This window comes from Lemur catta, chromosome 15 (assembly GCF_020740605.2).
Source record: "Lemur catta isolate mLemCat1 chromosome 15, mLemCat1.pri, whole genome shotgun sequence".
Lineage (NCBI taxonomy): Eukaryota > Metazoa > Chordata > Mammalia > Primates > Lemuridae > Lemur > Lemur catta.
Window position 1 is genome coordinate 57094816 of NC_059142.1, and position 121896 is coordinate 57216711.

Sequence of the window (121896 nt, forward strand, 5' to 3'; positions counted from 1 at the left end):
ATTTTTAAATTGAAAGTTTGCCAGGCGTGGTGGCGCTTGCAGTCCCAGCTACTGCTTGGGAGGCTGAGGCAGGAGGATCGCTGGAGCCCAGGAATTCAAGACTGCAGTGAGCTGTGACTGTGCCACTGCACTCCAGCCTGGGCAACAGAGCAAGACCCTGTCTCTAAAAAATAAATGGAAATGCAAATTATTTTTATTCTTGCCCAATAGGTGAATCATTTTTCTAAAGTATTGAGCTTGGTGAGAAGAGCAGGTGCTTACATGCTAGTGGCCAGAATACAATTTGGCAGCAACGCCCTGACTTAAGACAGAAGTCCCTGAAGTTTGACTCCTGGGAGCCTTCCCTGAAGCAGCACCGGAAGGCACTCATTACTATGTTTGTGTAAAGAGTAAACCATCTGCAACACCTAACTGCGAGTTCTGCAGTGAACCTGGTCAGGTGTTTGTCAGGATGTCCAGAAGCAGGTAAAGTATGAAACGGCCCAGGACAGCCCCAGACACAATTATCTGATCCCAAATGTCCGCGGGGTGCAGAAACCAGCCTGTGGTGAGTGCTCAGTGGACGTCAGCTCATCATCCTCACTGACTCCTCCCAGGGATCACATCTTAGTGGCCAGGGGTAGAATGACAGCCTGTGTGGCTCTGTCCGAAGACGGTTACCACCCCGTGGAGGGGACAGTCCCCTGTGGTTGGGAGGGCAGTGCTTCTGGCTGCTGAGCTACTCCGGAATCGTGTTACTCAGCCAGTTGTTTTAACTGGTCTGTGCCTCAGGGTCCTCACTTGTAAAATGGGTCTAAACCCTCGACGGGGTGAGGATTAAGCCAGGTACCAGGAGTGCTCAGAACAGCTCCCGGCACAGTAAACGCCAGGTGTTACCTTCCTAAAGAAGAAAAAGTATGAAGTAGATTTTTATGCACTGACATGGAAGTCTCACAAGCCATACAGTATGAGCTCCTTTTGGTCTCCTTTTTCTAAGCCAAAATGAGAGAGAGGAAAAAAATTGGATTTTGGAAAAAAAAAAAAAAATCAGGAACTCCCCAAGGCTGGCTCCTCCTGCGGGGGAGGGAGGAGAGGACCAGGGGCACCTTCCTGAGTGCGCCCTGAGTTCTTACCTGGTGGGGTCCCAGGTGAGTCAGCGCCCAGGCTCGCTGAGGAGGGACAGGCAGGGGGGGGGACAAAAGGGCCGCTGGGCGTCGCAGGTACCCCCGATCCGAACTCGGGTTGCTGGATTCCGAGTCCAGAGTGCTGAACTTTACAGCCTGGAACTGGCTGCCGCCAGGTGCCCTCGACAGGATGGGATCAGGGACACAAGTGGAGCCGCAGGGCGGAAAAGGAAAATTCCATAGCAGAGGATGGTTTCGATCCATCGACCTCTGGGTTATGGGCCCAGCACGCTTCCGCTGCGCCACTCTGCTGGCTCCGACTGGCTGGGCTGGCTCCAACTACTCGTGCTGGCTCACATGGTAACCATTTCAGCAGCCTCCGCAGCAGCTGCAGCGACCCCTACCGGCCAGGGGGACTAACCCGTGACTAACTAGAGACTGGCTGGGCAAGGCAGCCCAATTACGAATAAACTGGACTTTTGTTTTCCTTCCCTCAGCTTCTTAGGAAGATGATCTATGAATTCATGTCCTTTTCTGCTGTTAAAGACAAAATGTTGGCCGGGCGCGGTGGCTCATGCAATTTGGGAGGCCGAAGCTGACTCGAGCCCAGAAGTTCAAGACCAGCCTAAGCAACATGGCAAGACCCTGTCTGTACAAATAATTTAAAAAATTAGCCAGGCATGGTGGCGCATGACTATAGTCCTAGCTACTCGGGAGGCTGAGGCAGGAGGATCTCTTGAGCCCAGGAGTTCAAGGCTACACTGAACTATGATCGCAACACTGCACACCAGCCTGGGCAACAGAGTGGAGACCCTCTATCAAAAAAATAAGAAAAGTCACCGGACCCAGTGGTGCACACCTGTAATTTCAGCTACTTGAGAGGCTGAATCAGGAGGATCCCTTGAGGTCTGGAGTTTGAGGCCGTGGTGCACCATGATCGCACCCGAGAATAGTCACTGTGCTCCAGCCTGGGCAACACAGCGAGACCCCCATCTCCAAAAAAGAGAACAAGTCAAGAAACACAACCTGTATAGTTCAAAGTGTCCATGTCCCTGGACATGGTGACAGTTCTGTATTTCGGTGGTGATGGTGGTGGTTGGATTTTGGAAAGGAACAAAAATAGCATTTCTCCCATCAGTTCAAAATGACTTCTAATTTGTTTAATTATGAACAAACTATCCTTTTAATTCTGCTTCTCTCAACTTCTTCCTAGTAGCCAAGGGAGCCACACACCCAACAGGGCACAGCGACAAGCCGCAGCTCAGAACGTGGGGACACCGGTAGTTGCTGATAGGGCGAGGCTCCCTCTATGGGACCCACAGGACTGCACTGGGAACAGGACTGTACTTCACCTCAGGGGTCTAAAGGACACTGCTGAGTCTGGTGAGCCCAGGCATGGGGGTACAGGAACAGTTAGAGGTGAAAGGGTGCGCACTGGGAGAAGACCGAGCGTTAAATGCCCCCAGAGGCTCACGGCCTCGCCGAGCTGTCGGACTCGATAAAACCAGACTGCGGGACTGACGTCAAGGCCTGCTGATGAGGTGTGTGGGACTTCTCAGAACAGGCCCAGAGTTTGCGAGAAGGTCCTCACCATGGAGAAGCCTCAATCGGGTGGGTCAGGAAACACACAGACGCCGGTCAGAATCTTTCTTCAGCCACCTTAGTGATGCTTGTTTAATGGCCTTGGACCAAAATTGTCATGGGTACACGGAAGGTCCCGCTCAGGCTGACAACGTGGACGCCTTTGTTCCTCACCACGCCCTGACGATGACTCCTGCTAAAGTGTTTTATTGACCAACTACAGATCCCAACACTGCTTGAGGCTGGGGAAGCCAACACCAGATGACAGGTGGCTTCATTGACCCTTTTCCTGCCGGAGACGCAGAAGCCGCGTTGGAACCAACACGATTCTGGGCCTGGGCGGTCACTGCAGCCCACGCGGCTCCGCGGCGGCGGCAAAGGGCCGGGCCCCGCGCGGGAGGACGTCCCCGCTCAGCGCCGTTGCCGGCGCGGTCTCCCCACGACGCGGCAGAGGCCAGCGCGCCGGGAGCCGAGCGGCCGCCGGTCACGTGGGCGGGCGGTCACACGGAAAACGTCACGTGCTCGCGCGTACGACCGCCCCTCCCAGGACGCGGCGTCTGCGCCTGCGCCCTGCCCTTGGCTGGGCGCGCACGTCTGCGCCTGCGCCCCGGGCAGCGCGGGTCCGGGCGCCGCGGTTGCTCCCGCGAGTCACCGAGAGCTGGGGGGACGCCCGCGGCGGGTTCCCTGAGCCTCGGGGCTTCGCTTCCGGCCGCGGCGGCGACTCGGGGGCATCGCAGCGCACGGAGCGCAGGACGCGCCTCACCGTCCTCTAGCAGAGTCCGTGAAAATCTGCCTTTTGTTACCCCTAAGTGTGGTGTGAGATGGTGTCACGTGTGTGAGACAGTGCCATGTGTGTCGTGTGTGTGAGATGGTGCCATGTGTGTCGTGTGTGTGAGATGGGTCATGTGTGTCTGTGTGTGAGATGGGTCGTGTGTGTCTGTGTGTGTGAGATGGGTCATGTGTCGTGTGTGTGAGATGGTGCCATGTGTGTCTGTGTGTGTGAGATGGGTCATGTGTGTCTGTGTGTGTGAGATGGGTCATGTGTGTCTTTGTGTGTGAGATGGTGCCATGTGTGTCGTGTGTGTGAGATGGGTCATGTGTGTCTGTGTGTGAGACGGTGCCATGTGTGTCTGTGTGTGAGATGGTGCCATGTGTGTCGTGTGTGTGAGACGGTGCCATGTGTGTCTGTGTGTGTGAGATGGGTCATGTGTGTCTGTGTGTGAGATGGGTCATGTGTGTCTGTGTGTGAGATGGTGCCATGTGTGTCGTGTGTGTGAGATGGGTCATGTGTGTCTGTGTGTGAGATGGTGCCATGTGTGTCGTGTGTGTGAGATGGGTCATGTGTGTCTGTGTTTGAGATGGTGCCATGTCTGTGTGTGTGTGAGATGGGTCATGTGTGTCTGTGTGTGTGTGAGATGGGTCATGTGTGTCTGTGCGTGTGAGATGAGTCATGTATGTCTGTGTGAGTGGTGTCATGTCTGTCTCTGTGTGTGCGCATGTGCACAGGCATGTTCCTGCACCTGTTCGGAGGTAAAAACGAGTTCATACCGACGTCTCCAACTCTAGCCACTACCATGTTTTATTTTAGCCTCTTGCTTATCTGTAACTTGCTCTCCAACAGGACAAATCTTTGCCCACTTTAAGAATGTGGCATTTGTCTTTTCACTACTCATTTGTTTGAGGCAGGATCCATCTCTTGTCATCGTTTTACTTCTGGCATGATCCACAAATGTTGGATTGAAACGGATTTAAGCTAAATGAAGGTTTGCTTGAAGCTCAGCTTGGGTTGTTTCCATTAGCTGGGTTCCCACGCAGGCTAATTGTGGGGTTAACGGCTGTTGACATTTCTATGGCTCTGAGGCTCTGATGTTTGCACTGTCAGAATTCTGCCCAGACAGCTGTTTGCCTTTCTGCTTGCCTGCTGACTGCCTGTCTTCCCGTCTCTGCCCCGATCCATGAGCCTCCAGGACACGGGGGGATTTTCCTCTTGATCTTGCACTTCACAGAAGCTCAGAGGAAGTTTTTTTGTTCATCTGAAGACAGGGTCTCACGCTGTCGCCCAGGCTAGAGTGCCATGACGTCATCACAGCTCACTGCAACCTCAAACTCCTGGGCTCAGGTGATCCTCCTGCCTCAGCCTCCTGAGTAGCTGGGACTGCAGGTGTGCACTACTATACCTGGCTAATTTTTCTTACTTTTTGTAGAAAAGGGGTCTCACTATGTTGCCCAGGCTGGTCTCCAACTCCTGGGCTCAAGCGATCCTCCCACCTCTGCTTCCCAGAGTGCTGGGATTATAGGCGTGAGCCACTGCACCCCCGCCTGCCCCCTGCACACACACACCCCAACCCCTGGCAGAGTAGGTTTTTGCACGAGTCAATGAGTAGTAACTGATTAGGATGTTGATTCACTGTGAAGTTTTCTAAAACTTACGCTTACTTCCAGCATGAGCTGCCTTCAGGGCTCAGGGGCCTACTGGGGAGAACCTGTTGGTAAACAGTCGCGTCGTCCCAGAGGCTGAGCTGCAGTAGTGAGGTGGGTGCTGGGCAGGGCAGCGCTGGGAAGGAATAACTCTTGCTGCATGGCCGGCAGTTGGGTGGCTGATGGAGGTGCCATGGGAGCGGGATCTTGCCCCCTGGAGGGGTTGTGAACTGGGACATGGACGCTATTTGTGGTCCTGGGGAACATCGTGGGAGTGTGGGCTGCTGGTCCAGGCAAGGGGTATGACCTGCGTCATGGCCACCCCCTGTCCTAGTCTCAGAAGGCAGGACTGGGCCCCTGCCTGTGCTCACGGCAGGTCCTTGGCCCACAGCCGCACAGGACGGGGCAGAAGACATCTGCCATGTGGACAAGCAAGTGAATGAAGGCTGGCCCTGAGGCTCAGAGCCCAGGAGCTGGGAGGAGTAGGGACACCCAACATACACCCAGAAGCTGCAGGGGCCACCCAGGAAGCACTGGGGAGAGGAGTGACCCTGGGCTGAGGTGACACAGGCCCCTGTTCAGAAATGGCCTTTGGCTGTTGAATTTGAGTGTTTTCCTGTGTCGGCCTGGGGGCTGCAGGGTCAGCACAGAGATTTGCAAAGCTGGCCTAAGGAGGAGACCCAGCTGGACCCCCATGGCCAGGGCACAGAGATGTCTGCGTGCAGCCACCACAGGATGCCTTGTGTGTGAGCCTTTGCTGCCCCGCCAAGCTGTCCCTTCCGCTCTTGCCAAACATAGATGCACGTGGCTCAGGACACAGGGCACAGGGTGGCTCTGGGGCTGCCTTCCAGACACACCGCACTCACTCAGGGGGGATGTGCCTAACCGCAGGTTACTGCTCATCTCTGTGCCTCCTGGGATGTGTGTGAAGGATGCAAATTGGGACTCACGGGTCGGCCTCCTCCTCACTGCCCAGAAAGGCCAGTTGGGAACAGGCCTCTCCAGGTCCAGAGGCTCCTAGGGAGGACTGTGGCAAAGCTTTGGTGGGGAGGTCTGGGAACCACTCTCACATTCAGATCCAGTTAAGTATCAGCACATTTAAACATTTTCTTGGTACATTCTCTTAAAAATAGGTATGCTAAGGCTGGGCAGTGGCTCACACCTGTAATCCTAGCACTCTGGGAGGCTGAGGCGGGTGGATTGCTCAAGGTCAGGAGTTTGAGACCAGCCTGAGCAAGAGCGAGACCCCATCTCTACTAAAAACAGAAAGAAATTATATGGACAACTAAAAATATATATAGAAAAAATTAGCCGGGCATGGTGGTGCATGCCTGTAGTCCCAGCTACACGGGAAGCTGAGACAGGAGGATTGCTTGAGCCCAGGAATTTGAGGTTGCTGTGAGCTAGGCTGATGCCATGGCACTCTAGCCCGGGCAACAGAGTGAGACTCTGCCTCAAAAAAAAAAAAAAAAAAAAATAGATATGCTAAGAATTCTCTCTGAAGCTCTCATTTGCTTAGAATTAAATTCAATTAGGAATATATGTATTATTTATATATATATATAAACTCACTTGTTCCTAAAATTAGATGAGGTTTAAAACATTTTACTAATTTTTAACTTTTAAGAGCTGCAATTATGTTTTCTAACTTTAATTAAAATGTAATTTAAAATTGAAATTACAAAAATAACATATGCTTATTTTTTGAATGGAAAAGGATAGAATCCTAAGGAATGGGAGTAGCCTGTTAGCAGTCTGGTGGTTGCTCCTGTCTTAGTCCGCTGTGTGTTGCTATGACAGAATGACGGAGACTGGGTGATTCGTAAAGAAAATAGGTGTATTTAGCTCATGGTTCTGCAGGTCAGACAGTTCAAGGGCACGGCAGCAGGCTTCTGGCGAGGGCTTCCGTGCTGTCACGACATGGCTGAGAAGGTCCACAGGGCAGCAGAGAGAGAACCCAAGCAGTGTCCTGGCCTTGTAACAACCTGCTCTCCCAGGAACTAGTCTATTCCTGGGAGAACTTAGTCACTGTCATTCATGAGGAACCTGCGCCCATGACCCACACACCTTCCACCAGGCCCCACCTCTCAACACCACCACACTGGGGATCCAATGTCAACATGAGTTTGGGTGGGACAAACCACATCCAACCATAGCACTGCAGCTCCAGTTGCCTTGGGAGGAGCCCCTGTGCCCACTGTGCCCACTGTGCCCATGCCACTGTGTGGAGACACCACAGCTGGTTTGTAGACTCAATTGTTGAAGACACTTGGGTTGTTTCGGTTTCAGGTTATTTTGAATAAAGCTGCTGTGAACATTCTTGTAAAAGCTATTTTGCAGGCATATGTTTTCTTTTCTCTTGGTAAATACGTAGGAGTGGAATGGCTGGATCATGTGGTAAATAGGTGTGTGGGTGTATGTGACTTTATCTAAGAAACTACCAAACTGGCCGGGCGCAGTGGCTCACACCTGTAATCCTAGCCCTCTGGGAGGCCGAGGCGGGTGGATTGCTGGAGGTCAGGAGTTCAAGACCAGCCTGAGTGAGACCCCCGTCTCTACTAAAAATAGAAATAAATTATCTGGACAACTAAAAAAATATATATATAGAAAAAATTAGCCAGGCATGGTGGCACATGCCTGTAGTCCCAGCTACTCGGGAGGCTGAGGCAGTAGGATCGCTTAAGCCCAGGAGTTTCAGGTTGCTGTGAGCTAGGCTGACGCCATGGCACTCTAGCCCGGGCAACAGAGTGAGACAATGTCTCAAAAAAAAAAAAAAAAAAGAAACTACTAAACTATTTCCCAAAGTGACCACACCATTTTATATCCCCATCAACAATGTATGAGAGTGTGCACACACGTCATGGGTGTCGTGCGCTGTCTGGGGGAAGCTCTGACTTGGGGGGAGGTGAGGGAAATATATGTAACCTAAATATTTGGACCCCTGTAATATGCTGAAATAAAAAAACATTAAAACAAAAATGTATGAGAGTTCCAGTTGCCCCACATCACTGTCAACACTCGGTCGTATCAGCTTTTAGAGACGAAGTCTGACTGTGTCGCCCAGGCTGGGGTGCAGCTGCTATTCACAGGTGTGGTCACAGCTCACTGCAGCCTCGCACTCCTGGCCTGAACTGACTGTCCCACCTCAGCCTCCTAAGTAGCTGGGATCATAGGATGGTGCCCCTGCACCCAGCCTCCCTTGCAGTTTTTTTTTTTTTTTTTAAGAAACTGATGCTTATTTTCTGTTAACCTCATTTCCATCTTGCTTAGGAGCCTGTGGAAGAACAGCTGGAGACCAGTCAGTGGTTGTTCTTACCCATTCAGTGGCCTGAGCAGTGGGCGCAGCACACAGTCCTCAATGGGCACCTGCATGGCTGCAGGCCAGGCTGAGTGGCAGTGACCTCCGGGGCTGGAGCGGCCCACGCACCTCTTTGGCCACAGCTATTTTAGCAGCGGCTACCGTTTATCAAGGTCTCAGTTCCCCTCAGTGATTTGAGAAACATGTGGAATCCCTCCTGCCTGCCTGGCACTGTGCTGTTGTTGAGGCAGGGACACAGGCAGGACCACGTTCCTGCCTCAGAGCCTGTAATGTTTGATCAAACAGAACATTTCATTCTCAAACTTCTGGGTAGTAGAGGGTTTTATAGTAATATAATTTTATTTATTTATTTTTAGAGATAGTATCTTGATCTGTAACCCAGGTGGAAGTGCAGTGCCATCATTATAGCTCACTGCAGCCTCCCACTGCTGGGCTCAAGTGATCCTCCTGCCTCAGCCTCCCCAGCAGCTGGGACCACAGGTGTACACCACCATGCCCAGCTAATTTTTCTATTTTTAGTAGAGACAGGGTCTTGCTCCTGCTCAGGCTGGTCTCAAACTCCAGACCTCAAGTGATCCTCTAGTGTTGGCCTCTCAGAGTGCTGGGATTACAGGTGTGAGCCACTGTCCCCACAGCCAATCTTTTAAAGAAATTATTTTAAACATCTTTTATAGTTACCCACATAGCCACCTTCTCAGGTATTCTTCATTCACTAGTGCAGAACTGGGATTCCATTTGAGATCATTTTCCTCTGGCCAGAGGAATTTCCTTCAGTGTTTTTTGAAGGCTAGGTCTTCTGGTGACATTCTCAGCTTTTGATTATCTGAAAACATCTTTCATTGCCTGTAATTTTTAAAGGACGTTTTTGTTAGATATTGAATTCTGATCTCAATGACTTCTGTTTGTTTTACTTTTAGTATTTTACACCTGTCATTTCTCTGTCTTCTGGCTTCCATTGCCTTTGATAAGGAGTCCGCTGTCATTCTTACTGCTGGCTCCATGAATCTAATATGTCTTTCTGTATTTGTCTCCTCTTAGAACTTTCCTCTTTAGTGCTGATTTTCAGCAGCTGAACTATGAGATGCCTCCATGTGTTTTCCTTTGAACTTACATATTTTTTGAGGGCTTGCTGCACTGTTTGGATGTGTGGGTTGGTATCATATGTTTTCATCAATTTGTAACCTTCTTACATATTATCTCTTTAAATATTTCTTCTGCTACATTTACTTTCTTACCTCCTTTTGGGAGTCCAATTTTACATACATTTGACGTTTTGATCTTGTCCCACAGGTCTCTAATATTCTTTTCTGTTTTCTTTTTTTGCCTCATTTTTCTTCTTTTTTCTCTCTACATTTCAATTCAGACCATCTCTGTTGATGTGACTTTGAGGTGAAAAATCCCCTTTTCAGCTGTATCTAGTCTGGTGTTCAGCTAATTCTATGAATTCTTCATTTCCAATATTTTAGTTTTTCCTTTACACTAGTAAAGTTTACACACCCCTGCTCCTAAAGCCCTTACTCCTGGGGTGTTGCCTTTCTGGGGTCTCAACTGAGTTCCTAGGTTGGACCAAGACGTTTTAGCTTTGTCACAACATCTTCCAGTCCTGTGAAAACTCTGCAACTTCCTCTCAGCTCTCATGCAACACCTACAATCAGAAGTTTCAAAGAATAGGGTTAGGTTGCTGTAATAAAACTTCCTGTAGTTCCATTCACTTATACATATACACTTATGAAAAAAAGGGATACTATTGACTCTGTACCCCGCCTCATTATAGCAATAATTACTTCTCATCAGTGGATACAGAAACTAATTATCAGGGGAAAAAAAGCTCTACACATGCTATTAAAAGATAAATCTCCAGTATAATTCAACTTTTTAGTCTTGATCAAAATTTACATGTATTTATGTTGCTTTGGTCTATGATGAGCTAATAATTGTTGGAATATTAATACTAATTCAATCTAGGAGAAATGTTTTTAACATGATACTTAAGTTCACAGGAAATCATAAATTAAATGTATGTACGTTTATACAAGTATTTTATATATCTGTACCTAACCTGTATCTCCAGCAATAAATAATAGGGTCAGCAATAACTTATGTTCAAGCATAAACACCTATTGCATTTAGAATAAAATTTATGTGGGAATTTTAATGGAAATGAGTTCAGGAGGAAAAGGTTTAATGTAAAACTCTTGACTGTTAACCAAGAGATTGTTTGTATATTTAGAAAACATAGGATGATGGGTTTCAGATCATTCTGGTTCATTTGATACATTTAAGAAATGATATCTGGTTTTATTTTAAAAGTCAATATTTACAATATTTGGGAAATTACACCGACTGCAACTATTTAAACATGACAGAAATGTTTGCTGTTATCTTAAATGTGGGGGCTTATAGATTTTCACAATGTCAGTTTATTGGGTACTCATGCAAAAAGCTCTAAGGATGGTGGGTCCAGCTACTTTTTCCGTAGCCTGAATCGTTAAAAGGGACACATAACGGATTTCCTTGTTTTCAATTCAATTTTGTCCCCTAAAGTGCACACAGCAAACAGGTAGAACTTCTTAAAAGTTAAATCGGATCATATTACTTCTGTGCTCCAAATGCCCAGTGGTTTCCCATTTCGCTCCTGGTGGCTTCGCCTTCCCTTGGTCACAGACGCTGGGGCCCGGGACCCCCGCACATCCCTGCCGCAGGGCCCCGGCGCAGACGCGTCCTCCCTGCCCCACCTCTGGGTCCCACTTCCTCCTTTCGGCACCTGCCGCTCTTTGTCTGCGCGGTGTGTTTACCCACGTGTGTGCCGCGGGCCCCGGACCCACCCGGGCCCACCCAGGCCGCCCGCCGCCGACCTCCGCGGACCCGCGCGGGCCTCGCCACGGCGCGCAGCAGCACGCTGAGGCCGCCGTGCGGCCGCGGGTCGCCTCGCTGACGAGCGACCGTCTGCACGGCGAGCTGCTCGGCCGCGGACCTCAGGACCGTTTCCTGCTGCGGTGAAGCACTAACTCTGAGACCTGTCAGTGCCCAGCCGCGCCAGGCGCCCGCCAACCCCGACCGAGAGCGGCGGCCCGCAGCCCCGGTATCCCCGGGGAGGCCGCGGGCCTGAAGCTCGGCCGCCGCCCCGTCCGCGGAGCCGCCCACCCACCCACCCGCCGCGGCCCCGGCCCCGGCCCGGGCTCGGCCCCGGCGGCCCCCGCCGCCCCGATCCCGCGCGGGCCCAGGCTTTCCGCCCCGGGTTTTCGCGCCGCCCGAAGGCCGGCCTGCGTAGGGGCGACGCCGCCGGACGTGCGGCGCTCGGCGCGGCGTGGCTCGCCATTGGCCGGCCGCGGTAGCCCCACTGCCGTGCACAGCCCCCATTGGCCGGCGCGGCTGTCCGTCGGCTCGGGGCGGGCCCGGCGCGCCGGCCCGGTGGCGCGGCCGCGCGTGCTCCCGCCCCTCGCGCCGCTCGCTCGCTCGCCGGCCGGCGGCCTCGGCTGGGCCTCGCTGCGGAGCGCGGCGGCCGACTTCGCGCCTGGGCCTCGGCCCGCGCCACCCGCGCCCGCGCCCAGCGGCCGGCGGGCCCTCACGCAGGCCGATGGCGGCGGCCGCGGCGGCGCTCTCGGGCGCGGGCCCCCCACCCACAGGCGGCGCGGCCGGGGGCGGCGGGGCCGGGGGCGGCGGGTCCCCGCCGGGTGGCTGGGCCGTGGCGCGGCTCGAGGGCCGCGAGTTCGAGTATCTGATGAAGAAGCGCTCGGTGACCATCGGGCGCAACTCGTCGCAGGGCTCGGTGGACGTGAGCATGGGCCACTCGAGCTTCATCTCCCGGCGCCACCTCGAGATCTTCACGCCCCCGGGCGGCGGCGGCGGCCATGGCGGGGCGGCCCCCGAGCTGCCGGCCGCGCAGCCCCGGCCGGACTCGGGCGGCGACTTCTACCTGCGCTGCCTCGGCAAGAACGGCGTGTTCGTGGACGGCGTGTTCCAGAGGCGCGGGGCGCCGCCGCTGCAGCTGCCGCGCGTGTGAGTGGCCGCGGGCGGGCGGGGGCGGGGTCTGCGGCCTGGCGCGGCGGGCGGGGCCGGACCGGACCGGACCCAGGCCCGACCCACTGGCCGGAGCAGGTAGACCGCGACTGGCGACCGGGACCCACGCCGCAAGCCCCCCGCAGACCCGCGATCCGGGCCCACACCACGACCCACGAGCCGGACCCACCCGCCCCCGACCCCCCCCAAGCCTCCCCCCACGACCAGGACCCACGCCGCGCCCCGCCCACCCCCCATGACCAGACCCCAGACCTACGCTCATCTCCCCAGCTGGATCCGAACCCAGGACACTTGCCCGGACCCAGACCCCAACCCCCAGCAGGGACACAGACCACAGGACCCTCCAGTCCCCGCCCCCGCCCGGCAGGTGCAGCCCCCCAGGCCTTCACCTTCCTAAAGTTAGAGCCCCCTGTGCCTGGGTCGAGGGCTTTGGGGTCCCCGTGCGTTCTGGGAGTGCGCATGTGTTGTTTCTAGCCAGCAGGTAGGTCGTAGTGGACAGAAATGTTAAACTGCGTGTGTTTGGAAGAACTACCCCAAACTAAAATCTGCATCTTGTTAGCTTATAAAGGGTTGTCTCTTACTTCCTTTTCGTTCGTGTTTTCAGTAGTAAAATACTTAAAGATACGGTGTTTTGAGTCCTTCACCATGTTTTTCGGTAGCCTGAAAGTTGAAAAGTCTTCAAGCATAATAGATTTTAAGTCCATGCCCTGAACCTTAAAACTTTGGGAAAATAGATACTTCCAAAACTTTTTTTAAAAAGACAGTTGATTATTTAGAAGTTATTAAAAGGTCAGGTAGAGTTAAGTGAGCCTCAAAGGGAACTGTCAGTCCTGCTGCAAAACAAATTAGTTTGTTTCTATGATTTTTATGAAGTTATCATTTACTCTGCTTGAAAAACAAACTTGCTCTCTAGGAAATGCTAATTACTCCTCAGGGGCTCATTTCTAGATCATTGCAAAATACAGCCTTTGTCCACAAACTGGAATTTTTAACTGTTGAGTTGGGCGATGCTGGTAAGAGCTGTCTTGCGTTTCTTAGTTCCTTAGCTTGTGTGTGCCCCGCGCTGTTGCATAGACAGCCCTGGAAAGTTGTGTCAGCTGATTCCTTAAACCTTGATAGTAGCAATTTAAGGAATGTTATTTTCAAACCAAAATACTAAAATCAGTGGTAGGAGCCTAATGGTTGCCCTTTAATCTAACAGTTTGTTATTTACAAAAAACTCAGCGTCACAACAGAGGAAATTATACATTTACTCTGAAGATTTTGAGTTTTTAAAGAAAACTCTTTAATTATTGTTCAGCCAGAATCACTTGTGTTGAATTGAATTTTGCACATGCCAACGTGGTAAACATGGAAATAAATTGACCTTTCAATCAGTGAGGGAGCAAATTCAGAGTTTGGAAGGATAGAGTGAACCTCGCAGGAGAGGTGAGTACCTAAGGAGAAGGGTGAAATGGAGCCCGGGCCCCTGACCTTCACCTCCAGCTTGTGCACAGGGCAGAGCCCAGTGGCCTCCGAGGCCATCGCAAGTCCTGCACTTCCTGTGGGCCTGCTAACGCCACATAGTGGGGTGGTTTTTCTCACAGAAGGGATTTTGGCATTTGTACACTGAATTCAGTGATTACTTTGTAGACTATTTCAGCACCTCCCTTTCTGTAAGGTATCGCTTCTAAGTTTTTGGTGTGGGGTAGTAACACAGGTTAATGGAATGGGCTCTAAACATTGCTACTAGTGAAAGGTAGATAAATTGTTTTAAAAATTTTTTTCTTAAATTTAAGGTCAGTGTTCAAGTTTGAGTTACAAGTTGTTTTTTTAAGTTTAAAAATCAAATCAAGCATATAAGCTTAAAAGCACATGTAGTTTAGAGTAATTATGTAGAGGCTGAAATATTCTTAATGCTTATTTCAGGTTTGCCTATTGATTTTTTAATTTTTATTTTTTGTCTAGATAGGGTCTTGCTTTGTTGTCCAGGCTGGTCTTGAACTCCCGTCCTCAGGCAATCCTCCTGCCTCAGTCTCCTGAAGTGCTGGGATTACAGGCCCAGGTGTGAGCCACTGTGCCCGGCCTTGCCTACTGAATTCAAAATCACTGTAGAGTTAGAAAATATGACAACCCATGGTTGGTCTCTTATTTGAACCACAATGATTTTATTTCACTTACAACTTTAAAATAAATTCACATTTTGAATTTGTATTAAGAATTCACAGAGAATTTGGAAGTGTAGGTAAGAAGTTTAGGTTTAAGGTGTGGTTTATCATTCCATTGAAGTACTACATAATGTGTTAATTTGAGAAGAAGAGAGAAAGCTGAGGACTGTGATCCTGTTGTTGGCTGTCATGAGTATTTTAAATAATTTTGGTAAGATGCAAATACAAGAGCCTTTTCCACAGTGGTTGGTGAGCCCCATGGCCAGTGTGAATGGGTGGGGGGGGGCTTGGTGTGCACGGGAGTGTCAGGGTGTGTGGTTTTCCAGAAAACAAGCGATTTCTGCAGCTCCTTGATTTTTTTGCTAATTATGCAGGGCTCTGTGTAAAGAAATGCAATGTTTTCCTTTCTGAGAGCCTTGGATTTGCTGGAGACACAGATGTTACTGGGACCATAGGGTGGGCTCCATGAGGGCCCCTGGGCCACCTGGGCAGGGCTCCTGGAGGTGGGCAGGTGGAGGTGGCCTGGCAGGTGTGGCTGGGGCTGTAGCCTGGCGCTGGAGAAGGGGCAGTTTAGGCTGGAAGGGACCTTAGGTTGTGGAACAGCTGGCGCTCGAGGTTTGCTTGGATCTGGAGGGGGCATTTTTACTTTGATCAGTGGCAGAATAAAGAATGTCCTCTTTGAGGACAGAGTCCTTGTTTGTCCAAGGGCCTAGTCTGGCATCTGAGACTAGTAAAGTGTTTTAGGAAGGTCAATTGGAAGGGAATGTGTGGTTTTGTTGTTGCTCTTACTGTTGCCATGGTAGCAAACTCAGTATAATTTAGAAATAAAAATAAGCAACTCTTTGTCAGTTTGTGTTTTGAAAATGTCAAATGAATTTGACACATTGTTGACCAATAATATCCTATAATATCTAATAGCCAAACATAAATAGAACAAGTTGAATTTGCTATTGCCCCAAACTATGTAACGTGCAAAACAGAAATTCATTTAGAAAAATGACCCCTGTTCCTGCGCCAAATTAACCTCATGTCCGTTCTACCTAGTGGTACTTCAACACTTCCTTTCTTACGTGGCACGTTTTGACCTGCAGGTTATGTCTGGTCATGTGTTGGAAGGCTTGCGAAGGCTTGCTGAGATTGAAGGCTTGCTCGCTGTCTCAGCGGCCCTCAGGTGAGCGCCAGAGAGGGCTCCAGCCCGCAGTCAGGCTTCCAGTGGAGACTTGGAGAATGAGCTGAAGGAGCTCACGGCCCTGGGCTACTCAGGAAGGGTTTGGGTTCCCAGAGAATACTGGGGCCAGAAAGAGGGAAGTGTGGAGGGTCCCAGGGCAATCAGGAAGTTTTGAGCAGCCCTTGGGAGGGCTGCTGGGTGTGGGGGTGGGGATGTAAGGAATGTGGGGGAGGGGTTGGAAGGACGGTGCAGATGCAATTAGGGTTAGGAGGAATGGAAACCTGCTAACTGCCAGGTGGGAGCCCTGGTGGGCCTGAGGAGGCATGAGGAGGAGGACAGAGTTCCCAGTAGGAAAAGATAAAAAATGTGATTGCCTTGTCTGAAGACCTGAGCAGAGCCGGTCAGAACAGAGCCCTTGGTGATATTTGACGTGTTTCCTTCTTTATGGGCTGCAAGCTTGGCTGAAATGCCTTAGTTTTATGAGCTGACGTTCTTTTCTTGACAGGCTTGTGAGTAGAGCTGAGAGCCAGGGTTCAGGACCCAGGAATTGGCACCTTGTCTGTATAAATGGCAGATTCTTAGCAGAGGGGCAAGTGGTGCTTTGCACTTTAAAAAGTGCTCAGTATGCAAATTAATTGCCTTTAACGACCACTTTGTATTTTTTCTTTAAAAGCTATAATACGCATTCATTTGGCAAATCAAGATACATTTTTGTCACTGATCTGTAGACATTGGGAACACAGTGCAGCTATTTTAGCATCATCATTAAGTTCAAAACCCAACAACCAAGCTGCTTCTGCTTCACCCAGTGTTCAGTTCTTCCCGTGGTAAAACTCAACCCTAATCTCACCTCATTTGAATAATGTTTGCTTAGTGAATAGTTCAGGACGTTTCAGATCCAAAATAATTTCAGTTTCTAATTTTTGAGAAAGAAGCCTCTGTGACCAGTCACCTGTTGGGGTCATTTGTGCACCAACTGGCTTTGCCAGGAGAGGGTGGGCACAGGCTCCTGGACAGGAGGCTCCTGGCTTGCACTTGCCTGAATTTTAGTCCCTCCCACTGGGTGACGTGGGCTGGTCTGTGCCCCTGGTAGACATCAGGGGCTGCATCTGTTTTGTCCATCACAGTGTCCTTAGCACGTTGCTTGGGGCCTGGTACAGAGGGCCCATGGGCATCTAGGGCATGACTGTCACCAGCAGGGTGACAGAAAATGTGATACAAGGGTGGAAGTGTTCCAGAGGGCAAGCCTTCCTCAGCTTGCTCACATCACACGCACCTGGACACGTGTGTGCAGTAAATTGGTTGAGGGCTGAGGGCTTCTTGGAAGTGGTGAGCACGGTTTGAAGTTTCATCGGGGCCTAAGGATAAAGACAGGCTGTGGGGCGTGGCTGGTGTCACCCAGGGGCCGGCCAGTCCTGGGAGAGGTCCATCTGCTGGCGCCCACAGCCCCTCTTCTCAGCTTCCTTACAAACCTTCCCTGGTTACAAGGGAAGAGGGGAACTGCCTCTGGCCTGGGCAGGAGGCAGGAAAAGACTTGTTTAAATTTAATGTCCTGGTGTGGTCTGAGTTGAAGGTTACTTGCTCATTAATGCTTTACACTTTGACTATGCTGTTATTTTGGAATTAAAGATTTCCAATGGAAGAACTTAGCAATTCACAATACACTGTTTTTCTTTTTTTGAAATTAAGAAAACATTTTTTTAAAAGAGGCAAGGTCTTGCTGTGTTGCCCAGGCTGGTCTTGAACTACTTGGCCTCAAACACTCCACCCGTCTCAGCCTCCAGAGTAGCTGGGATTTTAGGCATGAGCCACTGTGCCTGGCTGTTCTTCTTTTTGTCTTTTTCTTTTTTAAAATTTTTTTAAATTTATATTTATAGAGACGGGGTTCTGCTCTGTTGCCCAGGCCAGAGTGCAGTGGCACAATTATAGCTCATTGTAGCCTCAGACTCCTGGGCTCAAACTCCCACCTTGGCCCTCCCGAGTGGCTGGGACTACAGGTGTGTGCTACCATGTCCAGCTAATTAGTTTTTGTAGAGATGGGGCTTTCACTAGGTTGCCCAGGCTCGTCCTGAACTCCTGGGCTCACGTGATCCTCCCCGCTCAGCCTCTGGAGCAGTTGGGATTATAGGCGTGAGCCACAGTGCCTGGCTGTTTTTCTTTTTCTTCTTTTTTTTTTTTTTTTTAACTACTTTTTTAAATTGAAGTCTAACAAACCATATGTACTTTTGAAACTCTGGCCGTAGTTTCTGCCTGGGAGGCAGTGAAGACCTGAAGGTAAAGTCCCCTGCAAGCGTTGAATGTCACCCTGCAGCCTTCCAGGGTGACACAGGGGCTTGGGACCCCCTAGGAGTGGTAGATAATGTGCCATTCTTGAAACTGTCAGGCTCTGGGAAGCAGGAAGGGGCTTCTCAGTGTCCACGACACTTTCTAATCTATTTCCTCATCTCTGGGGCTATAATTCACCTTCTTAGGCAACTTTCTCCCCTGATCTTGGTCTTCCTCTTCTTCCTCTTAGTCTTCCAAGGCGGGGACCATATCCCACACATGTGTATACCCCTTGGTATGTATTGGAAGCACCTGTACCCCTTCACTGATGGTTTTTTTTTTTTTTTTTCTTTTTTTTTTTGAGACAGTCTCACTCTGTTGCCTGGGCTCTGTTGCCTGGACTAGAGTGCCGTGGCGTCAGCCTAGCTCACAGCAACCTCCAACTCCTGGGCTCAAGTGATCCTTCTGCCTCAGCCTCCCCAGTAGCTGGGACTACAGGCATGCGCCACCATGCCCGGCTAATTTTTTCTGTATATATTTTTAGCTGTCCAGATCATTTCTTTCTATTTTTAGTAGAGCCGGGGTCTCGAACTTGCTCAGGCTGGTCTCGAACTCCTGATCTTGAGCGATCCTCCTGCCTCAGCCTCTCAGAGTGCTAGGATTACGTGCGTGAGCCACAGTGCCCGGCCTTAACTGATGATTTAACATTACTGTTCTCCGTGGTTCTCAGGTGCTGATCATCCAGTGAAGGGATTCTAGCAGATGTGGCTTCCCCATTTAGCAGCAGAAGCACAGCACAGCTTTGTGCATAATTGGTGGAAATATTCCAAAAGATGATGCTGTTATAGTAACAGATTTTTCCATTGTGAAAATGCAACTATTATTTCTTGGCTGAGGAGAAAGTTTTTTTTTTTTTTTTTTTTTTGAAAATGAAGAAAAGAGGGTTTCTAAATTAGGGAAGCTTTTAATGAAAGCAGTTTGCATTCTGGATAGAATTCTTATCTGTTTAACATTTTTGTGCAGCTCTTGTTTTCTATGTTTGGTTTTTGAAGCAATTTATAATACCTTAAATAATGGCAGTGTAGTAAGTCAGCTTCTACACTTTTCACGAGGGATTTTTGAATGTGCTAATGAAATACAATACTGGAGGGCATGTTTAATTGAAGCAGGCTCTGGCCGGCACTACCCCTGTCATCCCAGGGGCGGTAGTGCAGGGAGCCTAGGAAGCACCTAGCCCAGAGCCGCAGCAGGAGAGGTGCCGCCTTGCCCAGCAGACGTCAGGTCAGAGTGTGTTGGATTTTATATTCCGCAGCTGATGTGCTACAAACGGGGGAGTTCTGCTGAGATTTTTAGATTGTATTTGGGTTTTGTTGCCGTTTGTCATTTGAGATGGAACGCGTGCCTGCTTTGTCCAGTGAAAGGTGCGGGGATACAACAGTGGTCCTCATCTGGCTGAGTCTGTCCCTCCTTCGCCTCCTCAGGACACGTGGCAGTGTCTGGAGACACATTTGGTTGGCACAAACGGGGAGGGTTGGTGCTACTGTGTACCGAGCAGAGGCCAAGGATGCTGCTGAAAATCCTGTGATGCATAGGACATCCCCACCACGAGGAATAATCCAGCCCCAAATGTCAGTAGTGGGAAAGTGGAGACCCCCTGTTGGACAGTAATCTAGCAGTTGATAATAGTTGAATATCACACTTGGCCCTGTTGGTGGTGAGTTTGATAATTTTTTTTACAAATGGTACCTGCCGGCTGGGTGCTGTGGCTCACGCCTGTAATCCTAGCACTCTGGGAGGCCGAGGTGGGAGGACCGGTTGAGGTCAGGAGTTCAAGACCAGCCTGAGCAAGAGCAAGACGCTGTTTCTACGAATAAAACAGGAAAAATAAAAAACTTAGCCAGGCATGGTAGCTCGTGTCTGTAGTCCGAGCTACTTGGGAGGCTGAGGCAGGAGGATAGCTTGAACCTGGGGGCTGGAGGTTGCAGTGAGCTTGATGACACCACTGCACTCTAGCCAGGGCTACAGTGAGACTCTGTCTCAAAAAGAAAAAACAAAAATAAATGGTACTTGCTTAAAACCTTTATGCTACCAAAGCATTTGTTCAAATTAAACTGAAAGAACTTTTTTTTGAGACAGAGTCTTGCTCTGTTGCCCAGGCTAGAGTGCAGTGGTGTCATCACAGGTCACTGCAGTCTCGAACTCCCAGGCTGAAGCCATCCTCTGCCTTATCCTCCTGAGTAGCTGGGACTACAGGCACAAGCTACCAGTCCAGGCCAAGTTTTTCTACTTTTAGTAGAGATGGGGTCTCACTCTTGCCCAGGCTGGTCTTGAACTCCTGAGCTCAAGCCATCCTCCCGTTGTGGGCCTCCCAGAGTGCTGGGATTACAGGCATGAGCCACTGCATTGGGCCTGAAAGTGCCTTTTCTAAAATGCTGGAGCTTGGGGGTGGAGACACCTCAGGTGGAATCACTAAATAATTCTTCTCCCTTTGCAGTTTTGGAAAGACTCGAGAAAATGTCATCCTAAGTCTTATCTCTACTTGTGAGAAGATTGATCTCAGTTCTTCTTTTTTTTCTTCTTGAGACAGAGTCTTGCTTTGTTGCCCAGGCTAGAATGAGTGCCGTGGCGTCAGCCTAGCTCACAGCAACCTCAGACTCCTGGGCTTAAGCAATCCTCCTGCCTCAGCCTCCCCAGTAGCTGGGACTACAGGCATGCGCCACCATGCCCGGCTAATTTTTTCTATATAGATTTTTAGTTGGCCATATAATTTCTTTCTATTTTTAGTAGAGATGGGGGTCTCGCTCTTGCTGAGGCTGGTCTCAAACTCCTGACCTCTAGCGATCCACCCGCCTCGGCCTCCCAGAGTGCTAGGATTACAGGCGTGAGCCACTGCGCCCCGGTCTTCATCTCAGTTCTTTTTAAGGCAGTGGTAGCCTAACATTCTTCCACTTGAGTATTATTCTTAGCCATGTTAATTGACTTTAGTTAGGTTGATATAAATATTCTGGAAACATTTATGGTTAATGGGAAAAGAAGACATTGAGTTATAGCTGAGTTGTTGCAGTTTTCTGTGATCCTGGTTCCACTGGAGATTGAATTGTTGACGTGATGTCAGTGTCACCAAAGCCCCAACTGTCCATGATGCTGTTTCTTAGTGTTAGACACCAATCATTACCGGTAAGAAAACTTCACCTTAAATTTTTTTTTTTTTTTTTTTAAAGAGACAAAGCCTTGCTCTGTCACCCAGGCTGGAATGCAGTGGTGTCATCATGGCTCACTGCAACCTCCAACTCTTGGGCTCAAGCGATCCTCCTGCCTTTGGCCTGCCAAAGTGCTGGGATTACAAGTGTGAGCCACTGTGCCCGGCCTCATCTTTTGTCTTTTATTTGAACAGGTGGAATATAGAAAACCCTAAACAAGTAAATTGGAGACTACTATCATGTTCTTTTCAGAGTATAATAGCATTTTGAGTGTATAGGGAGTGTTTTAAAAATACTTTGTTTTTGCCATTTCTAAGCTGTTAGAGGATGTTTGTTTTTTTTTCTTTCTGAGACAGGGTCTGTCTCCAGGGCTAGAGTACAGTGGCATCATCGTAGCTCACTGCAACCTGCAACTGCTGGGCTCACGTGATCCTCCTGCTTTCAGCCTCCCCAGTAGCTGGGATTACAGCTGCTACACGCCGGGCTAATTTTTCTTTTCTTTTCTTTTTTTTTTTTTTTTTGAGGCAGAGTCCCGCTCTGTCACCCTGGCTAGAGTGCCATGGCGTCAGCCTAGCTCACAGCAACCTCAAACTCCTGGGCTCGAGTGATCCTTCTGCCTCAGCCTCCCAAGTAGCTGGGACTACAGGCATGCGCCACCATGCCCAGCTAATTTTTTCTGTATATTTTTAGCTGTCCATATAATTTCTTTCTATTTTTTTTTTTTTAGTAGAGACAGGGTCTCACTCTTGCTCAGGCTGGTCTCGAACTCCTGACCTCTAGCGATCCACCCGCCTCGGCCTCCCAGAGTGCTAGGATTACAGGCATGAGCCACCGCGCCCAGCCTGCATTTGTTTTTTTGAACCTATAGGAAATCAAAAGTAGAGTTACAAACCAAAATTACGGTAATACTAGCTTTTATATTTGCCTGGGTATTTACCTTCATTGTAGACCTTTATTTCAACCTAAAGGCCTCCCTTAGTGTTTCTTGTAGGACAGATCTAATGTTAATGAATTCTTTCAAATTTTGTTTATTTGAGAATGTATTAATTTCTGGGTGCCCCTCCCCCACTCCCCCCGCTCCTTTTTTTTCTCCTTTTTTTTTTTTTTTTTTTTTTTTCTTTTGAGACAGAGTCTCACTCTGTCACCCTGGCTAGAGTGCCGTGGCGTCAGCCTAGCTCACAGCAACCTCAAACTCCTGGGCTTAAGCGATCCTCCTGCCTCAGCCTCCCCAGTAGCTGGGACTACAGGCATGTGCCACCATGCCTGGCTAATTTTTTTCTCTCTATATTTTTAGATGTCCATATAACTTCTTTCTATTTTTAGTAGAGACGGGGTCTCGCTCTTGCTCAGGCTGGTCTCGAACTCCTGACCTCGAGTGATCCACTGGCCTTGGCGTGATTACAGGCGTGAGCCACCGCGCCCGGCCTTTTTTTTTGTTTTGCTCTGTTGCCCAGGCTGGACTGCAGCAGCTGCTCCTAGGTGTGGTCATGGCTCACTGCAGCCTTGAACTCGTGGGCTCCAGTGATCCTCCCACCTCAGCCTCCTAGGTAGCTAGGACTACAGGCGTCACCGTGCCCGGCTTCTTCATTTTTGAAGGACAGTTTTACTGGATATGATACTTGGTTGACAGGATTTGTTTTTCTTTCAGCCCTTTAAATACGTCATCCCGCTGTCTTCTGGCCTCTCTCTGACTTATGATGAGAGGTCAGCCGTTAGCCTCACTGAGACCAGTTGTGTCTCTCTGCTGCTGTCAGGATTCTGTCTTTGTCTTTCAGCAATTTGAGAGAATATGTCGCAGTTTGGGTCATGTGAGTCCATCCTCCTTGGAGTTCGTTGAACTTGGATTTGTAGGTTCTTATCCTTCATCGAATTTGGAAACTTTTGACTATTATGTTTTCAGATATTTCAGACTTTCTGCCCCTTTCTCTCTTCTCCTTTTGGAACTTGTGTAACGTGTATGTTGATCTGCTAGATGATGTCCTGTAAGTCCTTCAGGCTGTGTTCATTCTACTTCAGTTTTTTTTTTTTTTTCTTTCTGCTCCTGAAACTTGATAATTTCAATTGTGCTGTCTTCAAATTTTTTTATTCTTTCTTCAGCCTGCTCAGATATGCTGTTGAACTCCTCTAGTGAATATTTATTTTGGTTTGGTTATCATACTTTTCAGCTCCAGGATTTGTTTGATTCCTTTTTTTTTTTTTTTTTTTTAGAGAGATGAGATCTCATTCTCTTGCCCAGGCTGGAGTGCAGTGGCCTGATCATAGCTCATTATAGCCTTGAACTCCTGAGTAGCTGGGACTACAGGTGCACACCACCAAGCCCAGCTAATTGAAAAATTTTTTGTGGAGATGGGGTCTTGCTCTTGCTCAGTCCGGTCTTGAACTCCTGGCTTCAAACCACCCTCCCACCTCGGCCTCCCAGAGTGTTGGGATTACAGGCGTGAGCCATCACTTAAAGTCTTTGTCTGGTAAGTTGGATATCTGGTTTTCCTCAGGGATAGTTTCTGTCACCTTTTGTTGTTGTTGTTATTTATTCATTTCAATCAATTTGATTTAGAACAAACCATGAAGGTCCCTGGGTAGCAAGGAGTAAAGAAAACGGGCCTTGCCCCCTGTCAGCACGCGTTTCACCCCGTCTTCACAGCCCTCTCCAAGCCCTGTCCCCTGGCCACCACACCTTTTAATAACCTCAAGATCACCAAGTAGGTTCCTGTCAATTTTTTTGTTTGTTTCTTGGACTGAGTCATACTTTCCTATTTTTTTGTGTGCCTTGTGATTTTTCCACTGTTGAAAACTGGACATTTGACTATTATAATTCTGTAGCTCCGGAAATCAGATTCTCCTCCTTCCGGAGGATTATGTTAGGATTTTGTTGTTTGCTTGTTGAAAGCTATAGGAGCCCTTTTGTTTAGTGACTTTCCTCAACTGTTACTGCAAGAACTGTCTTCCTTGGTTAGGTGGTCACTGAAGTCCTTGTTCTTAACTTGTGTTGAGCTGCCATTTTGACAGCTTTCCAGAGTGCCAGCACTCCCCCGTCCTTGTAGCCTGTCTCTGCCTGGGCCCTCAGCTCCCGGTCAGCTTTCGCCTCGCCCCGAGACCAGCCTCAGCTGACAGCTCAGGGTCTTCCAGGCCTTGTCTGAGGGTGCGCTTTACCCTGGGTACGTGTATGGCTTTCTGAGTTTCCCATACTAAACGGTTGCTTTTGAATGTCCTGATTTCCCAGAGACCCTCCCCGGTTTTTGCCTTAGGCAGTCTGTTGTGTGTTTGGACTGTAATCTTTTGCCTCAGGCATCTGAGGGTTGTTAAATCAGTTTGAAGTGTTTTCAGGCATTTTGGCCCGAGTCTGAGTTAGACAAAGCAAGAGGAGTACCTGTTGTCAGTCAGGTCCCCAGACAGGTGAGAACAGACATTCACAGTGATCTCCAGCAGCTCTGGCAGGCACTTGAGATTAGAAAACATTGTTTAGAAAAAAAGAATGTAAAGCTTAGCAGTTAGTTGTGGAAGGTTCTTGGTGCCGGATCCGAGGCACGGTCACCTGACCACAGCTGACTGGCGAGAGGGCTGGAGCGTCTGTGTTGTGTTAGGAAATCAGATACTTGCTGATTGAATTGGTCTGATGCTGTTAGTCTTTTATTTTATTTTATTTTATTTTTTGAGACAGAGTCTCACTCTGTTGCCCAGGCTAGAGTGCTGTGGTGTCAGCCTAGCTCACAGCAACCTCAAACTCCTGGGCTCAAGCGATCCTCCTGCCTCAGCCTCCCGAGTAGCTGGGACTACAGGCATGCGCCACCATGCCCGGCTCAGTTTTTCTATATATATTTTTAGTTGTCCAGCTAATTTCTTTCTATTTTTTAGTTAAGACAGAGTCTTGCTCTTGCTCTTGCTCAGGCTGGTCTCGAACTCCTGAGCTCAAATGATCTGCCCACCTCGGCCTCCCGGAGTGCTAGGATTACAGGTGTGAGCCACCGCGCCCGGCTACCTTTAGTCTTTTTTAAATGATCAAAGTTTATTTGAAAAGATTGTAAAATAATACTTGTTACAGAACATTTGGAACTGTAAAAGTAGATGGGAAAAATTATCCACAATCCCACTATGCAGAGTTAACACTGTTAACATAAAACATATGCATTGTTCTATGAATATTTTTAAGTTTGTTTTTAAATAGTAGAGACCCTGTTAGAGTTGGGATTTTGTATCCTGAATTGTTTTCACTGTTACCCCTTTATAAGCATGCCCTGTAATTAATCAGCTGTGCCGGTTTCCGCCTGTTACTGTGCCTTTCCTGTGGTCGTGGCTGCTGTAAACAGCACGGATTGAAGTTTGAATCATTGGATTCTTAGAGATGATGTTCCTGTGTCCAGTGTTTTGAAAACATTCAAAACTTTTGAATTTTTTGCTGCTTTTTAGAAAAACTATTAGAAGACATGCAACACCATTAAGTTAATTTTGCAAAAAGAAAAATGACCCCAAGCCTATCTTCCTAGCTGTTGTCCTCGTTCCTGCAGAATCCTCCAGGAGGTGTGTTGTCTGCTCACCTGCCCACCTAGGCTGCAGCCAGGCTGCCTCTCCCACAGGACCAGCCCATGTCCTTCCCTTTGTGTCTCCGTGCCACCCAGGATGGGGACCACCACATTAGCAAATAGTGATCCAGTTTTCACTTTATTCTGTCTTGAATTCTCCGTTTTATGTCCACTAACAAGACTGACAGCAGAGGTCCCATACCAGTAGGTGAGCATTTATTGATTTTCCCACACCTCACACCTGGGCTTGTTGAGTGGAAAAGCCGTTTACGTGTTAATAGTGTGTTGACTTGAAGCTCATTGGCACCTTCAGGGGCTGACAGTGGTCCAGCTTCGAGTGGGATCTTTCTGGGACAGATGGGTCCACGCTGGGTGCATGTGGCTGCTCTTGCCCTTGCCGCAGGCTCTCCTGGCACTGGAGTGTGGTTGAGACCTGTGTGGGCAGCTCCACAGCATCCCTGGCTCTGCTGCGGGGCTCCCCTTCCACGTGGCTGTGCAGCTGGTGGGCCTCAGGGCCAGGTGAGGTGGGGCAGGGTTAGGAACGAGGTCATGTTGAAAAAGTTGTGAATGCAAGTAGTCCTGAAATAAGCAGTTTTATGGAGTTAAGGATTTAAAACATAAGTGTAGATTCTGAACAATTAATGATTTAAATTTTTTGATTTATGAACTCAGATATGACACTGAGAAAAATTGATAGTTTTGTCATGTTTAGTGTACAGCCTATAAACAATCTGTAGTGTGTGTTGTCTGTCCCTTGAGGCAGGAAGCCGTGCTCTGTGGCCGAGGCTGGAGTGCAGTGGCACGAGCACAGCTCACTGCAGCCTCCAACCCCTGGTCTCGAGTGATCCTCCCTCCTCGGCCTCCCAAAGTGCTGGCATTACAGGTGTGAGCCGTTTATTCTTTTTATGTAAGCCATCGGATTTGCCCCTTAAACAAATTAGGATGTTTCTGGAGGAATTCCCAGGGAATTGGTACCATGCCAGTTCATTCATACACAGATTCCACCCAAAACCCACAGGCCCAGAGGTGTTTCAAAACCAGAGTAGCTGGGGTTTTAGAAAAGTAGTACATGGTGTACTGTGATGATCGATCTCACACTCCCAGCACCCTGTAATCTAACACATTAGAATTTCTGTTGTAAAACACATGAATATTCTTACTAAGTGGGGTAATTTAAGGCTATAATTAGCTCCTTCTCAGTTTGTGTCAGAATTGGCTGCCAAATGCTTTCAGGCTAGATTTTTCAGAGCTTTGTGCTCTTGGGGGCTGTGGGCCTGAGTAGGGCACAGGCTACTTGCAGGCAGGTCACGTGAGAGGACTGAAGCGGTGGACGCGGACAGGCAGCCGTCCTCGCGTCCTGTTCTGGCTGCTGAAAGCGTCCTCCGTGTTGCCTGCGAGCTGACGTGGGCCGCCCAGGACCCGAGGGCCACCGTCTGCTCTGCTGCTCCGTCCCGTCCGCTCCCTTCTTCCTCCCCATACGTAGCTCTTCACTTAGTGGGTCTCACCCAGACTTCAGGAGGGCTTTCTCAGTTGGTGTCTGTTACTCTCCTTTCTTTTTCTTCAGTATAAGCTAAACGCGGAGAAGTGCACAGATAGATCCTCAGTAAAAGCTTAATGAGAACTACTTGTGTGATCTGTCCCAGTGAAGGTGCATCCCTCATCTGCGACCACCTCCCTGTCAGAGCCCCCGGCTGGGAAGCACTGTCCTGAGATCTAAACCGTGAATTTGTTGTGTTTGGACTTCATGTGCATGGATTCATACAGGCGGACTTCGAGGGGTGGATGTTCGCTTTTCACTGAATGTTAGCAAGCTTAGTCCATATTTTTGCAAATAGCTGTGGATCGTTCATCCTAGCTGTAGAGTCATTTAATAACGTGAATATGCCACAGTGTGATATTCTGCTGTAGATGGATGTTTAAAGTAGTTTTATTTGGGGCTGTTATGGATAATACTGCTATGAATATTCATGTAGGTTTTTTATGTTGGAAGGCTTTTGAAAATTTTATTGAAATTTTTCTACGTGTTTTTTGGTGAGCACATGCACATTTCTGTTGGATGTGCTCCTTGGCCAGGTGGCATCTGGCTTGAGGATGTGGTGTGCTCAGCTTTCGTAGGTTCCACGTGCTGGAAAACACTTGGTGACGTTTGTACCCATTGACAGCGAGGCTGGGTTCAGCGGCCTTTGCAGCTCTGTCAGCACTGGGCATTCTCTTTTGCATCTTCCGTATTTCAGCAGCTATTTTGGTTTTAATGTGTGTTTCCCTAATGAGTAATGATGCTGAAGATCTTTCCGTGTGCCTCTTGGCCATTCAGCATGGTATTTTAAGAAGACTTCTCTCAGTTCAGCAAATGCTCCCTCTTGTGTGCAGCTCTCCTTGCATGTGTCGTGGGCAAGCAAGAAGTCGTAGGTGCGTGTGCAGGTGTTCATCACTGCAGGCACTTGAGGGCAGTGAAGGTGATCTTTTTACAAAGTGCCCTGAGAATGGGCCGGGCGCGGTGGCTCACGCCTGTCGTCCTAGCACTCTGGGAGGCCGAGGTGGGAAGATCGATGGAGGTCAGGAGTTTGAGACCAGCCTGAGCAAGAGCGAGACCCCGTCTCTACTAAAAAAAATAGAAGTTAGCTGGACAACTAAAACATATAGAAAAAATTAGCCGGGCATGGTGGCGCATGCCTGTAGTCCCAGCTACCCGGGAGGCTGAGGCAGGAGGATCACTTGAGCCCAGGAGTTGGAGGTTGCTGTGAGCTAGGCTGACACCACGGCACTGTAGCCTGGGCAACAGAGCAAGACTCTGTCTCAAAAAGAAAAAAAGTGCCCTGAGAATGAAATGCTTTACCCCAGTGTCGAATGCACATAAAAACCCACCTTTTAATAAGAAGCTCAATGCAGTGATCTTCCTTACAACTATGTAATTGTCAACTTTGTTAATGATTTAAAAAATTACAGTCTTTAACATATTTCTTTTGTTTATAGTCTTACATGTAGAGTAGCAGTTCCACAGTGAGTGTCTGTGCCCCAATGATCAAGATGATCTTTTAAGAGTTTAGGAAGAAAATATGCTTTCTGGTTATCCTTCTCATCCTACTCAGTAGCTATTTTTGTGTTTTATAATGTATAATACAGTAATATTTATACATATGTTACTATATTGTCAGCTTAACTTTTTGTGTGTTGTAAGTAAACTTTTTTCGAGGTATACTTTACATAGGATAAAACAAACCCATTTTTAGGGAACCTTTCATAGAGTTTTGACAACCTGATACATCTCTGATCAAGATAACATCCATCCCCTGCAAAGCTGCCTCCTACCCCCTCCTCCCTCAGCCCCAGGGAGTCCCTGCCTTGTGCCCGGTGTTCCCCCGTGTTCCTTGTGTGGCGTGTTTTCCTTCGTGGTGGTTCAGTGTCCTGTGGGTAGTGTTCCTGCGCATGGACGTACCACCGTCTGGATCCGCTCACCTCTTGCTGGATGTCTGGGCAGTTTTCCAGTCTGTGCCGTGAGGCGGCTGGGCAGTGGCATACGAGTCTGTGTGGACAGACAAGTGCTGTCATCTCGCTTGGCAGAGACCGAAGCGTAGAGTGATGGGGTCAGGTGGTCGGGCTGTGTTTGCTTTACAAAGAGTCTGACAGACCTGTGGAAGCTGTCGCCCATTTGTCTTCCTGCCGGCAGTGTGAGCGTTCTGGTTGCTCTGTGTCCTTGTCGGCCTTTGGTTTGGGTGGTCGTCTTATGTTAGCCATTCTGTGGGTGCGTAGTACCTCGCTGTGGTTTTAGTTTGCATTTCACTGATGAGTGATGGTGCTGACCGTCTTCGCGTGTACCTACTGGCCACTTGTATGTCTTCTTTAGTGAAGGTTTTTAATGGGCTGTTCATCTTATTATTATTGAATTTGAAGAATTGTTTTTATATCCTAGACACAAATCCTTTGTGAGATATATGTATTGTGAATATTTTCTCTCATTCCCTCCTTTGCCCTTTTGTTTTTTTTTTTTCCTTCCCACTCTGTGGCCCAGGCTGGAGTGCAGTGGGGTGTCATTGTAGCTCATAGCAGCCTCTATCTCCTGGGCTCAAGTGTTCCTCCTGCCTCGGCCTCCTGAGCAGCTGGGACTACAGGTGCACACCACCACGCCCAGCTAATTTTTTCATTTTTGAAGAGATTGGGTCTTGCTGTTGTTCAGGCTGGCCTCAACTCTTGGCCTCAAGCGATCCTTCTGCCTTTGCCTCCCAAAGTGCTGGGATTACAGGCGTGAGCCACCATGCCTGGCCATGCATGCTTGTTTTTTGATGGTGTATTATTCATATATTGTATGTCAATACATCTATTGACTCCTGCTGAACTTTTCACTTAGAGGTGTTCAACCACAGCCCTCTGGGGACTACTGCTCTACAGAATCAGCAGAAGGAATTGCTGTAGACGGAGCGGAGGAAGGAAGGGACCCAGGCACTGTCTCTTAGCTGTCTTGTGAGTTCAGTCTGGGGGAGGTGATGGCGCTTGTTGGAAAACCCACGGTGGTTTCACATGAATGTTATCTGGGCAAGTGTGGTGTCCTGCGTCCCAAGAGTAGTCCCAGCTTGGTTACTTCCCAGTGCTGCTGAGATTCCTTGAGAGAGGCGTTGGCACAGGATGGCAGAGCTGTTGTATACGTGGTGTGCCGTGCGCTGCTGCCAGAGAGCCTGACCCAACCGTCTGCACCAAGAGCTGCCAGCTGGCTGGTGACCCAGATGAGAGAGGACCAGTGGGATAATTTATTTCAACAGTTTCTGGCAGGACTTGGAGTGGAAATTTAATCTCATCTCTTCTCTTGTCTTCTCTTCCTTTTCTTTCTTTCTTTTTTTTTTTTTGAGACAGTCTCGCTCTGTCACCTGAGCTAGAGTGCCGTGGTATCAGCCTAGCTCACAGCAACCTCAAACTCCTGGGCTCAAGCGATCCTCCTGCCTCAGCCTCCCGGGTAGCTGGGACTACAGGCATGCGCCACCACACCTGGCTAATTTTTTCTAAATGTATTTTTAGCTGTCCATATGATTTTTTTCTGTTTTTAGTAGATATGGGGTCTTGCTCTTGCTCAGGCTGGTCTTGAACTCCTGAGCTCAAACAATCCGCCCGCCTTGGCCTCCCAGAGTGCTGGGATTACAGGCGTGAGCCACCGCGCCTGGCCCTTTTCTTTCTTTTTTTGATAGTCTCCCTCTGTCACCCCAGCTAGAGTGCAGTGGTGTCATCATAGCTCACTGCAACCTTCAACTCCTGGGCTCAAGTGATCCTCCTGCTTCAGCCTCCTGAGTAGCTGGGACTGCAGGCGCACACCAAGACTCCCAGGTAATTTTGGCTAGTTTTTCTATTTTTGGTAGAGACGGGGTCTCGCTCTTGCTCAGGCTGGTCTTGAACTCCTGAGCTCAAGTAATCCTTCTGCCTTGGCCCCCCAGAGTGCTAGGATTACAGGTGTGAGCCATCGCGCCGCGCTTGGCCTAAAAAATTTTTTTAAAAAAGAAAAAACATGCTACAAATAGATATTTTTAAGAAGAGAAAAGAAATGGTTCCCAAACATTCTTCATGTCTGTGCTCACCTCGGCATGGACCCCAAGACACATGGTTCCGAGCCTTGTATAAATGTAGATCAGTGAACTTTGTTTCAGACATTTTGAAGGTTTATAAAACTTTCTTTTTCTTTTGAAAGTACTTCGGAAAAGTTACTAATATAGTACAGAGAATTTCCATTTTTCCAGATTCCGACACTATTAATGTTTTGCCAAACTTGCATGCATCTGTCTCCTGAAACATTTGACGGGAAGTTGGAAGTAATCGTGCTTGTTTACCTCAGACATTCCAGTGTGTATTTCCTACAGCATTCTCTTCCGTAAGCACAGCACAGGCAGCGGCACGGCAGTTGCACTGGCGCGGCTGTGGCCGCCTGCCGACCTCCTGCAGACTGCGCCCCTCTCTGCTGATGCCCGGCGCTGTGGAGGAACAAGGCCTTTTTCTTGAGTAGGGTCACACATGGCATGAACTCTGTCTCTTTAATCTCGAATTTGTAACTGTTCCTCAGCCTTCCTGTGTCTTCTGTGACATGGACACCTCTGACCAGCATGGGTCAGTTACTTTGTAGAATGTCCCTCAGTTCCCATTTGTCTGATGTCTCTTCTTGATTAGATCCAGGTTAGTTATTTTTGGCAGGAACCCTGGAGGTGAAGTTGTGTCTTCTCCGGGCACCAGGGCAGGGATCCTACGGTCCCTTTGTGCCACAGCTGCTGACGTTGGCTGAGTGACGTCTCCAGGCCTCGCCCGCACCAGTGCGGTTACTCTGGTTTCCTCCAGTGTGGCGCACGCGGTCTGCAGAATAACACATTGCAGTTTGTTGGATTTTCTGAAATACTCTTTAAAAACCAAGTGATTTCAGAGTTACCCTCGTAGTGTGTGTTTGGTGCACCTTTGGATGTTGTTTCTTAAGTAGGCGGAGAGAAGCTCACTCGTGGCAAGTTCTTTCTCTCAGTGTGGGCTGTCTGGGCCGCGGCAGGAAAGAATGTCCGGAGTCTGGGGAAGCAGACGTGGCCTCCTGGGGACGCAGGCACGCAGGTGCCAAGGCTGACGGCAGCTCTGCGGCACCTGCCTTTCATTGCAGCCCTGCCTGTGACCAGACCCTGCTGCTCCTGGTCTCTGCATGTCAAGGACACGTGGCCCCATTTGAAGGCAGCGGCTCTGTCATCCAGCTACAGTGTTGCCCCACAGAAACACAGACGTGGTTTTCAGGGACTTCAGTGTTCCTGGAGGGGTCTGACTCCTGTATTCATGAGATCCAAATTCAGGGGAGTGGGTGTGAAGAGGCATGATTCCTTGGCCTCTAGACTTCAGAATGTGTAACGAGCTCTTAAGAAACACAAACACCATTGGAATCATTTAAAGAAACTCCAAGAGGGTGGGCACAGTGTCTCACGTCTGTAATCCCAGCACTCTGGGAGGCCAAGGTGGGAGGATCACTTGAAATCAGACTCAGGAATTTGAGACCAGCCTGAGCAAGAGCGAGACCCCATCTCTACCAAAAATAGAAAAATTAGCTGGGTGTCATGGTGCACACGTGTAGTCCCAGCTACTTGGGAGGCTGAGGCAGGAGGATCACTTGAGTCCAGGAGTCGGAGGCTGCAGTGAGCTACCATGACGCCACTGCACTCCAGCCTGGGTGACAGAGTAAGACTGTCTCAAAAAAAAAGGGAAAAAAGAAACTCCAGAAACAGAGCATCCATTCCTATACTGAAGATCATCTCCTCTGAAAGGGATGTTTGTTCTGTTGCCGCGAGGTGTGAGGAAGATGTTGGTAGATTGTAGGGGACTGCTTTGAAGTACTTTTTTTGAAAACTGGTTGCAGGGAATCATTTGACAAATTGGTTAGTTGGTTAAACTTCCTTTGCATGAAGAAATGTCACTAAATTTAACTCTCCTTTTAGTTGGGGACTTACTTAACTCTGACTCATTTCTGCGGGGCTGTGTGACGTTAGTTAATATGCAAGTATTGCTGCAAGGTCTGGCTTCGTACCTACAGAACAGGTCTTTGGAGTCCTTAGAGCTTCTTCATGCTTCTGTTAATTCATAACTCTAGACCATGTTGTGCACATCTCATTTGTCATAATTTCCATTCCAACAAGAAAGTGAATACAGGAAGAGAAGAGACTTTGACAGGGCACACATTTTGGTTTTGAAGATGAGTGTGTTTTGGAGGCGAGAGCTGACACCCCAGTGGGTGGATCGGGCAACTCCATGCTCGCCTGCACGGGGAGCCCGGGTTGGAGGTCTCGTTTGCGACCCCCGTGTTGGTGCGGATGGAGGCGTTGGCAGGCGATTGGAGATGGGGTCCAGAGTGCAGGGGGCACTTGAGCTGGCAGTGGGGCTGCGGGGGTCGGCGTGTGTGTGGAGCTCTCACAGTCCCGAGGGCCTTGCCCCGGGGTCGGTGTGGTGGGAGCAGCTGGGTCTGGGCCGGGGCACTGAACACTGGGGGGCACAAAAGAGGAGCATCCAGTGGGGGCTGAGAAGGAGCCTCTGCCAGGGAGGAACAGGAAGGAGCGTAGAGTCCTGGACACGCGGAAGGAGTAGTCGTTCTGCTAGGGTCTTCTCTACCCGCTGAATCTGCGGGGAGCACGGACCACCCGGTTGAGAGGACCCCGCAACGGGAAGTTTGCCGGGCGTGAGCTGAGCTGAACAGCCCTGCTCGTTCTGGGCCGGTTGTAGACAGGCAGAGTGTGTTTCACTGGGCACGAAATTGAGACTTGGACATTCTGAGAGTCCGTGGGGCTATTTTTAAATTTTATTCTTTGAAGGTATTTGGCTTGCATTACGTTTTTTTTTTTGTCTCTTCAAATATACTTGAGTCACGTCAAGGAAGCTACATTAAATGTGAGCCCCAGAGTATGACACGGAAAACCTTTCTGCCTGTGATTTAATGTCTCTGGCTCTTGTTTGCACAGTGAAAATGGTGACAGATTGATTTTTTTTTTTTTTAAAGACAAAGAATGATTTTTCTTTCTTATGTAAGAAAACTACCACAAAATTGTCTATTCTTGATGACCCAGATATATTTCTGTTTATTTTGAAAGGAATAATACACATTAAGTGGTATTTGAGTTTTTGTTTTAAGTTTACTGTAAGACCTACATCATATTTGTGCATTTATTTTAAAAACAGTAATGCATGTTAAGTGGTATTGGAGTCTTTTTTGAGCCTATACTTTTAATTTTCCAATTTGGCTAGTCGAAATAGTATTTTGTCTATTCATGTTTTAAAGTCACCAGACACCTTACTCGTTTTATTCATTAAGTGACTTGTAGTGACGTGGTGAGCTGAGCTCTGGGGCGTTACCTGTGTGTCCTCACCTGCTGCAGTGCCCTGGGGACGCTCGGGACTCCGTGTCCCGCTCTGGCCGGGCAGCCGAAGTGCTGACTGTGGGCTTCTCTTTTCCAGGTGCACGTTCAGGTTTCCGAGCACAAACATCAAGATAACGTTCACTGCCTTGTCCAGCGAGAAGAGGGAGAAGCAGGAGGCGCCCGAGTCCCCGGTGAAGGCCGTGCAGCCGCACATCTCGCCCCTGACCATCAACATTCCAGACACCATGGCCCACCTCATCAGCCCCCTCCCCTCCCCCACGGGGACCATCAGGTACAGCATGCTGTCACCCTCACAGGCCCCAGGTGACACCTAGCCCTTCCCTGGGGCTGCCTCGTGTGGAGACAGGGACGTTGCGGGGCCCAGGATGCCGCTGAGTTTCTGAAGACTGCTCTGAATTTCCTGCGAAAACCAGGTGTTCCTGGTTTTCACTTACGGCTTCTTTTGATTGGAGTATAAATTGAAGGGGCAGGTGATTTGTAATATTGGTCTGAAGTATGAGGTAGATTTTAATTTTAATTTTGAATATTTCTAGTTTGTTACAATTTCACATAAATTCTGAAAACTTGCCCTTTGGTTTGACCACATCGAAGTGACCAAGTTTTTTTTTTTTTGAGACAGTGTCGCTTTGTCGCCCTGGCTAGAGTGAGTGCTGTGGCGTCAGCCTAGCTCACAGCAACCTCAAACTCCTGGGCTCAAGTGATCCTCCTGCCTCAGCCTCCCGAGTAGCTGGGACCACAGGCATGCGCCACCATGCCCGGCTCATTTTTTCTGTGTATATTTTAGTTGGCCAGATAATTTCTTTCTATTTTTGGTAGAGACAGGGTCTCGCTGTTGCTCAGGCTGGTCTCGAACTCCTGACCTCGAGCGATCCTCCCGCCTCGGCCTCCCAGAGTGCTAGGATTACAGGCGTGAGCCACCATGCCCGGCCGAGGTGACCAACTTGTGTTCCTCGTGATGTCCCAAGAGAGACCTGGTGCCTTCCAAGCACAGCCGCCTGGCCCTCCACGGGCAGGACCTGGCACTTGGCACACTATGGTTAGGTTCGTGTGCTGCTCTCAGGGGAGAATAACGTAGGGTGAGGAACAGTCACAGAACCAACCGTAGGTGTGTGTTTTGGGGTGTTCTTGAAGCACGTCAGGTTGCCGTGTGTGGTCAGTAGGAAGCCTTGGTCTGACCATGGGGACGGGCCTTGGGCTCAGCCCAGCCCCAGTCTGGAGGTTCTGGTGGGTCCTGGGCAGGCTGGAGAACTAGGGAACTAGGGAACGTGGGCCGCTTCTCAGCTGTAGGTGATGTTGGACTTTGGTGTGAAATGAGCACATTAAACAAATATGTCTCGGGTCCTACCGTCTGGGTCTGTCCACACAGCAGGGCTGGGAGGCAGAGAAGGGCCCCTCTTGGCCTTCCTGGAGCTGGCCCTTATAAGTGGCTGACCGAAGGTACTCGGACTTCTCTGGGTTATACCTTTACGTCGCATGCTTATGTTTTTTATCTTAAAAACCAGCATCAGTAATAGGCCTTCTGGAAACTAAGTGGACATAAATAAATGGAAACACACCCCATGTTTATGCATAGGAAAGACTTAATACTGTTAAGATGTTAATACTACTCAAACCAATCTACAGATCCAGCATGATCCCTGTCAAAATCTTTTTTTCAGTAACTTTTTTTTCCCTGTCAAATTAAATTGTTTGTCATCAATGTCAGTTTTTGTACAAATAGAAAAACATGGGTGGGCACGGTGGCTCACACCTGTAATCCTAGTGCTTTGGGAGGCTGAGACAGGAGGGTCACTTGAGGCACAAGGCATTTGAGACCAACATAACAAGACCCTGTCTCTACAAAAAGTTTAAAAATTAGCTGGGAGTGGTGGTGCACACCTGTAGCCCCAGCTGCTGGGGCAGGTAGATCACTTGAGCACAGGAGTTCAGAGCTGCGGTGAGCTATGATCATGCTACTGCACTCCAGCCTGGGCAACAGAGCCAGACCCTGTCTCTAAAAAAAAAAAAAAAAAGGAAAGAAAGAAAAGAAACAGAAAAACCCATCCTAAAATTCATGTGGAATCTCCGGGAACCCCAAATAGCTAAAAAATCTTAAAAAAGATTGAAGCTGGAGAAATCACAATTCCTGATTTCAGAACTTCATATAAAGCTATAGTAATCAAAACTTCATATAAAGCTATATAGTAATCCAAACAGTGTGCTAGTGGCATAAACACAGACATCAGACCAGTGGAACAGAAGAGAGAGCCCAGAAATGAACCCTCAGGTGGGTGGTCAAGTGATCGTCAACAAGGACAGACTTTTCAACAGATGGTGCTGGGAAAACTCGATGTCCGCATGCAAAAGAATGAAATCAGACCCTTAGCTTACACCATGTGCAAAAATTAACTCAAAGTGGATCAGAGACCTAATTGTAAGACCTAAAACTATATAAAACTCTAAGAAGAAAACATAGGACAGAAGCTTCATGACATTTGGATTTGGCAATGATTTCTTGGATTTGTCACCAAAGGCACAGACAACAAAGGCATTTGTCTTTTTAAAAAAAGACAAATTGGACTTCATCAAAATCTAAAAATTTTGTGTATCAAAAGATAATATGAACAGAACAAAAAGACAATCCATGGAATGGGAGAAGGTGTTTGCAAATCACGAATCTGTCAAAAGATTGACATCCAGAGTGTATTGAGAATTTCCTAAAACTCAACAACAAAAAGACAGCAGACTCGGCGATTGATTTATTTTATCTGTGTAGACTAGGGACGTGCTGTGGCGAGAAGGGGAAGGCGGCAGGACAAGGAGTTCAGTCTGTAACTGTGAACAGTCGAGGGAGGTAAGTCACTGCCTTCGGACCAGCCAAGACCCAGTTTAAAACTGCAGAGGACATTTCTCTGAAGAAGGTACACAGATGGCCAGCAAACACGTGAAAAGCTGCTCAGCGTCACTAGTCATCAGGGAAATGGAAATCAGAACCACAGTGAGAGGCCACCTCCCGCCCGTTATGCCGACCGCTGGCTGTGAAAGGCGGAAAGCAGTGTTGGGGAGGTGGGAGGTGGGAGCCCTGTGCACTCGCTGCTGGGGGGCGCAGGGAAACCAGTGCGTTCGATCCTCAGAACACTCACAGCAGGAGTGCCGTGCGATCCAGCAATTCCACTTCTGGGTGCACGCCCAAGAGGACCAAAGCCGGGTGTGGAGGAGACATCTGTACAGCCGTGGTCGTGGCAGCACTGTGTGCCCCAGCCGAAAGGTCGAAGCAGCCCAGGCGTCTGACGGGTGAATGGACAGACAACATGTAGCATCCCTGCAGTGGAAGAGTGTTCAGCCTTGAAGAGGCACTCCTGGCACGGCTAGTAAATAAACCCGGGCTCACCCCCAGGACACCGTGCTCAGTGAAGCAAGCCGTCACTCAGGACCGAGGGTCTGATTGCACTGTGGGAGGTCCGGGGAAACAGTGGCTGCCCGGGCCTGGGGGCGGGGGGAGGAGCGTTAGTGTCTGACAGGGACCAGGGTGTCAGTTTTATAAGATGAAGAAGTCTTGAGAGGGATGATGGTGATGGTCACACAGCAGTGTGAATGTGCTCAGTGCCACTGAACTACGCACTGAAAAATGGTTTAAATGGTAAAGTTTATATCATGTATATTTTACCACAGTAAAAAAAATTGAAAGAAAAATAGGCCTCCTGGAAAAATGTTTGGTGCATTTGTTTATCTGTTGAGGGAGTGGCCAGGTGGACTCTAGCCACTGCCCCGTCTAGGTGCTGTCTGGGGGCAGCCGCTGTTGGCGTCAGGCACCCTCTTGTCCTCTGTCCCCCCGTGGCTGCTTTGCTGAGGAAGTCCCTGTCTGCTTCCCACTTTGGTTGAGTTTGTCTGTACGTGACTGAGTGGGCTGAGTAGCAAATGTGTGTCTGGGTAGGCGCTAGTCAAGGAGTCCTGCTGCCAGGTGTGTATCCAGCGCTACGTGGGAAGGTTGCAGGAGTCCTGAGGGGGAGGGGAAAGCCCACCCCTGCCTGTCGGATCCAGCTCAGAGCGGGCAGCCTCGGGAGCCCCACGCCGAGCAGGACTGACCAGCAGCCACAGGGTCTTGGGGGGACGGGCTCAGGGCTCAGGGCGTTGTTGGTGGTGGAGTGAGCCCGACTCTCCAAACCTGCCGTGCAGCCCCTGGGCGCTTGCCTTCCCCATTCCACACTTGCCTGCAGCCTAGACTTCTTAAGAGCTGGCTAGTGTTTATGCCCACAGCGCATAGATGCCCCGAGCCTTTCCTGTTCCTGCTTTCCCCAGTACGATAAGGACCCTCAGCCTGCTTCAGTGACTCTTGTTTGGTGGGGGGGCGTATGACGCAGGCTCGCGGCAGATCTCGGCAGCCCGGCAGCAGGTAGGGGCGATAGTGTGTTGCCCTCCCCACACCTGCATTTCCCTGGCCCTCCGCTTCAGTTTCTTACAGGTAGCGGCTGTTAGGCTTCTTGAGTACTTTTTCCAGTAACTTTCTATATATTTGCAATATTTCTTTTATTTCCTGCACCAGACACCTATGTAACTTACTGGATTTTTCAAATAATCTTGATATCAGTGGCTCATTCTTTTTATTGAAGTACACTGTGCAGAATATGGAGTGAAAACCGAGTACTCAGCTCCTTGACTCCTCACAGATGAAATCGGCACCGAGCTCAGGAATCAGAATACGCCTTTGCCCAGCCTGTGGGGGAAGGACGTGTTTAGGAACAGGGGTCTGTCTCCGCTTTCGGGGTGTGACCTGCCTGATCTGCCATGCGCTTCTGGGCCTCGCGGCCACAGCCTCAGCCAGCGTCGGTGTCCCCGGCTGCCGTCCTTGGGGCAGAGCCCACCCTGGCTGGCACGTCCTCGGCTGGCGGTCCTGCTGCTCCCGACGCTCCCCTGTCCTTGCTGGCGCCCTGTCACAGCCTGTGCTGGCTCCTCTCAGAGCTGAGAGCTCCGTGGACTCTGTGCCCCCTGCCAGACTCAAGCCTTGGACCTGCAGTGTGTCGCTTTGTGTCTTTGGTATATTCTGGAACAGCTGGAGCCTCAGTTTCCTCACTGGTCAGATGAGTGGGCCACTGGCTCCCGTGAGTTTGTTTACAGTATCATGAGCTGACATGTGTGGGTGTAGACACCCTGTGTGTCCAGGTTGCTTCTTGGGGTGACCTCAAATTTCAGAGACTTGGTAAGAGTCTCTTTTTCCATAGGAAATACTGATGTTGTCTTTTTAAAATTTCTATATTTGTTTTCCCTGAAGTGACAGCCAGTTGTTAAAGTGCAGTACAATGTACGTTCTGTGATAGACTGAGAAGAACCACCTCTTCTCCCCACAGTGCTGCCAACTCCTGCCCATCCAGCCCCCGGGGAGCGGGGTCTTCAGGGTACAAAATGGGCCGAGTGATACCGTCTGACCTCAATTTAATGGCTGAAAACTCACAGCCAGAAAATGAAAAGGAAGCTTCCGGTGGAGACAGCCCAAAGGTAAATGTTCTGTGATCCTGAAACAGGTGGCTGCACTGTCCTCGGCGTGTCTAGCAACAGCCCCTCCCGGCCTTGGGGGAAATGCCGGCTGTCGTGGTCCAGTGGTCCCTGCAGTGCTGTCCCTGCGGGAGCAGGGTGGTCGTGCTGCTGAGTGTGTTCTCGGGTTGGGGTTCTGCTCACACACCAGGCATTCTGCACACAGCCACAGCTTCCCCAGTGGCAGCCGTGGGCCCAGGTGCCGCGAGCTGAGCTGACAGTGGAAGACAAGAGAATGTCTTGGTCCCTAGGGAGCTCACACGCGTGTGTGTCCCAGGAAACCATCGAGGGAGTTTAATGTCACTGTCTGGAGCTCTGAAGGTTGTGCAGACACACACACCCCTGTTGGGGGGACACCTCCGTCCTCTTTGCACGGCAGGTGCTGATGGTTGCACTCTGGCGCTGTGTGCTAGTCTTTGACTGGGTAGTTTCCCTTGGGACTTGGTCCGAGGGAAGTGGATGCGAGTCTGTATAAAACAGGAGATGGGAGCAGCCTGAGTGCCCCCGGGGACAGCGATAGGACACGGTGGGGACCAGTGTACAGCGTGTTCACTTACATGAAAGCGCCCTTGTGACAACGCTAAGTGGGAAAAGGGGACCAGAAGCTGTGCATAGCCGTGCTTTGCGTGTTTATAAAACGTGCATCCGCCAGAGCACCGCAGCAGCGTCTGCGTGGGCCTGCGGGGTCACTAGGGTTGCCTTGTCCCCACTGCCACTTTCATCAGGCTTGAAATCGGGCAGATCTAAATTGTATTGTTTCGGGGTGCAGTTCAGGTGGTAAAACTTTTAATAAGTCATAGCAAAATTGTGATTATTATAAAAGTTCAGGAATGATGGTAGCCTCTCTGAGAGGTAGAAGCCGTGAGCCGAGAGCGTCTGGGATGCTTCTGTCTCAGCCTAGTGTGCTAGTGTTCACTTGACAGAAATTTGTTCAGCTGACATGAATGTACTTTGAGCTTTTCTGTGTGTTATATATTTTTCTTTTTTTTTTTATTTTCTTGAGACAGAGTTCTCACTCTGTTCCCCAGGCTAGAGTGCCGTGGCGTCAGCCTGGCTCACAGCAACCTCAAACTCCTGGGCTCAAGCGATCCTCCTGCCTCAGCCTCCCGAGTACCTGAGACTATAGGCATGCGCCACCATGCCCGGCTAATTTTTTCTAACATATATTTTTCTTTGTCCATATAATTTCTTTCTTTGTCCATATAATTTTTTTTTTAGTAGAGACAGGGTCTCGCTTTTGCTCAGGCTGGTCTCGAACTCCTGAGCTCAAATGATCAGCCCGCCTCGGCCTCCCAGAGTGCTAGGATTACAAGTGTGAGCCACCATGCCCGGCCCTATATTTTTCTTTTAAAAAGGTTTTTAGATACCCTTAAAAAAAAGATCACCAGGAAATACAGCAACAGCATAAACACAGTGACGAAGGTTTCGTTAGCTACTGGAAAGTAGGATGAAACGGGGCACGGCGGCCCCTGTCATCCCAGCTACTCGGGAGGCTGAGGCAGGAAGATCACTTACGCCCAGTGGCTTGCGGTTCCAGCGAGTTGTGATCAGACCACTGCACTCCAGCCTGGGCGACAGAGTGAAACCCTGTCACTTGGGGGAAAAAAAAAAAGTGGATGTGGGGGTGTCCTCTGGGTGCTGGGATTATAGGCAATTGAGTCTTTCTGTTTAAAGAAAAACAGCAAATGCCCCTGTGCCCACCACTCGCTTTCAGCACTAAGCGCACGAAGCTGCTCCCTTCCTGACACCCTGGGTCGGAGCCCTGGTTCAGGCCGGTTCACATGCTCAGCCGTGTGATGAGGCTCCATGTGAGGGCTCCTTGGTGGGTGGGTGTGGGGTGGTCCTGTGGCTTTGGGCACTCCGGCCAGGTCCTGGTGCCTGGGAAACTCCCCGCTGGGCTGGGTGCCTGGTGGGACGTGCTGCTAGCCCTTCTCCCAACAGCTCTGGCTGTGCCAGCCCCCCACCACCCCTGGGGGACACGGCGGGGCCGGGCTCCCCTGAGGTTGGGAAGCTTTCCTTGGTTTTTCCTGCTTTTTCATTTGTGACATTGGGTCCTCTCCTTATGTGATATTTTGATGTTGTTTTTCGTACTGATCTATACTTTTCCGTTTGTTTCTTCCAGATTTTCGAATTATATGTTGTAGTAAGGAAAGTGAAGTATTATCAGAGAAACACTTAAAAACACCAAGAATCTCCAATTTCAGTAAATTTAGTAAAAAATTATGGTAACTTCAGTACTCTCATTTTTTTAAAATACAGGATGATTCAAAGCCCCCTTACTCCTACGCACAGTTAATAGTACAAGCAATCACGATGGCTCCTGACAAGCAGCTCACCCTGAACGGGATTTATACACACATCACTAAAAATTACCCGTACTACAGGACTGCGGACAAGGGCTGGCAGGTACGTCCGTTTCGGTTTGTTCCCGCGTGTCTGCTAGTGTCTGGAAGGTCAGTGCTGCTTTCAGCCAGGCGCAGGGTGAGAGGGAGAACGCGAGGAGGGTGCCGGAGGCCTGTGTCGCCATGCTCTGTCTGAGCGTCACGTAGCGCAGAGGGAAGGATGGTTGTGGAAGAAAACCTACACTTAATGTTTTTACCTTCCTCATATTCATGGAAATTCACGTGTCTGTGTGGGATTTGTAAGGTATGGATTGTTTGTTTCTCTTTGACCAGTGCAGTTTATTTCACAAATCTGAAATGTGGGGGGATGTAAGCACCTGGCCCAGCCTTCCCTCTGGCTGCCTCCGTCTGCCTCAGCTGCCCCGGGCGATGGGCGCAGGTGTTGACGTGCACAGGGACAGTTCTCAAACTGGGTTGCCCGGGAACACTTTTTTCAAAAGGCGGCTCCAGCTGGTCAGTGTGTGAAACAGACGATGTGGTGGAGCCCTGGGTCACCCCAGAGCGCACCTTGAAATCGGTGTGAAATACTCATTCCCATTGGTCAGCTTGTGCACCAGTAATTTCTAAACTTTCACATTGTTTAGGTTTTTTCTGTTTCTGCGTGTCTGTGTTGTGTGTGGCCATTTACTGGATATACAGTAGAATCTCCCTAATTGAAACAATTTGGGAAAGGGTAAGTTTGAAATATAGAATATTAAAAATGTAACAAAAGAGAGAAGAAATGTATGTATGCTTATGGTTTTTGAATCCATTAAATAACCAGGAATGGCTACAGAATTCTTTGAGGCTTTGGTTTCATGAGTAAATGATCCTTTAAAAAGTATGTCTGTTGAACACTATAGCCTAGCGATGTGGTCAGGGGCAGGCTGTTTTCTGTTTATTGAAGGAAAAAGACTTCTAACTGCAGATGCATAAACATGCTGTAACAAGAATAGTCTGCCAGCCAGATCTTCAGCATTTCCTTTGTGAGGGGATCAGAGTCTTTGGTCGTGGAAGGTGCAAAGTAAGACCCAGCCTCCACTCTTGCCCACCTGGCCCCCTGCCCTGCCCCCTCCCTGTTCACAGCAAGGGGGTGTTTCCTAGTTGACCGTTAGCAAAACACCGATTTGGAGAACAGTTCCATATCCAGCTACATGTCAGGGTCTCTTAACACCTTGCATAGTAATGTGGTAATTCAGGCCATATTTACCGTATTTTAATCTTTAAAAGTGAGGTTGTGCTTAAAATATAAAATGGAAAAAAAAAACAGAACTGGGCACTAACTTATCTGTGTTCTGGTGACCACGGCTTTGTCAGGGAGAGAAACTCCACGTGGGGTGCGGCTCGCGTGCGGGCCTGCGAGTGTCTCTGCGAACACAGGTGCAGCTGTGTGCAGAATTCCGATGGTTTGAAATACCAGTTCCCTGGGGCTTTTGGGGAAAGAGTGTTTCTAAAAAGCTTGATTAGACTTTAATCTGTTTCTCTTAGGTTGTCTTTATTTGAGAACCACTTGCAAGCATCACAAGGTTTTCTTGCTGAAGAGGGTGGAGGGGCAAAGGCTGGCCCTGGCTTGGTCTCCTGGGGCCTGAGTCGGGAAGTCAGAACGGGCCTCTCAGGGAGTGGCGCTCCCCGGGCCAGGCTTCCTCGGACCACAGGCAGGGAGGCAAGGACCCCAACCCCACCCCGTGCACACCGATTCCTGCCGGTGTGCAGCATTTACTTCATAGCCCACTTAGGGCGCAGAATTACAAACTTAACTACAAATTAAGCACCCTCGCACTCGAACTGTTATGACACTGTTTTTATTGAGGTATTTTCTTTTCTGTCTAGATGAAGGTCCGTCAGGATCACTGTGCATGTTTTGCCTGAGTAAGGCTGTTCCTGGGACCTTTCTCGCTCCTGGCTCCAGCTGGTTTAGCAGGAGTGGGACCCTGCTGCAGACCCTGTAGTGTAGCATGTGCCCACGTCACTCCTTCCACCCTCAGCTGTGCCCTCGGCTGTCAGAACCTGATCCTGGCGGGCTCTTCCTGCCGGACACTCTCTGAGCTGCCCCTCCCAGTGACTGCACCTAAAGCCCCCACGAGTCAGGCCTTACCCTGACTTCTTCCCTCGTGGCTTAAAACAAAAAGCCTTTGCATGTTATAACCTCGTTTCTTAAAAAAGCCACATTCCTTTTCTTTTGAGAGAGAAATAAAACTGTCAGCAAAATGGCCCATTTAAAAAATATGAACTTCCAGCTTGCCCCTGCTCTCCCCGGCAGGCTGTGGGCAGGTCACAGAACGTGCCGCTCCGGGCAGGGCGGCGAGTCTCGTGCTGAGCTCCAGCTCCCGAGAGGCTGTGTGTGAAGACTCCTGTGCCCGTTCGAAGCCCTCGCTGGAGTCCACAGCTGCCTTTCAGACTTGCTCTGGGTGGTTTGTGTTGTCTGCCCACTGTACAGCTTTTTGGTTAATCTGCAGAGAGAACATTCTAGGGTAAAGCAAGGTGGTCTCAGTATAACCCTATTGAAAAGATGGCATATTTCTTTCCTTTGGTTGCATTTTTCTTCCAGAATGATTTTTTATTATTTTATAGTTTTATCCAGCCCAGAAGTAATTATATGATCGTGAAAAATTTGAAAAGGTTGGGCTCCCCCCCCAGAGAGACCAGAGCTGGTTTCTTTACACAGTAGGGAACAGGCTCCTCACTCACCCTCAGCCCCACCTTCTGGCAGCATTTACTGCGCCCTCTGTAAGTGCTTACTGTGCGGGTCACATGGGGAGTGTGCGCTGCTAGGCAGGACAGGAACAGAAAGCTGAGAGGAGACAGCGTCCGGTCGGGAAGGCTGGCTGCAGGCAGGGAGGGCAGGGACTGTGCTGGGGAAGGAGGGGTGGGCGGAGAGGTTGATCCATGTTGCAGATCCTTTTCCTCATATTTAGCATGAAAGAATAACAACCCACTTTTTTTTTTTTTTTGAGACAGAGTCTCGCTTTGTTGCCCAGGCTAGAGTGAGTGCCGTGGCGTCAGCCTAGCTCACAGCAACCTCAAACTCCTGGGCTTAAGCGATCCTCCTGCCTCAGCCTCCCGAGTAGCTGGGACTACAGGCATGCGCCACCATGCCCGGCTAATTTTTTCTATATATATTTTAGTCGGCCAGATAATTTCTTTCTATTTTTAGTAGAGACGGGGTCTTGCTCTTGCTCAGGCTGGTCTCGAACTCCTGACCTCGAGTGATCCACCTGCCTCGGCCTCCCAGAGTGCTAGGATTACAGGCGTGAGCCACCACACCCGGCCCACTTTTTTTTTATTTCGGCATTTTATGGGGGTACAAAAGTTTACGTTACATATATTGCCCTTACCCTCCCTGCCCCCCGAAGCCAAGCTTCAAGCGTGTCCATCCCCTAGAACAACCCACTGTTTTGAATACCCTACAATGATTTCTGAATCACTGGAGTCTAGTCAATGTGGTTTGATTTTATTTTATTTTATTTTGAGACAGAGTCTCACTCTATTGCCCGGGCTAGAGTGCCATGGCATCAGCCCAGCTCATAGCAACCTCAAACTCCTGGTCTCAAGCGATCCTCCTGCCTCAGCCTCCCCAGTAGCTGGGACTACAAGCATGCGCCACCATGCCCAGCTAATTTTTTCTATATATTTTTAGTTGTCCAGCTAATTTCTTGTATTTTTTTTTTTAGTAGAGACGGGGTCTCGCTCTTGCTCAGTCTGGTCTTGAACTCCTGAGCTCAAATGATCCTCCCACCTCGGCCTCCCAGAATGTGGTTTTAGTATATGTAGCAGCACAATGAAGGAACATCCATCCTGCCTTTGATCAAATTACAAAGGCCTTAAAGTACCTCAGAAATAGTTACTTCATTCTGTTTTTGTCACGTTAACTATCTTCATGTTTTTGGATGATGCAAAAAAAGACCCTTATTCCTTCCTTGTGTCTTCTAGAGTCTGGTTGGCTGGAGAATCACAAATAAACTTTTATAAATTCTACCTTGTTTGCCCACAGAACTGTGGTTAAAGGGGCACAGATTAGAGCAGAGAGGAGGTTGGAACCCATGGTGATGGGGCAGACTGGGTTCTGTTACATTTTCAGAACAGAAAATAGCAACTCCCTGATTCCAGGAGTTCAGCGAGCGGCCTTCGTGATCAGGCCTTCCTCACACGGTGGGAGCCTGGTTCCCTCAGGTGTCCTCTTCTGCTTCCAGATACCCAGCGTGCCACTTTCCACGTCAGCCAGTGAGTCCCCCTGCGCTGGGGCTGGGCACGCTGCGTGTGGGCAGTTGTTCTCTCTGAGTTCCTGCTGGGGCCGCTGTTGGCGTCTGTAGGGACGGCCCTTTCCACCGTTGGAGTGTTTTATGTTACCCATCTGGGTTTGCCTTTCTTAATCTGCGGTCTTGGAATCTACCTTCTCCTCCAAACTTTAAACAGTTCGAGTGCAGTTGCCAAAGGTTTGCCTTCTCCTCTGCCCTTGATGGGGCACCAGCGACAGTCGTAGTTGATTTTCTGGAGGAATTGATGGAAAGGTTGGTTATCAGGTAAACCCCAATGACGGAACACCATAGCAACTACCTGTGGTTACTAAAATGTTCCAAATCTCATCTGATAACACTTATTTGTAAACAGTTTCAGAAATCACAGCCTAGCTTGCCCTTCCTGTGGCCTGTGAACTAACCCACGTTCACAGGGGTCAGAGCGCTAAGTCACGGCCCCCAACGAGCCCCTGAGACTGGTTGTGAAGTATTATTTGTCTGTTTTCTTCACCACCTTGACAATTCGGAATTTCAGGTGTGACTTGCAATTCTATGAGAAGGTTACTTTGGGGAATTTAGAAATGATTTTTGGATAGCTTCAAATTTCAAGTTATTACTTTAATTTTAAATTTATACGTTAATGTAAACTCACGAGATACCAGTGTGAGTCCATGACTTTCACCCATGACTTTCTACACCCTGAACACTGCGGCCCGAGCCAGGTCGCAGGGTTTTCCTCGGATGTCTGCAACCCTGGAAAGAATGATGGGCAAGGAGTTGAGAGAGGAGTCTTCTCTTTATACCTAACGAAATTATCTTGAGGATCAAATAAAAAACTGTATATGAAGGTACTTAGCAAGGTACTTTGTTACCCAAGATGGTGTCGATAATAATTTTCAACCTTTGGTTCATTTTTCTCTTTTGCTGGTTTGCCACATACTTTATACTGGATTAATTTACTTTAAATGGCATGACAGATTCTATAAGGTGATTCTGTGCAAAAAAGTATTTTAAAGGAGGCTTCTGTCGGCTCTGTTTGTCTTCACACAGGGAGAGGTTGGCAGTTAGGTCGTTGACCCCACCTGGAGGAGCTCAAGTGACAGCAGTAGCGGCCCCTGGTGTCCCGCCTGGAGAGGAGCGGGAGCTGGACGTGGCCTCTGTGCAGATCCCTCCCAGGCCGCCCTGCTGCGCTCACTGTGCCCTGTCCTTTCCTCCCTAGAGGCCTCCGCAGAAGGGCTCACGCCTCCAGCTGCTGCTTCCCCTGAGCCGCCGCCGCGGGGACGAGGCTGCTGCTCCCACCAGCGCTGCTCTTAGCTTCACTCCCGGGCTCTGCAGGGGCTGAACGTTTAGGTCTCGGCTTTGTAGGGTGCTGTAACCAGGGCACGTTTTTATTTCTTAGCAAAGAAATATATGAATTCTACGTATTTTTTTATGTTTCATAGAATTCAATTCGCCACAATCTCTCTCTGAATCGTTATTTCATCAAAGTACCACGTTCCCAGGAAGAACCAGGCAAAGGCTCATTCTGGAGGATAGATCCTGCCTCTGAAAGCAAATTAATAGAGCAGGCTTTTAGGAAAAGACGGCCTAGGGGCGTGCCTTGCTTTAGAACCCCTCTGGGACCGCTCTCTTCTAGGTAAGGAAAAAAGAGGAACAAAAGGGCCTCACTGAATGGTCAGTAAACTCACCTTCAATGTGTTAGTAAATTTTCCTTTTGAAAATGAAGGAACTACCAAATGCATTATGACTAAATATTGGGATGGGGATTTGGAAAAGAAGCCTTGGGTGCCACCCGTGTGCTCTCGTGTCTGGTGTCCGGGCACGTGGACTGTTGGCAGAGTTCACTCACGCTCTGTCCCCACGTGGTGGTTGTCACTTCACTGGATTTGTGGCATGTGGTCACCATGACTGGATACCGCTTACTGAAGTCGGCAGTTGTGAGGATGCCGTGTTGCAGAACTTTCTTTGAAGCTACCTTTTAGCTGCTTAAACTCAACATTGACTTACATACAGTGTTAATTTGCCTGATTTTAAAATTACACATTTTTAGCTTCCTTAGTATTCTGTTTTTAACCAAAGAAATGAGCATGACATGAGTCTGAAGCCCCCTTGAGCTCTCCTGTGCTGTGGCCTGTGGTCCGTGCTGGGCGAGGGCCACTGTGGCTCTGCCACAGGCAGGCTGTGCACGTCCCACGGAGCGCCCAGCGTAAGACTTGGGCAGCCCCGGCAGGCTGGCAGGACGCAAATGACACCCCCTTTGCAAAGTACACTTAATAGAATGAGAAGCACTTTTGGAGCGCGTCACTTGTAAAACTACAGCGTTGTCTTTTTGGTGCCACAGGAGCGCCCCAGCCTCTCCCAATCACGCCGGAGTGCTGTCTGCTCACTCCAGCGGTGCCCAGACCCCCGAGAGCCTGTCGAGGGAGGGTTCGCCGGCAGCCCTGGAGCCCGAGCCTGGCGTCTCACAGCCCAAACTCGCCGTCACCCAGGAGGCCCGGTTTGCCCAGAGCGCACCAGGTGAGACCCCGCGAGAGTCCGATGCAGGTGGGACTCTGCACGGAAGTGCCCGAAAGCCCGGGAGAGGCCTCTGTGTCATTGCGCCCTGTCCTGGCACTTGGTCTGTAGTGCCTGCGTGCTACTGTCCAAGCCCTGGAAAACAATAGCACAGTGAGTGTTCTTTAAGTGACACTCTGTGTAGACACCTGAAATTGTTTAGAATTAACCTGTTTTTCAGTTGCTTTGTCTTTCAAAAATCTGTGACAAAGGCTCCCGCCCCCCAAAAAACCCATCATTAGACAAACTAGACACTGATTGGAAGCAGTAACGTGTCCATTTAATGAATAGGTGGACACTTTGCAGTTTACTTACAAAGTCATAATATGGAGTAAAAATGTGTGCCTTGAGGAATTTTTTAAAAAAATACATAGTGTGGAAATATGTGCAAACTCATTCTGTTACAGTTGAGAAAATGTGCATTTTGATCATTTGGGATCCCAGCTGCGCTGGCCCAGAGCCCGCCCCCTGCACCCCATCAGCAGCACCTGGCATCTTTCTCTGTGGTCTCAGCCCAGCCAGAGGGCAGAGGTCAAGGGCACAGGCTCTGTCATGGCCCAACTCTGTTCCTGAACATTCTGCTTCCTCCACCCAGTGCGAGGTGGAGACGTTGGTCCTCGGTGGGTGTGGCCCTTGGCTTTTAGGCCCACGGGGGCAGCTTCTTACGTTGCGTATTGACGTTTCCTCCCTCCCTCCGCTAACTTTATTAAAGCAAAGAACTGAACATGATTTTAAAGGACTGCACCTCTACCGTCTCTCCTAACCGACATCTTCACTGAGAAATTGTGCAGGACGTTTCCTTTTTCATGAAGAAAGAACTGTGGGAAGAGGTGTTGTCAGAAATCTAAATGGAGCAGAAATTGCATTAATAGCAGTTGAATATAGGATAGGAATTCAGTGTGCCTATTAAAATACTATAGTTCTCTCGTCATTTGGAACTGTACCTGCTACGAGGAGAAATGGGGCCACATCCTGTATTTTAAATTCAGCCTTGTTTTTAGGCACGTTTGTGGGGACCATGGAGAAGTAAAGGACCGTGTGCCTCAGTGCTGCTTGTCTCCTGCCTGCAGGGTCCCCGCTGTCCAGCCAGCCAGTCTTGATCGCTGTTCAGCGACAGCTGCCACAGGCGGTTAAGCCTGTCACCTACACCGTTGCAGCCCCGGTGACCACCGCCACCTCCCAGCCGCCCGTCGTGCAGACAGTTCACGTCGTCCACCAGATACCAGCGGTGTCGGTCACCAGCGTGGCTGGACTGGCCCCAGCAAACACGTACACTGTCGCGGGACAGGCCGTGGTCACTCAGGCGGCTGTGCTGGCCCCTCCTAAGGCCGAGCCGCAAGAGAACGGAGATCACAGGGAAGCAAAAGGTGGGCCGGGGAGAGGCAGCTCCTGTCAGCTTCACGCTCCTAGAGACCCACAAGGTGGCTCATCTTGGCCCCTTTTCTGATTTGTTGTTAGTTTTAAAGTCAGTCCCAGCTACTTGGGAGGCCGAGGTGGGAGGATCGCCTGAGCCCAGGAGTTGGAGGTTGCTGTGAGCTGTGATGACACCACTGCACTCCAGCCAGATGACAGTGAGACCCTGTCTCCAAAAAAAGATATTTTATAGCAGGGCTGATAGCATCTGAGTATGTTGTTTTAAACTGGTGAGATTCTTGTCAGCTTTTAAGTAATACTAATTGGTGTTGTTTCTTTTCTTTTCTTCTAATTTCAGTGAAGGTAGAACCTATTCCCGCAATTAGCCATGCCACGTTAGGCGCTGCTAGCCGGATCATTCAGCCATCACAGACCACCCCTGTCCAGACGGTCACCATAGTACAACAGGCACCTCTAGGTCAACACCAGCTACCAATAAAAACTGTAACACAAAACGGGACTCACGTGGTTCCAATCCCTGCCGCGGTCCACGTCCCGGTGAACAACGGTAAGAAACTGCCGCTCCTGTGGGTGCTGATACCAAACGCAGAGACCCTCTGCTCCATGAGAGGAGGTGTTTGGTGTTTTGGTGCTGACGGTTAGTTTTAATTTTCTCTCTGAGGAAATGTTTGTATTTCTAAGCTGTAGGAAATCTAATACTGCTGCTGCTATTAGGAGAACTAGGAAGTGTTTGTGGGAGTCGGCTGTCGTGGAGTCACACTGAGGAGACTCTGCAAAGAGATAGCGTTTCTAACACCTTGAGAGAGAAAAACACTCTCGACCTGTGTAGATACCTGGGTGCAGCCTCGAAGCAACCTGACATCCGGGGGTAGAACATAGTCCCCCGTGCTGTGGCAGACGTGTGGCATGGCACTGCCCTCCCCGCGGGAGTGTCTGTGCCCGAGGGTTTCTGGCGGTGGAAGTAGAGACCCCTGCTCCTCTGCCCCTTGCTCTGAAAGCCCTTGGAGACCCACGCGGGCAGCACCACGAGTGTTCTGCCGGGGACAGTGGGAAGACAGCCGCCTCCTCAGCACGGCGACCTGCCTCCACCCTGCCCCGCGGAGCTGGGCACAGGGTCAGAGTCCTAAGTCGACGCAGGAGTTCAGGGTCCTCAGAGCTGGTGCTGACAGAGGTTTCGGCAGCCGGGGCCCAGCCCAGGCGTGTGCAGCCTGTGGTGTCATGTGATAGGTGTGGGCCGTCGTGCCATGTGCGCTGATCCTGGCACCTGCAGGACCTCAACAGTAGAATCAGAGGCTCCCAACCCAAACCCACACTCGGTGCCACAGGGTGCTTTCTTTGAAAAAGGGGAACGGTCCGTTACCAGTTTAAAATGCCTGTTTTCTGGGCGCTGTGTCTCCTCAGTGATAAGGCGATCGAGGCCTTGTTCTGCTTTTCTCTGAGTAACTGACTCTGGTCCCGGCTGGTCCAGTATAACAACCTGGTGGCTCCGTGAGCGGCCGGGTGTGGAGAGGCCCTGGTCGTTCTTCCCGGTGGCGGCCTGTGGTGCCGGCCAGTGGCTCCCGGAGTCGCGTGGGTCAGCACCGCCTGGGGAGCGTGTGGGGCCCCGGTGCTGGCGTCCCCAGTTTTCGACCAGACAGGCCTGGCAGGGGCCAAGGACGTGCATTTCTAACACGTCCAGGCTGCCGAGAGCCGCTGTGCAGGTCAGAGGCCTGGCTCTTAAGGGGAGTTTGAAACACTGTATTCCTTTCACTTACCTAAGTGGGTAACTAACATGGTTCAGTATAGTAATAAATTTAAACAAGGCTTTTAATTTTCTAATATTGAAAGTATTGGCGTTTTAAAATAAAGCTGTTACTTCATTATTTCATATGTACTCCTGGACGCTAAATACAGCTGTGACTAGACACCCACCGCGGCCCGCGGCCTTGGCCTTGGCCACTGCACTCACTCCCCACAGACTGTGCGAGTCGTACGTGTACTTTGTGCTCAGATGTCACTAATCCTGTCTTTCCACTGTAACAATAAAATACAGGTATAAAATTGCACATTTCCACAGCTAGAGAGAAAAAAATAGAGATATAATATTAAGATGTATTTGTGAGTAAAAGGATTGACTTATCTATTATTCCTACAGAATTGATCAAAACCAAAAATGTAATAAATTCTTATAAACACAAATTAAAATTTTTATGAAGATGCATTGCTTAATATATCAAGATTTTAAAGACAACACTTGTAATCCCAGTAGTTTGGGAGGCCAAACTGAGAGGATCGCTTGAGCCCAGGAGTTTAAGATCAGCCTGGGCAACCTAGTGACACCTCATCTCTACAAAAAATTTTTAACAATTAGCTGGGCATGGTGGTGTCACCTGTAGTCCCAGCTACTAGGGAGGCTGAGGCAGGAGGATCGCTGGAGCCAAGGAGTTGGAGGCTGCAGGGAGCTGTGATGATGCCACTCTAGCTTGGGTGACGGAGCAAGACCTTGTCTCTAAAACAAAAAGACAGAGGGAGGAGGAACAGGAGATGCTGAAGCTCCTCCCAGTTACATGAGAAAGTCAGTGATGTTTTAACACATGGCTTTAGCTGATCTCTTAGTGGGAGGTCCTATTAATTGTTTGATTTGGTTGAAATCTTTGACTTAGAAACCACTTGGTTTGAAAAAGGATTTATTTCCAGGAGATAATAATTCAGCTTCACAGCAGCAGTATAGTCTGTTATTCCGTTGTCTCATGCTCCAGCCCAAAGGTGGTGAGAGGGGGGGCTGTGCAGAAAGAGGAGGTGTCGGGTCGGCTTCACGGAAGACCCCGTCGCACGCAGAGCACCTGCAAGTGGTTTTCCTCTCAGCGGTGTTGGGTGCAGCTTCAGTGCTGAATACCTGGTGTGAAGGCCACTACTTGGGTGCCCCGAATTTTGACCTCCTTCACCCTTGAAAGTCCCTCTTGAGAAGGGAAAGTGGTACCTGTGGTTAGCACATTTTCATAATCAGAAGCTCTGCTGTTTTTGTTTTTTTAATTTTATTTTTCTTTTAGAGACAGAGTTTTGCTCTGTCACCCAGGCTGGAGAGCAGTGATGTGACCGTAGCTCACTGGGCTCAATGATTCTGCCACCTCAGGCCTCCCAAGGAGTTGGGACTACAAGCGTGTGCCACCACACCTAGCTGATTCTCTTATTTTTTTGTAGAAACAAAAAAAGGTCTCACTGTGTTGCCCAGACTGGTCTCAAACTCCTGGCCTCAAGCAGTCTTTTCTCCTCAGCCTCCCAAAGTGGTGGGATTACAGGCATGAGCCACCACTCCTGGCCAGGATTCTCTTTTAATAGATAAGCACAATGCTGTCATTATACTTTTAAAAATTAATAACAATTTGTTTATACCCAGTAGGTCATGAGAGTTCAAATTAATTGATTCTTTTTTTTCAATTGTAGTGAAATATACATAACATAAAATTTACCATTTTAACTATTTCAAAGTGTACAGTTCGTTGATATTAAGGACATTCACAATGTTTTGAAACCATCACATCTATCTAATTCAAAAACATGTTCAACACCCAGGACACCCAGCCCCAGTGAGCAGCCACCCGTAGACCCTCCTCCCCGAGGTCTCTGGAAACCTCTGACCTGCCTTCTCTCTCTGGATTTGCCCGTCCCTGACCTCTCATGTGAATGGAGCCATGTGATCTGTGGCTTTTCCTGTCTGGCTGCTTCTACTTTGCACAACATGTCTGAGGTTCCTCGTGTCATAACTTATCAGTACTCCATTTGTTTTTCTCGCCAAACACTGCTCCTGTAATGTGCTGTGTGTTCGTTCATCAGTTGAGGGACGTGCAGTTTCTACAGTTAGGCTGTTGTGAGTAGCGTTGCTGTGAACATTCATGCACAAGTGTGTGTTTGAATCCCTGTTTCCATTTCTTTTGGACCTAGGAGTGGAATTCCTGTGTCATACGGTAAATCTGCATTTAATTTACTGAGTAACCACTGCAGTATTCTTCACAACAGGGGGCTTTTCCACATCCCTGTCAACAGTGGTTCCTATGTGTCCATTTTCACTTGTGGACAAGCAACACTTGTCCATTTCCTATTTGTTTTTTTTTTTTTTTCCTGGAGACAGAGTCTCACTCTGTTGCCCAGGCTAGAGTGAGTGCCGTGGCGTCAGCCTAGCTCACAGCAACCTCAAACTCCTGGGCTTAAGCGATCCTCCTGCCTCAGCCTCCTGAGTAGCTGGGACTACAGGCATGCGCCACCATGCCCGGCTAATTTTTTCTATGTATATATATTTTAGCTGTCCATATAATTTCTTTCTATTTTTAGTAGAGACGGGGTCTCGCTCTTGCTCAGGCTGGTCTCGAACTCCTGAGCTCAAACGATCCACCCGCCTCGGCCTCCCAGAGTGCTGGGATTACAGGCGTGAGCCACCGCGCCCGGCCTTCCTATTTGTTTTTTATCGTGATCATTTTGGTGTCGTGGTAGGTGTGAGGTGGCAACTTGTGGCGGTTTTGACTTGCGTTTCCTGATAACTGGTGGTGTCGGGCGTCTTGCCCTGTGTTTGCGGTTATTTGTACCCCTCCTGCCAAAGTGTCTGTTTAGGTCCTGTGCCGTCTTATCATTGGGTGCTGTGTCTTTTTGTTTTGGAGTCGTAGGATTTTTGTGTTCTAGATACTAGACTCGTGTCAAACAGACAGTGTACCTCGGAGACTGGGTTTGGCTCCAGACCCCCACGGGAAAGCAAGTCACACCAGTCTTTTGGTTTCTTGGTGTATATAAAGGTTGTATTTACACTGTACTGTAGTTTTTTAAGTGCGTAATAACACTGTTTAGAAAAACAATCTACATACCTTAATTTAAAACTACTTCTTGCTGAACATTCCTAACGATGCCCTGGGCTGCAGCGGGTCCTCCTCTGCCGGGGAGCGTCCTGCCTCGGTGCTGGTCGACGCTGCTGACCAGCGGGGGAGGTGGTTGCTGCGGGTGCAGTGGCTGTGGCGATTTTTAAAAAATGAGACAGTGGAGTTTGCCGCGTTCATTGACACTTCCTTTCATGAGAGGTTTTTCTGTAGCATGCTGTGCTGTGTGATAGCATTTCACTCACAGCAGAACTTTACTTAAAATTAGAATCAGTCCTTTCAAACCTTGCTGCTGCTTTTTCAACTAAGTTTATGTAATATGCCAAATCCTTTGTTGTCATTTCAACAGTGTTCACAGCATCTTCACCAGGAGTAGATTCCATCTCGAGAAACCACTTTCTTTGCTTCTCCGTAAGAAGCAAGTCCTCACCTGTTCAGGTTTTATCCTGAGACTGCATCAGTTGGAGTCATACCTTCGGGCTTCACGTCTAATTCTAGTTCTCGTCCCATTTCCCCCGTGTCTGCAGTGACTTCATGGAAGTCCTGGACCCTTCACAGTCATCCATGAGGGCCGGAATCAACCTCTTCAAGCTTTTTTTTTCTTTTCTCCTGAGACAGGGTCTCGCTCTGTTGCCAGAACTGAAGTACAGTGGTGTCATCACGGCTCACTGCAGCCTCACACTGCTGAGCTCAAGTGACCCCACCCCGCCCCAGCCTCCCGAGTAGCTGGGACTACAGGTGCCACCATGCCCAGTTAATTTTTTAAATTTTTTTGTAGAAACGGGGTCTCACTGTGTTGTCCAGGCCTATAATTGGTTTTTATGTCATCTCGTGTTCCGTGAGGTTATCGACGACACGTAACCTGCATCCTGGTGAGAGTTGGGCTCAGGCCATTCCATGCTGCCACACGGTACCCGAGCCTGGTGTTGTGGAGGGAAGTCCACCGGCTCGTGGCTCTGGAGGTGGGGACATCCGGCCTACGTCCGGGTCCTCGTGTCTGGCGAGGGCCTCCTTGCTGTGCACTCCCGAGGTGGAAGCTGGGCTGGGAGGATTCACTGTGTTATGACAAATCCGTTCCCACAGTAACGAGCCTATGCCCTTGACAACGGCATTTCATCTATTCGTGAGGGCACAACCCTTGTTCTCTAATCACCTTCTGAAGGCCCCACCTCTTACTACTGTCACAGTGGCAGTTAAATCCTAGCATGAGTTTCGAAGAGAAACCACAGTAGTGACCTTGTCTCGTGCCTGGTATCCGTGTTCCTCAGACATGGCTGGGCACAGGCGTCTGGGTGCGTGTGTGCCTGTCTCTGTGGGGAGGACCCTGCGTCAGGCATCTGTAAACCTCCCTCAAAATGGGGGCTGCCCACAGGATGCCGGGACCAGCAGCTCCTCCGGCTCCCACGGGGTCTCAGCTGCGTCGTGGGCCCCACCTGTCCTCCCTCTGGCGGTGGGCTCCCGGCCTCTTCCTCAGCCCGGCTCCCGCTTTCGGGTAGCTTCGAGCCACCTCCTCCTGTCACCCGTTTACGCGTCAGTACGTCTCTCCTGCTGTTTCTGTCACTCGTGTGGGGCGGAGAAGGGAACCCCCCGAGTGAAGTCGAACACCTCAGGCTGCTGAGGGGGCTGAGCATTTTCAGGGGGCATTCGCTCTCCTGTCCGGGTCCTGGCTGGATCTAGAGTCACAAATAACAGAAAGCTCACACTGCCAAAGCCAGAGGGACACCTCCGCAGGGCAGTGGGGCTGTGTCTTGAATCCCGAGACAAGACTGGTGGCTGAGGCCCGGGGACTTTTGTGGCCACCCCTCAGACCGGGCGCAGCTGGGTTTCTGTCTGCTGCCCGAGTCCCTCCAGATCCATTGCGACAGCCGCTCTGAGCACCTGAGTCTGAGCCTCCATCCTGTCGGGGAAGAGCCACCAGCGCAGGTTAGGTCTGTGACTTGGGGGCACCCCGAGGAGGACAGGTGGGGTCCCAGTGCCTAGGGCCGAGCGGGTTCAGCCCAGGCGGGGGCAGCAGGACAGAGCATGCCGCGGTGCAGGGGAGCAGAGCTTTTGCTGTTCGTGCCATGTTTGACGCTGTAGTCACGTTGACAGGTCCACCCTGTCGGTGCGTCCACTCTGGAGTGTCCTCCGGTGGCGAGTTCCAGAAATGTCACCTGTGCTTAGAGCTGGAGATGGCAGGATCCCGCTGGCACCTGTGTCAGGGTCTCCGGAGAAATGGAACCTGGAACCAACAGGGCTGTGGGGTGGAGAGAGGACAGGTGGGATGTCAGGCCCAGAGTTTGAGGAACGTGCTCACTTGGTCGTGGGGCTGCCACGCAAGGGGGCTGCGGGGGCTGCACGGTGGCCGCAGCTCGAGGGTGGGGGTGGGGCGGCCGTTCTTCCCCCTCTGCGACTGCAGCGCTTCCCCGAGTCCTTCAGCGACTAGACAGGCCCACCTAGCCATGGCCGGTGATCTCAGAGTTCACTGATTGAAATGTCATCTAAAAAATGCCTGCACAGAAACATCTAGAATAATGTTTGACCAAATACCTGGCTCCACCAGGTTGGCACATAACACAGCTGTCACATCTCAGTTGGAAACTTGGATGTTAAAATCACTGAGTGTGGTTAGCGGTGCAGACTGTCGCGCTGTCGTCACTGCACACGGCTGGCGCTGGCCTGGCGCGTGCAGCGAGCGGCGCCTGGGAGGGGCTCGGCGCTGCTCTCCCCAGCCAGAGCCAGCCCCCTGCCCCGCCCAGGGGGTGCGAGGGCCTCTGCCTGGGGGCATGTCTGCAGCTCCCCATTGCTGCGACAGCAAAGCCACTTCCTGTCTGTCCCAGTCGCTCCGCGACGGCGCCGTGTTCCTCAGCACTGAGCCAAAATGGCCTGCTCGCACGGGCACAGCTGCTCACCAGGCGTCCCCCTCGGCTCCCTGGGGTTTCGTGCAGGCTCCACAGCCCGGGGTGCCGGGGGTCCTTGTGGGGTTGTGGCTTCATCCCGGAGAGGGGTCCTGACTCACTTGTCTCTTCTCAGCAGCGGCAAGCCCTTTGCACATGCTGGCGACCCACGCGTCAGCCTCGGCCTCCCTGCCCACCAAGCGCCAGAGCGGCGACCAGCCGGAGCAGCCGGAGCTGAAGCGGATCAAGACGGAGGACGGCGAGAGCATCGTCATCGCCCTGAGTGTGGACGCGCCGCCGGCAGCTGTGAGGGAAAAGGGCGTCCAAAACTAGCGACAGGGAGAGCTTTTCTTTAAGAATATCAACTTTGTGGTGCCAAAAGGAGACATTGCCTCTCGCCTGTGCTCAGAGCGCATCTCCCGGTGGTAAAGGGCCCTGCGGTTGGACTTCACCTCTCAGCACTGAAAATAAAACCCAGGCGGCCTTAAAACTCCTTAATTTAAAGACAGAAGTCACACTTGAACAAAAACCACACACAACAAAAAGTGGTTCTGGAGACGGCATCTCCGCGCCAGCGCTCGCTGTGCTGCTGCTTCCGGGCGCAGCTTTTAACTACGTGAAAAAGCTCACGGTCCTTCCGGACGACCAGCTCCTCCGTGCGAGGACGGCGCCGCACGTCAGCCTGGTGCGACGGACCCCCGGCACCGGGCCCCCGCGGGACCCACCGGCTGGCACTGGGAGGCCAGACAGTATTTTGTTCTCATGTGGAATTAGAATATTTTGAGGTGTACTTTCTTTACAAAATAATGGGGTCTTTGACATTTCACACCACTCCATTTCTGCTCTGGAAATTTTGGAATCACACAGAACCTTTCACGTGGATTTCATTTGGGGAGAAGAAACAGCGTAGTTTTGTGTTCTGTTTGTTTTCAGCCTATGGAATGATTCACTGTGTCTTGTTGGAGCTCAGGCGGAGCGACAGGGCAGCTGCAGGTGTCGGTGCTGGAGCAGCTGCCTGATGAATTCACCCACTTCCAGCGCAGGACGGCGCGGTGCTGCGGCTGCATGCGACTGCGGCCCGGGACAGCCTGTGATGGGCAAGCTGCCGGGACGCGCCCCAGCTGCACTTACTGTTACCTTTCTTGCTATTTTGTTGTTTGTTTCTTTGTGTTGACTTTGTCCCTGGCAAAATATTTTCACTCTAAGTAAAACCAGTCTCCTAAGTATTGCGTATGTGTAAAACACAGAGCCATCACTGCTCCCTTTGGAAACAGGTTTCTCTTGTCACACGCCCTTCTCAGACAGCCACAGCGGGCTCCATGGCGCGTGTGGTGTTGCAGGGTCCTCACCAGGTCCGGTGTCACCGGCCAGCTACCCGCCTGATCGTGTTGCTGTCTTCCCTGCTCGTGGCGAGTCAGCCACGTCGTGGTGGGTGGCAGGGTGGGAGCTGCGTGTCACTCCCAGGGTCTGAGCCAGCCCCCCGCGGGGAAGTGCTGGAAACGTGTAGGTCGCCTTCTGGTTTGCAGTGGGGGCTTCCCTGACCTTCCAGAACAGACTCTAGCCTGAGGGCCGACTCCTGCAGGAATGGAAGGGAGCGGGCAGGAGGCAGGTGACAGGGCAGGCGGCCCGCGCAGCCTCAGCCTGCCTCCTCAGGGAGAAAACTCGCCCTTCCATGGTGCGCGGGGTCGGGCCGAGCGGAGCGCCGACAGAAGGGCTCTAGCCTTATTGTGAACTTCTAATGTCATCATCATAACGTTATTTATTTAAATGTAGTTATTTTGGTATTTAATTTTTTTTAAAGAGCAAAAAAAACCCTGTATTTTCCTGGTGGAATGAAACAGCTCAGAATGGTATATTTAGGCAATTTTTAAAACATTTATTATTTACATAAAGACCAAATATGATAACTCTGTTCTAAGTATTGTGTGTCAATCCACAGTATGGGGCTATCACAATGTCACTGCAGATGCATATTAAAAAGTATGGAATTAGTGCACACTAGCTGGATTATAACTCAGCCATTTTAAAAATAAAAGTGGAACCGTCCCTGAACGCGTGTGTGTGTGTGTGTGTGTGTGTGTGTGTGTGTGTGTGGCAGTGGGCGGTACCGCATGCGGCGGGCCGCGTCTTCCAGGTGCTCTGCCATACCTGGGCGTGTGTGTTTTTGTCTGCAATTTGCAAAATAATTTGGATTGTGCTATTTCCTGTGTGGGGGGTCAGGCCGCTCCCCGGGCCAGTGCAGACCTGTCGGTCACAGCTGAGCAGGAGACCAGCCCTGGAGCCGTCCGCAGACAACAGGGAGACGGCTTGCGCCACACCAAACGAGTGGACCGTCCTCTGGACACGCGTGTACCCCGCAGCGAACGTCGGCACCCAGGATGTAGCCTCAGTCCGTAAACTGGTTACTTCTGAGGGAGTTTCTGTTGGGATCACAGGTAAGGAAAATGCCCGGCTCTCGGGCTGCGTGGCGTGTGCCGCGAGGCACCCAGACCCCAGAGTGCCTTTCCGGCTGGCGCCCTGCCGTCTGCTCCTCTGCCTCGTACGTGGGAGGGTGAGAGCGCCCAGCAGAGGCAGAAACGAAGCCAGGGTCGGCAGCTGCCACACCCAGGTTTTCTCACCAGTCTTCAAGGCACTGTTGTTAAATTTTGGGTTTAGCTCTGACTTCCCCAGAGCCCTCCACATGCCAAGGACTGCAGAACTGCTGTCAGCGCAGCCCTGGTGGCGATGCCTGGCCCTCGCCGGGCTGCCTGAGACGCCCTGTCCCCTGCCCACCGTGTGCAGCGGTGAACGCCGGCTCTCCACGGCGGTTCCTCAGTGTGTTCCAAGAAGTCTCTGATCTTTGCCAAACTTGTGAGCTCCTCAGGGACTGGAAACTTAATTTCAGCAGCTTTGTCCTAAAGCAAACAAGAATACAAAAGGGAAATTCACATGTGACCGAAATTGTGTCGGGCATTCCAAGTGCACGTGGCATGATGGTCGTCGGGTGGGTCTCCACTCCTTCGGTGTAGCGCACTGCGGGCAGCTGACCACTTTGTCATTGTCCTCAGCTGGAGTAACAGTAGTTGGTGGTCTTGGTCAGAGGGGTTGTGGGGGGCAGCGTCAGGACTTGGGGTTTCTGTGCTGTGAGACACATGGGGAGAAGTGACGATCTTTTTTTTTTTTTTTTGAGACAGAGTCTTGCTTTGTTGCCCGGGCTAGAGTGAGTGCCGTGGCGTCAGCCTAGCTCACAGCAACCTCAGACTCCTGGGCTTAAGCAACCCTACTGCCTCAGCCTCCCGAGTAGCTGGGACTACAGGCATGCGCCACCATGCCCGGCTAATTTTTTCTATATATATTTTAGTCGGCCAGATAATTTATTTCTATTTTTAGTAGAGACGGGGGTCTCACTCTTGCTCAGGCTGGTCTCGAACTCCTGACCTCGAGCGATCCACCTGCCTCGGCCTCCCAGAGTGCTGGGATTACAGGCGTGAGCCACCGCGCCCGGCCTGAAGTGACAATCTTGAAGCCCTAACTTCCACTATCCTAGAAAGTATAGTGGTGATTTGTGTACAGAGATTTGAAATTTTAAAAAAGCACCAAGTTCCTGAAATTCACTAAAATGTTTTTATTGATTTTAATTGAATACAGAGTATCATTGTCATTTTGGTAAACTTGGAGATTTCTGTTTGTCTTTTTAACATCCTGCTCTCTTCTGAGCACACCGTAGGCATAGAGTACTGGAGGGAGCTTACCAAGGAGCTACGCGAATGTGAGTTGCACAGGCTCTGCCAGTAGACAGGGGACCGGACCGAGTGTTTGTGCGGGCAAAGGCCTGAGGCACAGGGAGTGGCAACAAAGTCTGGCTGATTTTACCTATAGTTTTGAAAGTTATTGTGAACAGTGAGACCCCCGTCTCTGCAAATAATTTTAAATTAGCCTGGCGTGGTGGTGCACACCTGCCCAGCTACTCAGGAGGCTGAGGCAGGAGGATCAGTTGAGCCCGGGGATTTGAGACCAGCCTGGGCAACATAGTGAGACCCTATCTCTTAAAAAAATTATTTTGAAATTGTGGTTGTTGATACCATTTCTTCTGCAGACTTGCCTTTCATCCTAAGGATCAAGATCATTGCAAGCACCTTGAGATATATTTTCTCCAGAGATGAAAAAGAAACCCTTCTGAAGAGGTATGTGGGTCTTCAGGTTCCCAGACAGTAACACTGGGATGTTCCAGCTGCCGGGAGCCGTGGCGTGCACTGCGGGTGCCCCGGCGCGTGCCGGACATGCTGGGGTCAGCCCCAGGGTCGCAGGGGAAGAAGTAGTACTGGAAGTCATGACCCAGGGGTGCTTTGGGATCTAAATAAACCTAAAATTTAGTGTTCACAGAGAGTTCGTACTGGAGTGTTTGTTTCCCTAAACTGATGCCTTAATTTAAAAGCAGTTCATGTTAGCGTGAAAGAAGTGTTTATCTCGTGTCTGTACCAAGAGGCTGTCGCTTGGGACAGAGGAGCAATCACGGCTCTCCGCAGGGCTGTTGCATGTTGTGTTAACAGGTGCTGGACACGGACTATGTCAAGGTCCCTGTCTCAGGACAAAGTCCTCAGTCGCTTTGCTGAAGTCGGGCTGAGTCCAGGCGGAGGTGACAGCTGTCCCCGAGGACAGCCTGGCTGTTTCCACGGAAAAGAGGTGAGTGGAGGAGACCTTCGGGCACAGGGACAATTTGGTAGCTCTGGGGCGAGGTCTTCAGTGTGGCCAAAACCCGTTGTTGCGAGCACAGGGCCACGCCCCGGCCCTGCGGAAGACGTCGGGGCGGGTCGCAGCCGCACGCAGTCACCGTGCGGTCGGTTCCGGCTGAAATGGAGGCAGATGAAAGAAACCACAGCATGTGACGACTTAAACGTAATCTGCCTGCCGGAGCTCCCTCTCGGCCTCCCCGCCGCCGCAGGGTCAGCACGCCGTGTGGTCCCTGTCTGTGCCTGCGTCCACAGCAACAGACTTCGGATTTAAAGTGGGTCCCAAGGGACTCTGATAATGGTGTCCTTCCGAGGTGCCAGTGGCTGGACGCCACTCTGTCTGCCCCAGTGGTCACGGCTGTCTCAGGCCAGGGGGAAGGAATAAGATCTAAGTCAGTGATAGGCAGACGGGGGCAGGGCGACCAAGACCAGAAGAACCACCAGTGCGGTGACGAGTGTCCCTGCATTTTCTTCCTCGCGCGCGGCCTGGCCTGCCGTAGGGCCGCCTGGGTGTCGGCACTGCGCGGGGGGCGTGAGCGAGACACCCCGAGAGACGCCCTCTCCCCTCGTCTGGGCAGGGTTCTGCGAGGGGCGTCGTGGGGCAGAGACAGTGGCAGAAGTCGGGAAACCCTTTACTCTGAGGAACTGGGAAGCGGAGCCCCCACAGGCCAAAGAGGGCCGAGAGCGCCCCTGCTTCGCCTGGGCCCCCAGCTGGGCCCGTCGGCAACACGGCCTGCAAGGGGCTCCTCCAGGCTGAGCTCGCCAACCCCAGGGCGAGAGGGAGTGGGGGGGGCGGCTGCCCTAGTGGCTCGCGGAGCCCCCGTGAGGCGCCGAGGCTCTGAGCTGCGACGGCAGGGACTGGGAAGCCACCGACACCAGCACCGCGGCTGCTCAGAGAAAAGGCTCATTGGAGCATTTTGGATTGTAGATTTCCAGATGAGCAATGCTCAACTGGTAAATATAACGCAAGTAATCCGAAATCCCCAAAAATCCACATTCTTCCCGAAAACTTCTGGCCCTGAAGGACACTCCACTTGTATACGTAGAGGATCAAAGTAATCCAGACGAATGTAGATTGCTTATCAGAATCCTTGAAGGCCGGGTGACTGGAACGATTTTTTTAAAGGGCTGAAAGAAAATTGCTAATCTAGGGTATTACATCCATCAAAAATATCAGGAATGTTGCCTAAAAAAGATATATTCTTAGATGAAGAAAAACAAAGACTTCTTCCCCAGGAGAGCTGCTGAACAAGAAATGCTAAAGGAAGTTCTTCAGGCTAAAGCAGAATAAACTTGCAGCTTTAGGAATGAAGAGAAGAGCAACAGAAGTGGAAAATATTTGGGTAAATATAATAACTAATTTTCCCTCTTAAGTTCTTTAAAATATGTATGACTTTCCAAACCAACAACTGTAACTTGTCCTTCAGGGTTTCAGGGTATGTAAATGTAACACACACTGACGAAGTTGCAAAAGACAAAGCAAAGTTTCACTGGAAGTGTTTAAAACTACCTCTGAAGTGAACTGTGAAAGTTAGCTTTGTTTGTTGTACTCTCTGGTGCAATCACTAATGATACCTATCAAAGTTAAAAGGTCAATAGGTAAATTAAAATGGAATGCTAAAAGGAATGTCAAATAATACACAGTAAGAGCCAAGAGAAAGGAAACCTATCTCAGGAAGGGAGAAAAAACAAAAAAACTACGTGATAGAACCTCTTCAATAATGACATTAAAAATAAATGGTTTGGGCCGGGCACGGTGGCTCATGTCTGTAATCCTAGCACTCTGGGAGGCCGAGGTGGGTGGATTGCTTGAGGTCAGGAATTCGAGACCAGCCTCAGCAAGAGCGAGACCCCGTCTCTACTAAAAATAGAAAGAAATTATCTGGCCAGCTAAAATATATTATCTGGCCTCCCAGAGTGCTGAGATTACAGGCGTGAGCCACTCACTGGACCTGGCTTCTATATCATTAGTTTTAAAGCAAGTTGGGTATTATATTTTTGATCCAATCTGATGGTCTCTTTTAATTGGTGTGTTCAAACCATTTATTTTTTTTATTTTTTATTTTTTTGAGACAGAGTCTCGCTGTGTTGCCCGGACTAGAGTGAGTGCCATGGCGTCAGCCTAGCTCACAGCAACCTCAAACTCCTGGGCTTAAGCGATCCTACTGCCTCAGCCTCCCCAGTAGCTGGGACTACAGGCGTGAGCCACCATGCCTGGCTAATTTTTTCTATATATATATATTTTAGTTGGCCAGATAATTTCTATTTTTAGTAGAGACGGGGTCTCACTCTTGCTGAGGCTGGTCTCGAACTCCTGACCTCGAGCGATCCACCCACCTCGGCCTCCCAGAGTGGTAGGATTACAGGTGTGAGCCACCACGCCCGGCCAAACCATTTATATATTTTTTTTATTATTACTTTTTTTTTGAGACAGTCTCGCTGTGTTGCCCAGGCTAGAGTACCGTGGCATCAGCCTAGCTCACAGCAACGTCAAACTTGTCCTGGGCTCAAGCGATCCTCCTGCCTCAGCTTCCTGAGTAACTGGGACTACAGGAATGCGCCACCATGCCCGGCTAATTTTTTTTTCTATATATATATTTTAGTTGTCTAGCTAATTTCCTTCTATTTTTAGTAGAAATGGGCTCTCGCTCTAGCTCTAGCTCAAGCTGGCCTTGAACTCTTGACTTTGAGCGATCCGCCTGCCTCAGCCTCCCAGAGTGCTAGGATTATAGGTGTGAGCCACCGCGCCCAGCCTAAAAGTTTTTTTTTAAATGGTAATAGGTTAAAAGTAAAATGATGGCAAAAGATATATCATGCAAACACATCAAAAGAAAGTTGGAGTGGCTATATTAATACAGACAAAACCAACTTCAGAATAAGGAAAGTTACCGGGCACAACGAAGGACGTTACATAACAACATAGGGTCCATTCCCAAAGTAGCCATAATCTAAATACACAAGCACAACAACACAGCCTCCAAATAAATGAAGCAAAAACTGGTAGAAACTAAAAGGAGAAATAGATAAATCCACATTACATTTGGATGCCTCAACACTCCTCTCCAGGTAACGGAAAGAACAAATAGAAAGGCGGCACAGATACAGAAACATTGAGCAAGACCCTCAGTGAACTTGACCTACCTCCCATTAAGATACTCTGCCCAGCAACAGAACACACATTCTTGCGTGTACATGGAACACTCATCAATATCGACAAAATCCAGGGTCATAAAATAAACCTTACAAGTTTGAAAGAATTAAAATCATACATAGTATGTTCTCTGACAATAAGAGAATTAAGCTGGAAATCAATAACAAAGTTGCTTGGTTTTTTGTTAGAGACAGGGTCTCGCTCTGTTGCCCAGGCTGGAGTGCAGTGGCCTGATCACAACTCACTGCAGCCTCGAATTCCTGGGCTCAAGGAATCCTCCTGCCTCAGCCTCCTGAGTAGCTGGGACTGCAGGGTCTAATTTTTTAATTTTTTTGTAGAGATGGGGTCTGGTTGTGTTGCCCAGGCTGGTGTTAAACTCCTGTCCTCAAGTGATCCTCCTGCCTTGGCTCTGTCCAAAGTGCTGGGATTACAGGCATGAGCCACTGTGCCAGAGATGTTTGATTTCCAAACATTTGTGGAATTAAAAAATAAGACATTTCGAAATAACCCGATTCAAAGAGAAAGTCTCAAAGAAAATTAGAAAATACCTTGACCCTCTGTATCTATGGGTTCCACATCCACACATTCAACGAACTGCAGATCAGAAACATTCAAAAAACCAAAATAACAATACGATGAAAACTAATATAAAAATTCAAAATACACTATAACGTTTATATAGCATTTACATTATATTAGGCATTATAAATAACCTAGAGATGATTTAAAGTATGTGGGAGGAGGCCAGGCCTGGTGGCTCAAGTGTGTAATCCCAACACTTTGGGAGGCTAAGGCAGGAGGATCATTTGAGCCCCAAGTTCAAGACCAGGCTGGGCAATAGCGAGACCCCATCTTTACAAAAAATAATAGAAAATTAGCCAGGTGTCATGGTGGCACCTGTAGTCGCAGCTACTGGGAAGGCTGAGGCAGGAGGATCACTGGAGCCCAGGAGTTGGAGGTTCCTGAGCTATGCTGACATCACTGCACTCCAGCCTGGGTGACAGAGCCGAGACCCTGTCTCAAAATAAAGAATATGGGAGGATTGCACAGGGCAGATGCAGATACTTCCCAAATTTGATGAAGATGTGCGTGAATCAACTCATGCAATAAGGTCGATAAAATCCAAGCAGGAAAAATGCAAAGAGATCCAGAGCTAACATCACACTCCTGAAAAGACAAAGCTTTTCCTCCAAGATGGGAACAAGACAAGAATGCCCATTTTCGCTAATGCTATTCAACACTGTATCAATACTAGGAATCTTAGCCAGAGCAATTAAGCAAGAAAAGAAAGGCATCCAAGTTGGAAAGGAAGAATTAAAACTATCAATGCAGATGCCATGATCATATCTATGTACATAGACAATTCCACGGAATACACAAAGTACTGACTGGGGCTGATAAATGAATTCTGCAAAGTTGCAGTGTACAAGATCAAGTAAAAAATCAGCTGTATCTACATATACTAGCAATGAACAGTTCAAACAGAAATTAAGAAAACAATTTCATTTACAAGAGTATCCGAAAGAATTCCTACAGTAAATTTAAGGAGGCGAAAATTTCTAGACTCAAACCTACAAACTGTTCCTGGAGGAAAGTGAAGATGTCCTAAATGGTAACACCTGGTTTTTTGTTTTTTTTTTTTTCCAGAGCTAGAGTCTGGCTATGTTGCCCGGGCTGTGGGCCTCAGCCTCCCAGCACTCATGCCAGCTTTGGGGTTTACTTTTTCCTAGAGGAGTGTCGCAAGTCAGTGGCAAACAATGAGTCCATTGATAAATGGCATTAAAATCGGGAACCTGTATAATTTACCAATCAAACCAGAACTTTCTGCGCATGCTGGCGTGCTGCCCGACGGGATGGCAGGACAACAAGGGGCACGTCGGGGTGGGTCCCCTGCGGGAACCATGCACAGCCCTCTGTGCGGGAAGAAAACCAGACCCCGTCTCGTTATCTGCTTTGAAATTAATTTCAGTCACAGAGTGAACTGTGGAAACGAAACCCATGAAATAGTGTCCAAAGAAAACACTGTTTAATCACTAGTCAGTACTAGAAACCATAAGAAAAAGGGTCGATATATCTGACTACATAAAAATTCAAAGGGAATGGTAAGTGCAGCCACTCGTGCCGGGAGGCCGAGGCAGCAGGATCTCAAGTCCAGAAGTTTAAGACCAGCCTCAGCGATAGAGTGGGACCCGGTCTCAAAAAAGAAATTCAAAGGTACCATACAGTTAGGTAAAAAACCCCAACTCTATTTAATACAAAGCAGAAAAAATTAGTTTCTATAGAAGAAGCTTTTATGAACAAAAAGACCAGATGTACCGATAAGTAAGTATAGACATGTACAGCAATTTAGAAAATAACAGTTGGTTAACAAATGTATTCTTTTTTTTTTTTTTTTTTTTTTTTTTTTTGAGACAGAATCTCGCTTTGTTGCCCGGGCTAGAGTGAGTGCCGTGGCGTCAGCCTAGCTCACAGCAACCTCAAACTCCTGGGCTTAAACGATCCTCCTGCCTCAGCCTCCCGAGTAGCTGGGACTACAGGCATGCGCCACCATGCCCGGCTAATTTTTTCTATATATATATTTTAGTTGGCCATATAATTTTCTTTCTATTTTTAGTGGAGACGGGGTGTCGCTCTTGCTCAGGCTGATCTTGAACTCCTGACCCTGAGCGATCCACCCGCCTCAGCCTCCCAGAGTGCTAGGATTACAGGCGTGAGCCACCGCGCCCGGCTAACAAATGTATTCTTAAGTGTTCAACCCAACTAGACACCGGAGATCTTTTTTCTCTATCAAAGATTAACTATCATACATACATACAATATTGGTAATTGATGCAGCAGTTACATCTGTTTTATCCCAAAGAAATAATTGGACAAGTGTGTCAACGTGATTTCCATTTCTAAACTGCAAGAGCAAAAGAATGCAGATAAGCGTGCTTGCTTGGGCAGTTAAAATGTCTTGGCATGTTCATGAGCTTTAAGAAGTTAAAAACCGCCAGGCGCGGTGGCTCACGCCTGTAATCCTAGCACTCTGGGAGGCTGAGGCGGGCGGATTGTTTGAGCTCAGGAGTTTGAGACCAGCCTGAGCAAGAGCGAGACGGACCCCTTCTCTACTAAAAATAGAATAGAAATTATACAGACAGCTGGAAAAAATATATATATATATTCTATATATTCTATATATATATATGTATAAAATTAGCCAGGCATGGTGGCACATGCCTGTAGTCCCAGCTACTCAGGAGCCTGAGGCAGGAGGATCGCTTCAGCCCAGGAGTGTGAGGTTGCTGTGAGCTAGGCTGATGCCACGGCACTCTAGCCTGGGCAACAGAGTGAGACTCTGTCTCAAAAAAAAAAAAAGTTAAAAATGAGACCTAAATGCTGTTTAAACTTATAAATTTTACACCCAGATGTAGGCTCTCCGAGAGTAGTCTTCCCTGGAGGGGGAAATAGCAATTTTGCTTACAACTTTGTATTTTTCTGTATGTTCTTTGTTTTACAAGTAACATTTTGTTTTCTGATCATAAGTATTTTCCAATCCATTTTGAAGAGATAAACTATGGCACAAAAATCTTCCAAAAATGTGATTAAATGCCTTTTACGCAGAGAACTGAAAAGAGGTGAGAGACCGAGTCGTGTGAATTGACTTTCGGGAACTGGAAGCTGGTTTTAGTTGCAGAACATGCGAAGGTAAAACCCTCCGGTCGTACAAGGCTGCAGGCGGCTGCGACCAGCCGAGGCCGTGGGAGGGTGGGGCTGAGACCCAGGCAGGTGCAAATGGCCACGGGGGCCACGTGCCTGCCCAGGCTGAGGTCAGCTCGGGGTGGACCGTCGGAGGGGAAGGACAAGCGAGATGCCCCCACGAGCCTGGAAAATCAGGCAGGAAAAACCTGGGAGTCCATGTCCACCAAGGAAGCAGCTGGGAAAACAGACCAGCACCAGGGACTTCTGAGTCCCCGAGAGGCAGTGGCCGCCCGCCGAGCTTTGTGTGTGTGATGCTTCAGCTCAGCAGCCGCCAGCCGGAGTCGTCTCTGCTCAGCTGAGCGAACTCGCGCTTCACGTGAGGCTCCTGGCAGCAGGGCCACCGCGTTCTTCCCCGCGGACACTCTTCAGGGTGGTGGAAAAGGCACACGCCTGGGAGGGCAGGTGGCGCCCGGTCAGATGGGACAAGCTGCGGCCCCCGTCCCGATGCAGCGGCCTGGAAGAAACCCCTAAGGGAAGGCACAGCCCCTGTGACGTGGCTGGGCTGGCACGAGCGCTGGCCAGGTGCCCGGCTCCCAGCTGCGCCTCCCAGCGGGCAGGGCTCTCGTGTCCCGATGCCAACAGGATGTGCTGGGACCCCCATGTCCGGTCCTGGCCCGTCACTGGCTTTGCGTTCCTGGGGAACCGGCCTCACCAGCCCAGAAGCCGTGTCTGTGACTCGGGGAAACTCGCCCTCCGTCTACGCATCCTCCCTCTGGTTTAATGTTTGCAGACTGGCAGCTACATCAACGCGAAGGCTCCTGTTCCCACACAGCCGCAGTCAGGACTAAGGTGTCAGGAACGAGGGGACGCCAAGCCAGTGCCTGCCACAGGCAACTCGCGGTGGAGGCCGAGGCCGGCCCGACGCCAGATAAGAGATGTGTGAAAACCGCTGTCCTAGATCCACACACGTAACCTCGCGGACTTCTGCTCACTTGTTCTAGAAGCGCTAGGGCTGTCTGCAGGTGAGGACGCACCTTCCCAGGCCAGGCTGTCACCTGCACAGGTGGCGGGGTCACGGAGCTCTGGGCTGGACCTCCAGCCTGGCCGGCCCCAGCAGAGGCTCAACAAGGGACAGAACGTGTGGTTTTGTAGCACACGGTTCTTATTCTTAGTTCCCTTTGCAGGCACAGCGTACAACAAAATTAGTCACTTTTATTGAAAAGAAACATTACAAATAAGTGTGCAAAATTAAACTTCATGATTAAATACACATAAAAGTAACATGCATACTTTACATCAAAATCCACATACAAAGTTAGTTGATTACATGACAGTAAAGGAACTGGCAAAACAGAGAACCTGCTGCAGGGCAGATTTTAAATGTTTGCAGCCGGAAACCAAAACCATAAAATTAAGTTGCTTTAAAGGGAATTTAAGAAAATTAAATATATACCTTAAGTAGCTGAGAATGTAGAGCCCATAACCTACTTTAGTTACCAAATGTTAAAAAAAAAAAAAAAAAAAAAGTTCTGTGCCTTTCCTTCCCAGAACGTTAGTGTACAGCTGTTCTCACGTGTTGGGGACAGACGTGACGACGACAGGCTGACCAAGGCAATTCCCACCACACTGACAGGAAGTGCCCGAGGACACCCCTGGGTACTGCTTTGTGGAAACGTCCCACTCAAGTAAGTGGTACTTTCTCCTGTGACAAAGTTTTAAAGTCTACACATTACTCTGTTCCCTACACGTGACAGGGAAACTCAGTTTTGACCCAGAATTTAACCAGGAGACCCAGCCACCCCCCGACTCCGCAAACCCGAGGACTTGCTCTGACAGAGTGGGAGCCCACGCGTGGGCACGGGGACCACGTCACGGGCAGCAAGGAGCGCGGGACGGGGCTAAGCAAACAGCCACAGTGTGTTCCCTGACAGGGCCGCGTCGCCTTTCCCGCGTCCGGTGGGGAGAAGGAATCCGTTCTCCGGCGAGCTGCTGGTGTCCCACCTAAATCTGCTGATAATGCAAGAACTGCGTTCACACACCCGTTCATTTCCCCACTGCAGACGCGGTAAAAATGACAGAATCTGTTGCAAAAACAAACCTCACTGAGTCCCTCGTGTCAACGCAGCCCCCGCGAGGGCGAGGGCGAGCAGCCGAGTGACAGCGGCAGCCAGCGCGAGTGCGGAGCATCTACGGAGTCTCAGTGACGACTGTGTAATACTGGCAAGGGGAAGTCTTTCCGAGCAAAGCAGACAACCAGGTATGGCTTCGAGACCAAGGGCCCCGAGACTCCCTCCAGCCCGGGGCCCACGGGGCGCAGGCCAGCGGTGTCGTCGTGCTCGCTGGTGGAGTCACAGTTTGTCGTCGGTCATTTCCAGGAACTGAGCGTAGACGTCCCGGACGCACTCGCCCTTGGGGTTGAAGAGGAATTTGTAGTAGCTGCCGTCTGCACAGATCGCTGGGGAAGGAGGAGACCGTCTTACTCACATGTTTGTTCCCCCCAAAGTGAACAGCTAACAGTCCCCACTGCAGTGGCCTCTGGGGGTACCGAGCAGCCCCTCCCTCCCTGAGCAGCCTCGTGTCCCCCAGCCTTGGCCACAGGAACAAGACACTCTGGTGATCTGTACAGAGACCCAAAGGATCTGTCCCCATGATCTCCTAGGGAGGCCCTGGAGGACGGGGTGCTGTGCACACGGGGACCGGGACAGAGGTGCACCGAGAGGGCAGCCTGACAGCACCGGGGCCTGCGGGGACGATGGACCCCAGGTGGGCGCTAAGGAGGGCCATTCCCCTCCCCCCACCCCGGGAACGCAACTCACCAATGACGGCATTGGGCTCTGTTCCAAAGGCACAAATGCACGGGGAGCCTGAGGGAACCTGGAACTTGGAGAAACTCCATTTGGAACTGAAGTATTTTGGAAGGAAACTGGCTGACGCCAAGCTGTGAGGACAAGGAGGACAGGGTGGCTGTATTCACAAGACAAAGTTTAAAGACGCTGAAAAGCCACCTGCTTAAACCTAGAATGCTACTAGAAATTCAAAGTGTTCTCTTTAACATAGTTTTAGCCTTAATGACTTTTTAAAAAATTCTACTTTAGCTTTTACTCTTCTATTTCTCACCCCTAAAATCGAGTCCTTAGGATGGTTTTGTAACAGAACCAGCCTCGTTGGCACTGAAGGGCCCGGGTTTCTCAGGCCGTCAGATTAACCTTCCGGACACAGTGAACTAAGTTCTCAATCACCTGAAACACACTGGACCGTCACCGGATGTGTTCTAAGGAGCCAAGGACGGGAAGGAATGGTGCCACGGTTTTAGTAGCAAACAATCTGCACTGATTTTCAAACCCATTAAAAACCAAATTAATGTTACATGAAAAGATTCCAGCCTGCCTGAACGTTAAGTTGGTCCACACTGACGCAGCGTAGTCCTTGTAACTCGGGCTTTTCCCACCCCCAGGCTTCTGAACACCCACCTAGACTGCTTATTCCTTTTTGGATCTTCAGCTGCAAAGATGTGCACCGTGCCGTGATCGCTGGACACGCAGATGAGGGAGGCGTCCTGGTTGAAGTTGATGCTGCAGAGAACACGGGACCGAGATCAGTCTGTGTGGACGGAGTCCAGAGACCTGATCCACACAGCCGGGCTGCAGCTTGCAGGACTTCACCCTTCACGTGTTCAAGGCACCAAATTCAAAAACCTCCCTTCCCAAGCCAGGCGCGGTGGCACCTGTGGTCCCAGCTACTCGGGAGGCTGAGGCAGGAGTATTGTGTGAGCCCAGGAGTTGGAGGCTGCTGTGAGCTGTGGTGACACCACTGCACTCGGGCCCTGGCCACAGCAGGACCCCATTTCAGCAAAAAGAAAACAAACCAAAAAACCCACCCTTTAACAAGCCAACTGCTGCCAAACCACTAAGCTGCCAGGCACAATCCAGTGTGCAGCACCAGGACTCCCCTAGGGAGCCCCAGAAATGGGCAGTGCACCCCACCCCTCACACGTCCCCCATGCTGTTCTGCAGAGACTGCGGTGACAGAGACTCAGCCTCTTCCTGACTCCTGGAAGGGGGAGGGGTCGCCTGAGCCGGGGCAGGCCTGGGAGCAGACAGGACGCTGCACACCCCAAGGCCCAGGCCCCCCAGCCGACCCCCGACACATAGAAATTAATCACACTGTCATCCCACAGACCCAAGCGCTGCTCAACACCTGCAAAGGCACCAGAAGCAAAGACGGTGGCCCCAGGTCTCTGGCCATGGCTGTGGCCAGGACCACAGCGGAGGTGGCAGCGCAGCCCCCACAAACCAGCAGGATCTCTAGCATCTGCGTTCACACGCTGCAGAAAGGAGGGTGCGAACACTCGGAACAGCTGAAACAGAACTGGCGGACCCTGACAGGTGTTGAAGTTGGGTGACAGTTAAGGACAGTATAATCTTCTTTCTACTTTTGTGTATATTTCCCATAAAAAAATTAAAATCAGTTACAATAAAAAGAGCTAAAAGCTAGGTGTGCTGGCTCACACCTGTAATCCCAGCACTCTGGGAGGCCAAGGTGGGAGGATGGCTTGAGCTCAGGAGTTCGAGACCACCCTGAGCAAGAGCGAGACCCTGTTCTCCAATAAAAACAGAAACGATCAGCCTGGCGCTGTGGCACTTGTGGTCCCCGCTACTCAGGAGGGCGCTTGAACCGGGAGTTGGAGGCTGCAGTGAGCTGTGATCCCAGCACTGCACTCCAGCCTCGGCAAAAGAGCAAGACCTTGTCTCAAAAAAAAAAAAAAGAAAGAAAAGAAAACCTGAACCCCGAGCCCCTGACAGCCCAGCCCCCGACCCACCCTCCCGGGCCGGGGCAGCTGCTCAAATCCCACAGGCCCATTTCTGTGCCGTCAACCCAAAGCAACAGCTTTTCTCTGGGTGAGGTATTTCCTTACCAGTAAATATTAGCTGCTTGAGATCCTCTCCGTAGCTCCTGGATTAAATGCCCTGATGAAGTATCAAATATTCGTATAAGGGTCCCCTTTGAAAAACAGTGAAGTGTTTTATTATCAAAGAGTCACAGCGTTTGAGCTGGCGTCTGACACGACGCGTGTTCAGTCACCAGCCCACCCCACCCTTGCCCAGACCCACCTGCCTTCCACTCAGCGTCCCCGGTCCCCCCACATACAGCTGCGCCCCCAGAACGGGCTGGCAGCTCCTGGGCTACAGCCTGGGCAGTGGTCAAGGGGGCTCAGGAGGCATCTCCTGGCCAACAGCCCCGAGCAACAACGCCCAGGCCAGCCCCCTCCTCCTGCCAGACCATCTCCATTGTCACTCCCGCGTCCCATGCAGTGAGGAAGAGGACGTGGCTGGCTGCGCTGACCTTCCCGAAGGGAAAAGGTGCCCGAGCCCCAAGGGGAGGACTCGGAACTGTTTTGTTAATGTTTCCCCACAGGGAAGAGGGTCCTTAGCCGACTCTGGTGACTGAGTTGTCACATCTTCTGTGGAAAAGCTGCCTGAGCACAGGACACGCTCACACCCCCCACCCAGCAGCCCCTTCCTGGGGATGCAGCAGGGACCCCGCTCGTGGGCACAGGGAGGGACACTGCCGTCCGCAGGGACCCAGCTTACGCCACCTGGCGTGGAGCTGCGGAAACAAGTAGGAAATTACGATCCACATCCGGGATCAGGACTGTTTTTAAAGGTTGTGGGGAGGTGAGGATGGAGACTCTAACGGTGAAAAGGATAAGGAGAAACATACTGAGATCACTGAAGATCTATTTATGAATTTGTATATCTGTTGCTAATATAACAACATTCTACAGAAAAATATCTAGAAATAACTAAACCTCTTCTTAGCCGACTCCCAGGAGGAAACAGGACTTGCCTCTGCCACTCGTCCCGCGGGGCTGGCGCCGACCCCTCCTTCAGCCCCGGGTGCCCTGCAGTGGCCGGGGTGGGGTGGGCAGAGCCTGCCCCGCTCGCCTTCGGCCACTGTGTGCACAGACCACATGACCGCTGGCCTGTGCCCTCAGCCCACGTAACAGCGGACAGTTTCCCACAAGGTGACCCTGGGCTTACAGTCCAAAATGAAAACTACAGTACAAGATACCCGACTTTTTTTCTTTGGTAAAAGTCTGAATTCAGGCTAAAGGAGGTAAAAGAACCCAAGATTTTAAATTATTTTAAAAGATGAGTTCTTTACATCAGGCAAAGTAAACGACACCTAGGCAGAGGTTTCTGAGCTGTTGCTCGGCGGCAGACAAGAAGGTGGGTGACAGGGGGACGAGTGACTTTCACAGCTGCTGATGCAAATGGTAAGAAACTGCAGCAGGTACTTTTTGCTTATTTTTTTTGAAAAGCTACTTATTTTTATCACATTTTTCAATGTATTAGTTTGCAAAGAATTGGAAATAAAACTAGTTCTTGGGCACAGATGATCTGTGAAGACCTGGCCTAGACCCCCGGATGACAGAACTAGCCAGGGCCACGGGCCACAGGCCACGCCAAGGCGGCTCCAGAGCGGGGCCACCTGTGGCCCTGAGACAAAGAAAGGCAGGTTCTCTGCAGAGAACGCAGCTCATCACAAGGCAGGGCACATGCTCACTTTCTCAGACGCGGTTGCGATTCTTGTTCCCTGCAGGTTGAGCGCGATGCAGCTGAGGACGCCCTCGTGCGCAGGAATGTCTGTCGGCGGCTTCTCGGTGCAGGCCAGGTCCACGAGCTGCACGTGGCCGGTGTGTGTGCCAGGGAAGGCCAGCAGGGAGTTGTTGCTATTGGGACACAGGACACAGAGGCCTAAACAGACAGAGAAAATCTATCAGCAATGACAGCTGACTTCAAAGCCTCTGATTTCCCACAATTAAGACCTACTCTCTGCCCTCAAGTCCTCAGAAAAAATAGTAATTATTATTCATGGGTTTTCATTTGTATCAGAATCACAAAATCAATTTAGAGACTCTTCATTGTAAAGGGTATCACAGGGCCAAGCAAAGCTACCTGCCACAAGACCCCCTCACAGTCACAAGCATTTGCTGAACCATGTGTCAACTGCCTGTCGTGGCAAAATTATAAAACTTAAAAACTGTTCCATTAACAATAGCATAAAAACCAGAACACTCAGGAATAAATTGAACAACAGACGTGTAGGACCTCAGCGTGAGACTACAACACGTTGCAAAGGGAGACCAAAGACGGCCTGGCAGACAGAGCACGAGCCATGATCCTGGGCTGGAACATTCCGTACTGTTAACACCGAATCCTCCCACAGACTCGCTGTAATCACAGTTAAAGCCTCAGCGAGCTTTTCCAGCAAACAGTCTGGCACCACGAGGCACCAGGAAAGCAAAGGCCCTGGAGCAGCCACTGCTGTAGAACAAGAACAGGACTGGAAGACTCACGTTACCTAATTTCAAGATTCACTTTAAGGCTTCAGGAACCAAGCCAGACGGGACTGGCCTAGAAACAGAAACGCAGAGCAATGGAGCAGAATACAGTCTCTGAAAATATACTTATTTAACAAAACCAAGGTACTAAGGTAAGATGATGCAGAAAAAAATAGTCTTTTCAACAAATGGCATTCAAAATTAGATACAAACATAGAAAAAAAAAAAAGACTTGGGCCTTTACCTCAGACCAGTGTACAGATTAACTTGAAATGGATCAAAGATTAACTGAGATCTAAAGTTACTAAACTTCTAGAAGAAAGCATAAACAAACTATGTTGCAAAGAATGCTCCAGACTGAAATACTGGCAAAAGTGCGCCCAAGGGGTATATCTAGAACATATAAAGAACTCCTACATCTCAGTTATAAGACAAACAACCAATTAAAAAATGGGCAAAGAATGTGGAGACGCTTCACAGAGGACCCATGTCTGGCAATGAGCACCCGAGCACAGGCTCACCGTCCGCGGGCAACGCCGGACCCCAGCGGGCGCCAGCGCAGGGCCATCGCACAGCCAAGGACGGCTAAAGGCAGGACAGCGACACTGCTGTGAACACGAGGCGGCAGCCACTGCGGAAAACGCGCTGGCAGTGTTTTACGTTATGAAGTTAGACTTGCAATTACAGTGCGACCCAGCAACTGCGCTCCTCCGCGTCTGCCCAAGCGAAACGGGAAAACACATGCACACAGAGGCGGGCACGTGAACGTTCGTGACAGCAGACAGGCTGGTGAACAGGTGAACCGCTGTGTTGTCTCCACACTGCAAACTGCCACTCAGCAATGAAAAGCAACGCAACACACACACAAAGCATGAGGAACGTCAAAACTGTTGCACTGCCGGAAAGCCGCCAAATACGTCACAAAAGGCAAAACCTGAGGGTCGGGTGGAGGAAGCATTTCCGGGTTGAGGGGACTATCCTGTGTGTCTTGACTATGACAATAGTTACATAACTGTTGACAATGACTAAAACTTATTAAATGATATTCTTAAAATGAGTGAGTTTTATGTAAATTACACTCCAACAAAGCTGGGGAAAACGTCTGAAAATCTCAAAAGACAGGAACAACGAATAACAAAGTCAGCCACCAGCAGCTCTCAACACAGAACAGCGGGAGGAAATGCCCGAGGCTGGAACTCTGGGCTGCAGGGTCCCTAGGGGAGGCCTAGGGACAGTGCAAGCTGGCATCTCGACGAGCCCCAAGTGTGCTCAGGACCACTCTGGCCGCAGCGTGGAGGGAGCACCAGGGCAGGTCTGCACACCCGAGTGGACAAATTTCCCAGCACCACGCATGTCTGAATTTCTCACCTTTAGGGTTATAACAGGTTTCAAAGACGTGCAGCTGGTGGGGATTGTGTGTGAATGTAAACACCTTAATCATGGAGTCCAGGACAACCACAATTCTGGAAAGAAAAACATGATGAGAAGTCAACATTCCAATACTTTGTGATTTCTGTTCTTATCACACTGAAACTTAGCAACACCAGAAATACCACACACGAATCACGCATCGTGGCCTGTGCGAGAGAGGCCTCTAGAAGCACGTCAGCGGTGCTGCCCCGGGGCCAGTGCACAGGGGTGCGCATGGCTAGTGCACTCTTCTCACCTCAGAGAACTCTGAGGTTCAGAGAGACATCAACAAACATTATCTAGATTAAAAACCAAGTAAAACACATGGGGCAGAAGTTCTATTTTTATACTACAACAGACGTCTGGATAAATAAAAGCTTGAAGGTAGATCTTTGATAAGGCTCGAGTGTTTCCATTATCAAGGGACTTTAAATTTTGACATGGGCAAGGTAGGTGCAGTGGCTCATGCCTGTAATCCCAACACTTTGGGAGGATGAGGCGGGAAGGCCGCTTCAGCCTGGGTGGCTAAATTAGACTCTGTCTCCAACAAAAAAAAAAAAAAAAAAAAAAGCTGGGTGCCGTGGCTCATGCCTATAATCCTAATACCCTGGGAGGCTGAGGTGGGAGGATCATTTGAGCTCAGGAGTTCAAGACCAGCCTAAGCAAGAGCGAGACCCCGTCTCTACCAAAAATAGAAAAAATCAGCCAGACATCGTGGCACATGCCTGTAGTCCCGGCTACTCGGGAGGCTGAGGGAGGAGGATCACTAGAGCCCAGGAGTTGGAGGTTGCTGTGAGTGAGGCTGACGCCACGGCACTCACTCTAGCCCGGGCAACAAAGCGAGACTCTGTCTCAAAAAAAAAAAAAAAGAAGAAAAAAGAATATTGGCATGACTAGAAATGACAAACCTACGTAAGAATGCAGGGTGTGACAGAACCCCTGTTCTCCCACCGTGGACAGAAATGGAAACTTAGAGCATAATATGTAAATCTTGGCAAACTAAAATCCACAGAAGCTCAGGACACTAGGATCATCTTCCGTGTTCTCCCAAGCGCACCACCAGGGCAACGGCAGGCAGAAACCTGCCACTTTCAACAGCTCGGACCCCGCGACACGTCAGTTTCCTCAGTGAGGACGGCACGGAGAGGCCGCATCTGGCAGAGCCCAGGCCAGCAGTGGGGCAATGCAAGGCTGGAACGCACGCCCGCGGCCAACGGCCAGGTGGGGACAACTCCTGAAGGTGTTAGAGCCACCGCCCAGTCCCTGGTGGGCACACGTCACCCAGGCCCACCGACCACTCACCTCCAAAGGACTCACTGTCTGTCCTGCGGCAAGAGGGATAACCCTCGCGTCCTCTGGGTCATACTCAACTACAGGCATCAACGTTCAATACATCATTTCCTGAACATTTCTCTTCCTTCAACAGAAGGTAATTCAGCCACCTTTAGAGAAAGTAAAATTCCACCTTCTAAAAAGATCTACCAACACCAAACCTACCTATCTCGCCGCAATTTGACTGCCTTGACTTCTGTAGAAAATTCTATTTCAATAACAGTCTTCTTTTTCAGGTCGTCCCAGATCATCACTGAAAGGTCAGAGAGAATTCGAGAATGAAACCGGGAGGCTGCAGTGCTGGGTTGCAGAGGCACCACTTTGGCTCAGACGCCCCCCACCTCTCACCTCCGTCCCTTCCTCTGTCGGGAGGCACAGGCCCGTCAGGTCCTGGGCCACCCATCTGTGTCACATGCAGGTGGCTCCGTCTGCTCCCCACCACCCATGGCCTAGTTACTGCAGGCAAACGTCTCCCTCTCGCCACCCCCTTCCTTGATTCCACCTGCCCGAGCCAAAAAGCAGCCCGACCACAGCTACTAACTGTTGAGTAGGTGCCAGAGATAAACCTGCATTCAGAAAAGAAAGGTTTCACTTTCAAAGTGAAATCAGATGGATAAAAACCAGGCCTACGGGCGCGGTGGCTCACGCCTATAATCCTAGCCCTCTGGGAGGCCGAGGCGGGAGGATCACTCGAGGTCAGGAGTTCGAGACCAGCCTGAGCAAGACCCCGTCTCTACTAAAAATAGAAATAAAAATTATCTGGACAACTAAAAATATATATAGAAAAAATTATATATATAAAATATTATATTATATTATCTATATATAAATATATATATAGAAAAAATCTGCCGGGCATGGTGGTACATGCCTGTAGTCCCAGCTACTCGGGAGGCTGAGGCAGGAGGATCGCTTAAGCCCAGGAGTTTGAGGTTGCTGTGAGCTAGGCTGATGCCATGGCACTCTAGCCCGGGCAACAAAGTGAGACTCTGTCTCAAAAACATAAAAAAAAAAAAAAAAACAACAAAAAAAACCAGGCCCAGCAATGTCTTAACTCCACCAGGCTCCTGGGTCCTTCCTGTTCTTCCTCGAGTTCAGAACCTTCTCCTTGTTCTCACGGGGGGCTGCATGTTCGTGTTCTGAGGCCGAGTTACAGGTGAGAACTCCAGCCGGCACTGTGCTTTTGGGGGACCACAGGAAGCACAGAACCCAGACATTTGAAAAGCCATTCGGGGCGTGAAGGGAGGGAATGAGGTTTCCTCAACAGCCAGGTCATGGGCAAAGGGGGAAGGGCATGAGCGTTTTCCCCTGAAGGTCGTGACACTACGGCTAGCAGGCTAGCACGTGTCCCTGAGGCTGAATTTAGGTGAGTTCTGCCAGAATGGACTAAGTGACCTAAATTTCAAATTAAGAGATAATTTAATACCAGCATACAAAAACTACCGAACTCATTACTAAATAACATTAAATTTATTTACTGTTCAAGGTTAATTATAATTTATAACCATTCAAAAATGAAAATGAGGATTTGTTCATGGCATAAACACGAAGTCTGCTCCTCGGCAAAGGGCCCGAAGACCAGCCCAGCGCCAGCAAGTGGCCCGTCGCTGCAGCCCCAGCAGTCACCTCACCGGAAAACCGTAACCTCCCAGGGAAAAGACATTTCTACTTCTGAACCTTTTTAATTCAAAATTAAACTTTCTCTGGCTCCCAACACCAGAAAGCCTGCAATTCAGAATAAATGCAAACGGGCCCAAACCAGACAGAATCCTGCAGACAACAACGTAAAGAGTGTTACCGTGCCATACGCTGGTTTTTAATCCAGGTGAACTCCACTTCCAGAAATTTCTGAGAGGAGTGTGATGAAGCCTGAGAAATAGCAGCACTAATTCCTGCTCACAAGAGAGATGTGACCAGATATGATGCCCTGGGCCCAGGGCTAACCGTCACTTCTCACCTGCAAAGGGCAAGAGACTCGACCTCGTGCTGGACTGCAGGTCTCTGCTGCTGCAAAGTGTACTGAACGTTTTATTTTTTTGAGACAGGGTCTTGCTCTGTTGCCCCGGCTGGAGAGCAGTGACATCATCATAGCTCACTGCAGCCTTGAACCCCTGAGCTCAAGAGATCTTCCTGCCTCAGCCTCCCCAGTATCTGGCACTACAAGGTGTGTGCCACCACACCAGGCTAATTTTTTAATTTTTTGTAGAGATGGGGTCTCACTATGTTGCCCAGGCTGGTCTCAAGTGATCCTCCCACCTCAGCTTCCCAAAGTGCTGGGATTACAGGCATGAGTCACTGCACTCAGCCTGAAAATTTTAAATGTACTGTGCCACAAGATTCTATTTTTGTTTACAATATAAAAATACACATTAGCAAAAATAAGTGGATTTTCAAATAAAATGCAGCTTCCACAAAACAACAGAAATGTGCTATGCCAGTATTTCATGTGTTTATCTTTTAATATAGTTCTTGATATAAATAAAAAATTACAATCAGGGTACAGTGGCTCATGCCTGTAATCCCAACACTTTGAGAGGCTGAGGCAGGAGGATCGCATGAGGTCAGGAGTTGGAGATGAGCCTGGGCAACACAAGACTTTGTCTCTATAAAAAATTTTAATCAATAAATTCTGAATTCTTTACTTCACCCTCATAACTCCTTACCAAAGAAAAAAGGGTAAAAAAAAAGAAAAAAGAGAAAGGGCCTTTCTGGTACGCCAAACACAATCTCACTTAAACCCCCCTCAGTCTCATGATGCCACCACATTTCCTGTTTTTCACAAACCAAAGATGCTGGAATCTTAAAATTGTATTCTTAATCTCACAAATGCTAATCAGACCATGTTCTTTTTTAAAAATTGTCTTTAGCAATAACAACCTGAATAGCGCTATATCTATTAAAGAAATTAAATCAATAATTACCTCCCCGAACAGAAAGCACCAGGCTCAGATGGGGTCACTGGTAAATTCTAACCACATATATGACAAAGAATTATACCAGTTCTCTACAGTCTCTTTTCGAGGACAGAAACGGAACATTCCTTAATTCATTCTATGACGTCAGCATTACCCTAACATCAAATCCAGATAAAGACATTTCAGGCTAAAAGAAGAAAAACCACACGATCACATCAACAGATACAGAAAAAGCATCTAAGAAAATCCAACAGCCTTTCATGATTAAAAAAAAAAAACTCGCAAACCAGGAATACAAGGGAAATTCCTCAACTTGTTAAAGAACATCTACAACAACCTACAGCTGATGTCACACTAGTGACGAGACGCAAAGCCCTCCCGCTGGATCAGGAGCAGGGACGGCTGTCCTCTCACCACTGGTGTCAACACCGTCCTGGACATCCCAGCAGATGTGACACACAGAAGGGGACATACTCTTCCCACACGATCCAGCAACCGAATGTTCCCTGACATCCGCCCGGATCGCAAATACACCCACACAAACAGCTGCACGAGAACTTCACGCAGCTTTGGTCACGACTGCGGACTCCGGGAAGCAGCCCAGACGTCCTGTGGCAGCCCAGGGAGTGACAAGCTGTGTGGGTCTGGGCAGGGCTGTCGCTCAGCACTGAGAGGAAATGGGCCATCAGGCCACGCACAGACACACTGGAAACGCAAATGCACGCTGCTGGTGGAAAGAAGCCAGCGTGAAAAGGCCATGTCCTGTATGATTCCACCTAGGACGTTCCAGAAAAGGCACAATGAGGGAGACAGTCAAAAGATGCAGTTGCCAGGGGTTGGCGGAGGGAGGGATGAACAGGCAAATCAGCCCTCCTATGGAGCACTATTAACATACCAGGGTGGACACGTCACACACCTGTCCAGTCCCACAGAACGTACCCCCAGAGTGGACTGTAACCACGGACCTGGTGGAAGTGAGGGGTCCAGGCAGGTCACTGCCTGGAACAGCAGGAGAGGCTGTGCCCGTGCGGGGACAGGGGCGCACGGGGCGCTCTACTTCCCACTCAGCTCTGCTGTGGACATAAAACTGCTCTAAAAAATAAACTTCATTAACTGAGAAAAACTACTGTTAGACTCCACAAAAAGTGTATTTACTCAAATATGTGGTGAAACATTGCCTTCTTCCAAGTCTATGACGTTTATAGGAGTGTCTCACTTCTTGGACAACTGGATGAGCTGAGTTTATCTGACACACACCCCTCCCCTGACAGCACCGGGAGGTCACGTGACAGCCCCCCAACATTGCCGCGGGAACCCCAGGCCTGCTGACCGCCAGTGCAAACTCCTCCTCCTCACTGATGGTTGATGAAACTCTTCACGACAAGAACTGACAAGCCGCAGGCCGCTGCTCCCCGGCCACTGACAGGCCCCAGCCCTGCGAGCCCCCAGCTGCTCCAGGGCCACCATCTCAACCCCCAGTCTCCCCTGCTTTTTCCTGCCAACAGTCTCTTTCCATTTCATTTCCCTGCTCCTAGTTCCAAAACATAAACAAACGCATCAGGGCTGGCCCTCCCCGGAGTGGATTCTGTCATCCCCTGTATTCACGGGACTCCGGGACTCCGCTGAGACCTGCGAGCCTGGGGCCCCTCATGAGTCGCCTGGAGCCTATTCCCAACTGCACAGCCCCGCCCAGCCCGGTGCTCGCTCACCCTCCTCCTCCCCACCCTCAGCCCCGTCCCCTCTCCACTCTGCCCCTCCTCCTCTCCCACCACCCACAGCCGCTGGAGTCGGTCTCCACCGGGTCACCAGACCACAGACCCAGAGGTCGTTTCTCAGCCCCCCCGACCCCCTGCCAACGCCCGCCGCTGAGGAGGCACTTGCTCCTCTTCCCACCTCTTCTGTGAGCAGCGGCTTCTCATTCTGCCCCGGCCTCTGACGTCTCCACTCCACCTCACGCACGGCTTCCAGACTAACCTTCCCTAAAACACACACCTGCCGGCATCTCTTTCCTGGTCACACCCTCGCCGGGCGTTCAAGGCCTTCGGACGTGTCCCCAGCTCAGCCTTCCCATCTTTGCCGTCTCCTCCCTGGCTTCGACCCTCCTTCCTGGGTCTGTCTCCTCAGGCCTCTCCCTCAACCAGTAGCCAGTGCAGCTGGCACGCGGCACACGGCGCGGTCAGTGAGGCTGTCTGTGCCCTCCTTCCCTTCAAAGGGCCGGGCCTGTCACACGGCAACCCCTTCAACGCACGGACACGCACACGCCGCCCAAACCTAAACCCACAGCCACACTGCTACTGTGTCCAGTGTGGCTATAAAATTGATGTTTCTGCAAGTCAATGGCTCACAGGAGGAAAAGAAATCCCCATACCTTGCTTTAAAATGAATTCCTGACATTCACGACACCCACCTACAGTGGAGCAGGCCCCGTTTCCCCCTTCCCAGCACAAGTGTTCTATGACAATGGGAACAAATGATCCTCTCCATACACTGCCTCTGGACAGTGCAAAGACCAGGCACTCTTTCTGGAAGCTTCTTCCTAGTGACTAGCACAGGACTAGCAGGGCAGATCTTAGGTGCCACAGACATAAATACATACAAGTGAGGCATGATTCGTAAATGCATGAATACTGTACCTTTGTTGGGAGGGTATTTTGGCTTTTTTCCACCACCAACTAAAGCTAAATAGTTGCAGCGAAATAACATTTCAACGTGGCCAACTCCTCCTTCTAGGAATTCTGAAATGACAATTTCAAAAAGACAATTTTAAAAAGTTAACATGTAGAGTCAGGGAATGAAGGTTTATTCGCAGCTGAAGAACAACCAGAGGTTTAAACGAAGACAAGCTGAAACAATGCAGACTGTTTTTACATTAGATATTTGACTTAAAATTAACTCAATAAAGTTCTAAGAGTTTTCTTGAAAACAAAAATATAAAAAAAAGGTAACATGTATATTTTACAGTAAAAAAGAAGAAAAAGTTAAGACACATAACACGCAGCATTTCTTTCTTTTCTAAAGTGATGGGGTCAGCCAGGCGAGGTGGCTCACACCTGTAACCCTAGCACTCTGGGAGGCCGAGGCGGGTGGATCGCTTGAGGTCAGGAGTTCGAGACCAGCCTGAGCAAGAGCGAGACCCTGTCTCTACTAAAAATAGAAAGAAATGATTTGGACAGCTAAAAATCTATATAGAAAAAAATTAGCCGGGCATGGTGGCACATGTCTACAGTCCCAGCTACTCAGGAGGCTGAGGCAGGAGGATCGCTTAAGCCCAGGAGTTTGAGGTTGCTGTGAGCTAGGCTGACGCCACGGCACTCTAGTCCAGGCAAGAGTGAGACTCTGTCTCAAAAAATGAATAAATAAATAAATAAAGTGACGGGGTCTCACTATGTTGCCCAGGCTGAGTACAGTGGCTGCCCACGGGTGCAAGCATGATGCCAACACCACAGCCTCCAATGCTGAGCTGAGCGATCCTCCTGCCTCAGGCTCCTGAGTAGCTGGGGCTACAGAGCACACCACCATACCGGGCTCATTTTAAATCAGCCATTTATATCCGATTACCACCAGAAATGAGAATGGTGACCCACTAAAAAAAACAGTTAGCGGCCGACCTCAGACACCTCTCAGCATACTGTCACCATGAATCATGTTTTGTAAGTGCTGAGCACACTCCTCGTACACATAGGCTACCTCAAAGTAACTATGGCTTTAATAGGATGTGGCCTGGGTCCAAATCCAAATGATGACCACGGCTCACCCCGAGCCGGGTGTGCGGCCTGATCTGGGAAAGCCCACAGCTTCTCTGCCTGCAGCAAGGGACGCCGCCCTCCCGCAACCCAGGCCCCTGCTTTTGCTTCCACAAACCCACTCCACGTGCACTAGGAAGTTTAACTGCCAGTTAACATTTAGTCTTTAACCTTAACACTCTTGAAGAGATGAATGGGTGGGAACAGGCCAGAGCTGAAAGAGAAGAACTAATAACCCATAAAAGAAATGCTGACCACCCACTGGGGAAGGATGGTCTCTTCAACAAATGGTTGGATATCCACACAGCAAAGAATGACGCTGGGCCTTTACCTTACATCATATTAAAAAATTAACTCAAAATGAATTAAAGACCTAAAAGTAAGACCCCAAATTATAAAAACCCTAGAAAAAAACACAGGGGGAAGCTCCACGACACTAGACTTGACTGTGGTTTCCGCGCTGTGACAAAGTTGGACTACACTGAGCTTACTGGAAACCTGTGTGCATCAAAGGACACAATCAACAGAGTGAAAAGACAACCTGTGGAATGGGGAAAATATTTGTAAATCATAAATCTGACAGGTGGTTAATATCCCAAATATGTAAAGAACTTTTACAGCTCAATGACAATAAATTAAATAACCTGACAAAAAAATTAGCAAATGACTTGAGTAAATATTTCCCCAAAGATGATTTACCAATGGCGAACAGGCGCACGAAGAGATGCCTGTATCATTAGTCATCAGAGATACCAAACTGAGACCACAGGATCCCACCTCTTACCCACCGGCACGGCTACCATCAAAAATCCACAGAGGAACAGGCATGACTGGCAAGGATGTGAGGAAACCAGACCTTCTGTACAGTCTGGCGCAGCCACTATGGAAAACAGTACGGCAGGGCCTCGAAGAATGAAATATAGAAGTACCACATGATCCAGCAAACCCACTGCTGATCTGTATGCAAAGAGCGGAAAGCAGGGTCCCCAACAGACGTCTGCACACTCGTGCTCACAGCGGCGCTACTCACTCAGCCAGGATGTAGTGACAGAAGCAACCCGCGTGTCCACTGAGGGGCGCGTGAATAAGCGGAGTGTGACAGCTACGTGCAATGGAGTATTACTCGCCCTTAACAGGAAGGAAATCCCGACATGTGCTACAACACAGATTAACCTAGAGGACATTATGCCCAGTGAAATAAGCCAGTCACAAAAAGACAAGCACTGTATGACTGCATTCGTGAGGTCCCTAAAGTAGTCAAATTCATAGAAGCAGGAAGTTGAAAGAGCAGGGAGAAACAGGGAATTATTTAATGAATATAGGTTTTGGTTCTGCAAGAAGATGAAAACGTTCTAGAGGCCTGTTTAACAACAATGTGAATATAATTAACATTACTGATCTGTACACTTAAAAATGGTTCAGATGGCAAATTTTATGTTATATATTTTTTACAATTGAAAACAAAAGCTGCCACTCAAGAACTTCTTTGCCGCCAAGGCATCAGAAGCGTAACTGCTTCCTTGATGCAGGTTCAGTAAGTTTTAAGAACAAATCTGCGTGATCTGAGAAGTACGTCAAGAGGTATCTAATGTACTCTTTAAATACTATTCAACTGAGAATGTTTAGCCTTTTATGAACACCACGTGAGCCTAAAAACTTACTAACAAAGTTAGTTAATAAAGCTCAATTTGTCAGTCATAAACCTTTTCAAATTCTAAAAGCCACATGTCATTCCGTTAGTAAGATGCGATTCTGGATGGTGGCAAATGAAGAAATGTCCCACAAGACTTCAAAAACCTCTGAATTGTGACTCAGATATAGATTAACCAATTAGGTGAGACCATTACAAAAATTAAAACTGAACTATTTCCATGAAGAAATCAGCATGGAGTTTTGCTGAAAGTTGGTTAGGATCTGTTTAAAAGGATTTTTAACATTTTAATTTAAATGTAGAGGCTGTAAGCCCCTGCCACTCTCTTAGCCTCTTACAAAAAACAGCACTTTATAAAAAGCGTAAATAATACCTCAGTTTACTTTTATGCCTATTTCTGGCTAACCCTTATGCAATTTAGAAAAATATCAATGTTAAGTCATGAAAATTTGAGAATTAAGAGTTAAAACAAATAAGTACAGTTAGCAGCAGCATAATGAGCTATATGGCCTCGACTTTAACTGTGGAAAGAAAAAGAGAAAAGCAGCTTTTTCGGAGCCAGCTGAGGCAGACAGACCGAAGCCCAGGCCTTCCCTGCACTGAGCAGAAGCCACCAAGCGGAGACTCCAGAGTTGCCCAGGCTCAGCGACGCCGCCAGACCTCGCCAGGAGAGCCCTCCACACAGCCTGACCGCCACCTCCTGCGGCTGAGGGTGGGGACCCTACAGAAGACCAAGGCCTCAAGGGTTCTGGGCCCCAAGGGCTGGCACTGGAATATTACAAAAGGTGTTGCTTATCTATAGAAAAAGCAAAAGAGGCTGGGTGTGGTGGCACACACCTGTTCCCCTAGCACTTCGGGAGGCCAAGGAAGGAAGATCACTTGAGGCCAGGAGTTCAAGACCAACCCAGGTAAGAACAAAAGCCCACCTCTACAAAAAATAGAAAATTTAGTTGGCGTGGTGGTGGTGCACACCTGTAGTCCCAGCTACTTGGGAGGTTGAGGCAGAAGCTTGGCTTAAACCTAGGAGTTTGAGGTTTAAGTGAGCTCTGATGACACCACTGTACTCTAGCCTGGGTGACAGAGGGAGACCCTGTCTCAAAAAAAAAAAAAAAAAAAAAAGGAAAGGAAAGGAAATGCCCAAAGATATCAGTGTCCAGCCCCATTTATACCAGCAGACTGAAACTGCAGAAATAGACTGAGCAGGACATAAAATAGCCCCGTTAAACACCAACCGAGTAGAATGTTAGGCACATCCCAACACCTGACTGGTTCTAACTCTCCCAACAGAACCTACCTCAAAAGATGAGAAACTAAAAATGGGGAAGAGGGGAGAGGGGTGTCTGAATATTGGTATAACTTCTATTCCACTAAGAGATGCTTGGAAAACTAACCACTTTATGTAAAATGGGTGAGACTCACCATTGTAGCACTTCAGGGCAACAATAATGCAACTTCCAGTCTCCCGACCTCCTCAGCCCCGCCTCTGTCCTGCCACCGCCTCCTTTCCTATTTCTGTGGAGCTTTTTGTAATGGAAATATCTTAATTGTTTCTCATTGTAAAAACTATATATCATCACTATAAAAACAAAACAACACAGAAAAGCAGGAAGTAGAACGCACCAGAAAACAACATCGCGTATGTACGTCTAACTTTGTGCACAGTGTCACAGATCTTCAGAATCTGACTAGCAGGTTTGCACCAGAAAACCCCAGGAAAAAATCTAAAAATAAACAAACTTTGTGCACAGCACCCACTTGCGCCTACTCAAATGCAACAGCACCATCCACACTGTCCTCTGTTCTCTTCCCTCTAAGGCTGCGGCCGCCAGCCGTGTTGCACGTGGACTCACAGGGTGATCCCGGTGTTTCCCTGCATGCGCGCACCGTTTTCAGGGTGCACCTTTTTTTTTTTTTGGAGACAGAGTCTCACTCTGTTGCCCGGCTAGAGTGAGTGCCGTGGCGTCAGCCTCGCTCACAGCAACCTCAGACTCCTGGGCTTAAGCGATCCTCCTGCCTCAGCCTCCCGAGTAGCTGGGACTACAGGCGTGCGCCACCATGCCCGGCTAGTTTTTTTCTATATAGATTTTTAGCTGTCCAAATCATTTCTTTCTATTTTTAGTAGAGACGGGGTCTCACTCTTGCTCAGGCTGGTCTCGAACTCCTGACCTCGAGCGATCTGCCGCCTCAGCCTCCCAGAGTGCCAGGATTACAGGTGTGAGCCACCGTGCCCAGCCCAGAGTTGACTTTTTATGCACTCTCATGTTATTTCTACAACCACTGGGTATAAAACTTCATCCAAATATATCAGTCTTGAAGCATTTTTATTTGTGCGAATTATGACTGCTGGATTTTTTCGTAGTATACTCTCAGAAGTGCGTGAAACATCTGAATCGAGTCCTTCCCTGTGACAGCACCACCATGAGCACCACGACAGCTGCGCTGTCCACTCCAGGCAGCCCTGGGGCCCAGGGGCCTTCCTGGGATACAGCGATGCTGCTCTGAAGGTTGAGCCCTCTCTGGAGAGAAAGACACGAGGTGTGTGCAGACGAGGACCTGTGTCCTGGTGCCAAGTGGGAGAACACCGTTCCCGACTGGAGGACCAGGGATCCCCGCACTACCGATTCCGGTTCCTGCCAAGGGCAGTGGGTGCCGGGAAGCAGCGCTTTGCTCGAGGCCCAGCCAGACAGCCTCCTTCCTCAAGGCCACAGTCACAGCGGAGATGACAAGGCCCAGAGCCCAGATCTAGGACAGACCGCTGCAACGCAGACACATTCTGCAACGTTTCAGAAAGCAAACTGGTCAGGTAAGAAAAGGAACAGGGGCAAATCTTCTGCTATTCTAGTTGTAAGTTGCCCAAAACCTCACAGCAGATCGACCTGCAAATACCATATAGGTGAATTTCTTAAAATATCCCATCAAAAAGGACGGCACGTGACCTTTTCATGGTGAGGCCTGTCTGCTCACATAAGCAGGAAACGCGAGCCTACTGCAAGGGCACGAGTATGAACGAACTATGGGCCAAGCTCAAGGGCAGCCTGCCCTAGACGCAGAGCTGAGCAGCGGCATGGGAGCAAATGCGTGTAGGAAGCTCTACGTCCTGACAATGGCAGACTTTTCTGGAACTTACAAGTTTCAGATGCTTCTTGTGTATCTTATTTTCATAAGAAATTCTGAATTTACTGTAAATATTTCATTAATTAGGAAGCAGTTGTTGAAATGCTGCTAATGATTTAACTTTGACACCAATAACTCCTCTTTAAGCTTCTGGGTCAATTTAGCAAAAAGTATCCTGAGATTTTCAAGTCAAGCGTTTTGAAATGTTTTGCAGCTACTTGTCTGCACAAAACAGAACTGTCTCAAATCAGCATGCAACCAAAACAAAATAACTGTCAATCAGATGCCTGCAAGACTGACAGGGAACCCCAATCACCACCTGCAACACTCGCCGACCCCACTGACTTACTCCACCCCAGCAGTGCCCCAGCCGCCAGGACTGACAGTGCACACGCACACAGCACCGACACGTGTGCCAAGCACTCATCCATGCATTTCGTGCATCCTCCTCCGTCCCTCGACAGTCATCTCCTGAGGCAGGCACTGTTAGCACCTGTGTTTCACACACAAAGAACGTGAGGCCCAGAGCAATTGAGAAACTGCCCGAGGTCACCCAGCAACTGGACAGAGCCAGGATTCCAAGACACGCAAGGTGGATCCCGTCTGAGCTCTCAGCCACCTGGCGATGCTGTCTTTCTGTAACTAATGGAGGCTGCCGACCACTGCTTACAAAATAAACCCCAAATTATAAAGCACCACTTACTGTTTTACACTCTAGGGTCATATCTAAGAGTTCACTTGAAAAAGCACTTCCACTGCCCCCAAACTCTCTGAAGGTCCCTGATCTGTGCTACCCGTTGCCAAAACAGAAAGGGCCTGCTCAGTGGAGCTCGAGGCGGCCGCCACCTGCGGCAGTGAAGTCCTGTCAGACGAGAAACAGTTCCAGCATCAGAAATGTAACACGTGCACTGAAGGTAAACCAAAACTAAAACCACAACTGTAGGAAAAAGGATGTTTCTCACTGTCTATGATCTGTCTGAGATTTGCGCGTTTGTCGGCAGTGCTCATTTCCCAGCAGGTAAAGAGGACCAGAAGATGCCAAAAGTTTAAGAAAAATATGTAGGGGGAGAAAACCAAATTGACAAAGTTCTACCCATAAATTTAACTTGTTTTCCTGGCAGACAGAAAAGGACCACCATTATTTTATTTACCAAAAGAATGAATCACTGATTCCGGCTTTTGAAAATTTGTATTTCATGAAAACACAGATTAAGACCCTGAAATAAGCAAACAGAAGAAACGATAATTTATTACTATAAGTAATATTTTCTAAGTGTTGGTCATGTGCCAAGAGTTAAGAATCCTACCTGCTGTGACTGGATGGATCACCGGCGTTCTCCGCAGCTCTACATTCAACAAGAAGAAAGCGGAAACGGCCTGCGTGAATACACCCGCTCCACCAGCACCGGCAAGGACACAGGCAGCCCACGCCGGCTGCGATTCCCCCGAGAAATCAGAGCTGGACCGAGGCCCCACCTGCCGATCACACCCTCCCCCCTGGCACTGCACGAGCCAGGCACCCACAGCAGCTTAAGGAAAAGACAATTCCGCCGAGTGTATGGAGGGCCACGAACCCTGTTTACCTCTCAAAAATAGCCGTCCTCTCCCTGCTCCATCTGAAAGATAAAAGTTAGGCTTTTGGGGAGTTGGAAAGGGGAGAAAACAGGAAATGTCAGTTACTTCTCACCTTGTTTCTCTTTTTCCTTTAAAGGATCCGTGTTGTAGACTCGGAATCCATTTTCCATCCCACAGGCAAAGCATCCTAAACAGGGAGTGAGAAAGACAGATTAATCCAGGCCTGGAGTGGGCAAACGCCACGCGGTCCGGAGAAACCGCATCTGCTAATAACTCCTGCAGGTGCTCACACCACAGACACGACACGTGCTACGTCACAACTACTTTCCTCGCAGAAACGTTACTAAGTGACATACATGCACATCCAGGCGAGACATTTTCAGTTTGTTGTTTAGGGTGCAAATGAGTCTCTGGAGTTCCTCGCACTAACTTCCCCACTGCAGGGTCCTCCTCTGGCACCTGTGGACCCGCTTCCGCTTGGCCACTCAACTCCAGTGAGAGCAGCTCACTGGCCACGTGGATAAGCCGCTCCACCCTCCCCCCCCCCCCCCCCCGGCATTTCCCTCAACACCTCCCGCGCGCTAACGCTCAGCACGCACCTCCTGTTCCGAACACACATCTTGAAAGAGCTGCGTGTCAGGCACCACGCCAGGTCCCGGAGAGGCCACAGCTAGTGGAGGACAGCCGCGAAGGAGGCAGTCCTGCCCAGTGTGGGCACAACAGGTCAGGGGAGGGCAGGGTGCAGCAGAGATGGAGGGGCAGTCCTGGACTCCCAGAACAGGGAAGGCAGGAAAGCGCTGCTCATTCTCAGCCACTGGTCTCTAGAAGCCAGCTCTGAGGTCTCCCCTGACGTTGCTGCCACCTATAAATCGTCCTAACTCCTCAGACATGGTCACAATGACACTCATCCTGATCACCATCTCCAAGTCACACACCAGGCTGTTAATGGTCCAAATAAAAGGCACTGCTAAGACCTAAACGAAGCACTCAAGTTTGAAGATGATGATGTGTTAGTTCCTGTGACTTGGACTGCGTCTACCACAAGCGTGACCGAAGCACTACATTCATCTCCTCAAATGCCAGGTCCAGTGTTAGTTCGCATGAAGCTGTGGCTGGAAAGAGAAAAACCAAACCCTCCAATTCCTTTTCACGTAAAATGCTGCAAAGTCCGGTTCCTCACAGTGACTGCACAACTGGTTTGAAAGCCAATGCCCTCTTCAAATACCAGCCTACTGATTTCGATCTACTTTTCCAGTTCCAGAACCACGTTATTCTACCCTGTCAGCCACCCTTCCACACGTGGAAAGCATGCCTATATTTTTTGTCCCGGTCGCTTTAAAATAACAGATCCAAGGACCCGTGAAGCTGCCCTTGTAAACTGGAGTCACATCTCGCAATCCACTGACACTCTGAAATGTAACTCATCTGGGCGTGGAACCTGAAATTCACTTGAAAGTGCTGTGTTCTTATCTCTTAAATTATTCTGGGTTATAACTCTCTATTATTAGAATCATAGAATCCAAACAGAGGAATCAGAGCTTTCCTGGACAGAAAATATGAGAGCAACAGAGAAGCAAAATCTTTCCCTTTGTCTGAACTAGTGCACCTTCCCCAAGTTGGAAGCCTGTGTACCTGTCTTCATCAGAACACACCTATTTCTGACAAGACTCGTAAGAAATATATAAACCACCTCTGTAAATCCACAAGAAAAAGGCAAATAACCCAATAGAAAAATAGGCAAAAAACCTGGATGTTTCATACAAGAGGATTCCAGATGGACAAAACACAGAAACAAAAATAAGTACAAAAATAAAGTACAGAAGTAGGCAAAACCAATCTCTCATGTCAGAAGTCAGGCGGGGGCGGTTACTGGAAGCAGCGCGGGGTGGCCAGGTGTATGCAGTTTCTCGCTCGCCGGCAGTAAGCACGCTCAGTTCAGAACATGCATCGGCTGAACGCTTATGACAGGCGCACTTTTCTATACGTAGGGTGCACGTCGACGGAAAGATGGTGTTAGAGACACCAAAAGGCTGGAAAACTCTCTTTAGGGAGACTAAGCATCACCCTTGCAATCTGAACAAAACTTTCTTCCCAGAGAAACCATCAGCACACAGGCGAGTCAGAGACTGCGCACACCCCAGGGGAGCTGGCAGTGACAAGGGAGCCACCGAAACGGCATTCTTCCTAACACATGTAACTCACATTTAAGTACTCCCACCCCTGAACTTTAGAACTGCAGAAGTAGACCAGGGAAGTCAGCAGCTCAGGCCGGGACACACAGCAGGAACAGATACTCAAACACTTCTGCTTCCCATGGAAATGGAAACAAAATAGGTGGACATGTCATAGAAGTGGACATTTCAACACTTCTGAGTCTTGAAGACTATAGTGCAAATTTAAACTTATGAACAAATATCCTTTTAAAATGATTTATAAGCCTGAATTTACAATAAGAATGTTAAAAACACTGAGAGTAAAAGTCAAAAATCAGTGTTACATAAAAATAAAATGTAATGAACAATCTGGCGTACATTTACACTGTAGGCTACTAACCTAACTGTGACCAGAAGCTTAAGTATGAAACCGTATTTGTTGAGGAGACGTTGCATTACTGTTAACCCCTTAAAGGTTCTCAATTATTGTCAAAACCTATTCAAAAAGCTACTGGCCCTCCTCTTCTAATGCAAATCCAAAATGTTCAAATACTGTCCAGTGTCCAACATTTGGCCCCAAACACAAACCTCACTAACCTCAGTAAACGTGCTCCTTCACAATCCCTACTGTGGGGCCAGACCAAAACCACTTGGGGTCACCGTGGAGACTCATTCAGCCTCAAGCTTCCCTATGGCCACTACTGCTTGAGTCTAATTTTGTGGCTTTAAAGGTCAGAAGTAAACTTGTCCTCCTCCAGTTTTTTTTTTCTTTTTTGAGACAGAGTCTCCCTGTGTCGCCCCAGCTAGACTGCAGTGGCGTCATCATAGCTCACTGCAACCTCAAACTCCTGAGCTCAAGCAATCCTCCTCCAATTTAATGAAAAACTTCCTATACCTCTCTTGTGGCATGCATATTGTCTACCTTTTACCTTTTCCTTAGACATATTTTATTAATAGTTCTCCTGCTGCACCACTAGCAATACAAGGCACAAGTTTTGATTATATTCAATGTATCCTTCAGGCCCCAAGAAGTGTCTAGCACACCAAGCACAAACTACATACACGCCAAATGAGAGAGGCAATCACTGCATTACCTATTTAAAATTACCTTCACCTGCCGGTGCCACAAAGAAAAAAAAATTACCTTCACAAATGCAGGATCGTATAGCACTTGCTTTGATTCTGTTCAAAAACAAAACTTCCAAAGCCAACAGGTAAAAGTTCTTACAAGTCTGTCCCTGAATAACAGCCATTATTCCTTTTCTCCCCAATTACGAATTTTAGGAGTGGGCACTGAAAATCTGAGGTGGTATCTGCGCACATTCCGGTTCCCTGCCCAGCAGGGAAGGGCTGTGGGAGACCCTCCCCGTCTCACGTGCAGCAGGAACCTGGTCGCTCCCACCCGCGTCCCAGGCCCTTCCTAGGCCCCTGGCGGGCACACCCTGTGTAAAGGGATCACTCTCTCCCGGTGGTTTCAATCAGCTGGGTTCCAAGATGCAAAAAGAAATGAGATTTCCCTCAAAGGTATACCTGAAAAATCCTTATATTCCATACACCAAAAAACACCCGGAGGTGGTGGGGGAGAGGGTGACATTTTCTGCCTGAAACCAACAGAAAAGCTAAGAACTATACCCAACCTAGGTCACAGGGCCTACAAAAATCCTCAATAAAGTGTACTTCTGTGACTGAAAAGAACTTAAACAATTTCCAACTCAACTACACCTTGTTTGCTCAAGACCCTAAAAGGAGTACTAGAGGAAACGGAGTTTTGAGGCACAGTATAAATTATGCCACCGGGAAAAACCCCAGCCAAACCCGCCGGCAGCAGCGGGGGCAAGAGTGGTGCGGCGGGGAGGGGTGGGGGCGACTGGCCAAAGGGTGTCCCGACCTCCCCTTCCCCTCCGCCCGGGACAGCCCGGGGCGCGACCGCAGCCGCGTGGTCGCAGAAGCCTGGGGAGGAGCGGGCTCAGGCTGGACACCTGGGAGCGGCGGTGAGAGGGCAGGGGGACCTCGGGAGGTGAGGCCGCGGCAGGCAACGGACTCCGGGACAGTGGGCTCCGGGAGGCCTTGGGGGGGGTCTCCGAGTGGGGGCCCGGGTCGGGGGGTCTCCGGGTCGGGGCCGGGGGGCGGCTCTCCGTGTGCGGAGGCCGGGCGGGAGGCGGGGGGCGGCAGGGCCGGGCCCGCCTCACCGTGGTCCTGGTTGAAGCCGGCGTACAGCAGCCCGTTGCCGTGGGGGTTACACGGGAGGAGGTTCATGACGCCGCCGCGGTGTCCGCGCTCCTCAGCGCCGCATGCCGCTCGGGAGACCGGGCGCTCGGGTCCCGTCGGGCCGGCGCTGAGGCCGCCGCGGCCGGAAGTGCTGAGCCTGCGTGCGTGCGTGCGTGCGTGCGTGCGCGCGCAGGCTGCGAGCGGGCCCGCAGAGCGCCGAGGGCATCCAACCGAGGCAGGGCGGCGACGGAGCGCCGAGCGCACCCGCGGCTGTGTGGCCCGCGTGCGGAGCGCCACCCGCGCGGGCCCGGGCGCCGGCTGCCCGGTGCGGGCCTCCTCCCCGCGGCCGGCTGCACCCGCGTCCCCGGGGCCCGGGCCGCCGCCGGGCCGTGTGCGTGGGGACTCGAGCCCCGTGCGAGGGGCAGCTGCGGCTTCTCCCGAGCGAGGGTGACCGCGAGGAGGCGGAGCCGGGCGGGCCGCCTCGCGCGCCATCGTGGGGCGGGCCCGGGGCCGAGTGACGGCTGGGACGAGACCCAGGACCGCCGAGGGCAGGCCGCAGACCCGCCCCCTGGGGCCCCGCAGGCGGGGCGGGTCTCCACCGCCGCGCGCCCTGGGTGCGGGTCGTGGCTGCCGAGCCCCGAGGGAAGTAGGGGCCGGTGTGCGGCTTTCCCCGGACTTCTCGGCCACCCTTGGGGCCCTCGGTTCACGTTTCACTCAGCGTCTTCCCGTGCCTGGGGTGTTGGGACATCCGCTGCCCGCCTCGGTTGTGTCAGAGCCCAGAAGTTCCGAGCCGAGCTGCGCCCTGTAGATACGTCCCCCAGACCCTGTGCATGTGACCTTGTTCAGAGTCTTTGCAGATGTAATCAAGGATCTCGAGATGAGATCATCCTGGATTAGGGTGGGCCCTAACCCCGATGACCAGCGTCCTCAGACGAGAAGGGAAGCGGAGAGGATGCACAGGCGAGCGGGCTGGGAAGGTGAAACTCCACGATCTGCGGTGCGGATTCGTACCGGGGTGCGGTTTACACAGAATTGGAGATGGTGCTGACTCCTGGGGGCGGAGAATGATCTAACAGGGGAAGGGCAGGTGTGGTCAACTGAGTAACAACCCCCAACAAGGACCCTGAGCTGGGGAGAGGAACCCGGACTGTCTGGGTCGGCCCTAAACTCCCGGCCTCGAGTGATCCTCCCATCTCAGCCTCCCAAAGCGCCGGGGTTACAGGCGTGAGCCTCTGCGCCTGGCCTCTGGAACCTTTAAATACAGTCTTAGTTTATTTTGGAAAAAGAATATCTGCAGATGTGGTTAAGTGAAGGATTTGAGATGTGGAGATTGTCCTGGATTATCGAGACTGCCCTGAGTGCCACACGTGTATCTTTATAAGAGGAGGCAAAGGGAGAGTTGACACACAGAAAAGACACCACGTGACGAGAGAGACAGAGCAGAGCAATGCAGCCACAGCCACAGGACGCCTGGCGTCCCCGGAAGCTGAGACAGAAGGAAGGACCCTCCTCCCGAGAGCTCCCTGATTTCAGCCCAGTGATACTGACTTTGGGCCACTAAGTTGTGGTAATGTGTTACTGCAGCCACAGGGAACTAAAACAACACGTGGGGGGCTTTGTGGGTTCTACTTCCTACTCCTGCTTCTTAAACTGCTGTGTCGTGGGTACACAGGTATATATATTCATAACAGTGTTATCATACATTAAGATATACATGTTACGTGAACTCTGTTACATACTTAATGATATGTTTCACAGAAAAAACAGAGAACCTTAAAAAAGAGCCACCATCCAGTATCCCCGTTTCTGAAGTGGAACACGGAACATTGACAAGATTTCAGGGCAAGGGATCAGGAAACCAACAGATAGGCCGGGCGTGATGGCTCACGCCTGTAATCCCAGCACTCTGGGAGACTGAGGTGGGAAGATTACTTGAGCTCAGGAGTTCGAGACCAGCCTGAGCAAGAGCGAGACCCCGTCTCTACTAAAAATAGAAAAATTAGCAGGGTGTGGTGGTGCACATGCCTATAGTCCCAGCTACTCGGGAGGCTGAGGTGGGAGGATCACTTGAGCCCGGAAGTATGAGGTTGCAGTGAGCTATGATGACACCACTGCGCTCTAGCCAGGGTGACAGGGCAAGCCTCTGTCTCCAAAAGAAAAAGAAACCAACAGCTAACGGTGATTGGCTTTTAGTAACATAGGCACTTTCCCCCTGATGCAGAAGGTTGGCCTCTGTTAGGTCACAGATGGGACATTTTCTAGAATATAAGGTGCTTGCGTCTCACCCTTGGCCTGAACGTTGTGTCCTTGTCACCTGGAAGGGCACCAGGAAAGAGCAAAGCAGCCCCTAAGGACTGGGTGGCTGCACACACACAAGGCTTCCTCAGGCTCCTGGTGGGCACGACAGCCCCACGGACAAGCCACTCTGTGACCCACAACTGCAGAGAAAAGCAAGACCCCATCTGAACACAGCAGGGAACCGTGTCCCAGTCACCACATGGCCAGCCCCCCCCCCCATGAAGATGCGTGGCTGCCACTTCTTGCCAGTGACAGTTTCAGCCTTGCTCTGCCCTCCCCACCCTCTGGATACAAAGTACCAAGATGGGACGTCTCACGGCCACGCGGCCCCTGACAGCAGCACACACAGTGGGGTGCCGTCACCCCAAGTGCTCCCGCAGAGTCACCTCACAACACCCCAGACTCTGCACAACCTCCCCAGCCCCTGCCCAGTGCGGTGCCCTGGTTTCTCCGTGGGGAGAGGTCTCCCTCGTGCAACAGGTCAGGGGGGGTCTGTGTGGTCCTTGGCGGACAGCACTGGCAGCACCGCTGGTCTGCGAGGACGCAGCAGGGCGCCTCATCTAGAAGGCGAGAGGGCTGGAGCCACGGCAGCTGCGGGAGGAGGCTCCCACGCTCCCAGGTGGCTCTGACCTCGCCACCGCGGAGGTCCAGGCACCTCGCTGGCACTTCGCCAGACAGGCACGCGCTCCAGCCTCATCGTTAAGTCGCCTCACTTTCCGCCTCTACGGCTCTTTCCAGGAAAAGGCGTCTTTCCCAACCAGCGCTGTGTGGCACCCACAACAGGCCCCTGCAAAGCGAGTGGAGTTGAGGGCCGCGAGGACTACACAGAATCAGCAAGAACCAGCCCACCGCTCTGCCAAGAGAGAAACCAGTGCACGTTTTATTTTTGAGGAACATTTTCCTAAATAAGGCTGTTCACGTCATTCTTCACTGAAACGGGTCTTTCCTCACGGGTCTGTTGAAACGGTGTTGGCTGTGTTCAACGTAACGAGATGTCTTTGGCATTTTCTTCCCTTAGCTTCAGAACTTGTAGAACATCTTGTACAAAAAATGTAGATTTACAGAAAAATATGCATATAAATCACTTATTAATCCCCAAATGTAGTAAATAACATAGCAAAACCTTTATCAAATCCATTTCACACACAGACTGGACAGATCTGCTACACAATCTCCATGTGCGTCTGTGGTGTTTATAAACTGGTGCTTAAACATTAAAAAGGAGGTTTACAAAAAGACCCCTCTTGTGATATCAATGACTGTAAATTATCTATCATTGCTTCTCAAATTCCCTTGAATTTATGCTTATCATTTGCATATCACCGTTCGTACAAAAGCAGTTATTTTAAGGAAAAACTTGCAGTGCAATCATGATATGGTAACATTCAAAAATCTCACGTTATCAAGAGTGGAGCAGATACCAATTTCCCTTTATAAACACACGTCTAGAACACGAGCTGCATGCACATCCACGTAGAAATTCAAAGTGTTTTCCTCGCACGGAAGGTGCCCTCGCATTCCCAAGCGGCACTGTCACCGCTTGGGACAGTCACGGGAGACGTTGAAAACTTGTTTCTTGGATCCCGAACGCATCACCGTCTTCTGGGTGTGACTGTTCAGAGTTTCCCTGGAGAGGTTCCGGTGTGTTTCCTTCCTTAAGAAATTTTGCAGCTGTTCCTGGTACAGATTTTGGGTGGACTCTGGGGTGGGCGGACGACCTTCCCTTTGCAGAAGCTGTTCCTTTTGTGGGTGGCGCTGGCGGTGAGGGAGTAGGAGCGGCCGTGCATCATCCTGGCACTGAGGCCATTGGCCATGCAGAACGACTTGAGGTGGCTCCGCAAGGCAGGGGGCAGCGGGAGCGTGTCCACCAGGTGTGCGGGTGTGCAGGACACCACCGCGCGGCAGCAGAGGTCTTGCAAGCTCAGCACTTGGGAAAGAAAAGACCAGGCTTAGTGCAGCTCGTCCCTGCGTGGGGCTGCCGCAGGGGTGGTGCACACACCTGGCTTCCCTCCTTGGGGGTCGCCGGGGACGCCTGTTACACATGCAGCAAACCCTGCACGACTTCACCTCTGCCCCAGTGCAGATCCCAGAAATCCCCCTCGTGAGCTTTCTGGCAAAGCTGTAAATTCAGAAACGTGTTTTATTTCTCTCAGTGGCCTGGGACGCGTCCTGGGAGGCAGACAGTCGTCCAGGGGCTGCAGGACCACACTGCGCCTGGCAGGGCAGACGCAGGCCCTGGGGCAGCCGCCGGCCTACCTTTGCTGGGCCTCCAGAGCCGGTCCATCCCGTGCCGCAGCAGCACGGTCCTGGCCAGCTCCGTGAAGGACTCCGTGACGTTGAAGTTGCAGAGAGGGCTGACCTCGAAGAAGGTCACGCCCAGGCGCTCTGCGTAGGCCTGGGCCTGCTCCGTGGGCACCTGCCGCTTGAATGCCAGGTGGAGGCGATTCCCCACCAGGATTTTAGGGACACCGGGGGCATGCTGCAGGCGAGAGAAAGGCAAGGAAAACGCGTCACTTGGGTGAGACTTTCTCCTGGCAGCGTGGGGACACTGGGTTGACTGGTGTCCCCCCAAAGTTGGCTCCACGCAGAGCCTCAGACCAGGGTCTTACGCGACAGCAGGTGCGGACAGTGGTGCTGCGGACCCTGGAGACCCCCGGGTCTGGGCAGTGAAAAGTACCCACAGGGCACGAGGGACACCACTGGGTGATGGGAACTACGGCCCAGACGCTACCACTGTACTTCAGCTCGTACCCCATAAATCTTGTAAAACAAAGTAAAATAATACAATTTTAAAAATATAAAAATAATGAGATCTTATTTGGAAATACAGTCTTCATAGACGTAATTAGTTGAGAGGGGGTCACACTGGGTTAGGGGGCCCCAACCTGATGCCTGGTGTCCTCACCGGGAGAGACACGGAGACACACGGGGAGGCCACGTGAGGACGGGCAGGGGCTGCAGTGACGCAGCCACAGGCCAAGGACCGACGGCACCGCCGGCAGCTGGGGGGCAAGGAGGACCCCCCCCGGAGCTCTGGCAGGAGGCGGCCCGGCCAGCCCTGGGTTTGGACTTCTGGCCTCTATAACTGCGGGAGTAAAATCCCGTGGTTTCAAAACCCCAGTCTGTGGTCATTTGCTGCAGCAGCCACAGGACACTGATACCTCGGCCTGTGCTGGCGGCCACAGTCCCCGGTGCCAGCAAGCTGCAGACCAGTCACTGCCCGTCAACCCCAGTCCTGACCACAGCAGGCAGAGGCCAAACCACGGTGCAGCCAGGTGCAACCAGGGAGCCTCATGGGTGTCCTGTGCACCGAGCTCAGGTCCCTGGGACCTGGGGTCTCTGCGGTCACACTCGAGGGCCCAGCCCAGCCAGTGTCGTGCCCTGAGGCGACACATCCTCCTTGTGCCCAAGCCCCTGCCTGGTGCCTGGCCCATGTGCACCTGGGAGCCCCGGCAGGCCTGGCCCGAGGCCCCAGCCTGACGCCTCCCCAAGCCCACGTGGACCTGGGGTGGCAGCGTCGCGCGTTGTACCTCGTCAATCTCCTTAATCCATCGATTGATGCCATCAAAAGACCAGCGGTTTGCAATGTCGTAGACCAGGATCACACCCTGCGGGGAGGACACAGGCTCCACATGCAGCACACAGACGTGCCACTGGCATGCGGGCTATTCGGTCAGAGACACGCAGTTAACGAAATAATCATTTTACTTCTTTTAACACAAAGTATGTAATTTTGATTTATCAACCAACTGTGCAGGTTTATGTCGGGGGGAGTTGGGGACTAGAACTCACAGCATGAGCTACTCTAGGGACAAAGAAAGCAGGGACAGTGCAGGAATCACCACCTCATGCAAAGCAAGGCCCACCTCCCTGCATGGAGTGCACACACACATGCACACACAGGTATAGACCCGCACCTGCACGCCCAAACAGCTCACATGCACACACACGCATGTATACATGCACTCACACACACGTATGCAGGCCCTCATGCACAGACACACATGCATACGCAGTGTTTCATACGTGCCCACAAACGCATGCACGCATCCTGGATGCTAAAGGCGGCATTTGAGCAAAGAAACCCTCTATAGCCACGGTCCCCAACCCCTGGGCCGAGGACCGGTCCGTGGCCTGCTGGGAACCAGGCTGCACAGCAGGAGGCAAGCGACATATTGACAGCCGCTGCCCCTCACTCGCCTGGGCGCGTGAATTCTGCTTCCTGTCAGATCAGCGGCAGCATTAGATGCTCACAGGAGCGTGAGCCCCACTGTAAACCGCACATGTGAGGGATCCAGGTTGCGGCTGCTTACGAGAGCCCAATGCCTGACCATCCGCGGTGCAGCTGAGGCCGTGATGCCGGCGCTGGGGAGCGGCTGCAAATACAGACCATCCTCAGCAGAGAGGTCTGACCGCACAGGAAATGTCATGGGCTCGAATCATCCCCAAACCATCCCCTCCACCGAGTCTGTGGAAAAATCGTCTTCCAGGAAACCTGTCAAACCTGTGCCAAAAGGTGGGGACCGTGGCTCTACAGCACATTCTTAGACTCTGGCGTCAATGTATATATGAGCTTAATCGCCTTATCCTCAAGTTATCCATTAAAGAGGATGGTTAGTTAAGCTTCGTGCAAGTTGTTACTCAACGTCAGTGTGATCCCCTGGCTCAGGGGATGCTGTTACCTGGGCACCCCGAGAGTAGGAGCGGAATATGGTACAAAATCTTCCCTGCCCCGACGTATCCCTGGAAAAGATGTTGGAGACATTAGGAGAAATTGGTGCTTCTTCCTCACAACCAGGTTCTCGCACTTCAGAGCCACAGCAAATGCGCTTTACAATCGTTTGCGACCCCAGCAAAGCTGTCACCAGTCCCTTGGAGTGATGTGGGTGTTGTTGGGATGTCTTTCCAGGCTCATTCTCTTTATTTTTTTCCCTTTCATTTTTTTTTTTTTGTTTGTTTGTTTAGAGACAGGATCTCTCACTCTGTTACCCTGGCTGGAGTGCACTGGCATCATCGTAGCTCACTGCAGCCTCCAACTCCTGGGCTCAAGCGAGCCTCCTGCCTCAGCCTCCCGAGTGACTGGGACTACAGGTGCCACCACCACGCCTGGCTAATTTTTCTCCTTTTATGTAGAGACCGAGTCTCACTATGTTGTCCGGGCTGGTCTTGAACTCCTGGACTTAAGTGATCCTCCTGCCTTGGCCTCCTGGAGCCCTGGGATTACAAGTATGAGCCACCGCTCCCAGCCTCATTCTCTTTTCTCATTGTCATTTAAAAACTCAAACTAGAAGCCTGGCGAGGTGCCTCGGGCCCCTCCCAAGGGCCTCCAGGCCCTCCTCTCCCGGGTCAGGACGGTCACCAGCCACAGGTGACACATAACAGAAATGAAAGTGTGGCGTGTCCTGCTGCCCAGACCTGTGGACGTGCCTGTGTGTGGGGCCAGCCCACAGGCCCCCTGGGGGCACCCGGTGAAGTGGGCGTGTTAATTGCACATGGGAATGTGTATCAACTTTGCCCTTAGGAGAGACTGGGAGACAATGCCCTCTGTCCAGAGAGCCGCCTCCGTGCCCGGGCCAGGACTCCATGGAGGGGGGGGGGGACCTTCGTTATCCTGGGCTCGTCTCCCGGAGCTCTGTGGTGGTCTTTCTGGGTACTGGCACCCCTGCACGTGCCATCGTCTGCAGAAATAAGGCTCCTGTGTGGCCTGGGACAACCCCGGCAGCTTCGGGAAGGAAGGCGAGGGGGTGGGGACAGGGAGAGGACATGGGGAGGACCATGTCCCCAGACCTGAGTGGGAGTATGACCCTGCAAAGAGGTCAGTGTGGACGGCGGTGGCTGTTGCCACACAGGAGGGGCCTCGAGGTCCTGCGGGGACGTGGGGCGAGAGGGAGGAAAGTGTCCACCCTGGGGTCTGGCCGGTGTGACCTGGGGTCATGTGACAATGGATTTGCGACGATGGGCACGCCAGACCCAGGCAGAACGGGGCAAGCGGTGAGGTCGTTCCAGCTGTCATGTGAGCGTCCAGGGGTCTAGGAAGGTACCTGGAGCGGCCGGCAGGTGAGCTCAGGGGCACCTGTGGGCAGAGTGGGGCCTGCAGGTGGCTTTTACACCAGGATGGGGTGGTTGGGGGCAGGACAGAAGGGACTTGAGAATAATGTGTTCTGGGAGGGGGAGGAGGGCAGGGGCTGACAGTGACCCTGGGGCCACACTGACGTCCCGGGTGGGAAGGCCCAGGGCTAGGCACCAGGAAGGGCCAGAGCACCCAGGGGACACTGTGCAGAGGGTTCCGTGGCCACCTCGGGGACTGGCTGGTCCTGGGGGGTGGGGCAGCGTGGGGAGACAGGGGAATGGGACAGGCCACTGGTGCGCAGCTGGGGGTGGGCCCGCATGGGGGGGTGGCCAGGAGACAGGCCCAGTGGCCGGGAAGGACCCAGCCCTGCGCTTAGTCACAGCAGGAGCCCCCGGCCCCCTGCTCCAGGGCAGAGAGGGGCATGACCAGAACCTCAGAGCCAGGAAACCCAGCCCAGAGCCCGGGGGCGGGAGGGGTCCCGGCAGGCCTCCTCCCCAGCCGGCAGGTGAGGCCCACAGCCCCTCCCGCGCCAGGATGCTCTGAGTTCCTGCTGGGTGCCCAGCGCCCGGCCCCCCTGGCCACACTGCACCGGTCCCCTCCTGGCCCTGGGAGGTGTCTTCCGAGGCACCAGGTCCCCTGTCCGGAACCCACGAAGCCTGTGACCCACACAGTGCTGTGTTGGCCCTGGGGTCCCCACGCCCAGACGATGGGCCTATGGTCCCCAGGGAGTCACCACCTTCCTTTGGGGAGGCCCCCGGCCAAAGCTGGACCCGCAGGGCTAAGGGCCCGCGGGGTGCTGTGCCAACCAGGCCGAGGCGGGGTGCTCCTCCTCTGCCCAGCGAGTCCTTCTCAGAGCCGAGGACGGGACCCCAGACTCACCAGAGCTGCAGCTTCACCCGCCGGCCGTCGAGCAGGATGGTGGTGGTCTTGTAGTCGATCCCTGTCGGAGGGCACGGACAGCCTAAATGTGGGTGCCAAGGGCTTCCCCAGAGTTCTCTCCACTCAGACATGCGGGAGGATAAGAAACCTGCCACGTCTGGGGAGAAAGGGTTCCTCGTGGTGCAGACCCCAAGTTTACAAGGCGGGTGGGCAGGACCTGCTGTGCTCCCAGATTCTCCGGCCCCACCCGCCACCCACCTGCCGGGGGAGCCTCCAGCCACACCCTCCTCTCGCCAGGGGGCAGCAGGTTTGGGGGGGCGAGGGGGGGCAGTGGCCAGTGGGGTGTCCCGTACAGCTGGTCCCAGCCCAGCCCCGGCCCTGCCCGCTCTGGCCAACCCAAGGCCGCACACAAGGAAACTTCCGCTCAGCTCTGTCTCCAGACAGCGGGTCTGCAAACAGGGAGACCCTTTCCCCCAAAGCATCACACTGGGAAAACAAAGTAAAAATACAAAGGTATGAGGTGAGAAAGGAAGTACGCGCCCAGCCATGTAACACACGTGTGTGAGCCTGCATGTGTGCGCGGGGAGACAGAGCCGGGAGGAGTGGCCCCACACGCCGCGGTCAGTGATCTCCGGGTCGTGGACTATGGGTCGGTTTCAACCTTGCTTCTCAAGTGCTTTTTTTTAAATTTTTTTGAGACAGAGTCTCACTGTGTTGCCTGGGCTAGAGTGCACCCTTGCTCTGGCAGCCTAGTTAACTGTGGACACAGTTCTTTCCCCGGGGATGCTGTGAATAAACACACTTGGGACTTTATATTTAGTCTGGAGACAACTTCAGCCTGACACCCTGGGTCCGGCCGAGACCTTCCCACTGTCTCGTCCTGCGGGAGACGAGGGCCCTGCCTGAGCTACAGTGGCTCCTTCGACTCAGGAAGTGTCCTCTTGTACTTGTTTTGTTTATGGCCAAACAGTTTTTAAAAGTGTTCATAAATAGCTTTAATCCGTGCCGGCCCTTCCTGGCACCGTACGAGACCCACACAACACGCTTGGCTTTTGTTTCCACCAAGTCACAGACGCATGCGGTTCCAGGTTTGAGTGCCGCTCTGGGACCTGGTGTGGAGCTTGGCAGGCCCCAGCCCACCCCCACTGCTAGTGTTCCACTCCTTTTAATCATTTAAAATAATTTCTTTTGCTATGTATCTCCAAATTTATAAACAACACACTAACCTTCCAGCTTCCTGACATTTCAGTTTTAGGCCTTCCTTGTCCACCATGCAGGACAAAAACGCAGCTCTGTCATTGACAGGCCTCGTCCCCAAGTCTGTCTCTCACACACGCACACGCACGTCACCTTGCTGGTATTTCAGCCGGATCGACATCCAGCGTTACATCATCATGACCAGGTGCTGTGCTTTGAACATGCCCCCAAATGGCATGTGTTGGAAACTTAATCCCCAAATTCACATGCTAATTGGAGGTGAGGTCTTCGGGAGTTAATTAGGACTAGATAAGTCATCAGGGTGGTGCCGCCCCCTGCAGCCCGATGCCTGTGACCACGAGTCCCTGGGCCTAGGAGAAGGGGGACAGCTGTCCTCGGGCTGGGCTGTCCTGCTCGGACCGGAGCTGCTTGGCACGAGGGGCTGGGCTCGGCCTTGGGCGACAGCGTGACCATTCTAGGGTGGGGCGACCTCTGCTGCGGAGGCCTTGGGGGCCGCGACCCCACACCGGGGTCTGGGTCTCTCCCGAGTTCCCCCACAGCCGGGGAGCATCCTCGGGGCCAGGTGCCATGAGAACGCAGGGCCAGCGCCACCCGCGTCCGGACCCCACACAGCGGCCACAGGGAGCAGCGCTGGCCGGAGGCCGCCCGCACCGGCACTTCTGACGTGGAAGAATAATGCATGTGCAAAAGTTTATTTAAAATCAAGTAATTCGTGCCCAATTTTAAGTACTTTGAAAGTATAGTAAAATCACTCACAATCACCCGTTGGCAACCACTGTTGGTATTTCAGTGTATTTCGTTTCACTTTCCGTGTACATATGGTTTTCTTTCTGCATAGTGGTAATACTACAGTACAGGTAATTTTTAACATTATTCATATGAAATTGATATACTCTTTTAGTTCTAAGATATGATTTCTTTTTAAAAGAAAATCTGAGCTTGCTGGATTAAAAATAAAAAATAAAAAATAAAATAAAATATTTCTTTCAATTTTTGGTAATGTTCTTTAATTTTTCAGGGAAACAGATAAAAATGATACAATTGTGATTAACGTGTCTATGTACATGCGTGCAATTGTGCATCTTTACATACAATTTGGGTTTCCTATAAATCCATGAAGGGTGCTGAATAAGTAATTATATTAATTATTAGAAATAAAAGAATACTAGAAACAGTAGATAAAATTACATTCCCATTTATTTTTCTTTTCTCTTCTGCAATTTAGAAAATGATGTTTGAGGACAAATTAGCTAAAAATAAAAGCAAATATATCTGCTTCCACATACACTGGAAGGAGTTGCCAAAATACTGCAGGTGGTAATATATTAATGAAAGAAACATGTTTTTCGGTAGGTCAGCAGTAAATGAGCTTCTCCACTTCTCCCAAGGAAAATCTGGCTAAAAATCACTTTATTCAACTTGAAGACTGTCAGTTCTCCTAGAGCACAGAACTAGCCTAAGTTAGGAAAAATTACATCCACAGACAACAAGGCAGAGCAGAGCGATGCCTGCGGAGTGTCAGGAGCAGCCGTGTGGGTGCAGCCTCCCAGCGCAGAAAGCCTGGCTAAGGCAGAGCAGCGGGCAGCAGCTGTGGGGACACGAGCCCCGTGCAGGGTGAGCAGAGCCTGTCTCAGTGTCCCAGGCCCTGGGCGGTGCCAGGGGGCCTGGAGCACGGCACCAAGGTGTGCGCAGCGGCTTTGGAGCCATCAGAACTGGGTGCAGGCCGGGCATGGTGGCTCACGCCTGTAATCCTAGCCCTCCGGGAGGCCAAGGCAGGTGGATTGTTTGAGCTCAGGAGTTAGAGACCAGCCTGAGCAAGAGCGAGACCCCATCTCTACTAAAAATAGCAAGAAATTATATGGACAGCTAAAAAAAAAATATATATATATAGAAAAAATTAGCCAGGCATGGTGGCATATGCCTGTGGTCCCAGCTATTCGGGAGGGTGAGGCAGGAGGATTGCTCAAGCTCAGGAGTTGGATGTTGCTATGACCTAGGCTGACACCATGGCACTCCAGCCCAGGGAACAGAGTGAGACTCTGTCTCAAAAAAAAAAAAAAAAAAAAAGGAAAAATGTAAAGTAAAAGAGAATTCATCCATCAAAAAATAAATCAAATTCAGCAATATATATAAAAGATAATACCTCTTGACCAAGTAAGGCTTAACTTGGAATGCAAGGTTGGTTCGACATTTGAAAATCTACCAACGCAATTTTTCATATCAACAAACCAGCAAAGAAAGATCCAGATGATCCTCTCAGTGGCGCAGCATTTGACAAAATCCAATACCTATATGTGACAAAAAGCTCTCATCAAACTAGGAACAGAAAGGACCGCCCTTAGCCTGATAAGGGCATTAAAAAAGAAAAAAAAAAACTCCCAAAGCTGACATTTTACTTACTGATAAAAAACAGAATGCTTTCCCCATAAGAAAGAGAACAAGGGAAGGAGATCCACTCTCACCACCATTATCCAACATCATTTTGGGAGCCCTAGCCAGGGCAACAAGGCAACAGGAAGAAAGACATCCAGATTCAAAGGAGAGAAGTAGAACTATCGCTATCACCAGACGACGTTACAGTACACACACAGCTCCAAAAACCAATAAGAAAGTGACTAGAACTTGGCCGGGTGCGGTGGCTCATGCCTGTAATCCTAGCACTCTGGGAGGCCGAGGCGGGCGGATCGTTTGAACTCAGGAGTTCGAGACCAGCCTGAGCAAGAGCGAGACCCCGTCTCTACTAAAAATAGAAATAAATTATCTGGCCAACTAAAATATATATAGAAAAAATTAGCCGGGCATGGTGGCGCATGCCTGTAGTCCCAGCTACCCGGGAGGCTGAGGCAGTAGGATCACTTAAGCCCAGGAGTTTGAGGTTGCTGTGAGCTAGGCGGATGCCATGGGACTCACTCTAGCCTGGGCAACACAGCGAGACTCTGTCTCAAAAAAAAAAAAAAAAAAAAAAAGAAAGTGACTAGAACTAATAAGAGAATTTAGAAAAATCACAATATGCTAAGCTGACATACAAAAAATAATTGTATTTTTATATACTAGCAATAAACAATTAGAAATTGACATTAAATAGTACTAGGTACAATAGCCCCCAAACCATGAAATACTTGGATATAAATCTAACAAAATATGTGTGAGATCTGTATGCCAAGGGCTATAAACCACTAATAAAAGGAATCAAAGAAAACCTAAATAAATGGAGAAAATGCTGTGCTCACCTACTGACAGAGTCAGTATTGTTAAGATGGCAATTCTCCCCAAAGTGATCTATAGATTCAGTTCCAACCAAAAATCCTAGCAAGACTTTTTTTTATGATAGAAATCAACAAATCTAAAATTTGCATGGAAAAGCAAAGGAATTGGAGTGGCCAAGACAATTTTCAACAAGAGAGCAAAGCTGCAAGACTCCACGCCGCAGTCTCAAGACTTACTGTAGATTTAAAGTGATCAAGACAGTCTGGTACCGGCATAAAAATACACACGTAGGAAAAGGGAAGGGCACTGACAGTGCAGAGGGAAACCCACGAACACGGCCGTTTGGTTGTGGAAAAGGGGCCCCGCGACAGAGGAGGACCAGCCCTGCCCACAAACGGCGCGGGAACAGCAGGACGTCCGCGCAGGTAACGGATCTCAGCCTACACCTCACACTGTGTGAAAAAGTGATTGAAACGGATCATAGTCATGAATTTAAAACCTAAAGTAATAAGACCTCTAAAAGAAAACACAGATGAAAACCTTTGTGACTTGGGCCAGGGAAATATTTCTTAGCTATGACACCAAAAGCAAGGTCTGCAAAAGAAAAAATTGATACATTAGACTTCTTCAGAATTAAATGCTTTCGTTCCTTAAAAGGCACTGAATAAAGCGGAAAGAAAATGCACAGACTGGGTGAAAACACAAGACAATGAGATACCACTACACACCTACCAGTGCTTAATACTTAAACAACGAAACCGAAGAATGTCGAGGGCTGCGCGAGCAGGGAGGACGCGGAGCACCCGCAGCCCGCGCCCAGGTACCTGCCCGCGTGGACAGCAACACGCTGGCACCCAGCCACGCATGCGCATGTTTGCCGCGGCTTTCCCGCAGGGCGCCCCAGACTGGAAGCCGCCCAGCCCCCCAAGGGGTGAACGCGTTAGAGACCGAAGTCAGGAACCGCTGGAGGCTCAGCCGGGGCCGCAGAGGCCGGAGCTGCCCGCGGGGGCGGGGAAGGCTGCGGGGGCCCGACCGCCACGCTGCCCACGCAGCCCGGGCCTCCGTCCAAACTCAGGAGGGGTGAATTTTGCTGCGAGTCAACCACGTGCCAATAAGCCTGGTGAAGACGGGGGTTCTCGAATGTCGTCGTGCAGTCAAAATGCAGATTCCTGGGCCCCCACCGCCGCACGGACGGCGCTGCGGTGCGCGGACGACGGGCGGCCCGGGCCCAGCGCCCCCACGGGGTCCTGCGGCGACAGCCTGGCGAGGGGACCCTCGGACGCGGGGTGGGGGCCGAGGCCTGCAGCTGCCGCTGGGCACGTCCCAGCCACCAGGAACCGGTGAGGGCAGCGCTGCAGCTGCACGGGGAGGGGACCGCCAGGACTCCAGGTCTTCCTCCGCGGGGAGGCCGTGAATCTTGGGGTGTCACCATCCGGACTGGGTTGAGTAGTGTCCCCCCAAAATTCTGCCTCCTGGAACTTCAGAATGTGACCTTATTTGGAAATAGGGTCTTTTCAGATATAATCAAGTTAAGATGAGGTCACACTGAGTTATGGGGGGGCCCTAAACCCCACAGCTGACCTCCTGAGGAGGGAGATGTGGAGACCTGCAGGGAACAGGCCACGTGACAATGGAGCAGAGACTGCAGTGACGCTGCCGCGGGCCAAGGCACACCAAGGACTGCCAGCACCACCACCACAGCGTCAAGGAACCTCCTCCCTGAGAGCCTGGGGGTGGGGGGGCCCGGTCCAGCCAGCACCTCGATGTGGACTGTGGGAGAATCATTCTGCTGCTTTGAGCCACGCGGCTCATGGTCATTTGTCACAGCAGCCCTGGGAAACAAACACTCCACCAAGAGCCACTTCACTCGGCAGGTCGTAAAACACTCACCTGCCCGCACCCCACCCGCTCCCGAGAGGAAGCTCAGGGGTCCAGGCGTGGAGAACCCGTGTTTGCCGGCTCCTCCCACACGCGATGGTGTCCCCAGGTGTGCCACTGCCCCCGCTGTGCTCCCTGATGTCAACCCCGCAGCTGTGCCACAGTGGCCTCTTCCTACAGGTGCACGTCACCTACGCTGGAGGGGACAGACTGTGCTTCAGACTGTGTTGGTCTGGGAGGGGACTTCACAGTCTTCACACTGACTGTTTCCTGCTAAGACAACAACATCCAGCCTTCTGCATTCGGGTCATCTGGAGCTTACCATGGATATTTATGATTCTACCTCTGTAAAATTGTATTGGCTTTTATTTTTAATCAAACAAAATGCCAGTCCTGTCACGAGTCACAGTATAAATAACACACCCGTTGATTCAAATTCATGAGCAAATGTGGCTGAGTCACATTTGGGGGGAGCAGTTAGCTAATTATTAGCCACCAGAGGCTGAGTTATACAACCCACGCAAGCCAGAAACAGCTCGAGGCCCATTTTTAGCTGAGAAACCCCAGGATCACTTATGATGGCCTAGGTCACTCTCTCTAAGATGCCACCATTAGCAGCTAGCGCCAGGTGGGGCCGAGAAGCCAAGCAAGGGCCCCGGGGCCGGAACCTGCTGTGCCCCGAGCTCCCGAGTCCTCCGGCCCAGCTGCTGGGCTCTGGCACCAAATAGAGCAGATACCTTCAAGATTTGGGTCCCTGCATGTGTTCATGACACGGAGCTGGGAACACGTCAGTTTGTCATTCTCTGCACCAGTTGAGGCTCGGAACACACGGAGCCAGGTGGATGCCTCCCGTCGGTGGAGGAGCGATGTCAGATGTGTACCAGGTGGGGCTGAATGCTGGATTCTAAACTACACGTCACACTGGAAAGGGTTTAAGACCATGGAATGTCAAATCCACTTAAGGAAAAGATAACCGTGAAGCCAAACTCTCAGAAACATGATGGATTATGAATGTAAAGTTCATGAAAGAAAAACCACATCATGACAAAGACTAACCATCGAAACTGGCTAAAGAACCACACGGGAGCTCCGCGTGTGACAGGTCTCTGTGACCAGGGACAGTGGAGCTCCTTGTGTCCCAGCTGAAGACCCCTGGGAGTAAAGTTTGAAATAAAGGTTAAAAAAAACCTCTTGGCTGGGTGTGGTGGCTCACACCTGTAATCCTAGCACGCTGGAAGGCCGAGATGGGAGAATCACTTAAGCTCAGGAGTTCAAGACCAGCCTGAGCAAGATCAAGATCCCCATCTTTACTAAAAATAGAAAAATTAGCTGGGCGCGGGGGCTCACGTCTGTAGTCCCAGCTGCTCGGGAGGCTGAGGCAGGAGGATCACTTAAGCCCAGGGGTTTGAGGCTGCAGTGAGCTATGATGACGCCACTGCACACTATCTGGGGCAACTGTGTGGGACTGTCTAAAAAAAAATAAAATGAAATAAAAATTAAAAAAAATTTTAAAGACCTCTTAAGGTAAAAAGGTGCCCACAGCCTGCAAATGCCCATCGACGCAGCCTGTTGCCCTGGAGGAGGAGGAGTGGGCAGGAGAGGCCAGGCAGGACGAAGGCAGGGCTGCGGGTCTGTGCCTGCTACAGCTGCGTCCACTCTGCAGCCACGGCAGTGCCCGCTGCTGGGCTGGTGGCCGGGGACACGGGGTGTTGGGCGGGTCTCCAGCCCTCAGAGCCGACACTCTGCCGGGAGAAACCTGGGGGGGGCCTGTTGTGACCCCAGCCTCTGCCCGTCCCCTGAGACCAGGTTGGCCTGGGGCTGGGGGCTGCGGAGGCTCGAGGTTAAGCCACAGCGTCACCACCTCACAGGAGACCTTGCAGGACACAGGCCGGGTGGGACCACATTGAGGGCTGTTAAAGAGGACACTTCATATAAACGCAAGTGTATTATGTTCAGATACGTGGAAATGCACGTGACACAATTTTTGAAACTCAATGTATTTAAAGAATTTACTGTTTGCTCACGAGTGTACCCTGGGAGGTAAGAAAACCATCTCCTCCCTAAGGAGTTGCACTACGGGAAGCACAGTAAACACGCTGTCACTTTTTGTCCAAGTGTGAAAGTGGTGATGTTGTAAATTGTGTTTTAAATCCCAAGGTGGTTGCCAAGGGAAACTGGCAGAGTCGCTGTGTAAATCAGCAACGCCACCACCGCCTGCAGGGGCGAAGGGAGTAGGGGGGTGTGCACGCAGCCCCTGGGGGAACATCCGTCAGGGAGGAAGGAGAAAGCCCCGACAACTGGGCCACTTTAACTAAAGGAGCTTTGATGATCCTTGCAGGGAAGAAAGGCCGCCTCTCCCTGGAGCCTTTTGTGAACACTGTGCCTGGAGGACCAGAGGCCTCTCGGGTAGTGACTGGGTGCGGCAGGAGCCCGGCTCCCCGTCCCCTGCCTGGCTCTTCCACGCACGCTGCGCCATGTGGTCCTGAGGGAGTCACTCACCCTCTGTGGGCCTAGCAGCGTAACCTATCTTATGAGATGGTTCTTCCACACTCTCCATAAGTGGGAGTTATTATTATGAGCTCTTAGCAAAAATGAAACAGTGAGAGAAAGATGGGATTTTCCTGCTGGGAAAAGGAAGCTGAAGGAATAGCCAGGAGAAAGTAGTTGGAGAAAATGGTGAGTCTCTCATGATGGGAAAAAAAGTGGGAGGCAAAAGATTGTAGCATTGACTTTAATCTATTAACACTTCCCTTCTCTGAGGCTAAGAAAATGCACCAAATGTAGACAACTCAGCAATCAGAGGAGGACAGAGTCACAGCCTGGCGCTGGAAACATCGTCAGCTGCAGATGAGCGAAAATGCGGAGCCCGGAGCACCCAGTCTCTCCCTGCACCACAGCCAGGACCAGCCTGGGACACCTGTTTCTTTCCCTTCTGCCTGGGGACAAACAGAACTTCCAGGGGGAGAAAAGGCTGAACTGAGGATCCACCAGGCAGAGGTGAGGCTCCCGGGTCTCCAGAACCCGGGGGACCAGTGTGTGTGAGGTGTCACTGCAGAGGGGGGAACACCCCCTGGGTAGTGGGCACCATGCCGGGTCCATACTGTCCAACTCATCCTCCCTCTCCTCCCCATGGGCTCCCGTCGCAGGACAGGGTCCAGAATCGAAGACCCCTGTCCTCCAACTTCAGGCCAAGAGGAAAACAGACATACAGGCTGGAGCACCCAGGCCTCAGCAGACTGTGTCGGTGCAAAGAAAACATCCAGGCAGAGCTGCCTAAGCGAGACCAAGGTAGCAAAACGCAGCACCGCAACCGTGCAAGCCCAACCCAGGATGCACCGATGAGAGACACACTGGCCAGCAGCACAGACAAACCCACGTGCTGTCCTTGGGCTGTGACAAGGTGGCCACGCAATGCAGGGAAGCAGGGGGCGGGGGGGGGAGCGGGGGTCCTCTCCAACCGGGTATTCAACTGGGAAAAAAATGCATCTTGACCCTGCCTCACCCCAGCCCAGCCGGAAGGCATCCACCCATGTCAAAGGCAGGACAATAGCACTTTTAGAAGAGAACATCTTCATTATCTCGGGGCAGCAACGATTTGTTAAACAGGACCCAAAGTCCTAACCATAAAACATTGGTAATTTGGATTATGCTAAAATTAAGAGCTTCTGTTCATCCAAAAATACTATTAAAAGAGGGACAAGGTAATGCGCAGGAGCGAATAGATATCCATAATACATATTTTTGACAAGAGACTTATAGCCAGGATATATTCTTTTAAACACTCCTACCAATCATTAAAAAAAAAATTCAACCTAAATGAAAAAAATAGACAAAAGACTAGAGCATTTTACAAAAGAGAAAATTCTAATAAACATGTGAAAAGGTTCTTGATTAGTCATCAGAGAAATGCAAATTCAAACTACTCACTTTCCAGAGTGACTAAATGCAAAGAGAGAAAGTACCAAGTGTTGGCGAGGGTATGAGTAGCTAGAACTCTGCTACTCTGCTGGGAGGAGTGTAAATTAGAAAATGTTTTGGGAGTATCTCCTAAAGTGGAACCTGTGCAGACATATGCATGTCTAATGCTCAGCAACTCCACAAGTAGGTGAATTTCAACAAAAATGCAAAAGACATGTCCTAAGAATGTTCACAGTGGAACAAATCATAATAGTCAGAAACTGGAAACCACCCAAATGCCCATGGGCAGTAGGATAGATAAATAGATCATGGTTTAGTAACACAAGGATATCACACACCATGTGAATAAACCACCCACAGCTTTACACAACCCGGGAGAAACTCACACACATACTGGAAGCAAGAGAAGCTGTCACAAGAAAGCACACACGATTCCACTTTTCCATAATGCAGATACGGGCAAAATGGACCCGCACTGTCAGAAACCAGGAGGGATGGTCACCTGCGGGTGCAAAGTGACTGAAAGGGGATGGGCAGGCTCCAGGAGTCTGCTAGTGTCAGGCCCTTGCTTTGGGCGCTGGTTATGGGGTGTGTTAGGTTTGTGAAAATCCACTGAGTGTGCAATTATAAAATGTATGCCTTCCTATATGTACATCATACTTCAATAAAAAGTTTAAAAAGAAAAGGAATAAAGGACAAAGAGCTCAACCTAACAGAAAACATAACCCAAGAAACAGGAGGAAGTCTATTCTGATTACTTTGTGCAATAGAACAAATTAATAAAAACAGGTTGGTAAAATACAAGTTCAAAGAAAAGAGTTTTTTACATGAAACAAATTTGAAGCAGAAATTTTTAAAAATTGAAAAAAGGAAAATTCCAAAACTAGGGAAAAATTAGTTTTCCAAAAACAACATCATTATTGAATTAATAAATAAATTAGAAACAGCTGTAAACAGTTTAGTAAAATCAAAATTAACAAATAAAAAAGGCTGGAGATAAATCATGGCAATTCAGAAGAGAAAGTTAAAAAGGTTAAAGCAATTAGAGACCTGCAGGGATAAGGATGACATAAGAACGGTCCAACATAGGATAACTGGTGAGGTAGGCACAATAATGCCCCTCAAAGACGCCCATGTCCTAACCCCAGAGTCTGTGAACATGTCAGTTCCGTGGCAAAGGGGAATTGCATTAAGGTTGCTAATCAGGGGACTTTAAGATAGTGACATTACCCCAGTTTGTCTGAGTGGGCACAACGTAACGGCAGGTCCTGAGAGTGGAGTTAGGAGGCCGAGAGGCACGAGGGGAGGAGGCCCCACCAGCCGCTGCAGGCTCCGGGGATGGGGGAAGGCCGAGAGCCCAGGAACGCAGGTGGGTTCCAGAAGGTGGAAAAGGGAAGGAGACAGACTCTCCCCTAGTCCCTCTGGAAAGGAATGCGGCCCTGGCGACACCTTGATGCTAGCCCAGAATTGTAAGATAATAAAGCTGCGTTGTTTTAAGCCACTGAGTCTGTGGTCATTTGTCACAGCAGCAACAGGAAACCAACACAACGGGTGCTCCTGAAGCAGAGATACCAACAAATGTAACAGAAGGACATAAAACAAATTTCCCCGACATTAAAAATATATATGTCTGGAAGTACAAAGAGTCCACAGTGTAACGTAAGTGTAACATAAGTTTAACACAAAACATTCAACTCTGAGACGGTCTGCTTAAGCTAAGGAGCTATGAGGCAAAAAGAAAGACTTCCTCAGAAATTCATGAAGAAGATGCAAATCAACTAACATGGGGAAAAAAATCAGCGGCCCTTAGGCTTCACCTCAGCCATGTTCGGTGCCTGGGAAGTGGAACAATAGTTACAAAGTGTCGGGGAAGAAAATATAACCCAAGAATATTATACCCAGCCAGGTACTGTTTAAAGATAAAGGCAACATTCTCAGACATGAAAACAGCACGAGTCCTTCCTGGAAAAAGGATGGGTCATGACACTGAGCTAACCAGGAGGGACAGCAATGGTAAGAGGACTTCAGTGAACACTGAATCCACTTAAATGTGAATTAATCCGAAGCAACGTGGGTGCCACACCTACGGTAGGTACAGCGGCGAGTGTCATAAACCCCAGCAACGCAAAAGCAGCAGCATGGGCTGCGTAGCTCAGCATGGCTGGAGGGGAAATGGAGAGGGAAGTTGCAAATGCCCTTGCCTTTCAACACCAGAAGCACTTTCTCAGTGAAATGTCCTTTTTCATAAAAACACAATGATCCCAACTTCTTACTATTTTCATAATATCTTTTTGTTACCCTGGAACAGATATTTGGTAAATCAAAAACCCACAAGGGGCACATTCATGACACTAGCTCCTGTCTGCAGTGTCTCAGGCCAAGTTGACAATGAAGCCTTTTACGGAAGGTGTCTATTTAGCCTAAACCCTCTACGTTGAGGGAAAAACTTGAGAAGAAAGCATTAACTAGCCGTTTTTGGTAGCCCTCAGTTCTGCATATGACAACAGTAACAACAACAGTGAAAAGCAATGCAATAGCAGCATCCTGAGCCTTTGCTGGCCAGAAGGAAGTTTGACAAACATCTTGTCTATGCCCCTCCTCAAATTTGCCCGTCACTCACCCACTATAGAACTCAAAACATTCAACGATCTGTTCCCCTAAAACACAGTTTTTGAAGCACCACGCCCTTTCTGGGCTTGCATTTTGTTGAGTGTTTTATTCCTGTACCTCTTCTGTCCTCCAACTTCACTGAGCCCCAGACGCTGAGGACACGGCTGTGCATACAGCTCCTGCCCTCCCAGAGCCGAACTCCCAGGGCAGCCTGCCCGGAACTTCCCCATGGTGGAAAGTCGACATCTGTGCTGTCCCCTACGGGAGCACTTGAAACGTGGCTAATGCAAACTTTTAATTTTATTTCATTTAATTACTTTAAACTTAAGCAGCCACGTGTGGCTCAAGGCACCATGCTGGACAGCACAGCCCCAGAGCCTTGCCACGCAGCATGAGGGTGGGACGAGCAGCAGACCCGGGAGCAGCCAGGAACGCAGACTCTTGGGGCCACCTAGCCCACAGACGCAGAATCCACATTGTCACAAGACGGCAAGTGACTCCTCTGGGTGCTGCAGCTTAGGATGAGTCCAGGTTCTCATCTTGAGCTCAAGCCCATCATGGCAGCTGCTCTCCCAAGCTCTGTCTCCACTCCCACTCCCCCAACCGCAGGGACCCTGCTGCCAGGTGACCACTCTGCTAAGCTGCTGGTGTGTCCCAGGTACCCCCTGCTCAGCAGTCTCAGGCCTCCTGCTCCGGACACCACAGACACCTTTTTCTCCTTAGGTCACCCCTTAGTCCCTGCACAGCGTGCCCTTTGGGGCTGCCCTGTACCCTCTACGGGGGGGGGGAGTCAAACCCCCTCCCTTCCTCCTGAACTCTCTGACAACTCTCAACTCCTGTTAGGCCTCTGGACCCAGGGGTCCTCCAGCCTTCCAGGTGGGCAGCGCTTGCCCCAGAGCTGGCAGGTCAGCGACACCAAGACCCCGCTCCCTGGGCTGCCTCCTCTGCTCTGGGAACCAAAGTGCAGAGCCAGGAGGCAGCGAGAGAGGCAGAGCTCAGCGACACGGTCTCTAGGGAAAGGCGTTCCCGGCCCTGAGCTGACGGCTGGCAGGTGTCACAGGCTGCTCCCCTTCCCAGCCACAGTCCCCGCGGTCCTGGCCGTGGGCAGCCTGCCGCCTCTGCCCTGGGTTCTCACGGCCCGTCCTCACCCCTGCCTGCCCTTCTTCGGAGCCCTGTCGGTCCGTCTTCTCTCCATCGACAGCTCTCAAAACGCAAACTTCGGAGACCCCCTTGCGGGCCGCCCTAGACCTCCGCTCGCCCTGAAACTCCCGGTCCTGTCGCTTTCTCCGGCGGTTCCTTCCCCCAGCCAGGCCGGACTCTCGAGGGCCACCTGGGCTCCGCTCCCTCCCAGGCCCGTCCAGCAGGCGAGGAGCCCCCCAGACACCAGGACCCCCGCCTCAGACGAGTCCGCCCGCGTCCTCCCTGCGCTTCCGTCCGACCCACGCGCTGAGCCACCGCCGGCAGCTCCCGCTCCGCCCGGCGCCCCTGCGAGGCCCGCCCTGAGCACCCCAAGTCCCCGCGACCGTCCCCACCCAGCGGCCCCTGCCCGCGCCAGACCTCGGCGGCGACAGGATGGGGACGCGCCGCCCGAGCCCCGCGAGCCGAAGATGGGTGCGGGGCCGCCCGCGGGGCGCGGGACAGATCCCGACGGAGAGAGGGGGCCGCGCCGGGACCCCTCCCCGTCCCGTCCCCGGGCCCTCCCCGACCCCTCCCGGTCCTCCGCCCGGCCCCTCCGCAGCCCCGGCCCTACCCGACCCGTCCCCGGCCCCTCCGGGCCCCGACTCCTCCCCAGCCCCTCCTCGGCCCGGGCCCGACTCCTCCGGGCCGCGCTCACCCGCCGGGTGGCCGTACGGGGACTCGGCCGCGCCGTCCTGCAGGCTCGCCAGGATCTCGCCCTTGCCCACGTCGCTGTCGCCCACCAGCAGGAACTTGAGCAGGAAGTCGTAGGCCCGCACCGGGCTGCCCAGGGCGCTCATCGTGTCGGCCCGGCGCCCCCGCCCATGCCCGGCCGCGGGGCTGCGCGCAGAGGCGGCGGCCGGGCTCCCGAGGCGCCGCGGGTCCCTGGTCCCCGCTCGCCGCCCGCCGCGCCGCGGAGCTGACAGCGCGCGGCCCCGCCCCGCCCCGCCATTGGCGGGCCGCAGTTGCTGGGGCGGCTGCGCGCGCTCACTGGCTGCGCGGCGCGTCCATCTCGCTCTCGTCTCCGCCTTCGGGCTGACGCCCACCGGCCCCTCCCGCGAGGACGCCGCCGCCGCAGCCAATGGAGGTCCGGAGACCAGGCGAGGGCGGAGTCAGAGGGAGCAGGGGCGGGGACTCTGCTGCCGCAGCCAATGGAGGTCTGGAGATGGGACGGGGGCGGGGCCAGAAGGAGCAGGGGCGGGGCGGGGCCGGGTGTCACCCGCTGCCTGCGAGGGTCGGTCCTCGAACTCGCGCCTGCGGCAGGTTTGCGCGCCCCGCGCTGGGCGGC

The 121896-nt window shown here is 50.7% G+C and overlaps 3 protein-coding genes and 1 non-coding gene across 8 annotated transcripts; 1 reads left to right on the forward strand and 3 right to left on the reverse strand.

Moving 5' to 3' along the window:
- Window positions 1-1343: 1343 nt before the first annotated feature.
- On the reverse strand, window positions 1344-1415 carry TRNAM-CAU. The gene has a single exon. It is a non-coding gene; the product is annotated as a tRNA-Met (tRNA).
- A 10432-nt stretch (window positions 1416-11847) lies between these two features.
- FOXK2 (forkhead box K2) lies at window positions 11848-59596 on the forward strand. The gene is made up of 9 exons (XM_045527050.1): window positions 11848-12420; window positions 34676-34870; window positions 39924-40071; window positions 42367-42513; window positions 48166-48359; window positions 49065-49240; window positions 50347-50643; window positions 50988-51197; window positions 58504-59596. The coding sequence occupies exons 1-9, from the start codon at window positions 11999-12001 to the stop codon at window positions 58698-58700; spliced, it is 1986 nt and encodes a 661-aa protein (XP_045383006.1). The 5' UTR covers window positions 11848-11998; the 3' UTR covers window positions 58701-59596.
- An 11807-nt stretch (window positions 59597-71403) lies between these two features.
- Window positions 71404-97533, reverse strand: WDR45B (WD repeat domain 45B). Of its 3 annotated transcripts, XM_045527051.1 has the most exons (11): window positions 97336-97500; window positions 93106-93180; window positions 92726-92764; window positions 85544-85645; window positions 80161-80248; window positions 78622-78716; window positions 76476-76666; window positions 74824-74909; window positions 73379-73480; window positions 72725-72846; window positions 71404-72363 (listed from the first exon to the last, which is right to left on the reverse strand). In XM_045527051.1, exons 1-11 carry the CDS (start codon window positions 97400-97402, stop codon window positions 72257-72259), a joined length of 1074 nt encoding a protein of 357 aa, XP_045383007.1. In that variant the 5' UTR covers window positions 97403-97500; the 3' UTR covers window positions 71404-72256. The 3 variants fall into 3 exon arrangements, with proteins under 3 accessions (XP_045383007.1, XP_045383008.1, XP_045383009.1); XM_045527052.1 differs by lacking the exon at window positions 92726-92764 and having other exon boundaries at window positions 97336-97533; XM_045527053.1 differs by lacking the exons at window positions 93106-93180; window positions 97336-97500 and adding an exon at window positions 93002-93090.
- A 3676-nt stretch (window positions 97534-101209) lies between these two features.
- RAB40B (RAB40B, member RAS oncogene family) lies at window positions 101210-121507 on the reverse strand. Of its 3 annotated transcripts, none has more exons than XM_045570007.1 (6): window positions 121267-121507; window positions 106602-106662; window positions 104335-104395; window positions 103183-103260; window positions 101909-102131; window positions 101210-101579 (listed from the first exon to the last, which is right to left on the reverse strand). In XM_045570007.1, the coding sequence occupies exons 1-6, from the start codon at window positions 121406-121408 to the stop codon at window positions 101308-101310; spliced, it is 837 nt and encodes a 278-aa protein (XP_045425963.1). In that variant the 5' UTR covers window positions 121409-121507; the 3' UTR covers window positions 101210-101307. The 3 variants fall into 3 exon arrangements, with proteins under 3 accessions (XP_045425963.1, XP_045425962.1, XP_045425961.1); XM_045570006.1 differs by having other exon boundaries at window positions 103183-103317; window positions 121267-121494; XM_045570005.1 differs by having other exon boundaries at window positions 103183-103317; window positions 106602-106758; window positions 121267-121465.
- Between the last annotated feature and the right edge of the window lie 389 nt (window positions 121508-121896).

Coding starts and splice junctions, on each gene's coding strand:
- FOXK2 (XM_045527050.1), top strand. CDS start 11,999: ATGGCGGCGGCCGCGGCGGCGCTCTCGGGCGCGGGCCCCCCACCCACA. Junction 12,421..34,675: donor CCGCTGCAGCTGCCGCGCGT/GTGAGTGGCCGC, acceptor TCTCTTTTCCAG/GTGCACGTTCAGGTTTCCGA. Junction 48,360..49,064: donor CTGGGACCGCTCTCTTCTAG/GTAAGGAAAAAA, acceptor TTGGTGCCACAG/GAGCGCCCCAGCCTCTCCCA.
- WDR45B (XM_045527051.1), bottom strand. CDS start 97,402: ATGAACCTCCTCCCGTGTAACCCCCACGGCAACGGGCTGCTGTACGCC. Junction 76,667..78,621: donor AACCTGTTATAACCCTAAAG/GTGAGAAATTCA, acceptor CTGTCTGTTTAG/GCCTCTGTGTCCTGTGTCCC. Junction 73,481..74,823: donor CAAGCAGCTAATATTTACTG/GTAAGGAAATAC, acceptor TGTTCTCTGCAG/CATCAACTTCAACCAGGACG.
- RAB40B (XM_045570005.1), bottom strand. CDS start 121,408: ATGAGCGCCCTGGGCAGCCCGGTGCGGGCCTACGACTTCCTGCTCAAG. Junction 104,396..106,601: donor CGGGTGAAGCTGCAGCTCTG/GTGAGTCTGGGG, acceptor CATCTTTTCCAG/GGATACGTCGGGGCAGGGAA. Junction 101,580..101,908: donor GCTCTGGAGGCCCAGCAAAG/GTAGGCCGGCGG, acceptor TTCTTTCCCAAG/TGCTGAGCTTGCAAGACCTC.